Source organism: Pteropus medius, unplaced genomic scaffold (genome assembly GCF_902729225.1).
Source record: "Pteropus medius unplaced genomic scaffold, Ma_sr-lr_union100, whole genome shotgun sequence".
In the NCBI taxonomy this organism is placed as follows: domain Eukaryota; kingdom Metazoa; phylum Chordata; class Mammalia; order Chiroptera; family Pteropodidae; genus Pteropus; species Pteropus medius.
In genome coordinates, this window is record NW_024352785.1 from 19,968,838 (window position 1) to 20,113,016 (window position 144,179).

General features: G+C 36.4%; 3 protein-coding genes across 3 annotated transcripts; 2 read left to right on the top strand and 1 right to left on the bottom strand.

Annotated features, from left to right (window-relative positions):
- Positions 1-43,877: 43,877 nt before the first annotated feature.
- LOC120590771 (60S ribosomal protein L10a-like) lies at positions 43,878-44,552 on the bottom strand. The gene has a single exon (XM_039848356.1). It carries the CDS (start codon positions 44,550-44,552, stop codon positions 43,878-43,880), a length of 675 nt encoding a protein of 224 aa, XP_039704290.1.
- A 1,584-nt stretch (positions 44,553-46,136) lies between these two features.
- On the top strand, positions 46,137-92,009 carry SLC27A6 (solute carrier family 27 member 6). The gene is given in 14 exon segments (XM_039848353.1): positions 46,137-46,282; positions 52,257-52,455; positions 52,458-52,494; positions 52,497-52,613; positions 61,335-61,376; positions 61,379-61,534; positions 65,847-66,005; positions 66,641-66,765; positions 77,898-78,090; positions 83,822-83,909; positions 88,633-88,704; positions 88,706-88,831; positions 89,887-89,983; positions 91,811-92,009. Coding segments are annotated over 14 exon segments (1,734 nt in total). The 3' UTR covers positions 91,988-92,009.
- A 25,968-nt stretch (positions 92,010-117,977) lies between these two features.
- ISOC1 (isochorismatase domain containing 1) lies at positions 117,978-134,809 on the top strand. The gene is made up of 5 exons (XM_039848605.1): positions 117,978-118,312; positions 126,764-126,883; positions 126,990-127,193; positions 128,736-128,852; positions 133,629-134,809. Exons 1-5 carry the CDS (start codon positions 118,007-118,009, stop codon positions 133,773-133,775), a joined length of 894 nt encoding a protein of 297 aa, XP_039704539.1. The 5' UTR covers positions 117,978-118,006; the 3' UTR covers positions 133,776-134,809.
- The last annotated feature ends 9,370 nt before the right edge of the window (positions 134,810-144,179 follow it).

The window sequence follows — 144,179 nt, forward strand, 5'->3', positions numbered from 1 at the left end:
TCTGTTCAAAATAGTTCAAAACTGACTCATGTTAAAATGCCACTCTTTGGAAAGGGTTTTCCTCTCCCTGCAGTGGGACTAGCCTATGGCCGGGGAAGGAAGCCTGGGTTTACTGGCATTTGCAGTGACCGGATAGTGTCCAGAAAAAAAAAAAGAGAATAAAGTGGCAGGAAGAGGAAGTGGACAAGCTCCAAAGAAATCCCTGGCCTGTTTTCCCCTCTCTCTATGCAGACAATGTACTCCAGAGGCTACTGTGACAGTCTGCAAGCTATTTCCAGGAGAACTTTAGTTTAGTAGCCAAGGGTAATCTGAATAAAAGGAATAAGGCAGGTTATTCAGTTTCTAATTGCCATTTGCACAACTTTTTCCTAATTGAATTTTCCATAGACAATTTGTGCCAAAATGAACATTCCGCTAATGATGCTGGCAAGACAGTTTGTCAAACACTGACACCTAGTGAATGTTACTATACAGACCTTGTTCTGGACTCTTTTCGGGTCCAAGAAATTCCACAGACATTCAATTTAGGAGACGGTCAAATCTCGTTCACCTACTTTTAGCATTAAACTTGGCAGAGTTTGACTCCGAAGTGGCGCTCCTGCTCATTACTGGGCCCCTGTGTGTGAGTGAGTGTATGCCCTTGGAATGCTGGTGAAAATTGTAATCTAAGAAAAACAATCAGAACAGAAAACTCCTGGAAAATTACCCAGAGAGCCTCTCAAGTCAAATATAAATATTTCATTTTTGTCAACTGCCATGGTGTGTGATCAGTGCCGCACACATCTTCAGTGACAGGGTACGATGAGCTCAGTCTTCAGCTTGCAGCAGTCCTGGGTGGAGTTGCTGGGCTAGCTCTGAGATAAGATTGTTTTAAAATCTGAGAATTGGCACTTGAGAGGTACTGCGTGCCAACCTGGTGTGATATAATGGAGGGATTTCAGACCCAAGGAGAGACAGGGACTCTTGTGAGGTATGATGGCATCTGAATGGAACATGGCATCACACATACTAGGGAACAAAGGAGAACTCCACTAGGGAGTGACACTACATTTGTTTACTAAACTTCTCTACAATTTAGTTTATGATGCTCTTTCTTTTTTCTCCCTCATTCTCTCCATCTCCCTTTCTCTCCTCCCCTCTCCCGCCTGCCGTTACTCTAATGAAAAGCTGGATTTGTCCTTTCATAGCACTCTGTCTTCATTGACCCCACCTCCTATGTCCTAGCTTCCCTTATTTTGCCCTGAAATCTCACCACCTATAGGAAATAGCCTTTGAATTCATACGTTGCTTGTGTGTGTGTGTGTGTGTGTGTGTGTGTGTGTGTGTGTGTGTTCTGCCATTTCTTTGCGGACATCAAATTAGAAATGCTTGCCAAAACAGGGCCCTGCTTTCTTCACTCAGGATTTGTCTTAGGTGGCAAGAAAGTCCACGATGGCTACCTGGTCTCACCACAGTCACTGTAACAGCTAACCACGGGATTGGAAATTTGTATATTAACAACTTCATTGTTTATTTTTAATTTCAGCGACTTTATTTTTTCATTTTGTAGAAATTTAATTTTTGTCATGGTGTTTTTTGAAAGTACATTCCTTTGCTTTTTATTTTATTTTATTTTTATTCCTTTACACAGTACAACATTTTAATGTTTTTATTTACTGATCATTCCATAGTCTAAATATGCTGTTTGTTATGTTTATTGACTTGATTGTGATAGCATATATTCCCCCGTTTTATAATTTTGTACTATATGCTTATGGCAGGGGCTATTTAAGGAAACCTTATAGGGACTGGATTGGAGGTGTGGGTCTCCAGAATTAAGTTTATGCTTTATTCTTCTCTGAGCATTACTAGATGAAATGACTCGACCACATTCATTCTAATACACTAGATTCTGTATTTCTAGACTATACAGAGGCATACATTGGAATCAAAGTCTGCTTGAGGGCACACCTCTGGTTACAAATTCTCAAAGATCTTTCTACTCAGAGTTTTGCTCTTCCTACCTCAGGCTAAATAGACAAGCTTTCATTGTTCATCTCCATAAACTGGTACATCATTCCCCCCACCACCACCCAGACTTTTCCTCTACCAAGATATAGCTCTTTTATGGTCCTGGCTTTATCCAGGTACCTCCATCAGTTCCTCACCTTGCACAGCCTCAACATTTATCTCCTGCACCCTGCTGTCGGTTAAAAACCTAAGCTCCTTCCACCTTGGCTTTCACCTTCTTTGTATTTCTTCCTGAGTACTCAGATAAGAATTCAAAAGTTTATCTGTCATGTTTTCCCATTAGAATGATTATTATTTTTTTTAAAAAAGTAGCAAGTGTTGATGAGGATGTGGAGAAATTAGAGCCCCAGTCTGTTGCTGGTGGAAATATAAAATGGTGCAGCTATTATGGCAAGTATAGCAGTTTCTCAAAAAAAAAAAAAATCAAACGTAGAATTACCATATGACTCAGCAATTCCAATTCTGGGCATATATTCAAAATAATTGAAAACAGTGACTTCACCAGATATCTCCTCACCAATGTTCGTAGCAGCATTATTCATAATAGACAAAAGGTGGAAGCAACTCAAGTATCAATTTAAGAATAAGCAGATTAATAATGTGCTATATACATACAATGGAATATTATTCAGCCTTTAAAAAGGAAGAATATTCTAACATATGCTACAATGTGAATGAACCTTAAAGACATTAGGCTAGACGAAATAAGCCAGTCACAAAAGGACAAATATTGAATGATTCTACTGTGTGAGACATCTAGACTAGTCATATCCATAGGGACAGAAAGTAGAATGGTAGTTGCCAGGGGTAGGGGAAAGGCAGGAATAGGAAGTTGTTTAATGAGTAGTTTCAGTTTTGGAAGATGCAGAAATTCTGGAGATGGACGGTGGTGACAGTTTCACAACAATGTGAATATAATTAATGCCACTGAACCATGCACTCTAAAATTGTTAAAATAGAAAATTCTACATTATGTATATATTACCACAATAAAAAATAAATAAATAAATTAGTCACATTTTATCCAGGATTTCTAGGTTTTTTATATCAGAAAGGTTTTAAAGTTATTTGAACTACATTTTTTTCCAAAACAGTTGTTTTCCTAATTCTGCTCCAATTTATTGCTGAGACAAATAAGCAAGAGAGCAGAGAAAATGAAATCCCAGAATTAATTATTGGATAAATAATTCTTGTTTTCTTTCATTTTATTTGATTGCTAGGATGGTATTGTGTGAATATAACAGGATTATAGGGATTTCAAGGCTCCAAAGATGAAAAACAAAGTAGAACGTGACCTCTCAAGAAATGGAACTGGTATCAACGCAGCGACATGGTCTTCCATCCATAGCTTCTCTTCATCCCTCTGGCTTTTCTATTCTTTCTAACAATTTTCCCATAACCTTCACTGTCTCATGGTATCTGAGTCACAGCTTGTTGTAACCCATTTGAAGTGACCAGGTCCTCTTTACCTCCTGAAAATTCTTGTAATATTTTGGCATTTGCCCTTACAAATTATTGCTGCAGGCTTTTGGCTTCCCAATTCCACATTTCTAAAAGTAATTTGATTTGATGATGATTTTGAATCCAATAATCCGGGCTAGATATGTTCATTCCCTAATAATGAATGCAAAAGGAATTTCCACTCGGCATGGCAATGTGAAGAGCTTCATGGTCTCACTCCCCAGTGACACTGGTGAAATTATTTTTTAAAATTCCAACCATTTAAAGTGTCTGGAAATAGTCCTAAGGGCATACAGCAAGTAAAAAAAAAAAAAAAAAAAAAAAAAAAATTCAAGGAAACCTACTAAAAATTGGTAAGAACAGTGAAAATATGTGGCTTTTGAACCACAATCTATTCCCTCCATCCTCCTATCCCAGCTCAGCATGATGTAAACTGCACTCCAGATGGGTATAGCCAAGAACACTGGGCTTTCTCTTCTCCCAGTTCCCATTAGAGGTTACAGTATCCTCCCAGAAGGGGCAGGATGTCAGCATTTCTCATTCTGCTCCCAATTACATATTGCAGAGGCTAAGTTCTGGAAAGTGCAGTCAAGAGTTGAGAGCTCTCTTCTTCCATCTAGCCTCCACTCATGGGGCAGGAGCTCTACTTTGGCTGCAGTGACTACTGGAGCCCTATTGCTCTTGCCCTGCTCAGAAGGCAGAAGTTCCACATCACAGGTGTCAAGCTGAGACCTGAGCCTACTGTCTTCAATCCTACCTCCTTGCTTTATACTCCAGATCCTAAAGCAGAGGTGTCACTCACAGGGTGTCACCTTTCCCACTCTGAGCTTTAGAGGCAATCATATATTTTACCCAGGAATAAAGTCAGGTCGTAAAACAGAACAGTTAAAGCACTTCCTAAAGGAACTGGCTTTATTTGCAGCAGAGTATAGGCAAATTCAAGCCTAAGGGTACTCTCAAAAATAATGGAGGTTGTGGTAAAAACAATTAAGAGGAGACTAATAGATTCATTAGTGATAGAAGCTAAATCATCAGCCAGCTAGTTTATCAGAGAAAAACAATGAAATGGACAATTAGAACAAACCCTCCGAGGGTCAGAACAAACAGGAAACATTGACCTCAAAAACTATCCCTAACAAAGCATCCTGAATTTAATTGCATCAGAGTAAGTTATGGACACAGAGCATTATTTAAAACAATAGAGCAGTCAGCTGGCAGTTAGGTGGGCTTAACAGCTGGTTGTGGTCAAGGAACAAGAGTCTAAGAGACCCTACTAAAACCACTGTTATCCCAGAGTGACTGCATGCTCAAGGCTGCTCCTTCTAGGAGCAAAATTAGAGGTTTCACAGTATGGAGAGAAGACAGACTTCACTAAACTAATTCAACTTATCACTAAACAAATAAACTAGCAAAACACAATAGAAAGCCCTAGAGTAGAAAGCTGGAGAACTAGTACCTAGAGCTGCTCTAATATATTACCTAACATGTTCAGTTTCCAACATCAACAAAAAAAATCGTGAGACATAAAAAGAAAAGAGAACCTATACATGGGGCGGGGCGGGGGCGGGGTCGGGAAGGAGACACAGAAACTGCCTTGTGCGAGTAACTAGATGTCAGATTTAAAAGATAAAGATCTTAAAGTAGCCATTATAAATGTTCAAAGAATCAAAGGAAATCATGCTTAAAGAACTAAAGAAAGATACATTGAGGGTGTTTTATCAAATAGAGAATATAATAATGAGATTGAAATTCTAAAAAAAAAATCCTACCGAATAGAAATTCTAGTTTTTACTAAAAATTAAAATAATTGAAGTGAAAACACTTACTGAAGGGTACATAGTAGATTTGAACTGACAGAATAAAAAAATCCGTGAACTTGAATATAAATCATTAGACATTATGCAACCTGAAGAACAGAGAGAAAAAATAAATAAAAATGAATAGAACATCAGAGAAATGTGGGACACCATTAAATGCATCAATGTATGCAAAATGAGAGTACCAAAAGGAGAAGACAGAAAAGAGCAGAAGAAATATTGATCAGAACTCCCCAAATACGATGAAAAACATTAATTTACACATCCAAGAAGATCAATGAACTTTAATTATCTGGTGTAAAAGTGAGTGTCACATGAATATAAAACAAGGCCACTGTTCTCCAACAGGTGATAGAGTATAGAAAAGGCAAGCGATAATCAATAGATTTAGTAGGTCTACTAAGTAATCAGCTCTTAATTTGTGTGTTAGATAATAAAAATAAATTTAGTTTATATCAGCAAGAATTTTTCATTAACGAGAATCCTGAGGTCCAGCAAGGCCCTTAAGTACCTTCCTAATCAAAGAAAAATTAAAGATAATCAGTGATGATTTAATAATTAAATATATTGTATTTTGTTTTAATTCATCTTACTTTTATAAATATCAACTTTATTGACTTAAATACTTGATGAATGTAGAATATTAACTCATGTTATTTAATAGAGTACCTAGTATAAAGAATAGCTTCTGAACTAATCCTTCTAACCCCCTAAAAGAGAGTGTGCTTTATGCTTAGACAATTAAGGTTTGATGGGTCTGGAAGACTCTCCTTTCCCAAATTTGCTTCTCCTAAGATTTATTCCTTCTGGTTAAGCCCCTCATCAGATGCAAATTGAAGAAGGATACTTTTTAAAGCTGAGTTAATCTTTTATATTAAATATGAATGAGCTAATAAATGAGTTCATAAATATGAATGAGCTAATGTTTTACTCTTTTAAGGCAAGGCGAGAGACCACCGGAAGGACTCAAGGTGTGTGAGAGTTACTAAGATTAAACGAGGACAGAGCTTTGGCAGTGCCTGGGGGTATGAGACTCAACTTTATACCTTATTTATACACTGCTTATGTAAGAGATTTTGAAAAGCGAATTACTTTTCCTTTTTGGTGAAATAATTCAAATTCGTTAAACTCATTTCTCTCTGCTTTAGTCTACAAACCTTTTTTGAATGACTGCAATTTGAGATCATGACAGAAAAACCCATAAAGAAAAAGTGGTGTTCTGTAGTGAGTCATACACATTGAAGCTATGTCATAGTTACAGAATATATCCTACTTCTAAGGTTTTTTGGTTGCGAGGAAAACAATAGTAGAGATGAATATTTACAGAGAACTAAGTGCTTAAATTCTAACGAGTTAAATCACCTATCTTCTCTTGTGGAATATAAAATTGAGAAGGAAAGTATGCTAAATTATGGAGAACTGCACTTTTTATAAACAAGTCTATAAATCAAGTGGCTTCAAGAATGACCTGACATGAGGCAGGCTACGAGAGGCCACCCACTGCCTTAATAAAGTACTGTGGCATTTGCAACTTCACTTCTTTGAGTAATCTCAGTGACCCTGGCCTCTGGAAAGTGAGAGTGTGGTCAAAAAGAAATGCATATTATCTTTCAGTAATTCATGAAATCTGTGGAAAATATCTTTTTTTTTTTTTATCGTAATAAAGCTATACTGTGTTAGTTAAAAAAATCAGTTTGTTTGTTTTAAATTTTCTTTTGTCTGAAAGATCAGAGAGAAGGGACACCCATCAGACTCGTGGAGGTAGAAAGTATAAGGAAGGCTAATTACTAAGCTCATCCTTGAAGGGAAAATAAAAGACAAGTAGTTAGGGTAGGTTGGCAAAAAGAATCCAAACCAAAGAAGCAGAATGCACAAAGCCTAGGGGTAAAAGTGAGCATGAGGTGTACCGGGACCTGCCAATAGCTCGGCTATGTTGAAGATAGGGTGTGAGGAGGAAGAGGGAAATGTCTATTAAGAGATGTAGCCGGATAAGTCAGAGGTTCTCCCATAATCTAGCCCGAGTTCACAGTGGCTTCATGTAAAGTAGAGCCAACGAGAATGATGAGAAGTGGAGAAATTCTAGAAATACTAACATGCAGTAAAGACGGCAGAACATGGTATCTTTTGCAGACATAGAAGAAAACATTAGACTTGAGCATTTGTGTCCTGGTGTTTAATGCAAGCAACAGGAAGCTGGTATTACCATTTCCTGAGGTGGTGCTACAAACGGAGGAATCTTTTTGGCAGGGGTGGTCAAGGGTGGATGATAGGTGGAGGCAGAGGCCAATATTACTGACGGCTCTACAAATTTGTTTCATTTTTACAAAGCATAAACATTGTGAATTCTTTTCCCTTTCCTGGTCTTTTACGTACAGAATGGAAATCTTATCTCTAAATTTTAATTGAAAATGTTGATAAGAGAACATCAGAAACACTCACTTTTGCTACTGGAAAGACACCCATCCCAGCTGATCAGGAAGCATGCCCTAGCAATTCAGGCCAAAATAGAGCTCTTTACATGATCTATACAGATTTCAAAGATAAAACAGTGGGAGACATTTTTTTCTTATCTCAAGGTGGGGGAGTAATTTCCTCAAATCATCCCTTTGTTTGATGCATGTAGACACAGTGAAACTTAAATGATTTTACTGGGGGAAAAAATGGATGTTTAAAATCAATCTCCTTTGACTTTAAGTAAATAGAATTTGTTTTCCATAGTGACTATAGTTAGAACATATTTTAGATCTTCAGTCACGTCCAGGAATACCTAAGAACACTGACTAGGATCCAGAAAAATTTTTTTTTTACATATCCTTGATGGTAAGTTAATTTGATCTTCATAAGAACTACCTTGGCTGTTGTCAGAGTGTGAGTTAAAATGTCTGAAGTTTGAAAGGAAACAGATCATCTTGAGAAATCACTTCAGATACAATGGAACTGTGATGTTAGCATACAGACCCCATCAGTCATGACTCCTAAGCACCATATGAAAATAGGTAGTTTCCACAGGGAGAGAGAATATCTATGGTAAGCACTGCAATATTTAGTTTTAGGGGTGTGGTTCTTTCTTTTAAAACAGTTGAATAGCTTTAAAAAGATATATTTCCTTGTATGTTATACTGGCTGATTAAAACAAAAACAAAAACAAAAACAAAACAAAAAATCTACCAGCTAAGAACAGTACCACTGAGAAAAAACCTGGTTTGTCTTTGATTGCTAGAGGATACCTACACTGTTTGAATAAGAGACATGTAAAATATTTCTTGCCTCCAAAATTTTCATCTGGTATCTGTTTTATATAAATGAAACTACACTATTAGAGATTTTTCTCAGAAGGTATAACAATTTGTGATATTTACAAATCATATGATAATATCCTTCACATACTATGTCAGGGGGAAGAAGGTAAAGGAAGCTCGAGACAAGAGAGATAGAAGAGGTGAAACTGGGTATCTAGAGAACCACAGGACACTCTGATATGTCATGAGAAAAGAACAAGAATAGAGGCAATGGTGGTGGAAAAGGAGAGTGAAAGAATATAGTAAAAAAAAGTAAAACGTTGGCAGACTTCACAGTTTTCATGGAGCTGGGTCTGGAGTCAACAGGTAATAAAACTAGAAAAGGGAGTTGAGTGACAAGTGTATATATGATCTTTACTGACTTTCATATATATATATGTATATATATGTGTGTGTGTATATATATGTGTGTGTGTATATATATATACATATATATATACTTCTAATACATAAATACATATACATGTATTTTATTTACAAAAAATATGATAATCTCTACAAATATCAGTGATAATATAGTATGTGGAGATCAACAAGTACTGATGTAACCATCTTTTTTGTATGCAGTGGCCCATGTGTTTGCTTGATAAAGTTATATTATTATTGTTGGTCCTTGAGTACGTGATTAAGCAGTCTTGTCTGTTTGTTCTGCAAGCTTGACATAACCATGTCCGCTGTGTGGAGCTGTCACTAGGGGCCAGGGGCAGGGTAGCATAAGTGAAGGTAATGCAAAAAGGAAGTCTTAGTAGCACTTGATACTTGATACGATTTATATAACACATTCATTTAATAAATATTTATTGCACTGGGCTTTATATTTGGGTAAAACATGGAACAAAAACAGGCATGACTTGAAGCTTGCGGATCTTCAAACATTAATAATAATCAAAAAAAACCTTAGAAGGAAGCAGCATTTAATTACAAGCCATATATTCAAGAAAGTTCTTGATAAACAAATCCAAGTAATGTTCAATTATTTGTGTTACCAGAAATTCTATCTTTTTTGACTAAACATACTCTCATATCTTTCTTTGGCAAGTCATAATTAAAACATGGTGACTAAATGTCATTGTATTTGTGTATTCTGAATGCTGCTACCTATCTGGCTTCTTTATATTAATAATATATCCATGGCCTTATTCTCATCTATTTGTGTCAACTATTATATGTGGTTTTTTCCCCCTTGCTCTCCATTGTCTGAGGAAACCTTGTGTTCTTTTTTATGATGAGAATTATTAGGTTTTAAAAATTGAGATGAAATTATACATCAATATGAAAAATATGTTGAAAATTTTTCTCAATAGTAAGGAAAGAGTAGTAGGATCTTTCCCATTTGCTGTTGCTTGAACTATCCTTGCATTTCCATGAACATGTGAATTTGACTAGGAACAATTTGGGATTGCAGCAGCCTCTTATATTCCATTGAAGTGAGCGAGGAAGGGTAGCTTCTTTACATTTTTTCCTCACTACAGTTAAAAAACAATGAAGTTCTTCAAATCCAAAAAAATTGAGAAGAAATTATCATATTTTTTCAAAGAGGTATTAGAATTACAGTATGAAAATCCAGACTTTGCACCAAAAGTAGGAGATGGATAAGACAACGGGAAAGTGTTTCCATTTGCAAGAAAAAACTTAAAAGACTATCTTCAAAAACTAGTAGTGAGGAGTTTGGATAAGAAAGCTTAAGTAAGGCACATTGTAAAAAAGTATAAACATTTAATGCATTAAAACAATAAAATTAATTATAATTACGTGTGTAAAGAGAGATAGATAAGTGAAAAATATTTACAGAAAAATAGCAATTAGCTGAACAAACTTTATAAAGGACCATTTAATTTAATTCACTGTACCACAGTATGGAGGGGATGAAAGGGAAGAAAGCAGAGGTCAACAAGAAAGTTGTTTAAAAATAGTGTTTAAAGACGTGATGATTTAGAGGAAGAAACTGATCAGGCGGTTATCTACAATGCAAAGCAAATGCGATGTGCTCCAGTAGATGTATAAGTGAAGCTCTTCCGGAAGAGAAAAGGAGATAAGATTAATCGTGGCTTAGAGAATGTAGGAGGAGACAATATTTAAACAAGACGTTGAGTAATGGGGAAGATCACAGGTTGCTTTCTAAAGGAAGAGTTCAAGATGTGAGAAAAGAGAATTAGTGATATCTAAGACATTGGAGATGGGAAAACACATATTTGGGGAGTAGAAAGTAGTAGAAATATAAAATGAAGAGGAATGTCAGACTAGAAAACAGTATTTAAAAAATTGACTCTTTCTGCCTTGTGAAAAGAGAAAAACAATATAATGATGGCCTGAAGCTGCAATGTGGGCAAAGAAGTGACTAGAAACAATAATTCATATTAGAAATTAAGTAAAGCAACCACATAATTTATCCTCCAAACTGGGACACTTTTGATCGGGACACTAAATCATGGCCACTAGAATCATTAAAATATTATAGCTTTTAAATATTTGTAGGCCAGCAACTTCATTTTATTTTTTCGATGGACCAATAAAACTGTTCTATTTAGAATTCATTTTCAAAAATGGAATTTACCCATGTACATTAATGGAAAAATATTGATTAGCTGAAAATTTAAAATAGCAGAAGCAAAATAATTGCTTCTGTTATATATAATATATATATGTACATATATATATATTCAATGACGTATTTTAATCAGTTTCATAGCTATTTCTCTTTTTAATACCTTGGTCATTAATATTTTCTAGAGACTATATTTTCGATGTAACATTATTTTTTTTAATTTTTTATAAATTTGCCTGCAGTCTTTTGAAAGTTGTCTTTTATGGAACTGAATTTGAAAAGGACTTGTATATGGACTATAATAGTTTAACTTGTTAAAATACTCTCCCCACACATGCTGATATGCTTGATAATCTCAGGAAAAGTTCTGCTAAATAGAGGATTTTCTTAATTTTAAATAATTTATCAAACTATGAAACTTTTAGCTTAACATTTCACAGTTTGTTTCTGTTTTTGTTCTTGTTTTTAGCTTCCATTCAGTAAACTATCTTTAACAAATATTACTCCAAGACAAAATTTATCAAAAAATTCTATGTATGATTATTTTCATCTTTTGTCAAACATAAATGTTAGAAAATTGTAAGCCTTCTCAATTTTATTCCATTCCAGTATAGAATTTAATTTATTAAATAGGAGCTCTTAAAATTAAAGATTCTTCTTCCTGCGATTTGAGACATTTCAAATTTCAACTATAGAACATCGAACCTAAATGTTATACAGTACATCCTTTAACATCACATTATCTAATTTATTTCCTCTTTAGCTTTTGTAAAGATGATTTGATTGCCTTCCATTTTGCAAGCAATGTTCTCAGTTGGTACAATATACAAATGTTTCAGAGATTTTTAACTCTCAGTTAGTGGAACACTTCGATTAGAAATTTCCAACTAATTTTAAAGAAAATTCTTCTAGAGAGAGAAAAAAAAATGTCATAGATGATAGAGACTTTGTTCATCCCTCTGGCAACGAAATCAAAGTTGTGCCAGAAACAAGGAGCAGCAGCAAGGAAAAATTGCCTGGGATCTAGAGGAACAAGCCATACAACTAGAGAGAAGTCCAAGAAAGCACCCCACGCTGGCAGAAGATAGGATGGGGCGGGGACACGGGGCTGCCCAGTCAAGAGCAGCTGAGTGAGACGGAGGCTGCAGTGGCAGCAGACACCTCTTAAAGGGGCCATGCCTGAGAGCATATTCCGCAGTGACGGACCTGCTCCCTCTGAGCACCAGTGCCCATTCAGCTGCATGCAGGAGGCACCAGGGACTTACAGGGAGACATTGTCAGAGTGAGGGCCAAAGCGAGACTAGCTCTGTACAGAAGTGCCGGCAGTATCCATTGTTCCCTGTTGAGCCCTACCCCTACCAGTGTGCTGGACACAGCAGCACCATAGCCATGACATCATCAAACTGGATAACAGAGGTCCTCCGCCCAGAGGATTCCCTGAAACCCCACCTCCCTCAACTCGTGGCTCCACCCAAGCCACATCCTGGCATAGCCTCAGCGAGTCAGGTGCTCCTTGTTGAGCAGCACCTAGATTCACACTGGAGGCAGCTGGCCTTGGGTTTTGGTGTGGCCTTTTGAGGCAACTGTAAGCACAGCATCTGTAGATTGCTTGCTGAATCGTAACAGGTGGCCCTGGAGGGGTAGAGGCTTGGGCTAAGTTTGGCCTGCAGCTGAACCCCTCTCAGGACTGTGCCACTGGATACCTACTTCACAAATCCACACTAATAAGACCGGGAGACTTAGGAGCTTTGCTTAGTACATAGAAACAGACACAGAAAGGCAGCCAAAATAGGAAGACAAAGAAGCAGAAACCATATGAGAGAACAGAATAGAGATCCAGATATAATGGAGTCAAGCAATCTAACAGATGCAGAGTTCAAAACACTAGTTATAAAGATGCTTACTGAACTTTTGGGAAGTATAGATGAATTCAGTGAGAACTTCAACAAAGAGATAAAACACATCAAAATGGAAATGTAAATTATAAAACGGAACCAGTCCGAAATGAAGAACACATTATCTGAGAAGAGAAGTATATTAAATGTACTGAACAAAGGAATAAATAAAGTGAATAAAGAAGAAGATCAAATGCCCTATCTAAAAGACAGGAAAGCCAATCAGGACACTCAATCAGAATGGCAAGAAAAAAGATGCCAAATCTATAAAAATAATTTAAGGAGATTATTTGGACCCTATTAAGGATCTGACCAGCATAACTGAAGAAAATCAAGATATTGAACAGCCGTTTGAAGAAATAATGATGGAAAAGTTCCCTAACCCAGTGAAGGAAATAGACATAAAACCCCAGGAAGCTCAGAGAATTCCAAAAATCAGGGATCCAAAGGGGCCCACACCAAGACACGTCATAATTAAAATGCCAAAGGTTAAATACAAAGAAAGAATATTAAAAGCAGCAAGAGAAAAGCAGATAGTTATCTATAAGGGAAGACTGGCAGCCAATTTCTCAAAAGAAACTATGCAGGACAGAAGGGCTTGGCAAAAAATATTCAACAGGATGAAGACCTAGGATCTACAACCAAGGATACTTTATCCAGCAAAGCTATCATTTAGAGTTGAGGGACAGATAAAGAGCTTCCCAGACAAAAATAAGCTAAGGGAACTTATCACCACCACCAAACCAGTATTTCAGGAAGTGTTGGAGGGACTTCTTTAAGAAGAAAAAACATGTATCAAAAACAGGAATAAAGAATGATAACAACTACATTCCTATCTATAAGTACCTTAAATGGAAGAGAATTAAGTGCTCCAACTAAAAGACAGAGTGGCTGAAAGGATAAGAAAACAAGACCCCTACATATGAAAAGGAAGGGGATGGAAAAAGATATTGCTTTGATGGACCTAGATGGTATTTAAGTCAGACAGAGAAAGATAAACACTATGTGATTTCACTTATATGCGGAATCTAAGAAATAAAAAGAACAAACTAATCAAAATATAGGGGACAATTTGGAGTCAGACAGAGGGGAGAGGGTTTTGGGGTCTGGGAGAATGGGGTGAAGGGCTAAAGAAGTATAAATTAGTAGCCGACGGATGGTCACAGGGATGGGGAGCACAGTATAGGGAATGCAGTTAGCATTAATACGTTGGCTAGGTGGAGGGCTATGGGAGGGAGGGTGCAACTGGGGGGATCATTTTATGAACTATATAGATGTCTAACCAATGTACTGTATACTTGAAACTAAATTAAAAAAAAATTAAAAACCATAGCACCGGAGAATGACACAAAGAATAAATCTTAATATAAGCTATAAACTTTAGTTAATAATAATGTATCAATATTGATTCATCAATTGTAATGTATCGCACTATTGTAAGATATTAACAATAAGTGAAGCTATATGAGGGTAGGAAGGTGGCAGAGGGGCTATGTAAAGACTCTGTACTTTCTGCTTAATTTTTCTGTAAACCTTAAACTGCTCTAAAAAATAAAGTTAAGTTTTTAAAGGAAAAAAAATAAAAAATAAATAAATAAAAAGAAAATTCTTCTCAACTTTAAAGACCAATTGCAAGAAATGTTCAGTGCTGTTGTAGAGCATAGGTTGATTTATAGGGTAGCTCTTCAAATACTCAAATATTCGTCTTAATAATCTTCAATTAGTATTCAATTAGTAAAGGGCCTGCAGCTATGCTGAAGTGATTTTTAAAATATTAAAAATCAGCTTCATCATAAAAAAATTTGGACCAGTTACTTCAGCTATGTATATATAATAATATTTAAAAATCATAATTTAAACAATTAACATTCTATTTAAATAGGCAGAATCATGAAGCTTGTTTGAATTCAGTTATGAATTATCTGTTCACCACCACCAATTCCAAGTGGAATTTTTTAAAGACTATTGTTCTTAATCATAAAACTTTGTTTATTCTAAACTTGTCTCCATATTTTTACCACAAAATAAATTATTTTATCTTCAGTGTTGAACTTTCAAACAAATTTTATAATAGGATCCACACTGTCAGCTATTTTACTTTTGCAAAAGGAACTAAATGCTTCTTTTTGATTCCAATGACTGGATGAAAAATACTTGAATTATTATTGATATGAATTTAACTGATTTTCTGTTTGAACTACTTGATGACACTGATGAACAACCAGCATTATTTAACTGTTTATCAAGTTATTTTTTTGCTAATAGAGTTTGCATTAACAGCTATGGCTTCATTTTCATATGTGAACAAGAAATCTTGGAATTGAAAATGAACACATTTAATTTAGAAAATTAGTCCTTTGAGGTAAATAAAATTTATGCTTCATAGGTTGATATGCAGACATATTTTCTTCAATTACAGATACTAAATTGTTTTCTTCAGGCATAGTCTTCTTAAAATAATTAATTTTTGAGGTAGATGCCAATCTTCTTTAGCAGATTTACATCTAATTTTCATGAGTTAGTGATACAGTACAGATATCAGGGTGAATGAGAAATGCGGAACATTTTGCACAAATCACTTTTTTTCATTTACTTTCTTGAGAAATGAAAATTCAATATTTTATTTTCTTTAAACATACAGTTTTATTTTTAGCTCATTGCTTCTGAATATTTATTGCAAAATTTTAAAGTTTGTGAAACACTAAATAAATATTGTAAATTTACATGATACAATAATGATGATTCCGCTACATCAAGAGTAAGACTACTCTCTATTCACTCTAAAATAGGACAGCTCCAGTTCTATTGCCTACACTTAACCTATAATTTCCCATGTTTCCCCCAAGGCCCCTCACTCCCATCTATCATGAACAGTCTTCCATGGAGCTCTGGTGGCCTGGCAGATTTGTCTATCTGTGAGACCAAGGCAGAACCAAGGCACCACTGACTGGTTTGCTAAGTGGAATATTCCTCCCTCCAACACTACCTGAGATCAGAAGAAGATGGCTGTCTCTTGTAGCTTATGTCCCAAGAACATCACTTTGTCAGCAAGTACCCTACAAGCTGATCTGGAAAGGGAAACGTTAGTTTCCTTTAGTCTGAGGAAAAGAGAAAAAAGTTATGTTGATTGTCTTTCAGTTTAAATTAAGTTTCAGATTGAAATTATTTATTCCACATAGTTCTCACATTCTTCTGGATGAGACAAGGACAGACTACTAAACCCATCTTGCCTTATGTTAACACAACTATTAATAATACTTTGTGAAAAATAAAAAATCTGTAACAAATGTAAATCGTGACAGGACGCCTGTATGACTGGCAGAAACTGGGACTGTCCCGCACAAAGTAGCATATAGAGCATTCTGGTTATTAATTGTGATGTATGAAACTACCCCAAAAATTGCCTTGTAACAACTCTTACTATATCTCATGATTTTGTGAGTCAGAAATTCAGGCAGAGTTGAACTAGGTGATTTTTCTGTTTCCTATGGTACCAACTGGAGTTAGTTGGTGATATTCGGCCGACAGCTGGTCTGGTTTGGAAGGGTCTGAGATGAGTTCGTTCACATGCCTGTTGCCTCAGCAGAGACAGCTGGAAGGACGGATTGTCACTCTTTCCCTTTCCATTGTATTTTTCAGGGTTCCTCCACGTATTTGTTCTGTCCCTCAAGGTAGTCAGACTTCTTACATGTGGCCTAGGATTCTTAGAAACAAAGGTGAAAGTTGTCAATCCTTTTTAGGCTAGACTTGGAACTAATATAGTGTCATTCCTGACAATGCTCCATTGGTCACAGCAGTCAAGGCTAGCCTGGATTCAAACAGATGTTGTGCCCAGCTTCAATGGAAAAAGCGTCAAAAAACTTGAGGCCATCTTTAATAAGCCACATATGGTCACAGTGGGTTCAGGATAACATTGGAATATATGTTTACAGCTGTTCACTTGCTGCTAAAGCAAATAGTATCATTTGTTTCTCCTTATTCTAAGCTAGCAACACTAATTCCTATAGTCAGTTTCATCACAATATTAATCTTTTGCCTATTGATCAATTAGACAAATAAAATTGCACCATCTATGCACAAGACACTGACAGACACTCTGCTAGTTGCTATGGAGTAAAAATATAAACCCCAAACAGCAACCCTTTAATAGCCAAGAATCTACTGAGAAGATGCTCATGTTCAAACAAGGACTAAAAGAAAGGGAGGTGTTTTCATAAGGAAGTTGACCACCCCCACACACTGAGTGCCCATTAAAGAGTACCTACAGGCATACTTATGATCACAGGAAAACTGTTAAAGTAAGTTGATACATAAGTGTCAAGCCCTTTTAACATTTTGTTTCCTTCATTTTTAATATTCTAGAGCATTCGGCTATGGTAATATGATTTAATAATTGACCATACGATGTTAGGATTAGTTAATGTTTTATTTAAAAACGTTTTATTTATCTTGAAGATGTTAAGCCTTTTATAATGTTAGAGGAAAAAAGACATATTTGTAAAATGTGGCATTAATATAGATAGACTTACAGATCTGAAAGAACCAATGTATTGTCTTAAGAGTTGGAGCCATTTGTGTGCCAGACACATGAAGTCCTCGAGATTTATCAAACAAGTTAAACACACACACATACCAAATTGTATGCTTTTCCACTGTGGCTTTAATTTATGATTATCCCTATATGAAAAAAAAATGACAGCCCTCAAAAATAAGTGGTGGGAAAAGCCAGTGTTATCCACATTGAGAAACAATTGGTCTAACTCTATGTAGCTAATAGCTCCAGAGAAAGAGATGCACCCTCTCCAAATAAGCATTACCTTTAAATCTATAAAGAATTATGAGATTTTTAAAAAGAAATGCAGAAAGCAAACAAGGACGAGACTATAATAAAAAAGAAGAAAGACAACTAAATGAACTATAATTCAGGAGAATTAAGGTTAAAAGCCAGGATCTCAAACGTTAGAAAAAGTGAACCAGCAATTAATTCTGGAATTCCTAATAATAATACCACCAGAAATCCCCTCCTAATAAAGTCTCAAAAGTTACTCATGCTTATTAATCTGAACAATACCAAGCAAATGTGTTATAATGTGGTTGTCATTACACACTTTTATTATGTTTATCTTTTACTTGACTTGAAGCAGATTAAAGCAGAAGCATCAGCTGACAGAGATTACAAAAATAGCTCCTTGGTTTTTTTCCTTTCTGAGTGTTGAAAGTTTCCCAACCAGAGCTACAAAGTTTATCTCACTACTCTACATGGAATGCAGAGAAAGACATAGACTGGAAATAATTTATGTGCTTATCAGTCACTACAAATAGGCTTTGATTTATAAATTCATCTGATTTATTTGGTATATTTGGTAGTTATCATTATCATAATTATTAGATATGACAGGTTTTTTGGCTTTATTAAAAAAATTTGTTATAAAAATAATAAATTTACTTTAAAAAAGATCAGTAAAAAGAGAACAATAAAAGTGATCTACAATCTAGAGATAATTCTGTATACATTTTGTGGCTTTTGTTCAGTATTTTAAAAATCTGCTTTTGTATGTATAGGATCACGTTGTGCATTGTGTATAACTGTCTGTACTACATCTATGTAGATAACAGGGTGTTCAAATTCAGCATTAAATACACTTAATGTCGGATCCTGTGGGGTTCAGAATAATGTGTAAATCAGATAGATCGGACTGGAGATGGGGTGGACACTGAAAGGTGCCTTAGATTGGGTTCATCAAAAAAGCACTCAGAAATAGAACTATGTGTGCAGGAGTTTATTTAAAGGGCATTAGGGGGGTGCTCTTCTTCTTTCACCTATAAGGAAGTAGATAAAGCAGGATCGAGCAGACAGGGATAATGCAACGAAAATCTCAGTAAACCTTGTGCAGAGTTTATGGAGTTTGGATGGTCCTTCAGAGTTGTTCCGCATGGGGACCAGACTTCAAGTAGTAGCAATTTGTCTTTTATTTGGGAGGGAATGTCTGGGCACACCCCATACTATTGGGCTTCTAAAATCTTAACTGGTGTAATGTGCTCCTGAAATTTTGTGGGGTTTATTTCCTACTTTATAGTGTGTCTAGAGTCCTCTAACATACAAGCTACTTCTTAAAATTGATTTTTTAAAATTAATATGTAGTATACTAGCTGTCCTAAGTTTTCTGGAAGTAGTCGCTCAGCACTTCTGCTTCCTTCTCATAGGTTGGAACTCAGTCAGGAGGCTAGGAAATGTATTTTCAGTCTGGGCAACCAAGTATACAAGTGAAAATTGAGGTTCCTGTTACAACAATGAACAAGGTGGAAGATATATATAGGAGGACTACTAGCTGTCTCTGCCATAAGCATTGAATTTGTTTAAACCTGGAACCGAGGTTAAACAAGTGTGGGAGTTATGCTATACGACTAAATGGAAATGCCATACATCTTGACAATATAAAAATATTATCTAATAGGAGAGGTGAGATAAGTCTGTGAGACCACCATGCCACCATTGTAAGATAAAAGTAATGGATCTGGAATCAGATGGGAGCAGGGCCACAGTACATAGTATGGATGAGTAGCCCCAGATAGAGGTAAAGGTCAAACCTGTGGCCCAGTGTTACAATAGAGTGATCTCTCAAACACTTTTGCTCTCAAGGTGAATGAAGTCACAATAGCATACCATTGGTGATGTCCTATACTCTTTAACTTTCCAGGTGACTGGGAGTTACTTTTTATGACACTTTAATTCACCTCCTTGGACAGCTCTCCTGCCCCAGGAATCCTGTTCCTCTCAGTGCAGCACTGATAAATACCCAGGCAATCAGTCTGTTGAAGTCACTTATAGCTAAAAAGTACAAAATTTGTGGACATGAGGAAGAATTAAAATTATCCTTTCATATAAAATTATCCTTTTTCTAGCATATACAGAAAGCAATTCATCAAGGATTGAAAGACAGGATCTGCTCTATATGAAAAGAGGTTGATTTGAGGATTACAGAATAATGAAGTCAATCTTAAAATTGTGTATTGTGTATTGAGAAGAAATTTTATATATGCTAAAGTAATTTTACAATACAATTAATTGTTTTTTAATATTTTAAAAAAATTTTCAATTACAGTTGGCATATAATATTATGTTAGTTTCAGGTGTACAGCATAGTAATTAGACATTTATATAATTTACAAAGTGATCACTCCAATAAGTCTAGTACCCATCTAACACCATACATAGTTATAAGTGTTATTGACTATATTCTTTATATTATACTTTACATCCCTGTGACTATTTTGTAACTACTAATTTGTACCTCTTAATTCTTTTCTTTTCACCCATCCCCCTAACCTCCCTTCCATCTGACAACCCTCAAAATGTTTTCTGTATCTATGAATTTGTTTCTGTTTGGTTCGTTAATTTTATTCTTTAGATTCTAAATGTAAGTGAAATTGTGATAGCCTGCTGAAATGTGAAAGGGTTAAAGGATAATTAAAACCTGAAACTGGACAAATGAAGTCTATACCTTAGGCCTAGTTTCTGAAACCCCTAACTACATTCTGTTAATCATGAAACGTGTAACAATGAGCTCATACGCTAACTGCCAATTTTAGCCTGTGTAACCCTGCTTGCTTGCGTGGCATGAAAAATAATCAATTGTATATAAGCTGAAAATTACTGTTTGGCCATCGCCCATGAGAATATCGGCTATTGCCCATGGGAACATAGGCAATCACCCATAGGAACATAACATTCTAACAACAAGCTTTCTGCTTCTGTACTCCCCGCTTGCACACCTGACCAGTGGGTTGACAGGTAGTGAATAGGAGAGAAATAGACCTTTGTGTTTAAGATAGAATGAAGAATGGGATTTAGAGCTTAAAAACCTTGTATCTTGGCATTTCGGGGCTGCTCCTTTGTACAGGACAGCCACCGGCTAATAAACAGCCTTTGAGAGCATATTTGGTTTGGTCTATTCTATACAGGCCACAACAAAATCATATGGCGTTTGTCTTTCTCTGTCTGACTTACTCCACTCAGCACAATTCCCTTGAGGTCTATCTATGTTGTTGCAGATGGCAAAATTTAATTTTTTTTATGGATGAGTAATATTCCATTGTATATATGTATCACCTCTTCTTTATTCATTCATACATTGATGGATACCCAGGTTGCCTCCATATCTTGTCTATTGTAAATAATGCTGCAATGGACCTGTGAATGCACATGTCTCTTCAAAATAATATTTGGATTTCTTCAGATAAATATCCAAAAGTGGGATTACTGGGTCCCTCTTTGTCTCTTGTTATAACCTTTGTTTTAAAGTCTACTTTGTCTGGTATAAGTAATTCTACCTCAACTTTTTGTTCGTTTGTTTGTTTGGTTCCTTTTTCGTGAAATCTCTTTTTCTATCTTTTTATTTTCAGTCTATATGTGTCTTTTGGTCTGAAGTGAGTCTCCTTTAGGCAGCATACGTAAGGGTCTTGTTTTCTTATCCATTCAGTGACCCTATTGTTAAGGGTGTGGTTCTGTGCAAAGATATGCTAACGGCCAATTTCTGCTTCTGTAATCTGCTTGCTTGTTTGATGTTAACTAGGGTGTGGTTAATCTGTTTGCTTGTTTGAAGTTAAACCAGGGTGTGGTTCTAGGCTTTATAAACTGCCTCTTTTGGGAGCTCAGGGCTGATGTCCTCGAATCCCAAGTGGTAGAGAGTCAGTCGCCAGCTGGCTAATAAAGGCTCATAATTCATCTCAATTCGCTCCGTGGGTCTTAGAATTGATCGCGGCACAACATTTGGAGGCCCCAGCGAGATCTCCCCAGAGGGGAGATCTCCTAAGACCCACGACCCCGGCCACTTTGGGTGAGAACCTGCCCTGTCTAGAGGACAGCCGCTGAGAGACGTTCCTCAGCCCCGGATGCCAAGCGGACTCACCCAAGAGGGCAGGTGGACAAAAGGGTCAATTCTGTACCAATTGGGCATGAGCCATCTGGAGCAGCTTCACCGCCAAGTCAGACTGCACGTGGATCTGTCTGTCAGTGGGCCCTAAAGAAAACTAGTGGAAGGCTGGACGCAGCAATAATTCCCTAGTTTGGTCAAGGTCTGAGATGAGCCCAAGCCTAGGGAGCTAGTGTCACTCCCTTCGGCCTTCAGAGGTTCTGCCAGTTAGATTGACCCACATTTGGAACAGGGTGGCCATCAGAGGGGTCACTCGACCTGCAAACAGCCTTTCAGGTGCGGGGTATTATCTATGGAAATCCTGGCCACCCTGATCAGGCTTCATATATTGATGTGTGGATCGATATTGTTTCTGATGCCCCCAAGTACTTGAAGGACTGCTGCTGCAGCCAAGAGTCAAAGGCGATTCCCAAGTCTGTCCTTCTCTCCACACCAAAGGGGCCAAAAGAGAAACCATCCAGACAGACACCTAACTCTCTTTATCCTGTCTTACAGGCACCCCCTGAGGACCCCGAGATCACTAATCTTCCCCCTTACTCCCCTCGTGACCCGTTCCTGTCTCCATCTAACAGGAAGGCAGAACTCCTCCAGAATCCTCCCCACACCTGCACTGGGGTTGTGTACTGGCCCCCACAAGACCCTGATCCTGTCCCTGACTCACCAAACCAGGCAGCAGTCCTGGCCCCACTCCGGCAATTGGCTCCCCCGGTTGGGGGAGAAATCCAGAAGCCATTCATGGTCTATGTCCCTTTCTCCACCAGTGATCTGTACAATTGGAAACACCAGAACCCCTCGTTCTCAGAGAAACCCCAGGGATTACCCACCAGCCGACCTGGGACGATTGTCCTCCAAGTCCTGTTTACCTCAGAGGAGTGGGAGCAGATCCTGAGGGAGGCTGCAAAAGCCGTATTAGAGCCCAACGGGCAGCCTTCCACCGATCCGACCTGCATCCAACATGTTCTCTCGAACATCCGTCTGCCTTGGGACCCCAACACTGACCAAGGTAAGGAGGCTCTGTAATAATATCGCCAGCTTCTGCTCCAGGGCCTCTGGTCTGCCGCCTGATGACCCATTAACTTATCTAAGGTAAGCGAGGTCATCCAAGCTAAGAATGAATCACCGGCAGCGTTCCTGGAACGACTCTTAGAGTCGTACTGGTTGTATACCCCTATTGACCCGGAGGACCCTAATAGTAGGAGGGCTGTGAATTTAGCCTTTGTCAGTCAGTTGGCCCCAGATATTAGAAAGAAACTGCAGAGGATGGAAGGGTTTGAAGGAAAAAACCTGTCTGAGCTGGTCAAGATATTCAATGAGTATTCAACAATAGAGATGAGGTAGATAGAACACAGACTAAGAAGATGACCAAGGTCTTGCTTGCAACCATGCAAGGAGCCCAGCCAAAGGGACTGCCAGGAAAAGGCAGAGGCCAAGAACAGGCACCCAGGGAACAATGCAGGGAACAATGGACCCAGGAGAGTCGGGTTAGAGAAGGACCAATGTGCATATTGCAAGAAAAAGGGACATTGGAAGAATGAGTGCCCTGAAAAAGGACAAGCCGCCAGAAAGAAGGCCCCCCTCGTCCTCTTTGAGGACACAGAATGAGGAGGTCGGGGCTCTTACATTATGAGCCCCTGGGAGCCCAGGGTAACTTTACAAGTCGGGGACAAGCCTGTGAACTTCTTGGTGGACACAGGAGCTACCTACTCTGTCCTACAGAGCACTCAGGGCCCACTCTCAAAGGAAAAGACACTTACACAAGGGGCCACTGGACAAGGGAAATCTTATCCTTGGACCCAAGTCAGGATAACAGATCTGGGAAAAGGAACAATTACCCATTCATTTCTAGTTATGCCAGAATGCCCGTACCCGCTGCTGGGTAGAGACTTGCTACAGAAGTTAGAGGCCATAATCTCCTTCAAGGAAGGGCATACTGAACTGAACTGACTGTCGGGTCAGGCCCACCGGCCGTTTTACTCACCTGCTCATTGTCTGAGGAATACCTTTTGCTAGAGGAGCCCCTAGCAAACTCACCGGGGGTCTTGCCTAAAAATCCCTTGTTAACTGAATTCCAGCAAAGGATTCCTGGTGTCTGGGCAGAGGCAAATCCCCCAGTCTGGCAGCACATCATCCTCCTATTATAGTGACTCTGTCCAGCTCAGCTACTCCAGCCCGGGTACGTCAATACCCTATCAGTCAGAAGGCCCGAATGAGTATTGCTGTTCATATTCGAAGGTTGAGAAAGGCAGGAATCTTAGTTCCCTGCCACTCTCCCTGGAACACACCCTTGCTCCCAGTACAGAAGCCCGGCACCAATGACTACCGACCTGTCCAGGATCTCAGGGAGGTTAATAAACGAGTCGAGACCATCCACCCAATGGTCCCCAACCCTTACACTCTTCTCAGCCAACTACCCCCACGTCATCCAGTATATACTGTCCTAGATCTGAAGGATGCCTTCTTTACTCTGCCGCTGGCCAAGGCTAGCCAGCCCATCTTTGCTTTTGAATGGGAAGACCCAGACAGACTTTACTCAGGATAGTTGACTTGGACTTGACTGCCTCAGGGCTTCAAGAACTCCCCAACCCTGTTCGAAGTCAGGACTTAGTCGAATTCTGCCAGAGGCGCCCTGAGGTAGTACTTCTACAATATGTTGATGATCTTTTGGTAGTGACTGAAACAGAATTAGAGTGTAAACAGGCTACTGAGGACCTACTCCAGGAGTTAGACAAGAATGAGTATCGGTTATCTGCTAAGAAGGCTCAACTTTGCACTCTCCAAGCCATGTTCCTAGTGTACAATCTACAGAAAGGAAAAAGGACCCTGTTCTCTAGTCAGATCGAGGACCCTGTTCTCTAGTCAGATCATTCTGAGGCTACCTCAGCCGTGCACCAAGTGACAGGTTCGAGAGTTCCTGGGAGCAGTAGGTTACTGCAGGCTTTGGATTCCGGAGTTCGCAGAAATAACTAAGCCCCTGTACACCAGTACCGGAGGGAAAGGAGAGGACCTAGCCTAGGGAAAAGAAGAGAGGAAGGCATTTGAAGCCCTGAAGGCAGCCCTAACCACAGCCCCTGCATTAGCCCTGTCCAGCCTGGAAAAGCCATTCCAGCTCTTTGTTACCGAGGTGCAGGGAATTGCGAAAGGGGTCCTGACACAGACCCTAGGACCCTGGAGGCGACCAGTTGCATACCTCTCCAAAAGATTGGACTACGTGGCAGCAGGATGGCCCAACTGTTTGAGGGCGATCGCTGCCACTGCAATCCTCACTAAGGAAGCCCTAAAATTGACACTAGGGCAGACCCTCCAGATCATCGACCCACACGCAGTTGAGTGAAAGCTTCGTTGTCCACCGGACCAGTGGATTTCCAATGCTTGAATCACTCAGTATCAGGTCCTGCTTCTCAACCCACCTCACGTACAGTTCCTGAAAACTGCCACACTCAACCAAGCTACCCAACTTCCTGACGATGACCCTTGCCAACCCCTGCATGACTGCCTTGAGGTCCTAGAGAACATCACCTGCACCAGACCGGACCTGACAGACAGCCCTTGGCTGAATCCAGACGCTACTCTATTTACGGATGGAAGTAGCTTTGTCTCAGAAGGAGTCAGGTTTGCCAGGGCTACAGTGGTTACCACTGAAACTGTCATCTGGGCACAAGCCCTAAGCCATGGAACTTCATCTCAGCGGGCTGAACTAGTAGCAGTGACTCAAGCTCTGCGGTGGGGTGAAAACAAGACTGTTAACATCTATATGGACAGCAGGCATGCCTTTGCCACGGCACATGTACATGGAGCGTTATATAAGGAAATGGGGCTACTGACCTCGGGAGGAAAAGAAATTAAGAATAAGGAAGAAATACTAGCCCTTCTAGAGGCAATTTGGCTGCAAAAGAAAGTGGCAATCATCTATTGCCCAGGGCACCAGAACTCGGGCTCAGAGGTAACACAAGGCTACTCATTCACTGATCAAACAGCAAAGGAGGCTGCCCGAAAACCAGTGGGGCCAATTGACATTCTGCCGGCCCTACCGCCCAGGGTGCTAACGGACACCCCTACCTATGCTTTAGGGGAAGTTGAACTATGCAACAAGCTGGGAGGCAAAGAGAAATCTACTGGGTGGGTTAGGCTCCTGGACGGCCACATTGTAGTACCTGAGGCCTTGATCCGAGACCTTATAACCCAGGTTCACCAGAGCACTCACTTGGGAGGAACCAAGTTAATTGAACTGTTGAAAAGAGACTATTACATTCCAGGGCTGCAACGAATGGCCAAGCAGGTATCAGCCCGGTGCCACATCTGTGCACAAGTGAATCCAGGGCCCTCCAAGGAAATACAACAAGGGACGAGACTTCGTGATCAGGCACCGGGGGAACATTGGGAGTTGGATTTCACTGAGGTCAGCCCGGGAACCTTCGGATTCAAGTACTTGCTTGTGTTCATTGACACTTTCTCAGGATGGACTGAAGCCTTCCCCACTAAGCAGGAGACCGCTCAGGTAGTAGCAAAAAAATTAGTCTCAGAAATACTGCCTCGATTTGGCATGCCCATAACACTGGGGTTTGACAACGGCCCGGCGTTCATTGCCCAGACCAGTCCATCTCCAGCAAAGGTGTTAGGGATTGAGTGGAAACTGCATTGCATTTATAGGCCGCAGAGTTCAGGGCAAGTAGAAAGAATGAATAGAACCTTGAAAGAATCCTAACTAAGTTCAAGATGGAAACTGGCAAAAACTGGGTGAGTCTTCTCCCCTTTGCCCTGTTAAGGGCACACCCTATTGTAAGGGCATCACGCCTTATGAAATAATGTTTTGAAGACCTCCACCTCTCCTCCCCAAGTTAGGGGAAGAAAAGCTAACAGAAGTTCATAATTTTTCACTGCTTAAGTCCTTGCAGGCCCTCTATCTCACACAGCAGGAGACCCACCAACTGGTCTTTGCCACCAGCATCCAGTCCAGCCACACAACCATGCTCCAGGCGATTGGATCTGGGTGAAAATGGTACAGCCTGCTTCTCATGAGCGCCACTGGGACGGACCTTTCCCTGTCATCCTCACAACACCCACCGCAGTCAAGGTAGCTGGACGCCGTCATTGGATTCACCATACCAGGATCAAGGCTGCACATCCACCACAGACATCAGAACAATGGACCCTGCGTCAGACAGAGGACCCACTAAAGATAAGATTATCAAGGGTCCAGTCTGTACCATCTTAATTCTCTCCGTCCTAAAGTAAGGAGGTCTTTGTATGGCTTTTAAGTGAACGTCCTAAAGTAAGGAGGTCTTTGTATGGCTTTTAGGTGAAACCTGACAGAATAGGAGAGGATTAAACCTACTGTTAACCACGTATGTCAAAAAAGGGTGCAGGCAGTGAAACTCATGGTTCTCAGAACTCACTACCCACCGCTTCAGGTTGATGAATCAATGATTTGAATTCTCCTAAAAAAAACAATGGGGAATGTTAAGGATGTGGTTCCGGACAAAGATATGCTAACGGCCAACTTCTGCTTTTGTAATCTGCTTGCTTGTTTGATGCTAACTAGGGTGTGGTTAATCTGTTTGCTTGTTTGATGTTAAACCAGGGCGTGGTTCTAGGCTTTATAAACTGCCTCTTTTGGGAGCTCAGGGCTGATCTCCTCGAACCCTGCGTGGTAGAGAGTCAGTCCCCAGCCGGCTAATAAAAGCTCATAATTCATCTCAACTGGCTCCGTGGGTCTTAGAATTGATGGCACCACAACATCTATCTTTTGGTTGGAGCATTTAATCCTTTTATATGTGAAGCAATTATTGATAGATACATAGTTATTGCCACTTTATTATTCATATTTTTTATATTGTTTTTTTCCTCCTCCTTTTCATTCTCCTTCTAGAAGTCCCTCTAACATTTCTTGTGATACTGGTGTTGATGAATACCTTTAGCTTTTTCTTGTCTGGGAAGCTCTTTGTCCTTCAATTCTAAATGATAGTTTTGCTGAGTAATCTTGGTTATAGGTTCTTGCTTTTCATCACTCTGAATATTTCATGCCAATCCGTTTTGGCCGGGAAAGTTTCTTTTGAGAAGTTAGTTGACATACTTATGGGAGCTCCCTTATAGGTAACTAACAGCTTTTCTTTTGCTTCTTTTAAGATTCTCTTTGTCTTTAACCTTTGGCATTTTAATTCTGATGTGTTTTGGGTGTGAGCCTTCTTGGTTCATGTTGTTTGGGACTCTGGGCTTCTTGGGCTTGTGTGTCTATTTCTTTTACCATGTTAGGGAATTTTTTATCATTATTTCTTCAAATAGGTTTTTAATTCCTTGCTCACTCTGTTCTCCTTCTGGTGCCCCTATGATGCCATTGTTGGTATCGTTGATGTTGTCCCAGAGGCCCCTTAAAGTAGCTTTGTTTTTTTGAATTCTTTTTTCTTGTTGCTGTTCTAACTGTGTGTTTTCTGCTACATTATCTTCTAAATTGCTATTTTGATCCTCTGCTTCATCTAATCTGTTGATTCCCTCTAATCTATTCCTCATCTCTTTTGTTTCTTCATTCTGACTGGTTCTTTTTTGTTTTCTATCTCTATTTTTATGTTTTCTATCTCTTTGTTAAAGTTCTCACTGAGTTCATTTATTCTTCCTCTAAATTCATTGAGCATCCTTATAACCAGTGTTTTGAACTCTTCATCAATAGATTGCTTGTCTCAATTTTGTTTAGTTCTTTTTCTAAGGCTTTGTTCTGTTCTTTAATTTGGGAAATATTTCTTTGTCTCCCCATTTTGGCTGCCTCTTTGTATTTACTACCATGTATTCAGTAGGGCTCCTAAGTCTCCCAGTCTCAGAGTGGCCTTATGTAGTAGATGTCCTTTGGGGCCCAGTGGCAAAATTTTCCCTGGTCACCTGAGCTGGGTGCTCCAGGTGTGTCCCTTGTGTGGGTTGTCTGTGCTCTCTTGTAGTTGAGCCTTGGTTGCCGTTTGCATGTCAGTGGGAGAAATTGACCCTCAGGCTAATTGGTTGTGAGGACTGACCTGTAACTATAGTGAAGGAGCTGTTGTGCAGAGGCTGACACTACAGGGCAGGATTCACTTTAGCTGGACTCTGGTGCCTGCTTAGTTCACCTTTTGGGTGTGTTGTCCTCAGATGTAGCCCCCCAGGTGGTGCTCCAGCTCGATTCGAATTTGGCCATCAGGTGTGCCAGCCCCAGGGCCTCCTGGGAGGGGCCCTGCCACAGGCCAAATTCAGCAGCATCTTGTAACCTATCTGGGAACACCTAGCAAGAGTCACCAAGCAATCTGCACATAGGCAGCACCCACGCTGGGCTTGATGGTGCCTCAAGAGGCCAAGCTGCAAACCGAAGCCAGCTCCTGCTAGCACCGGGCTTGGGCTGCCCAGCAAGAAGTACAGGGCATGCTAAGGCCAGCTGATGCTTATTTGGGTTTTGTGAACCTTTGAGAGATTTTAGGAAATCTGTAGCATGAGCCAAGATAGGCCATTTGTATGGAAAAGCCACTAGAGGGGACTTGGGTGGCTCACGAATTGGGAGGGGTGGAGTCTCAGGGAATCACCAGGGCACGGTGACCTGTGTTAGCCAGGATAATGGAGATTCAGATAAGGCAGCTGCCTGGGTCTGCATGCCTGGAGTGGGAAGGGCTCAACAAAGGAACAATGAATTCTGTCAGCACTTCTGTCTAGGAGAAAGCTGCCACTCCAGCCCTCACTGAAGCCAAACAGTTTAATTCCTCCCCATATATTCCTGGAGATTTTCAAGCAGCTGCCCAAGATGAGAGTGAGTGAGTCCGTCACTGAGTAAGTTCCTACCCGGGCCCTTTAAGAGGAACATCGTGACTCCCAGAGCCCTTCATCTCATTTAGCCACAATCTCTGCTGGTTTTCACAGCCAGAAGTTGTGAGGACTTCTCTTCTCAGTACTGGAGCCCTAGGTTGGGAAGCCTGGTGTGGGGCTGGGACCCGTCGCTTCTCTGGGTGGATCCCTCCTGATTCTCAACCACCACACTTAGTAAGGGACTAGCCTGTTTGCATCTATGCCCCTCCTACCAGTCTCAAGATAGCCTCTTATGTATGTCCCCAGTTTTAAGATTTCTGTTTAGCTAGACTTTAGGTGATCCCCAATAATGATTATTCTGTAGTTATAATTTTGATGTGGTCATAAGAGGAGGTGAGCACAGTGTCTATCTACTACACCACCTTTACCAGAAGTCTCGCAGTTAAATATTTTTTAAGCAAACTAATAAAATCTCAGTTTTTTTATAAATTTCACTTTTTTAGTTTTTTTATTCGATGTTAATTTAATTTTAAGGTATTTCACCTCAAAGATCAGTTTTAAAGCATTCTCTTATCTCCCATGAGTCACATTTGGTCAACTAAGAGAACCAATAGTAGCATAAATGTAGTCATTAATATAGTAATTTCATAACATTTTTCTGTTGTGCCACAAGATGGCAGCGCATGCAAGTGTGCATATTTACAGTAATATTCGTATTAGTGTATAGTTAATGTATCCTTTGGTTTTTGGACATGTAAAGGATGATTCAAAGACTAACTTCCACTTTCTAGAATGTAAACAGTTTACACCATTATTTATTTTATTGATCATGTTCTTAAGTTCAAGAATAACATATATTTTTCACCCCATGATATCAGATCTAAATTTGTCCTTTTATAAATTAAGCTACCTGGTGAAAAATTTATTTACATTTAGGCCAGTGGGAGGAAATATATCCTTACTCAAAATTCTTATTTGGCCTTTCTTCTGATTTATATTAGGGAGGAAAGCATCTCAGATCGCTGTTCCCTCTGAAAACTTGTTCCCCAGATTCTATATGGCTCCCTCTCATTCCATTGGTCTTTGCTCAGTTCAGTTCAATGACACTTTTTGTAATTATCCTGTAAAAATAATGACATAATAATACCCCTGCTATCCCTTGCTATTCCTTTCACCCTTTATCCTGATTTATCATTAAAATCTACATTTATCGTCAACCATTCTACCATACATCTACTTGTTCATTCATTTGTGTTCTCCCCTAATTACATGTAAACCACAACAAACAGGATCTTGTCAGTTTTGTTTATTGTTATATCCCCAGCCCCTAGAACATACTGTGGGTATTCAATAAACATGTGCTGAACATACTGTCATGGAGGCTGGAACAAATAATTTTAGCAGGACGGTGGCTGTATTTAAACAAGATACGTGTTGCAAATGAAAGAGTTCTAATCTAATATTAGAGAGATAGAAGTTCTCATTCTTGTTCTGCCCGACAGGTGAGGGGCCTTGTGCTGTTATTCAAACTTTGTGGGTCTGAGGTTTCTATTTAGTCAATATGAAGTAAAAATGAAATCATTCCAACATAGATATGAAAAGTCAAACCACGGTGATGACTACAAATTTATATCTCCAGCCAGGACTTCCTCCCTCCACGCCAGACTTCAGTGCCCACTCAGTATCTCTATTTGAAGGTCTCACAGGCTTCTCAAACCTAACATGCCTGAAACTGAACTCCTGGCAATTCTGTCTTTTTTATGGTTCAGGTCTAAAACCTTGGGTTTGTCCTTGCCTCCTTCTTTCTCTCACATCCTAATCTTTGATTCAACAGAATACACTGTCAGCTCTGCTGTCTTAATGTATCTAAACTCTGACTGCTTTTCTCCATCTTCACTACTATCAGCCGGATCCAAGATGCACTCATTCCTAGAATGCTGTCAAAAATCTTGATTAAGGTACTGAAGATGTGTCTTAACCACATATCCAAGTCTTTTCCTGCTGGCATACATTGCCTGACATTGTCACAGATGAGAAATCATTATATTGCTATTATATTTTGTATATTTATTGGACTTATGTAACCAAGAGACCTAATGTAATGTCACTTTTGATTTTGCTAGATCACTGTACTTGAACTTTCTCTCTCAACACTCATTCATTCAGTAGACAAAAAGGATCTGATATGAGCAAAACACTTTGATAGCTGAAAAACAGTAATTATTATTTAAATATCAAATTATAGAAACATGATTAAACTTTGAAATAATAATTAACAAGATACAGAAGTACATAATTAGATGCTAAAATAAGCAGATGAGAAAATAAGTGATACAAGAATTTAGATATAAAAGTACTAAAGATATTGAGAGATTTTAAAGAGAAATTGGGCTCAAACTACACAGTTGACAATTTGAAAAGGACAAATGGCATGAAAAACCCAAGGTAAGGCTTGAAGTTAGAAATGGGCAATTTGGGGCAAAGAGTGGTATTAAAAAGTCATGGGAGATATGGTTGAATAGTTGTGGAGAGAGGCATATATTAGAGAGCATGGTAGTCAGGAAGGGAAATTTAAGAGCTATTTTACAAGATATGGAGGATGGCTGAGCATTTTTGAGGAAAAGAATGACCTAGAATTGATGTTTTCAAATCATTAATATGGCTGCAGAATGAGAATTAGATTGGAGCGGAGAGAAGTTATTATATATATATACTATATACTATATATATATATATATATATATACTATATACTATATACTATATTATATATATATACATATATATATATATATACATATATATATATATATACACATACATTGCTAAAATCATGTCCTGCATGACTCAACCAATCAAACCTCTACAACTAGGACAGTGCATATTTAGGCTTTGTCTTAATGTTAGTCAAGGCATACACAGGTGTTTCCTAGACCTACATGAGATGTCTCTAGCACAGGCACTTTTTTTAAGTGTAGATTCTGACCATCCTTTGACTCTTGGGTGTATACAATAACCGGTTCTGTCTACTATTTACCTTGACTATTAAAAAGGAAAATTTTTTAAAAGGACATATCTGTTCATTTATTAAAGGAGCTCATAATGATATATTTCCAATGAAATTAATATACTCATTTTTAATAAGAATATTTTCTACAATCCTTAGACTTACCATTGCCTTCTTGGTATAAAATATATTCATTAAACCTGATTATTTGCATAATTTGAGACTCATTATTCAATTAAAAATGGTACTTCTTGGTAAGAAATAAAAAAGAAAAGGATGTGAGGTACTGGGATGCTGATTATAAAACTGCCAGATAGCTATTATAATCATAGTGATTCTTCACATTCTCAGAATTATTCCCATGTGCTTTGAAAAAAACATCATTATAACAATTACAACGGGACCTGATCAGAAATTGTCTTCTCATAGGTTTCCTTTGTTAAGGGAAAGATGGATTTCTAAATAAAGGAAAAATGAATTTCCAAATAATAGAGATGATATCTGGATTAAATCCTTGTGTCCCTAGAGCTTCTTTCAAACACTTGAAAGTTGGTGTTGTCTTCACAATTTCCTAAAAATTCCAGTTAATAAAGTTTTTAAATTATGCAGTATCTCTTTCAATATTGCTTTTCTCACCTAGCAAAGATTTGTTTTATGTGTTTCTTTTATACTCTCCCAAACCAAAAACTAAAGTACGTTTTATCTAACGTACTTCAGGTCTGGAGCCTGCCAATATGAGGTGTAAGAATAATGGAGAATCTCTCAGAAGACTAATAGACTTAATTATTAGACATTCTTTAGAAAACAAAACGTTAATTATGGTGTTAAAGATCCCGGGTTCCATCCAAATGGGAAAATATATTTGCAAGCAACACCTCTGAAAGGGCTTAATATCCAAAATATACAAAGAACTCATACAACTCAATAACAACAACAACAAAATAATAATCCAATCAAAAAATGAGCAGAGGACCTGAACAGACAGTTTTCCCTAGAAGACATACAGATGGCCAACAAATATTTGAAAAGATGCTCAACATCACTAGCTATTAGGGAAATGTAAATCAAAACCACAATGAGATACCATCTCACACTTATTAGAATGGCTATAATCAACAGGACAAATAATAACAAATGTTGGAGAGGTTGCAGAGACAAAGGAACCCTCATATACTGCTGGTGGGACTGCAAATTGGTTCAGCCACTATAGAAAACAGTATGGAGGTTTCTCAAAAAACTAAGAATTGATCTATCATATAATCCAGCAATCCCTCTGCTGGGTATTTACCCCAAAGACTTGAAAACCCATATCCAAAAAGATTTTGCACACCGATGTTCATAGCAGCATTATTCACAGTGGCCAGGACACAGAAGCAACTGAAGTGTCCTACGATAGATGATTGACTAAAGAAGCTGTAGTGCATATATACAATGGAATATTACTCATCCATAAGAAGAGATGAAATACTGCCATTTGCGACAACATGGATGGACCTTGAGATAATCATGCTAAGCGAAATAAGCCATACATAAAAAGTTGAAAATCACATGATATCTCTTACATGTGGAATATAAACCTAAAAGCACCAAATGAACAGGACAAACAAACAGAGACTCATGGATATAAACTATAGACTAATGTAAACAGATATGGCAGCTGAAGGAACTGGACTGGGTGGTAAACACAAGAGAATACATAGACACAAATTATAATGCACACCTCGAAAATTATATAATTGTATTATCCAACGTTACCCCAACAAACTTAATTTCAGTGCCAAAAGATCCTGAGTTCCATGTCTGCCTTTTAAAACTCTTGACTTGTGAAGTTCAGTTACGGTCTCAAGCAGATTCAAGACAACTCTATCGAGTCGCACAAGTAAGATAACCTTATAAACACATTATTGTACATGAAGAAAGATTGACAACCATAGGCCATGATTTCAAAGGTGGATTGATGGATATGAGAAAATGGGGAACAGGAAAAGCACCAAAATTGTTGGTATTAATAATTTATACTAACAACTCTGATTTAACTCATTTCTTTGGATAATTTAACCTGTGCGATAAAGCTTTTTTTCTAAAAGAAATGTTTCCCATGGTCAGACTTAACATGACAGTTGAACTATACCACTTTTTATATTCTGCGACTTCAGGGTTTATGGATATGTCTACAGTTTTTTTTTCCAACCACTTTCTGTTCTTTTTTTTTTAACATGAGGCTTTATGTTTTGATAAAAAGCAAACACTAACTGCTGCCTAATTCCCCCACAGGGTGCTACTACACTCCCAATGACAATCAGTTTCCTATGCTTGCATGAGGCTGCAGTGAACATCTTGTATGTGTCTCTTCATAACTCTGAGAGAATTGAGGGGAGGGGTCTACAGTCCTTGTATATCCCATAATCCCCAACATCTGGCAGTTGCTGTGAATATCTTTAGTCATGAGGCAGGCAATGTGGTAAAAAGTAAGAACAAAATGTATAGCTTTCCTCCAGACCATCCTTTCACTTTAGCCTCCAGCCATTCCTGCCCCCATAACACTACCACCTCACTCATTCCTCACACCAGCTCATGACAGTCTTCAGTCTCCCCAGGTAGACTCTTGCTTCTGTAGTTTCTCTAGGCTCTATTTAGAGGAAAGGAATCAGGAGCCCTTTAACAGAAAGCAAGTATAATTCTTTAGAAGTGGTATCCTTTTCCTTATCATGACTCAACTTAGGAAGAAACTCATAGCATACTCATAAATTCTTGTCCCATCCAGCTCTTGAGATGGATAAGAACCACTATTACCTTTCTTACCTGCCCTTTGGAGCCTAAGATCCGTAGATAGTAACTATCATTATTGCTTGACATTTAACATGGTTTAAAATTTATTTAAAATTATCGACTGAATGAAATACTTCTTCAAACTTCATGTCATAAGAATTTCATAGTTTATCACTTTTACAACCAGACAAACCAAAAAAAAAAAAAATCATCTGAGCATTTGGCATGGAGATAAAAAGCATTCTGAAAATAAGGGAAAAGATACTAGAAAATCTTACCCCTTACCATATGATTCTATAATTCACGATAATATTCTATAGGAAAAACTGATAAACTTGGGGCACTGTCATAGTTGGGCTGCTAGGACAAAAATATCATAGACTGGGTAGTTTAAGCATAAACATTTTTCTCATAGCTCTGGAGGTTGGATGTTCAAGATCAGAGTGCCAGTAATGCTGAGTTCTCAGTAGAGGCCTGATTTACAGGTGGTCGTCTTCTTATTGTATAGTCTCAAGGCAGGGAAAGAGAGAGGAAGCAAGCTCTCTCATTTCTCTTTCTGTAAGGTCACTAATCTCATTAATGAGGGTTCCAACCTCATGACCTCATTACCTTCCAAAGGCCCCACTTCCTAACGCCATCATATTGGGGGTTAGGATTTCAACTTATGAATTTTGGGGAGATACGAACATTCATTCCATAACAGGCAGTCAGGGATATTTGCCAAACATTATAGAATATTTCAAATTGTTAAAATTTGTTTAGTGGAAGCTATGTCATGAATATATTGATTATGAATATATACATTGAGGATCTGTAAACCTCTGACGTTTTAATTGAACTAAACAATTCAAGAAATTCCTCCTAAGTTTCAGGCCTTATTCCAGTTCCCAATGTCAGGCCTACTTGGTGAGCTCTCTTTCCTCCTGAAAATGTTATATATAACATTCTTACATGGGATATAATCAAACGATGTTTTTAAAAAATAAACAATGGAAAGGAAATAAAGTATGAGGCCTAATACTAGATGCACAGTTTGTTTTGAGGACTTCATAAAAACTGTAAAATATGTTTTCATTTCAATCATTAGATTTTAGACAAAGCTCACAGTATCATGCTGACTTTCTTTACTGGCTTCCAGGGTCTTAAAATTAGAGGTACCATGATTCTGTTGCAGAAAATGTGAGTCTTTCTTTCTCAGGATGAATTTTTACTTAGCCTGTGTGTGGCTGTGATAAACAGACTACCTAGTTTCTTATTCATTACTTTCCTGTGGAGAACTCTGTCCCTGATAATGGAGGAGAATTTGAGGATTCTCTCAGAATACTGTGACTTTGTATGTCTCAGAGTGACCCTCAGATTTTGAAACGAGGATTGTAGAGATGAGGTCAAAAGGCTTCAAGATAGAATGTGCCATTCTTTAATACTTATTGGCCCCTGGTTGATAATTGGCCAAATTTACTCCTTCACAATCAGTAAGGCATCATGTATGAAGCTGGATGCATGGTAATACTGATATATATTCAATGCATCCATTTTGTAAAAGTTTTTATTTAGAACTGCTATATAAACATCTAGTTGACTGGCAAAAATGAGGAAATATAGCACAGTTCTAATTTTATGTCCTCCCATTTTAACAAAATGCCAGTTGTTTAGCTAGAAGAAGCCCATCATTATCAGTGCCTCAGAAAATTGTATTTCTTTCTCTAGGTTGGTTTTCTAACTTGAGTTTTCCTTTTAACAAACCTCTAGAAGTGTTCTCATATTTTGCTTGTCCTTCTGCTTTTACCTTTTCCCCGGCTTGTGATAGTTATTTATTTTCTCATGCTTAGATTTTGGTTCATAGTATAAATGAAAAATTTATGAGTTTTTTTTAAACAAAAATGTCAATTTTTAAATTTTCACATACAAAAAAATTATTGTTGGAAATGGCATTGAATGAATGGCACAAAATAAATGATTTTTATATTTACTATTACATATAATTAGAAATTATTTATGGTATGTAGAAATAGTCACTAGTCAGAAAGAAGAGAAATTAGGAAACTAGAAGATGATCCATGTCCAACCTAAATCAAAAAGCACTGTGTCATTCATAAGATGAATTCGAAATATTTTCACTGACAGAAAAAATCTTCATATGTTTTATTTAAAATCTATAAAAGCCTAGCCAGTTACAAATTATGAATAGAATGGTTCTCATAAAGCTTGTGGCTAAATTTTTATTTGCCTCATAACACAAGGTTATTTGATGGAGTAAATTGAAAGGTGTTCTCGACATATAGCAATGTTAATATTTAGATGAGTCCCATTAATATTTAGGTGATGTCATAAAAACAGGAACCAGGACTGCTTGATTTTACTTGAACAATGTTTCAAACATCATGCATATTTCTATTCTTAATGATTTTGAATTACATGTTAGCAGTGCATTCTGGCCATCATACAATCTTCATACTTACTAATACCCTATTTTTATACCAAACTACAACCAAAAATTAACTTGCTTATAATTTGTCTCAGCTCCAGATCTCCCCTATTATGAATTTTAGAATCTTATTCCCTATCTCTACCAACTTTTAAGAAAAGTGAAAGAAAATCATTTCTGGGGTAACCTAAATCATGCTTAAATGCAAATGAATATGTCACTCTCATTACTCACATCAACAAACACTCACTAGCAATTTTTACTGAAGATCCATAGAGCAGATGTATTTCCATTTTCATGGACATCTAAAATATGGTAAAGCCATATACAACCTCATATTCATGATGGAAAATTCTGTGTGACCCATGCTGTGTAGAGCATTATCACATCTGAATCTATAACTTGGTAGTTAGAAATAAAATGAAAATCTGTCCTCAGTGTTAGATCATCTTATACTACAAATAATTTCATTTAACAAAATGAAAATTCTAAAAGCATATGTCACATTGGACACAGTTTTATGACTCTGACAACAGAGAAATTCATGAATAATTCAAATCCATTTAGCAGAGAAAATTGGAGAAGAGTATTAGTCTTTCACATCTTAGATTTCTAACTTAAAATGGGAAACTTACAATGGCAGTGGTTTGGGGAGTAAGGACCATTTTCCATGTCCAATTTAGATTACAGTGTTTATTTCCAGTTTTCTAAATTGTGCTGTCCAGAAACATGTAAGTTAATTAGTTGTACAATGTGGCCATAGGCCAGCAGAGAAGCAGTGGACTGTAATAAAACTAGCAGGGAGTTTGGGAGTCAGTCTGGATATGAGTCCATATCCAGGCCTGGTTGCTTTCTAGTTCTATAAACTTGGGAAAATTATTTAATGACTTTGAAAAATACCTATCTTACATAGATAATGTAAGGGTGAGCTGAGGTAATATATATATTAGCTGCAGTCATTGAATCCAGCTTCCTTAGATGCTTGATTTGCCAGTGACCGATTCACCAGTCTTTCTGGCTGTTCTCTTTTTGTTTAAATCTGCATAGTGTAAATTCCTTTCTCTTGTTTGCAATATAGTTAAAGAGAAAGTGATTCAGTGTCAAAGCCCTAGCATGCTGCAGGAATTCAAGAGATAATGACTTTTACTAGTTAGAAGCACAAGCAGAACATTTGTATAGAGCAGTTTCTTTATTGTTGGCATCAGTTTCTTAACACAGACGATTGACTTCAACAACAACAACGACAACAAAACAATAAATTTTACATCATCAAAATTAAAACTTCACTATAGCAAAAGGCAAATTGACCATATCTGACAAAGGACTTATATCGAGAATATATTTTTAAAAACCTCTATAAATCACAATAAACAGATAATTTAAAATGGACAAAATACTTGAGCATATACTTGGCAGGAATGCAAAATATCATAACTACTTGGGAAAACAGACCAATTTTATTGAAGTTAGACCCATACTTATCCTATGACCCAGTAATTTCATTCTAGATATAAAACCAAGAGAAATGAATGTATATATCCACAAAAGGATTTATATAAGAATGTTCAAAGCAGTTTAATTCATAATGGTCAAAAACTGTGAACAACTCAAATGTCCATCAATAGACAAATTGGATAAATAAAAGTGGGTATAGCCATTCAATGGAATATTACACCCAATATAGGGATTGCTGGATCCTATGGTAGCTCAATTCTTAGTTTTTTGAGAAACCTCCATACTGTTTTCTATAGTGGCTGAACCAATTTGCAGTCCCACCAGCAATGTATGAGGGTTCCTTTTTCTCCACATTCTCTCCAACATTTGTTATTTGTCCTGTTGATTATCGCTATTCTAACAGGTGTGAGATGGTATCTCGTTGTTGTTTTGATTTGCATTTCTCTAATAGCTAGCAATGTTGAGCATCTTTTCATATATTTGTTGGCCATTTGTATGTCTTAGGGAGAAGTGTCTGTTCAAATCCTCTGCCCATTTTTTGATTGGATCATTTGTTTTTTTGTAGTTATTGAGTTGTATGAGTTCTTTGTATATTTTGGATATTAAGCCCTTATCAGAGGTGTTGCTTGTAAATATATTTCCCATTCAAATGGTTCTTTCTTTATTTTGTTGAAGATTTCTTTTGCTGAGCAGAAGCTTTTAGTTTGATGGAGTCCCATTCATTTATTCTTGCTTTTACTTCCCTTGCTTTTGAGGTCAAATTCATAAAATCCTCTTTAAGGCCAATGTCCTTGAGTTTAGTTCCTATGTTTTCTTCTATGCATTTTATTGATTCTGGTCTTATATTCAGGTCTTTAATCTATTTTGAGTTAATTTTGGTGTGTAGTGATAGACAACAGTCTAGCTTCATTCTTTTGCAGGTGACTTTCCAGTTTTCCTGGAACCATTTATTGAAAAGGCTTTCCTTTCTCCACTGTATGTTTTTGGCTTTTTTGTCGAAAAGTATTTGCCCATATAAATATGGGTTTACTTCTGGACTCTTGATTCTGTTCCACTGGTCTGTGTGTCTGTTTTTCTGCCATTACCATGCTGTTTTGATTACTGTCGCTTTGTAGTATAATTTGAAGTCGGGCAGAGTGATCAGCCTTGTTCATTTTCCTCAGGATGGCTTTGGCAATTCGGGGTCTTTTGTGCTTCCATACAAATCTGATGATTTTTTCTTCTATTTCTTTAAAAACAAACAAACAAACAAAAAAAAAAAAAAAACAATGGAATTTTGGTGGGGATTGCATTAAATCAGTATAACGCTTTAGGTAATATGGTCATTTTAACTATGTTGATTCTTCCAATCCAAGAACACAGAATATCTTTCCATTTCTTTGTATCTTCTTCAATTTCTTTTAATAGGGTCTTATGGTCCTTCACTTGTTTCATTAAATTTATTCCTAGGTATTTTATTCTTTTTATTGCAATTGCAAAAGGAATTAATTTTTCCATTTCTTTTTCTAACACTTCATTATTAGAGTATAGGAACACTATGGATTTTTGAACATTGATTTTGTATCCAGAGACTTTACTGTATTCGCTTATTGTTCCTAGTGGTTTCTTGTGGAATCTTTAGGGTTTTCTATATAGAGAATCATGTCATCCACAAATAGTGACAGTGTGACTTCTTCATTTCCTTTTATATCTTTCTCTTGTCTGATTGCACTAGCTAGGACCTCCAATGTTATATCGAATAACAGTGGCAATAGTGGACAGCCTTGCCTTGTTCCTGAAATCAGAGGGAAGGCTTTTAGTTTTTCACCATTAAGTATAATGTTGGCTGAGGTTTTGTCATATATGGCCTTAATTATGTTAAGTTGCTTTCCTTCTATACCAACTTTGTTAAGTGTTTTGATCATAAATGGGTGCTATTATCTTGTCGAAGGCTTTTTCTGCATCTATTGATATGATCATATGATTCTTATTTTTTAATTTGTTTATGTGGTGTATCACATTAATTGATTTGCGTATGTTGAACCATCCCTGTGCCCCTGGGATGAAGCCCACTTGACCGTGGTGTATAATCTTTTTAATATGTTGCCGTATTCAGTTCGCTAGTATCATATTTAGGATTTTTGCATCTGTGTTCGTGAGAAATATTGGTCTGTAGTTTTCTTTTTTTGTATTATCTTTACCAGGTTTTGGTATCAGAGTAACATTGGCCTCATAAAATGAGTTGGGAAGTATTGCCTCCTCTTCAGTTTTTTGGAGGAGTTTGAAGAGAATAGGTATTAAATCTTCTTTGAATGTTTGGTAGAATTTACTGGTGAAGCCATCTGGTCGTGGACTTTTACTTTTTGGTAGGTTTTTGATGATCATTTCAATTTCCGTACTGCTGGTCGGTCTATTTAGATTTTCCATTTCTTTTTGATTCAGTCTAAGAAGGTTGTATTTTTCTAAGTACTTGTCCATTTCTTCTAGGTTATTAAATTTGGTGTTATATACTTTTCCATAGTATTCTTGTATGATCCTTTGTATTTCTGCAATGTCAGTCATAATTTCCCCTTTTTCATCCCTGATTTTGTTTATTTGTGTCCTTTCTCATTTTTCTTTAGTGAGTCTAGCCAGGGCTTTATCAATTTTATTAACTTCAAAGAACCAGCTCATTGTTGCATTTATTTATTTTTTTCTTTTTTTCTTCTTTTTTGTTTTCAATTTCATTTATTTCTGCTCTAATTTTGATTATTTTTTTCCTTCTTCTGACTTTAGGCTTCATTTGTCCTTCCTTTTCTAGTTTTTTAAGATGAAGTATTAGGTTATTTATTTGGACTTGTTCTTATTTTTGGAGATAGGCCTGTAATGATATGAACTTTTCTCTTATGACCGCTTTTGACATGTCCAAAAAGTTTTGATATGTTGTACTATCATTATCATTTCTTTCTACATATCTCTTGATCTCTGTTTTTATTTCTTCTCTGACCCAGTTATTCTTCAGTAGCATGTTGTTTACTCTACACATATTTGTGGTTCTTCCTGCTTTCTTTTTGCAGTTGATCTCTAGTTTCAAAGCATTATGATCAGAGAATATAATTGGTATGATTTCAACCCTCTTATATTTGTTGAGGCTATCTCTGTGTCCCAGTATGTGGTCAATCTTTGAAAATGAGAATGTTCCATTCTTCTCACTAGTGAAGAATGTATAAGCAGTTGTTTTGGGATGAAAGGCTCTGTAAATGTCAATGATGTCCAGTTGGTCTAATGTGTCATTTAAGGATGTTATTTCCTTATTGATTTTCTGTTTGGATGATCTCTTCATATTTGACAGTAGAGTATTTAGGTCCCCTACTATGATAGCGTTTTGTTCTGTTTCTCCCTTTAGTTCTGTTAGTAATTGCTTTTCATATTTTGGGGCTCCCTGATTGGGAGCATATATATTAATAAGAGTTATGTCTTCTTGGTGCATGATTCCCTTTATCATTGTGAAGTGTCCCTCAATATCTTTCTTTATCTTTTCGAAGTCTATTTCATCTGATATTAGTACTGCTACTCCCACTTTTCTCTGAGTGCCATTTACTTGAAGTATCATTTTCCACCCTTTCACTTTGAGTCTGTATTTGTCTTTGGAATTGAGATGTGTCTCCTGGAGGGAGCGTATGGTTGGGTTTTGTTTTTTGATCCATTCTGCAATTCTGTGCCTTTTTATTGGTGAGTTTAGTCCATTTACATTTAGAGTGATTATTGAAATATGAGGTTTTCCTATAGCCATTTTATCTTTTGCTTTCTGGTAGCTCAGTGTTTCCATTGCTTCCTTGTCTTTTTGTTACTGTTTTCTTTATTTTGGTTGGCTTTTGTGGGTTTTGCCTCTGGTCTTTCTTATTTTATGTTATATACTTCAGTTCTGAATCTTTGGTGTATGGTTACCATTATGAGTATATAGAGGATTTATATAAATAGTAGTCCATTTTCTTCTGCATGTGACTTATCTCCATTCCCCTTTGTGAATTTGAATCTTTGAATCTTCCCCTTTTCTGTTATTGTTGTCTCAGTTTGTCCCTATGTATGCTGAATGTTCATTACTATCTTGCAATAGCAAATCTCTTCCTATTGTTTAAGTTTATAATGCCCTGTTCTTATTAAGGGTTGCACTCCTCTGCTTCTATCTGCCTGCTAGTTGCCTTACTCATATATTTTTTGTCATTTTATTTTAGGTAACCTGACCCCTTTCAGTATTTCCTGTAGTACAGGTCTTGTAGTGGAGAATTCTCTCAATTTTTGTATGTCTGTAAATGTCTTTATTTCTCCTTCATATCTAAAGGAGAGTTTTGCTGAATACATTATCCTTTCTGGTAGTTCCTTTCATTTAAAAGTTTGCTGAGAAGTCTGAGGATAATCCAATGGGTTTTCCTTTTAGGTTACCATCTTCTTTTCTCTGGCTGCCCTGAGAATTCTTTCTTTCTCATTTGTTTGTTTATTTGTTTTTTGGTTGGTTGGTTGGTTTTGGTAGCAGTATGGTTTATTAAGCTGTACCTTAGTACAGGTGCTGGAGCTTGTCCATGGTGCTCTTGATGTATAAAGCCCAGATGTTCTGCCAGTTTTTGTTTTTGTTTTTGTTTTTTTTTTTGAGCAATGACACCAAGAAATTAACAGCTAAGTGGTTGTTGTACACAAGCTCATCATCTGTCATCTTCACATGGCCAACAGCCACTGAGAGACACAGCACCTTCTTCATCTGGAACTTGATTGTGGATTTCACTTCATCGACTTTGGCCACCATATTCTCATTGTGGGTCAGCAAGGAAGGGAACTTGCCTGCCTTATTTAGGCCTTCGCCCAGGATTTGTGGGATATGCTCGATCAGAGACTCTGAAGCCAAACTGGCATCACACTGGTTGGCCAGCTTCTTGACCAGTTTCTTATTCCTGTTGAATTTTTTCAGTGCTTCAATATCCATGTGGGGAATATCCATAGCCTTAGCCTCATCACAGTGCTGCTGGTACCCCAGAACACATATGGAGAACTTTGGGCAGGGAGTGGATTTAAGCCTGACAGTTCCTAAGAAGCGTTTGTCCTTCTGAGGGTCATAGTTCTTCAAACTGATCTGCAGCTCCACTATCTCCAAAAACTTCCGGCACTTGCACTGGTTCCCATGCAGGACTTCCCACACCGACTCATGGAGGGTGTTGCGAGAGATTTTAAGGCTCATGATGCCTCCTGCCGCGAAATCCAGAAAAGAGCTCTTTGTCATTGGTTTTTGACAATTTTAATGCAATGTGTCTTGGAGAAGGGTTAGGATAATTGGGTGTTCTGTTGACTTATTGAATTCCAAGCTCCAACTCATTCCTTAGATTTGGGAAATTGTCATCCACTATTTGTCTGAAAATGCTTTCTAGTCCCTGCTCCTTTTCCTTACCTTCGATAATGCCCGTTATTCTTATGTTTCCTCTCCTGATGGTATCAGCTAGTTCTTGTATTTCTCTTTCATTATTTTTTACTCTTCCATTTCTCTCTTTTTCCTTCTGATTTATTTCTAGACTTCTGTCTTTGATATCACCGATCCTTTCCTCCGTTTGGTCGACTCTATTTATCAAGCTTACTATTTCATTTTTCATCTCCTTCAGTGTGTTCTTCATCTCCAGAAGTTCTATTTGGTTCTTTTTGAGGGTTTCAATTTCCTTGCTAAAGAACTCATTCTCCTGATGTGTTTATTTTTTCAATTCCTGGAATCGTTGATATGAACTATTTTGGATCTCACTGGATTTTTTTCAAAAGTATCATCCTGAATTCTCTGTCATTTAAGTCACTTATTTCTTTGTCTTTAAGCTTATTTTCTGGAGATTTTTCTCTTTCTTTCTGAACTGCCTTGACACCTTGGTTATTCATGGTGTTTAATGGACTATTTCTCCACCGGGGCATTAATGGAAATGTATTCTGCTTTTTTTCCAGAAAGAAGATTTATTATATAAAGGTCTCTCTTTAGCCTGTTGCTAAGATGGCATTTTTCTTTTGATTTCCAGTAAGTGGTGTCTAAGCCTCTTGGATCCCCGCTTTATATAAAGTCTTAATAATACCTTTTTTTTCTTATAAATATTCAATCGCACTCGCTACCCTCAGTCTCAGTCCCTGTCAGTGTTAGCAACAGTTTCAGTAGTGTTTGCTCAGATTCCGCTGGAGCTTCACAGTGCTCGGTGTTGGAGGATATTGGAGGAGGTGCCCTCTGGGTTGGCAGATGGTGGCTGTGGCTCATCCTCGCATTTTACAACCGCAGTTGGTAATAATCAACTGTTGCTTCTCTACCGTCACCACTTCTCTACCATTCTCATGTCTCTGCTTTCTGCTCTGATGCCTGGGCACTGCTGCTGTGTGGAGCTCGCAGCTCTCTCAGGCAGGGATGTTCAGAGAACCTGCTGCACCTTCTCCCCTCCCCTTCCTCCTTCAGGGAGCTCCAGCTGCTAGGGGCAGCTTCTTTGTTTCTCCCAGTCTACCACCCAACACCCGGGGTTCTGACCTGTGGTAGCTCTTATGCATATATCCCTTGCTCAGATGTACTTGTGTGTAGGTTGTGTGTTTTTTTTGGCAGGGGCGGGGGGAAGGGGGACAGTCGTTGGGTTTTAGCTTATTGTTGTTTCAAGGGGAGAGATCTGGGGACATCTCTCCCTCCTGCATGCTTCTGACATCACTTCTCACTAGAATTCTGTAGTCTTATATCATTTGATTTTGGAAGCCACACATAAAGACTGAGTGTGGATATCTGAGGACGAGTCATATCACGAGGTTAAATTAGGAAACCATGGCTAATATGAGTGTGAAAACCAATATGCAAGTCCACTGCAGACAGACCCCAAAAGTGCTTGGGCATCAAGAGCAAGTACAGAAAATTTCTTCAGTTCATCTGATAGACGAATATATTCTGCACATTGTGGATCATTATGTCAGGCGGGCATCACCAGGTGATCCTGAAGCCCAGATTCTATATGTTTAATATTGCTTGTAGTCCACCAGTATTATGTCAGGGCACAGGTACAGTGCCGGACATAAGCTTCTGTCATGAGAGATGACTTAATTAATATTCCTTCCAGAGCCTTGTCAAAGCTAGTGCTAAGTTGCATGAGGTACTCCTGTGCCTGAACTTTGACCAATTATGTGGCCAAATGACAACAGCCAGATCTGACTGTGCTTCTACCCTCCCCTGGGTAAGTCCTCTAGCCCAACGTCCTTCGAGCATGTTATTGCTGGAAGTTATGTCCCTTGTATTCTGATCTTTAAAGGATGTGAGTGACCGTGTTTGTTCTGGTTCTCAGATTGTTGGAATAGAGGCACAGAATCTGGCATTAATTCTGGAAACCCATAGTTGTGATAGAGTAGCAGGCTTTCTCCATCTGTTTTGGGGGGTCTTTCAGTGGCAAAAGAATGTATTTTCAAATTTGTTGTTCTAGTCATGAAAGCTCCTCTTTGAAAACGGTCCATATTTTGCCTTTTGAAATCTTTCTCTGGGTTCAAAAGCCAATTTTAGAGTTGACTAGTTATTATTTTTAGTGTGCATCAAAAATTTCTTTCCTTAACTTTTAGGTTTTCAGTTGATATTACATTGTGCAGTTCATGTTTATCATTAATTAAATGAGCCAAAATTTGTATGTGCTTCCTATAGCAAATCAGAATACACATTCTGATAATAATTTGGAGAATAATATCTCTTTGAAGAGTATAGTCTGGATTTTGAAGTCATGTTCCTGCCATATTTCTCATCTCTGAAAAGATCTGTTAATTTAATTTAGCTTTTGTTTTAAATATGTTTTTCTAATCTACTATATAATACAGGCTGGAATTTAGTATTGAAATATCATAAAGCAGGTATGGATTTTGAATTATATGGTTATACATAAAATAAAAGAAAAAATTACATTCAGTAGTAATGAAACACTTCAATAATAGTGTTAGAACACAGAACCAAAACGTTTACAATATATAACATAAATTAACATGTGTATATTTATGGGAACATTATTTATAGTCCCTGGTACTTCCAATTTAGTGAAAGAACTCTTATTAGAGATTTCTTTTGTGCTTTCTAAATACTCTCGAACATGGAAGGTGGGCATGCCAATGATACTACTGATATGGAGGGGAAATCTCACTATCCAAAAAAAAGCACATAAATGTTTACTCTTTGACTCAGCAATCTCATTGCTAGGAAGCTAACCTAAAGTTATACTGGCAAAGGTGTATACTATGTGCACAAACTCATTAATTGTAACACTATTTGTAATGGCAAAAGATTGAAAAGAAGCCTATCAGTAGACATGAATTAAGTTATGATATCATGTAATTAAGTATATATAACCTTAAAGAAAATGAAAAGAATCTCTGCAAAATGGTAGATTGTGATCACTAAGATATATTAGTTGAAAAAAAGCAATGTTCAGATTAGTGTATATAGCAAGCTAAGTTTCATAATCAGTAGTGATGATTAGTGACCAATAGTGAAATTAGTTGTCTAATACACAATAAACAGATATTATGTTTATCTTGATGTAATACAATATAAAGTACATAGCATTAGCTATGTAGTATTCTTATCAAACATGTTTAACATGATAATAAAATAAAATTAAAGGGCTCAAAGTATGTAAATCAAGTCTTTAGGTCTAATTACCAGTTTACATGAAATATAGGGGGAAAACGAATATGTTCATGGTTTAAAAAACAAAATTGAACTGAGTAAATTTGAAGATCTAATTGACTTTCTTAAGCAATTCATGAATTGGATAACATCCCAGCTAGCAACTAAAAGGGAGTTCAAATGAGTTGTACAAAATGGAAGATTTTTAAAAACTGAAAGAATATGGAACTATGAAGTTAAAAGAGTGGATTATTTTAGGCAAGGACACCTCCTCTAAAGAGAAGGCAGGAGATTTTATCAGGAAGATTGCTTTACTGGTGTTAATCAGAAAATTCCAGATTGATTGGTTTAAAACTCCCCTCCTGGGAGAGGCTGAAACTGCAATTAGGTTACTTATTAAATTTTAATTTGGCGACATAGCAAGAGTGACTCTATTTTGGCCTGTTGTTTAACAAAGGAGAACATGAAGAAGCAATTAGACCAATGTGGAACACTCTGCAAGACCACTTACCTGTTATCTTTAACAAGGAAATGTCTTGGGAAGAGATAAAGAGGTTGTAATAAGGACTAGACTATATTAAAAGATATCTTAGACTTTAGAGATTGAATTGATTCTCGTTTTAGACCAACCAACTCCATAAGACATTTTGAGAGGAACTAAATATGGGCTAAGAATTAGATGGTATTAAAAAATTGTTAATTTTACCAGATGTGATCATGGTATGGTAATTAGGTAGGGAACTGGTTGGGGTTTTTTTTTTTTTTCACAGAGATGTATTCAAAGGTATTTAAGGTAGAAATGCCATGTTGTCTGTACTTAAAATTCCTCAGACAAAAAATAGTTGAAACAAATTGGGCAGAATGTTAATCATGAAATCTAGGTAATGAATATATGATGGAGGAAGTCTTTTTTACCATTTATAACTTTATGAGTATTTAAATTTTTTCATTTAATGAAAAGCTAAAAAACAAAATTAAAACAAAGAAATACCAATTGATTTGACTTCCCTGGTGACTCTACTCCCTCTCTTGATATCTAGGGTCAGGCAAGAGCTGGAGTAGCTGCCTTGACTCCATAAGTGGAAGTTACAGGTTGATGTTGATGGAGTCGTGTCAGTCCTGGACTACTTACCTACCAGCCCTGAACTACCTGCCTACCAAGGGAGAAATAATTATTATAATAAAGCCATCAGGGAAAATTTAACTTTAAATGTTATAAATTTGCATGATATGTCAAGAAATGAGATATATACTCTGAATCTCAGAAACTCTACCCTCCCTTCTCGCACCTTTGAGACTAAATCTTAGACCTTATGGGACATGCACAAATTGAGACCCATGGAGCAACTCACTGTGATATTCAGAACATTGTTAATTTCTAATAAAAGTTGTCAAAGAGTTTCTTTGACTTATCTCACTGATAATCAAATGACTTGTTTCCATGTAGGTAGCTTATAAAATAGAAATGAAGTTAACTTGAGGACTCAGAGTCAGTGGTAAAACTTTACATAAATATCTTTTCCAAACAGTACATTTCACCAACACTCAGGTAGGTGAAGTTATCAGAAACAGTAATATCAGGATCTAGAAAGCTACTTTTTTTTAATGAATAAAATAGATGTGTAAAATGTCTTCTTGGCAGGATCCTGATTGGCATAAATTTCTGCACATAATTTGTAGTCTGTGGCAAAAATGATAGTTAAATATTTAATATGTTTGAGAATTGTTTCCAAGACTATTATTACAGGATCGCTTATTTGGTGCTATAAAGTTTTTATACCTCAAGAAGTGTTTGATGTGTCTAAGATATGTAATCATGTTAATACCTCCCAACCCTCTAACAGCAATCCTCATCTTTAATGTTGAGTTTGTTTCACAAGTCCTCATGAGGAATAATATTCTGGGCAATGATTTTTCATTAATACAGATTGTAGGAAGAGTAAGTTCAAAAACCAAGCTATGATCAGAGACTAAAATAGTGATTAAAACCTGAGCAGGCCCCTGTTCCTGGACAGAACTATAAAGGATCTTACATTCAGCACTTTCACCCTCATTTTTAGAGCCATTCATCTCCTTCACATGTCCATTCTACCCCTGTCCCCTTCCCCAAGTGCCAGCTGCAGTCTAGGTACTCAGAGCTTCTTGGCCCATTGCAAACACCCATTGTTGTATTTTGGTACCAACATAGCATCACTTGGGTCCTTTATGAACCTCTTCCTTCTCACCAAAACCTCCAATAATCCAAAACATGACTACCGTAGAATTTCATCATAATTCTTCTGGACACAAATAATTTGTCTGCACAAAGTCAGAATACTCAAGTTACAGTGATAAAATCCTATGGGCATAAGATAAGTCAGTGTCCATCGAATGATGCTATTCGTTCAGTCTTTTATTCACTAAGTAATTCATCTTCAACAGAACTGAGGGAGTAGATGGGGGATTGGGAGTGGGTTCAAGAAGAAAATCAAATCAAAAATGGGAAAAAGGTAGAGGAGAGCAAAGGAAAAATTTTCTTTTTGCATTGATTTGCATTGTCACAATATTTATTTTCAAATAATGTTTAAAAAAAAAAAAAACTTAAAACTTCCTTATTTCCAACAGGGGAATCTGAGAAATATTTCATTGTCCCTAATCGAAAATAATGTTAATAAATGTCTAGACTATTGTGTTTGTTTATTTCTCTTTACTTTAGTTAAATGATAAATTTACTCACTTGCAACTTATTGTCTTTCTCCTATTTTGCAATATTTAAAATTGTAATTAATAATTATATCTATTTTACTTCATTGTCTTTGGAACTATTTGAAAATGAATATGTCATTTCTGAAAAAAAAAAATAGGAACAGACACGTGGGCCAATGTAAGAATGCACACAACGCATCCTATCTCAAGTTTTCATCGATTCTTTCTTTCATTGTAAGAGTTCAGGCATGAAATTGGTGTTGGCCAATATAAATTTTGGCATCATATGCTTGAAGTTCTTCCAATAAGTCAAATTGTCTCACATTTGTAGTGCCAAATATAATTCTCGACATATCAGTATTTAGTAAAAATTTAGTTCTAATGCCTTAGAATGGTGTCAGCAGGTCCATGATAAAATAAATAAGTGTACCACAATGAGTTTTTTATGAAGTTAATTTTATTATTTTGAAATATGGTCTTTTATTATCATGGTATTCTCTTCCTGTTGAAATAAATCCACCCTTTATGAAACATTGATAACAGTAAATAGTAATCATTTTAATGTGTGCTTAATGTTTCTAATTTAACAAAATAAAAAGATAGAAATCTTGTTTCTTTACTCACTTTCTTCCACTAGAGGACAGATTTTACTTATATTGGAAATCCAAAAGTTGTTTTCTAGGAGGTGACTGAATCAGACTAAGGCTAGGAGTGAAAAGGAGACAATTTCAAAGATACTTTTCAAGTTGTAGACTAATTTTCCCAGTTGTAAACTACTTGATCCTAATACTTATTCTTTTAACTGAAAAGATGCTTCCAAATTGAACAGAGTAAATTTAGACAAAGTGTTTTATTCATCTACACAAAAGGGTTTTAAGAGCCTATCTTCTGGGCTTTTCACTTCGAGTGACTTCGAGTAACCCTTTTCAGATTACTAAACCAGTCTTTGGAGTTACTAGTTTTTTCTTTCTTAGGAAATCTGAGGTTAGCTAGAATCCAGCTGCAGAACATTAGGTGGAAGAAGCAGAAGCTTGATAATGTGAGGCCATGTTTAATGCTTTTAGTATGTGCAGTTAACCATTTATACACTCTTCTTTAAAAGCAGAGAGCTGGAGTGATAGTGTCTGCAAAGAAAAAGAATGTGTAATTAAATGCCTCTTGGTTTTTTATTTTCAGTAAAATTTCGTCATCGTATAAAATGTTATTGTTATTCTTTGCTACTACCTGTTTCCTCTCTACTTCTCTTGGCCTCCTTCGGAATCCTTAGTTTGAAGTTCGAATAAGTTTTTAAATGATCTAACTGAAAAAAAAAAAGTTTTGTTATTTTTAAGGACAGGGAATAGTCAATATTGCATACTTTTTTAAAAATATATGGATGTAGATATGGACTTAAGCTCCAATATCAATCAATATTTTTAGAAATTTTGTGAAAAGCACTATCTCGGCACTCTAAGCATAGAATGCTAATATAAATGTCAATACCAACCTATTAATATGTTTTCAAAAATACTTTATGTAGAACCAATTTTGTGGTGTTTTATATACAAACAAGTCCAATTCATAGCTCACTAGAGCGCTCTTTCTCTCTCTCTCTNCACGCTATAGAATCCAGATAGAGCTGTACCTTGGGAAAGGGGACGTGGTCACTGTCCTGGATAGATTTCTGAGCCATGCCAAGAAGCGATCCAAGAAAGTTTTCATCATCTACGAGGGAGACATCTACACCTATGAGGATGCGGACAAAAAGAGTAGCAGAGTGGCCCATGTCTTCCTGAACCATTCCACGCTGAAAAAAGGGGACACCCCGTGGCCCTGCTAATGACCAATGAGCCCCACTTCGTCCAGACTTCGGCTTGGCTAAACTGGGCTGCGTGGTGGCCTTCCTCAGCTCCAACTTTCACTCCAACTCCCTCCTGAATTGCATCCGCAGCCGTGAGCCCAGGGCCGTCGCAGTAGGCGCAGGTAGAGTGTGGAGTATAGTCAACTTCTGCAGGATGTCAAACCGCCTTTCCTTTTTTGTTAGAACAGTGCACAACTAATACTTTGTGTGGTGAAGTAAGTGTGCATGTTACAAAATAATTTTACAAGTCTATAATTTTACAATTCTATGACTGGCATTTTAATACCCCCTCTCTCACTACAATTACTTACTCTGTTGTAGGTTAGTAAATATCAAGACAGTTTCAGAAAACTTTTATGAAATCTCTGCTTCTAACTATTTTAGGAAGGTGCAGTTTTACTGCCATTGATAGTTCATTGAGTGTAAGAACACACACACACACACACACACACACAGAGAGAACTCAGTTCTAAACTTTACAGAGCTGACAAAATTGTTTGATGAGTAGGAAAGTTATCTTGACCTAATTGCTAAATACCTACTTGCCTCTAATAGTAACACTATCAAGGTTGATTACATTTGCAAAACAAATACGTTTAATTTGAAGTGCATGGATTCCTGTCTTCATGTTTGCTCTAATTCTGCACCGCCTGCATGCTAGAAATTGCCTAGTAAGGTTGGGCTCCCACTTCCCAGCCAGTGGGCGAGTTCTCGGCAGACCTGAGTCCTCTTTCTCTCTCTTCACCTGTCCCCATCTGTGCATCATTTCTTTCTTTCAGTAAATTCTAATCTTCTTTCCCCACATACACAATATGAGTATCCAAGTCAGGCTTTGGATACACATGTTGACACTGAACTAAGAAGGAAAGTCTGGTTGAGTGCCTAATTAACAAGGAACCTAGAAAGATGGGTTGCATTACAAATTGAAGTATGAAAAATGATACTTATTCTCTGAACTGTAGCAATAGTAGGATAAAGAGTCACACAGAATTTTGATAACATGGTGAAACAACGTGTACTACTTGTTTAGGGGCAAATGATAATGTGAATACAGTATGAAAATATGTCACAGTTCATCTCTGGATATACTCTGACATTTAATTCCATTTCCCATATTATTGCTCATACTGATTTGGTTTGCAGTTTCTGACGCAAATCTAAAACTCAAATTGTGCTAAAAATTGATAAAGCCATAAATTCCCTTTAGAAAGGAAAACTAACGGGGCCATGGTATCCCTGAAAAGATCTCTGTGGCCGTGAGGTTGAGGTCGACATGAGAACCATCCCATAACCAGTCCCCTGAGGGCCTCCTAACATGCACAGGGCCAGTTACCTCTCAAAATTGAGTATTCAAACTTAGCTGTTGACTGAGTTGTTTATTAATTAGGACCAATTAATTTTGCAGTTTTACTTGTGCCTGCTTTTCCATTGCTTGCCAATAACTAATATCATTGTTTCCTTGTTTTTGTTTTTAACAATAAGTCATTTTTATATGTAAAAGCTACTTTGAGATGCTGGAGTTGTAAGCCCAAACTATTTAGTCTATTTGCTGGGTAAGTATGTAGCTGGAGAAATCAACCTTAAATCTTACTAACAGTTCTTTTTAACATACCTCCACAATATATAAATTACATGTTTTTCAAATATAGGACAATTCTATTTTGATTAATTATTAGATTTTTTTATAAAACGTAGCTTACATCACAGTCACTTTTCTGTATTTGAAGCTTTTACCCCAAAACTATATTCTTGGCATCTCGATTCTAATCAATGAACAATATATACATATAGTTTTTAGAATTTTAAATTTCAGAGGTCTTAGATAATAACTGGATGTTTCTGATGGATGTGTACTGTTAAATTATTTTATCTCCAGGGGGTGTATATGGAGTTGGAAAGATCAGTCAAGTGGTTTAGGCAGAGATAAGCCTGACAGACCTGGATTTCATTTATGGTCTGCCATTTCTTAACTGTGATCAAACATTTGATCGGCTGCCCTAGGCTCACTTTACTTAGTTGTAAAATGGTGATAATACCATCTACTTCACAGTGTAATTCTGAAAATTAAATAACATAGCTTTTGTAAAGTGGCTAGCTGAGTGCCTGGTATGTACTAATTAGATCCTTGATGATTTGAATAGTTGCTATTATTATTATTGAGGCATCTGAGGCTTTTAATAAGGGATCTCATTTAAATTTTGCTGCTACAACCTAGTTTGGTGTTAGGCATAAGAAAGGCTGGTAAGGAGTTTGTTTGGAATAGGACCTTGAACACTTTACTTTGGCACGTTTCAACAAACCTTTTTTTTTTTTTCTAGAAGTTATATAAGAACCAGTTTCCAAAAGGTTTTATAGTCAGTCCAGATAGTGTCCACGGTGATAAGTTAAGTTTCAGTCATGGCAGGTGTCTGAAAATTCCATTTCCTGGAAGAAGCCAAAGGAAAATTATCAGCTAAGCCTACCCAGGCAAATGTTATTTTTGCTGTTACTGTCATTAACAAACAGATCAACAGTTGCCGTTTACTTAAGGCTAATGGTGTAAAAGGCACCCTCAGTGATCCTGAGAGGCAGATACAGAGCCATATTTTGGAGACTGAAAGAGAAAGAAAGTCACTAGGGTGTCGAGAGTGATATGACTTAGTAGATTCTAGCGCAAAGACTCAAAACCTGGTGTAAGCCTGTGCTGTACTATATAGTCCAGCACAGTTTTTGAGGCTGTCAATCCCCTTATGATATAACTGAAAAAATTTTCATTCCAGTTATATAAATATAGTAAAGTAAAAGTTGCCAATATTAAGACATCAGGCTTTTTATATGCAGATAACTAGAAAAATTAAAATATTTATAAAATTAATATTCCTTATTCTCATAGTCTGAACACTCAAAAATACTTACAAAGAAGTTTTATATCGGTGTAGTTTGGTTTAGAAGGTGTGTCACGTGGCATCCCAAATTTCCCTGGAAAATGTTAGCACTTACTGAAAATTAGTCTTAGATTAAACCTACTTCCCCCTCCCTCGCCATATTTCAACTCTGATATTGCTAATAGTGCCTGCTGCCAAGATTATCATCTACTTATATATTCTTTTCTCTTTACTTAGAACAAACAGAAAATGTAGCGATGCTTATATACCATTTTAGAAAGTACATGTAATTATATCCTTTGACATATTGAGCCATAATGATGATGATGATGATAATAATAATAATAATAATAATAATAATACCTTCCATTTTTAAAGTACTTTATAAAAATCAAAGTGTTTTTATACATATTACTTTATGTGATCCTCAACATAGCCTTGTTTAAAAGATGAGGATAGCGTGGTTAAAGTGGACAAGTAATCTCCTCCAGCTCAAACATCTAGGAGAGGTAGTGTGGGGATGTAGTGCACACTTTCTGATGCTAAATCATAAAAACTTGTTGGATGCACTTTTGTCTTTGTCCACCTTCCTGCTCTTTTTTATTCCCTCATCTCCATCTTTTCCCTTTCTCTCCCCTTTCCTTACTCTGCTCCTTTTCTTTCTCTCTCTATCACCTTCCATCTCTCCATCTACTTTCTTTCAGAGCTTTTTACACTAAGCTGTCCTCTCTCAGGAGTGCTATGGCTATGCACAGAAACCCAATGGAATGGTAAAGTTTTATTAGCCAATTCACAAACAGCTTTTTATGTGGCTTTGAGGAGTAGGCCAAGAACGTAGATGTAAGCTCTTTGAGCTGAGGAAGTTTGTTTCGTTCACTGATAAATTCTCAGAATTTAATGCAAAGAAGATGTTCAATAACTATCGATTACCGGGACGAATGAATGAATAAATGACCTAATAAAAAACATATGTATGGGCATTATTAAATAAAGTAATTGTATTTACTTACAAAGTGTTGCTAATAAATTTTCCCTCTGCTGTGCACTTGGTAACTGATTTTGAGAGTAGCTATATCAATGGAATTTCTTTATTGTGTTATTTATATCAATGACACCCTAGAATCATGACACCGCAGAGATAGAGTGTTTTAGACACACTAAACATCCACAAAATTTCAGATTTATTTGTATGTACATATTTTGCTCTCCTTTGTCAATATAACACATATCGAATCATTATAATTATAAATATATAACTTAAAAAAATATGTTCATATTACCCTGAACTCTTTTACTTTAGATTCAGTAGCATTTTGTGCCTTGACATGTTTAGAAAGGTTTTTGATGTCTGTTAACAAGAAGTAAAAGTTCTTCGTTAGGTCTTTACAATAATAAATGCAGCCTTGCCCAGTTTTCATGAACTTCCATTCAGTCTATGCAGGGCAAACGTTCCATCCAGTTAACAAACATACCGTTGTAATTCTCCTAATGACTTTCAACCATAAAAGCATCTGCTTTTTAAAGACTAAGAGAAAGAGTTAGAGGGAAAATAAAGACCCTTTAAGTTTTGTAGAAAGTAATGTGTATTCAGACAGATAAGATACATGGTTAATTTGAACTTTTATTTTATCCATGTACTATAATATCCTGGCATATATCTATTTTAATTTTCAGAGAATTTCTATATTTTTACTTACATTAGTAGAATGAATAGTTGTTTTGCCTTTTTTTTATTTTAGACTCAGTTAGATCAAAGATTACTTCCATTCTAAAAGAATAAACTGATTTTGATAAGAAGTTTAAGTGGCTTCATGGTTCATTAGCTGGAAAAGACAGTGTCCTAAGCACTGATGATGCCTGGCATATCCTTTACTCATCATGGAGACGCTGACCCTGGGGTCTTATTTACAATATCTGCTGAACATGTGTTTCCTATGAGAGAATGATGCTTAATACTGGCAGGAGCAAAAATGATTTAAAGGGAGGTTGCCTCCTCAGACAAGGGGCATAGCTGAATGAGAGAAATACACATCTTGGAGTCAAGTGAACATGGGCTTGAGTCCTAACTCTGCCATTAACTGACCGCTAACACAAAGCAGATGATGATCAATGAATATTATTGGGTCCTGTGTGACTTAAAAGTAAAGGACACAACAGAATGCTTGGACCATATCTTATGTTCAGTAAATGCTTACCATAATTATTTTTTATTGCATGGTAGCAGAGACATATATGCAAGTAAGAAGTCAGTCTTACCCGAGTCTCTTGGTTTAAGATTTGCAGAGGGCTATGTAGAGGGAGATCCAGGCATATGGCATATGACCAGAGGAAACTGGTTTTAAGCAGCTGTCCTGTCCTCCCCCAGTAACAGTATAGTCATTTATACCTTCTAACCCTCAGAGGCCAGGGCTGGAATGTTGTTAGACACAAGTTAGAAGCTGGATGGTCAGCTCTTCTCTAGCCAAAAAGAAGATTGTTCCATTTATAACCAAGAAGGCATGTGGCAAATAGCCCTGATGGGGTCTGACTCTTGCAAAAACACCACCTTGGAATTGCCTTTTTTTAAATATATAGTTTACTTACTGAAAAATAATAAACCAGATACATCATGCTATTGTGGTCTCATTTGAGTAATAATTATGCATTGGTAATAGGAGCTATGTTGGAAATAATGTCAAATGAAGAGTTCTACTTTTTACTTTCTTGCACAATTTTGCCTGTCCTTAAAAAGATATGGAAACAGCTGAGAGTGAAAACACATAAACTCACTTACAAACTTATGTGCATATATTCAGGGCAGTTAGAAAAATTGTTTCAAGGAAGAATACATAATCACAATTGAAAGACTAGTGCTCCTATGCACTTCTTAGGATTATAATGATTATTAATAAACTAATATTTATAAAACAGCTGATACATTTTTCATGATGAAATGAGTTTCTGGCCTCATATGAAGTATTGGTATCTACATTATGACATGAATTGCTTTAGGACATTGCTTACTTATGTGTCAGTTTTCTTAAAAATTATAACCTGCCCACGCAGTCTATGAAAAATCCATAGAGCTGTAGGATGGTAGTTATAAGCATGTGGTGAGATTTATAATTCCACTTTGGATTCTGTGTGAATATGGCTTTGTAGTACAGAAAACTCAAGTTGACCATTTATAGTTGAGTATCATATTTGTTTTATTAACATAAAAGTTTAAAGTTTAAATGTTTGCCAATGTATTAAGAGCTATAAGCAATACCGTTGAAAATATCAGCTTGTTTTATGTAGAATAAGATAATTTAAAGAGTTTTTAATGCACTATGAATTATATAATTCACAGTAATGGCATATTAGAGGGATATATTAAATTTTTAGTCACTAATTTTACAGTCTCAGAAATTTGAAGATATAATGATAGTGTAGAAACAAGAAAATTCATACAAAAAGTGCTAAAGGATTGTAAGGAGAGAGAATAATTTACCTGTTTTTGTGCTTGCAACCTCACCTTACTCAGTGCCTTGCATATGCAAGAAACAATATGTATTTTTTGGAAGAATTTATTGCTTTCAAGAGAGATCGAGCCTTCTCCTATAACGTAGACTCTATTAAAGGTTATAGAATATTCAACTGTCTCATTTTCTTGTGGTAGTTTACTGTCAAGACCTATGTCTACAGTGGATCCCATAGGCAGAGTTCGATTCTATAACCAGATATCTATACAGCCCCTATAGTGTGTGTGCCAGGTGCAGTCAGCCAAAGGATGGAATAGGACACACATCATTCTTTTGAGGCACTGACAATTTTATAGATTTCAATGGCGGTACATGTCGCTAAATCTTCACGAAACACTGCTAAGTTTCCTTGAAGTATTTAAGCAAGTACTAGTTTGTGTTGTGACTTAATATATCAAAATGACTCTAAAACTTTTCACCTTATTAAGAAAAATTGACAGTGATAAGTAAATAATGATTCTTTATGCTCTACATGACTTTTCACTTTTTAAATTTAAATTTTCACTATCCTCACCCACATTTTCTACCACTATTGAATAAATACTTTTGTTAGATGAAATTCTACTTGAAAATTCTAAATGTCTCGGCTAAATCAATTTAATTTTAATGTATGAAGGAAATTAAATTGTATCTCCTCTGACTCGTAGTAATGTGCTCATTTTTTTTTTCTTGTAAAAGTCAACACTCTTTGTAAACACTCACTGTTTCTTTAGACTCTACGATCCCAACAAAGATTTTGGGCCACAATTAATCACAGTTAACTTTCTTTGCACTTGTTTTGCCAATTTAGACATACATATCACTAAGAACATATAAAAGATTATGCCGTTGATTTATAATTCCAGGTGAGAGATTTGAAATTAAAGTAATGAAAACATCAGTTCAGAGACTTGTACTTAGACATGCCAAGTTCCAGATAGTCTTTAAAACAAAATCAAGTACTAAAAGATAAAAGGAAGTAGAAAGTCTAGATCATTTGCTTGTCTTGCATTTTCATTTATTTATGACCTGTCCTCCCCCCAGCATTCCTTGTGATTTTTCACTTCTCCTTTTTACCAAAGCAGCCTGTATACAGCAGCTTGCTGTATACAGCAGCTTGCTGCGTATGCTCAGTAGAACTAGATATTTTCTCTGGACTCTTACTGTTTGCTTTATTTGGATTTGTTATAGAAATAAAAATTAATTTAAAGAATGTCAAGTCCCTATCTGCCTACCACCCATGACATATCAATTCCTTATCATTTTCTGTTTCCTTCGTTTTCTTGCAAGTTTTAATCGTAAACTGCCTAGTCCCACTTGATGTATTTTCTTGCTGCCTCTTTGTGATCAATCTGGATTATACATTTTGAGGAAGTAAATCATGAGTTTTTCTCAAGTGCATTGTTTTATAGTAGAACTAAACAGTGACTGACATATAGCTTTTTGAAATAACCAGATACTGATTCACGTTTCTAGGAAAATGTTTAATGCAGCACCCTGGATTCAGCTTCAAAGCAGACTATATCTTGTGGTTATTTGTAAAGTTTTGTTAAAAACTTAGAAAAAAAAATCATTGTTTAGGTGGAAAGGTCCATATTTTTATGTACTTGAGCATTCTGACCAGGATATATTTTATATTTAATAAGGTTATTTTTTAATTATTGATTTCTTTTCTAAGGTAATGTATAAAGTTTAAAGTGAGACTTGGATTAGAACAAAAACATTTTACTGTCCACCAACTTGTGATCTTGCTGTATTAATTTCCTAGAGCTGCTATAATGAAGTATCACAAATTAGGTAACTTATAACAACAGAAGTTTATTCCCTCACAGTTCTGAGGGCTAGAAATCCAAAATAAAATGTCTGTCGGGCCATGCTCATCTCAAGGATCTAAGGAAGAATCTTTCCTTGACTCCTTATAGCTTCCGGTGGTTACTAGCAATCTTTGGCATTGCTTGTGTTAACTTTAAAAGGCCAGTGGCATCTCTAGATCTCCTCACTTTACTTTGGCTCTGAACTGGTCTCTAAGACATAATGATCTTATGATTCCAGAGTGGTTAGGGGATTCTCCCAAATGTATTGCATTATAGTAGAACTAAACAGTGACAGTGACAGACAGATGGCTTTTTGGAATAATGAGCTACTGAGCTGTATTTCAAGGACAATGTTTAGTGCAGTATCCTGAATTTAGATTTAAAGCAGAGTATAAAAATAGTTGTATTTAAAAATTGGGAAAAAACTTAGTCTGGATAATGGAATTTCCAAAATCAATATGAATTGGCCTATTTGCATTGGTTAAATCAAGTGATAACCAGATTTCCTTTTCAGCTGGTCCTGTTGAAACGGAATCATGAAATGGCTTTGATGTTACCTATCCAACATGAAAAACAGCGTTGTATTTACATTTTATTCCCATTCCAACACATAAAAGAAAACACACAGCAAATGGTTTGAGATTTATATTTTGTTTATCTATTCCTAATCTTTTGGTTTTTAGATTTGCTTAAAACTATAGAAGAAATTCTTCCCAGCCTCCCAGCCTCTTCAGTGTTTGGGGAGTGAAAGATTCTCTTCCACAAGGTGTAATTTCACGCAAAGAAAAACTGAGCACAGCATCTGACAAGCGAGTGCCACGCAGCCACCATGTCACCTCAAGCCTCAATTCTTATCTTTATATTTTTACCTCTGGAACACCAGGTGTGATCCATTTCTTCTTCAAACTTAAAAAGAAAGCAACAGCGTTAGGCAACATTCTACCATGAGTAGTGACATGAACTTTAACTTGGTAAGTCACCACGTTCACTTGCCTGTTGATTCAAGTTTAGTAGTACTAAGAGCATTGGAATATCTGAAGACTTTGACCTGGCCTAGTGACTCAGAGTATGAAATTTGGCCAGTTTTTTGGCAAGATCTTTGCTAGCTTCTCTGTTCCTTAGATTCCTGATACATAAAATGAAGAGATTAGTTTAAATAGTTTCTAATTATCCTGCTGAATTAAAAAATCCATTAGCCTACTTTAAAACAGTTTTCTATATTCTTGTGTAAAATATTAAATCCTAAATGCAATCCAATTATAGCTGCAATTTAAGCAACTATAGCTGTCTCTTCTGATTTTCCTTAGGGTGACTGGAACATGTGACAAGCAGGAAGTCTTGAAGGCACTGCAGGTTTAGGATAAAATACAGAATAGACTCAAGTTAGCTGAACTTTCTCTTTGTTAGGTAAACAATAACAACATGCACTCACACACACAAATAATGAAAAAGAATTCAAAAGAAATGCTAAACTTAAATGATTCTTAGGAAAAACAGACCAATATTTATGGTAGGATAAATAAGCTTTTTTGTAATTCGAGGATGACTAGAAGTTTAAATTAGACATATTTAAAGTATCTGTTATAAATTTCTTGTGCACAGGTAATAGTATAAGCAAAACTACTATTGCATTCGTAAAATTTTCTTCTTTTCTTTTCCCCTTCCTTCCCTCCTTTTTTTTTTCTATTTTGAGGCTAACAATGACCTCTTTCCTAAAAGTACTAACATGTATCAAGTTGTCAGCATAAATTCAGTCTGACTTCTGACTTCGAAAGAGACAATAAAATTTTAGAAATGATAAGCTTCGAAAACTTCCAGTAGAAGGTACTTAACCCATTTGTCTTTATAGCTGTTTTCTTGTGAAAAATAGAAAGTGACTCTGGTCTTCAAAACAATCTTCGCCACTCCCTCCTTCTCTCCAGTTCCCTCCCGATCCCAAAGAGAACATGTCGGGGCAGATTTTTATGAGTTTTTGTTCTTTGAGATTAAAACCAGAGTGTTCTATACGTACAACAGACACATATTTGTGTTAAAGTTATGCAGTAAGGGAGATAAAAATTCTAATAATTTTAGAACTCTTAGAGAAAAGCACCCTGCTTATCGCCCTATTTCTCCTTCCCCGAACCAACTACATTTAGTAATTTTAGATCTCTCTTTTTATAATCACCTCCATATATCTAAATAGAATTAGTATCTCACTGATACTTAACAGATACATACTATAAACAACCTACTGATCTTCCACAATGGAACATGAGGATTTTGTCTTCTTTCACCACCACTCCCTCCCTCCACTTCTTTCTTTCTCTCTCCCGCAGACGCTTTCTCTCCCCAGTATCACACTAATATTGTTCCATCATAAATTTGACTCTGTTGGTATCAGTATCATAACTTAGGAAACAGTATTTCTAACTGAGCTCTGTAATATAACAAAAGTATATTTATCTTTTCACATAAAAGTCTCTTCACCCTGGAATTAATCATTGTTTTAGTTTGCTTACTTGTTTAGTTTTCTACACATACAACTGGTTTATACTCATCCCTTTGTCCAAAAACTTATCTTGGATGTTGAAAAGATAATCTGTATTTTGTCAGGTCCATGTTTTTGGCCACCTCTTTCCAAGAGCCTTCCTCCCTCTATTTCAGTCTTGACCAGTTGTTGTCTCACGGCCTTGGGTTCCTTCTTCACCATCTTTCCGGGAATTCCCTTCACTCTTCTTTTTTCTGATCCCCTAATTCCTAGATCCTAAGTTTGTTTCCTTGGTTTACTTTTCATTTTGTCATCACCTTGCTTTCAGTAGCTGTTTGATAGTGTAGTTAGGGAGTAAGTTTAAGACCTCACATATCTGAAAATGTCCTTTTTCTACCCTTACACCTATTTGTATAGAATTCTAAGTTAAAAATGATTTTTGTGCAGGGGTTTGAAGACATTGCTCTGTTATCTTCTGATTTTCAGTATTCGTATTGAGAAATATTTTTCTTTCTGATTTCTTATCCTTTATATGCAAACTAGTATTGTTTTTCTTTCTTTGGGGGGGCATTTAGAATCTTTTATGAGTTTTCAGTAGTCTATAACATCATGATGACTTTCACTAGGATTGGCCTTATTCATCCATTTTGCTGGGAAATTTGTAGGGCTTTTTAGTCCAGAAACTCATGTCTTACAATTCTAGATATTTGGAAAAAAATTTTTTAGTTTACATTCTCTTCTCTTTTCTTTTTTATTTCTGTTCTTTCTCCTCATTCCCTCCTTCTATTACGTTAGCTTATTTGTTTATTCTTTTATCTTTGGAAATATAACTTTTTGAAGATTGGCTCTCCTCAACTGAGTTATTAATTTTCTAATCTTTTCTATCCCATTTTCCTTTTCTTATCTTTTGATTTACTTTCTGAGAGATGTATCTTGTAACTCTTGTGTTCTCCTCTCTACCTTGTCTTTATTTTCTTCAACATACTTTTGGGTTTGTTTGTTTGTTTGTTCATTTGTGGTTTTTTTGGTTTGTATTGACACCAGAACACACACACACAAAACAAACAAACCAAAACCTGACTAGAAACTCTGTGTGCCTGCGTAGGACTTGTGGATTGGTTGGTTTCATTGTCCAAAACACTTTGTTGGGGGATTCATGACTATCAGTGTCTTTCAGTTTTTACTTGTGGACCATTCAGATTCCTCAGACAAGAATCTTAAAGGGTAAAATTACTCAACTGTTAAAAGGGAGCTGGAGGAGTATGCAGACTTTCTCTTATTCCCCCTATTTGTACAATCTCTCTTCTTCCCAGTGTTTCCAGTCATCTTTTCCAAAGGATAAATCTCAGGCCTTCTACCAGTTTAGGGGAAGCAATCTGGGGCTGTAATTTTGTTTTACTTTATTTTTTTGCATTTAAAACACATATGAAAAAGCATTTCTTGACATTCTTCCAAAAAAAGTGGTTTGCAAATGATCTTACTATACAGGGAAAGTTTTATAAATGCATTCTTTCAGCTTAAAGTCCTAAACAACATGAGGTCTTGTCGGGAGCAGAGCAGAGCAACATACAGAATTAGGCATACAGACAATGTCATGCTTTATGTATATAAAGTTATCAAAGAGTGTAACAAAATCACATTCATCGTCAATAAGGATTTAATTGACTTTTTTAATAAAAAGCATTTCTCTCTTTCTCTCTCTCTCTCTCTCTAATATAAACTGATGTTTACAACTCAAAACCCAGAGCTGAATTAAATGATTATAATGGTGATATTATAGTTTATATTAGTTTACATTAGTATGAATTTATATTAGTATGCCACCTAATAGAAAAATCATTTGACTCTCACACACGGAAAAATCTTATGTAGATAATGAAGAAAGCATTGGTACGTGTTAGGAAGTAATGTAGAGAAGTGAGGCTTTGAGGTTAAATGATGGTGGTAGAGTGTGCTCATAGGCCCTTTTGGCAGGTTATAAGGGAGCACCTTGGGTGATATTGAACATTTCCTAGCCACTCTTACTACTGCCAAGTCTTTTTACCCAAGTATTATATTCCAGGACCCCAGAGGGTCTCTGAGTAAGAAAATGATTGAGGTCAGTTTTCTTACTATTCATGTCTCTTTGACCTAGGAGATTATGTGATACCCTGACGAACAAGGGGTGAGAATTATATAGATTCCCTTTTCTATGACCTTGATGTAATGCTTTTTAAACAAACCTTCTTAAAACTCCCTGTTTATAGTTCCATATTTATATTTTACTCTATGAAGTACCTGGTAATCAAATTTCTGTACCTTTCTGGGGTTCTGTGGAGGCAAATCAGTTTCTTTCAAAGCTTTACTTCAGGTTTCAGCTCCTCAGGTCTGCTGTGTCGGTCACATCATCCATCTGCTTTTCCCAATGCTGTTGCTGTCATCTCCATTTCCATTCTTTTTGCCTTGAGGGTCTGCATATGTGTTCAATCTGCCAAATTCTAGTTCTGCTACTGCTTATTGGCCTTGATTAAGTAGCCTCAAGAATGTCTGGGAAAGGTTATTTAAGCCTGTAAGTAGTGGGTAACTGTTTGCTGCACTGTGCCTGGGAGCCAGTTACTACCAACATAAACTTGATTTCTATTACATATGAACTTCTCTTCTTTCCTTTTCTTTTCTTTTCTTTTTTTTTCTTTTCTTTTCTTTTCTTTTCTTTTCTTTTCTTTTCTTTTCTTTTCTTTTCTTTCAGGTCTACCAAAAGCAGCTGTGATTAGTCAGATCAAGGCTTTAAAGGCTTCTGTTGTTCTGAGGGATTTGGGTTGTACTACTGATGACATCATTTATATAACCCTTCCTTTGTATCATAGTTCAGGATCTCTTCTGGGAATTGGTGGATGTATTGAGTTAGGTAAGTTTTCATTTCTGTATAAGTTTTCAAAATGCCTAATAATTAGAACTTTTTTTTTAAGTTTAAAACTCTACCAGTGGAATTTAGAGTGATTGTGTGCATGTTACATAATTATAATATGATGTTTATTAAAAGGATACAATTTCATGACATACTCAGTGTATTCCTGAAGTGGAAAATGCATTGCCCTGGGAATTTGACCATGTGGTTGGAGCTGGCTGTTGACTGGTCTGCTTTCTCCACATGTTCACTCATCCTTTCATTGTCTACCCCTGCCTCCTTACATGGTGGTAGGAGCCTTCCAAGAAGGTAAATGTGGAAGCTGCATAACTCTTAAGATTTATCCTTGAAAGTCACATAGATCATTTCATCTGCATTTTGTTGATCAAGACAAGCCACAAGCCAATCCAAATTCAAAATCTGAGAGGCTGGGAGATAGATCCCATCTCTTGATGGGAGGAATGGCAAATTTACAAAGCAAAGATAAGTGCATAATAAAAATTGCTGAGGCTATCCTTACAAACAATGTACCCCAGACACCCGATTAGTCGGTAGGTAGAACTTGGGACACAGTAGATTCCATTCGCAAACATGCTAAATGTTTCCCTAGTGCCTCATTTTGCCTTTTCTCAGAGGAGCTACTTGTGTGTTAAAGAAGAAATGCTCAGCAAGCCAATTTTGGAATGACCGCAAAAAGCATAACATGACTGTGTTTCAGTATATTGGAGAACTTAGTCGCTTACTCTGCAAACAACCTAAGGTAAGAGTAATCATTCTCACAGAGAAAAAGTAATTTCAGAAAGAAAAAGTATTGAGAGAAAAAGTAATTTTTGTTTGTTTATACTCCATCGTTTTCTAAAACATAGTTTGGCTGACTTAAAAGATGTATGCAATACCCTAAGATAAAATGAAAATAAAACAAGTCAGAGAATATAAAAGGATTGCTATCCAGGAATGTACTAATGTGCTTTATAGTGTGTCAAGAAAGGACAGACCTGCAGTCCAGTCCATTTCATGTTTAAACTGATTAAAATTTCTATATACATGGCATGCATCTGATTATGAAATTAGATGCATGCTATATTTACAGAGAGCAATTATTCCAAGGTTGAATTAAATAATCTTTTTTTCATGCTTCTATTTTATAATGCTTTTTTTTCTTCTTTTTTATTTTTATTTATTTTTATTTTTTATTATAATGACATTGGTTAACAAAATCCAGTAAGTTTCAGGTGTACAATTTAGCAGTAAGGCACATATATATTGCATTGTGTTAAATAATCTTTTAAAGTGCTGTTCTACAAACACTAACAACACTGATTATACTTGTTTCTCTGTTTTTTTTTTTCTTTTGAGTAAGTGATTACGTTAGAAAGTCTTTGTTTGGTTTTGCTTGAATTGTAAAAGGTATCTTACTTTGATTTGCACTTGTCTCCCCACCTAAAGCAGTCATTCCCACATACTTTTGATAAATTGCTCCCTTCTGAAAATAAACAGGCAGAGAGAGTTACAACAGCCTAAAGTTTGTCTTCATTAGTGTGTTTGCTATTTTTCCCTCAGAAGTTATTTTTCTTTTCCTGGTCTCATTTAAATTTCAAGATGCTTATTTTTTAGCTGTCTGATTTTCTAAACATCCTTGAGACTTCAAAGAAGTAATCAACACAAGCCCGTTGAAGAATGATGATAGAGAATGGTTCCTTATGTGGATCGGGCAGCAGAACCTGAAGTATTGCCCTGGGCCCTTGAGAAACACCATTTCTAGGCTAGAGCATCTCTCACTCATCACCATTGCCATCATCACTCCAGCTTAAGGCATGGATGATGAGCATGGATATCTTCCCTGGTTATTTAAAATAAGGACATGCAATCCTTCCTTTACGCACAGCACTGCTAAGACTAGGCTGGAGACATTTAAATAAAACTTGATTAAAGATATGGGATTATACAGGGGAAATAAACACAGAAGAGAATGTGAAACTGGATACTCTTATTTACAAAATGCTTTTATTCATTTTAAGCTTGGAGTTTGCCAGGGAGAGACCTCCTGTCTAGCTTTCAATTCACCTCTTTGTGGCAGAAGCTATCCTATTCTTTTTGTTTGGTCAAGAGAGCTTTAGATGGCTCTAGATTTCCTAGATCCATAGCTATTACAGGGAGTCCCAGAAAAATGTTTTAGTTTTTTTTTTTTTTTTTTTTTTTTTTTTTACCTTTATTCTCTTCAGTAAGACTTTACTATTATCAGGGTTGTGGTCTTATCTGAAGAGTTCCAATAGAATAATTATGCCGCAACCTAACATATTTTCTCTTCTATTTTTCATTGTATTTTTTGGTAATGTGATATCTGAACTAAGTTAATTTAAGGAATTAGTGTCCTCCAGTCAAATAAAAGCAACCTTCTATAAAGGACAGAGTAGGCACTACCTGATGAACATCTTCATGGCCTTTCTAAACTGGGCCCCCAGCCATTTCTCTCATTCTTTAATAGAAACATTAGCTTTGCAAGGTTATTTGCTCAGTAAATATTTATTGAATACATGCACATATTTTTTTAAAGTTTCATCATCTTAAATAATGCTGAAATTATTATCTTCATGCAATATAGCCAATATAGAGTCTCAGAAGTGAAGGTAGTCAAAAGACATGGACATTTGGCGATTTTTATGATATATTTCCAGATTGCTTTTCAAAGTGGTTGACATGATTTAAGCTCTCAACAGTATGGGAGTATGCCTATTGCACAGTCTCTTCTCAATACTGGGCGACATTAAAAATAGTGGTCTTCCAGTTGTGCTTCATGAAGAACTAGATGCTCCCTCAAGCTTCTTCAAAAGTCCCTGAAGGATGAGAAATGGGGAAAACAGGCCAGTCCTCATGGCCCACTCTTTTAAATATGGTAGATGAAACCCAATTCGCTTGGGCTTCTAAACAATATTTTGTTTTAATAAAGAATGTCGGGGTTTTTTTTAAGAATGAGGAAAAGATTGTTTAATTTTATTTATAATTTTAAATTAGAAATAATTTACAAACTAGACTATAATTTGTAAACTACAATTTATAAACTAGAAATAAGCATATTTTTAATGTCTGATGATTAATTTAACTTTAATCATTAAGATGACTGGCAAGGTGGGATAGTGTTTTTGCTGTTTTTCTCCTTTTAAATGTCTCCCTGAGTCTTACTCATTCATCTCCTGGCACATAATGTTTTATCTTATCCATTTGAGCTATTTTTTCTCATTAGAAAGGTATTAATAGTTTGTTATATTTGCTTCAAATCTCTTTTCAAGGTGTTTTCCTTTGAATTTTTTGTGAAATGAAATATCCTTTTCATCTCTTTGAAATTGTAATGCATCAAATTGGGGGAAATGAGAGAATCTGAGAGAACCGATAATTGAAAAAGAATCCCTGATTACTTTTAGTTAATTAAATATTTTAATTCTTAGCTTAAGTTCTTTGAAGGAAAGATAGCATTTTTAAAATAATCTCTAAGCACTTATCTGCAGGCAAATTGAGGAGGCAAGAGGGAAATAAATATAGCTTTGTCCAAAAGAAAAAAAATTAATCATTTTTCTGAGTAGAGATGCATCATATTACCTAATCTCCTTTGTTGATTTCACACTGAGAAAGTACAAGCAGGTCTTGGCATTAAAGATTGGAGAAAAAGAGAGTCATTCTGTTATGACATCTTATCCCTTCAAGGAGATCTTGCTTTTTGCTGTCCAATATTCCTTGCTTTCGGTAAACTTTTCCCACAGGGAAGGAATAGTGTCTGCTATGCAGCCAGCACAGCAGTGGCTTCGGGTAGAGCCAGAGAATGAACAAGTGAAATGATCTACACTCTCAAGAATTAAAATTCAGTGTCTCATAAGCCATGGTTTGAAGCCCCCATAGACATTTATTTAAATAAATCCTTAAGTAAAAGAAAGCAAAACCACATATTCTCTAAATATATCCAGATTTGTTGTCAATCTCAAGATAAGTAATATTTTCCTAAAGAGATTTACCTGCAAGCAGAAATCACAGTCTGAGATGAGTGTTTATAGGTAGTTGCATAAAAATGCCTTACAGTTGGCTTTTCCCTAGCAGAAAACATTTATACACCCAGCACCCAAATGTCCATAGTTTTATATGGCTAGATTCCTGCTTGACATCTCCACTTAGAATCTAGTTCACATCTTATCTAAAAAATAGCCAAAGCCTAGCTTTTTACACTCTCCTCCATCAAAATGCAACTCCTTGCCACCATCCTAACCTTCTTAGTTAATAACTCCCCTCTTCCAGTCACAAAAGTTCTGGAATCTCCCTTGAAATTTCTTTCTCTCATACTCCCTGTCTAATCCATGAGCAAATCCTGGAGATTCTACCTTCAAATATATCCTGAATCAAACCTCATTTTACCACCTACTGATGCTCTCATCTAAGTCAGCACTACTTCTTGCCTAAAATTTTAGCAAAAGCTTCTCCTTAACTCTACTTTTTCCCTCTTAAATTTTACTCTGGGGTAAGCAGTTGGAATGATTCTACTACCGTGTAAGCCCCATTATGTTACTTCACTACTCAGATTCCTCTGATGGCTTACTTGGAAGAAAATCCAAATTCCCCTAGCATGAACTACAGAGCTCTATATGATCTGCTCCCCTGCTGGGACCTCCTTTCACCACCCCCTCATTCCTAACCCTGCTCACACTCAGCTCCGTATTCACTCCACTCTAGCCTCACTGGCCTCCTTGCTTTTCCTCTAATGCACCAGGACTCTCAGTTTTCACCCACTGAATATTCCCCCAGAAATCTGCATGGCTCACTGCCTAACTCATTTAAATCCCCTCCTAGGAAAGGCCTTTGCTGGCCACAATCCCCATTGATGTGTGGTATGGTCCCCTTACAACTCAGACGGACCTCATACCCCATTTGTTTCAGATGTTGAGACTGACGATGCCACATGTGCACCAGGGGTACATGAACAGGTTTATTACTCACATAATGGGGCTTTCTGGGGGGAGCAGGGCAGGGTCCTAAGCATGTCCAAAAATGGCTTGAAAGAGTAAGGGAAGAGACCAATTCTGCTTTTATTATGATAAGGGGCAGCAGTGGGGTGAGGGGTCTTGTGCATGTGAGGCCACTTGTGTGCTTCGAACTTCTGTTGGTGCCAGAGGAAGGAGTCCTGGGCTTTCTCATTAGTTTGCCCAGATGTGGGACAGAAGAGGAAAGGGGACTGGTGGCGCTTGAAAGCTGTCTGCAGTCCAACATGAAGAATGGAGTCAGACTCTATCACAGTGTCTCCTAGTCTTCTTCACGGCTTTGCTTGAACATATTACCCCACTACTTATTACCCTTACGTTACTCCCAGTACACTATACGTTCCAGGAAAGCAGGGCATTAACCTTTTTATCTATAGTTATATCCTCAGTACCTAGAATGGTGTCTGACACATAGTAGATGCACAATAAAAAAATATTTTTTAATCAAGTAACAAATATAACAAGCCCAGTTGCTGGGAGACTTACATGCTCATGAGCAAGACAATCTTTTCCTAGGCCCAGACCCGCAAGGGAAACTCATTTATTATCAGAAAGTCAGAGTTCCTGGGGAGGACAGAGCCCAGTGAGGGAGTAGGATAAATCAAAGGTTTGCATCATTGCATAGAGGCAGTTAGGCAATGCTGCATCCAGCTTACAACAGAAATGATCTTGCTAATGGGCCCTTTTCTTTATGTTGACACAGACCTTTTTGAGGTGAGTTAACACAGTCATTTGGGTTAGAGGCAAGTCTTACAAACCTGTGGAGCTGGCTTTTCTTTACAAGGCAACTTCGAAATGTCTCTGGTCTGAAGCATTGCTTTCCTTCCACTTTCAGTTCTCCCACGTGCTGCCAGGATTCTGAATAGAAAGCATCTATTCAGAATAAGTGGTCTATAAATTACAATCCCTGTTACTATTATATCTAGAAAATGAATTTGAAGTAAGTCTACAATGTGGTTACTTTTTGCTGTAACACAGAAAGTCTTTTCAAACTATTATTTATGCCTTAAAATGGTGGTTGAACTGGTGGCTGTTACCTCTGAAACCATGTGTGCCCAAACCCAAGCTGGAAAGGCAACATTACAAAGATTTTTCAGGGACTGCTGGAGCCCACACTGTCTCAGCCTTGCAGGCTTCTCATTTTATGTACTGTCTGGTCCTCTTCTAAAGAGGCCCCCAGCCTCTCCTACTACCATTCCTTTCCTGCTTCAGTATAAGTCTGCTATCCTGTTTTTCTTCCTGGGATTCTCTGATATCCTATTTGGATTTAATGTTACTTTGACCTGTTCTGTAATATCTAGCTGGCTTCTTATCTATATTTTGTCAATATATATTAGAGTGTCTGTGAAGGAAGCAAACTGTTGGAATGTATAGTTATTGGTATGGGGTGTATTGGTGTGACACACATGCATGTGTAATTGCCAGTAGGTTTTAGGAAAAATAGATTTAATATTAAATGAAATCAAGATGGAAGGATTATAATCCCTAATGCATGTTGTTATATATTTTAGATGATCCTTTAGGAATTAGACCATAATTTTGTTTGGGGCATTAAGCAGCTAGTTCTCCAGGGCCGAAGGCGGGAATTATTTACCCCTTTCTTTTCACTATGAATTTATGTTTCTTTTCTGTCTCTCCATCTACTAACAAACAGTATAGTCTTTGTTTCATAAGAAATCAGGGTTGATACAAAATTACCTGTATTTAAAGGAACCTCCGGAGTTTCATTTTTCATAGGCATATAAAGAGGCTATTCACCCTGGGTGTGTTATAGATTCTCTGAATAGGAATAAGCACATGTTCTGGAATAAAGAGACTTTGTTTTTAGGAGAGCATTGTCAGAGGCCTGCTATTTGAGCAACAGAATAAATAAATCGGTAACCCAGTAGGAGGTAACTGTACTTCAGTCATTGCCTCACATATAAGCAGCTCAATAAACACTAATGGAAAAACAGGTCCCAAAGAACATTTTGAAGAAACAAGAGCCTTGGTTCGAACCCATGTAACTACTGGTATGGTCACATCAATTTGATGCATGGCACTGAAAGCTATAGGGAAGCTTATGGTCTGCCGAAATTTAAGATCTTGGGGTCTGTGTATTAAAAGCTCTGATCCATTCATCAAATTCTCTTTTAAATTACAAATGGAATTTTAAATGGCTGAAGATAAAATGAGTACTTTCTATATATTGTAAAATAGCTTACTCTACACATGCGCCCAAGTGTGTAAACGCTTAAGCACTAACTACTGAGTTAGAAACTCATGTTTTGATTGCTTCCTATTACTGAAATCATGGGGAAAGTCTTGGAAAAATAGCGCATGGGCTTTTGAGGAGGTTTTGAGCTGCTTTTCTTTTTCTCTCCCTTTTTTCCTTCTGTCCTTCCTTCCTTCCTTCCCTCTTTCCTTCCCTCCCTATCTCCCTTTCATCCTTCCTTTCCCAAATATGTTGTGGACATCTCTGTGCACCACGCATTGTTCTAGGCAATGGAGTATAGCAGAGAACTGCCCATATAGCACGTAAATTTTAACACGTTTAAATTGTATCTCTATTTAGCATGTGACTCTGGACCTGAATTTCATTATCCCAGTGTGCAAAATAAGAATAATGCTTCTTATTTTATAGGGTTATCAGAGTGATCGAAATGAGATAAACGGCAACCTGACCTGGGGCTTTAACATATTCAGTCCCTTTGCTTCTCCTGATTTGGCTACAAACATGATTTTTGTTCCTGTCCTGTACTCTGGATTTCTGTATTTGCCCTGTTCTTGGTCTCTCTACCTCAGTTTCTGTTTGCACATCTGTATTTGCGTGTATCTCAGTACCTGTGTTTCTGTGTGCAGCTGTGTCTCCGTATTTGGGTGTCTCTATGTGTGCTACTCTCTTTCTTCAAGTCTGTCTCTCTGTATCTCGTTCATCTTCTATTTTTCCCCTTTCTTTCTGTGTGTGTGCATGTATTATGTGTGAGAGAGAGAGAGACAGAGACAGAGACAGAGACAGAGACAGTCTTTCCGTGTACATGTGTCTTTGTCTCTGTATCTTGCTCTCAGTGTATGGGTCTCTCTCTGTCTCTGTGAATATGTCTCACTTCGCATTCCTACGTGAGTGTGTGTGAGTGTCTCTGCATCTCTCTGTATTTCTCTCACAGTGTGGGTCTCTCTCTGTCTCTGCATATGTCACTCTGTGTCCACATTTCTATGTATTATCTTTATTTCATTCTCTGTCCCTTTCTATGTGTTATTCTAATTCTCTCTCTCTTTCTCTCTCTCTTTTTCTCTCTCTCTCTCTCTCTCTCTTCTCACTGTCTTGCTCTTTATCTTGCTCTCTCTCTTCCTCTCTCCCTCTCTCCCTCTCTCTCTCTGTGTATCATCTCTTTGCTTTCTTTTTCTGTGAGTCTCTCTCACTTTCACTCTCTGTCTTTCCTGCTTTCTATCTGTCTCTGTGTTTCATGCACTCTCTCTGACTCTCTATATCTATTGGTCTCTCTATGTCTCCCGTTTCTGCCACTCTGTCTTTCTCTTGTGTATATGTATATGTAGATGTTATGTATTCTTTCATTCATTTAATTATACTCATATTTATGCATGCTCTCCTCATTCCATTCTCAGCACAGCTTAGATATCCAGTGACTTTTAGGTAACCTCATGGCTCAGGAAGAATTAAAAGGAATAGGAATTTATTCTAAAGAAGGCTTGAGGGAACTTATCGACAGAGGAGGCAATTTTTTAGATTACAGATGGATGTTATGAAGATTTGGTTGTATTTTAGATGATGCACTGCTAATTTTATAGCAATTTCAAAATTAACACATATAAAACCAAATATAATTAACAACCCTTAGACTCTCCTCTCAAATTCCATATGTTCCAGAATCACTTTTTAATGCTCCCTTTGTCAATTCTGATGATTTTTTCTTCTTCACATTTGTTATTCTGCTGATTCTCCTTTTCCATTTCCCTAACCATAACCTGGTTTCTCCCTTTTATCACCTTTCATCTAGAAAACTTAAGCTGCTGCCCTTGACCCCTGCCAATCTCCTAGTCCGTCATGCCAGTTGGAGCCAAGTTCATGCTGTTTTTATATCAGGCTCTGTTTGATGCCTTTCTTTGGCTTCCAGTCATCTTCCAAGGTCACAGGAAAGCTTCACAACATCACTAGCTGGGTAGCCTTTTTAAAAAAGGCTTATCAGTCCAATATTTGCCCACCTACCAATATGCTTAATGTGCATAAGAAGCTATTTGACCACTTTACAAATAAAACCAACTCACAGTTATTTGAGATAAAGCTCTTCTCAATAAAGAAACATAAAATGAACATACATGGGAATCTGGATGAGAAAGCTTTATGAACCAATATTTGTAGCACCAGTGTATTGTCCAGTTAACCAGATGGTGCTTGACTTATGTTAATATTAAGAGATTGTTGCTCTTTTGACATTATTTATAATTTAGGACAAGAGTCAATAGACTTTTTCTGTAAAGCACCAGATTAGTCAATATTTTAGGCTTTGTGGATTATACTGTCTCTGTCATAACTACTTAATTCTACCTCTGCATTGCAAAAGCGGCAATAGACAATCCGTATAAATAGGTATGGTGTAATTAAGAGACCCTTTTTATGTGACAATTTGGTAACAAAGTTATAAAAATATTTACAACTGTTGGCTTCTTCCAGGAATCTATCCTAATGAGATGCAATGATTTATAAACAAAATATTCACTCAGTATTATTTATAAGGGTGAATATTTACAGTTTGGCTATCCAAAAATAGGTGATAGTAAATAAATTATAACAGCAAATAAATTATTGTGATATAATTATATGAAAATTATATAATCATGTTTTTAGAGTATAAGAGCTAATAATGTAGAACAAGGCCCAGAATGTATTATATTAATAAAGTAGAATAGTATATAGTTCTACATGCAGTGTGATTATAACATTTTATGTACATATGTGGATATATAAAAATAATAATGTTGGTGTGGTAGGATTACAGATTATTCTTATTTCTTTTTTGATTTTTCTGTACTTTAAAATTTTTCTATCCTGTGCATGCATTTTAACATCAGAAGAAATACACATTCTCTTTTTCTCCATAACACTAAATAATGAGTCAGTTGATTTTTTCTCATACCCTTCAAAGCATGATTTTCTGGACTTTTTTAAAGGAGAGGAAAATAGAATAAAAACATCTTGAGAGTTGAATAAATGAACTTTATATTTCTTGACAAAAGCCCTATTCTAGTTTTGATAATTTGATATTCTATATCAAATAAATCATTTTGGACCATTTAGTAAGCATGTTTAGCTATAGCCCACACAGGTTAAAGTCTGTGGAATTTGATTTATAAACCACCTTCTTATTGGTTTATGGAGTGTGCCAACACATTTTATAAATAATGATACTTGTTAAAACATCTCTGACCTGAAAAGCATCCAAGAATTATACCATGTTAGCAAGTGTTCTCTGTTCAAGCGGAATGAATCCTAAGGTGTACAACACTAGTGTTTTATACAGGAAAATGGCAGTGGAAAATCCAAGAGCTTGTTCCTGCCACATAGGCAATATCTGACTTGCCCATAGGTTGGAACAGGGGCAGAACTGCTCAGGGTTATATTTAGTGGTGGGAAAGACTCCTCTGTCCTGGAAAGAGCTGCTCATCTGAGTGAGTTTTTTTCTTTCCATCCGCAGAATATTTACCATAAACCCCACTGATGTGGCCCCAAGGAAATCAGCAAGTCAGGCTGTTGTTTCCAGTGTACCCACGGTCTTAGGTGTCTCTCTTATTTTTTTTAATTAATTTTTATTTTATCAAATTGTTTTTACAGTTAAACAAAATTGAATAGTACTGTCAAGATAAAAAGTACCCACCTGCTATCAATATTTTGTCTCTGCAATGAACATAGAAGTGCCAGTTGGAGCCAAGTTCACTAGTGTTGCACAAATTAACATTTTCATTTCTTTGGATAAATACCCAGAAGTGTAATTGCTGGATCATTTGGTAGTTCCATATTTAGTTTTTTGAGGACCCTCCATACTGTTTTCCACAGCAGCTGCACCAAATTTACATTCCCATCAACAGAGCACAAGGGCTCCCATTTCTCCATATCTTCTCCAACACATGTTATTTCTTGTCTTTTTTAAGACAGCCATTCTAACGGGGGTGAGGTTATAATTATTGATCAGTGTACAATTCATGTTAATTAACATAGTGCTCATTGAATATAGCATAAAATATAGTTATTTTTTTAATTCCAAAAGTAAAAATATGAAATACCACGCATTCAAAAATGGTAGTCCCAAGTAGTTGTCATAATATTTGCAGCCTAATATTACAGTGATTAGATGACCTCAATTTATTGTTTACTATATGCTAAGCACTGGGCTTATAGTAAACTGTATAGTGAAGTATGTAAGTGAGATAAGTGTTATCAGTTTTTGCAGATGAACAAACTGAGAATCAGAATGGTATTCAACCTTTTGCTCAGTTACATAGCTAATAAATGATACAGCTGAGAGTATAAACCTAAATATATTTTATAACTTCTTTGAAGTAATGCTTTTTCTCCTAAAATATGCTTTCTTCCTTACCTGATATCTACCAAAATAAGGCTTTAGTAGTCTGGAGTTTAGAAAGAGATTTTCCCAGTTAGGGGAAAATAAAAGCTCTTACTCTGGGCCAGTGTTAGTTTCATCAGCTATTGGACATGGTTCTGCAACAGACTTACGTGATTTTTTTTTTTTACTTCCCTTCTATTATCACACATATGCAACTTACTTCTAGATATTTACCATTTAAGTAATAGTAATGAAGGAAAGAATTGGAAACTAGAACTAATAAATTCAAGTAAATCTTTTCTTCCAACAGAAAGAAGGAGAAAAAAGATCATCAGGTGCATTTGGCAGTTGGAAATGTTCCATGGAGTGATATATGGAGAGAATTTTTAGACAGATTTGGAAATATTAAGATGTGTGAGTTTTATGGAGCTACTGAAAGAAACATTTTTTCAATGAATCACACTGGAGAAATTGGAGCAATCAGGAGAATAAATTTCTTTTACAAAGTAAGTACCGTATTTTCTTTACAGAAGAAATATTTTGAGATCTACTAACCTCTCTTCTAGCTTTGTGCTTATAAATTATCATAAATATTATGATAATTTTTTTTTTTTTAGATTGAAAACGTCTATAAATAAAATAGTGGTCTCTAGGTGAACTATGTTTTCCCTCTATCTTATGCGGATAATGATACCTAATTATTTTGTTCATTTGCCAAATTTAATGATGTTACATATAAACAGCAAGCATATACCTTGATATATTTGACTCCATTTTTCTTGAGTATTTTTAATCCACTAATTCTACTTACCTTTTATTTTTAAATCACTGAGAAATTATTTATAAGCTTCTAATATATGATTTCTTTAAAAACTGTATCAATACCACTAAAATCTTAAAAGCAGCCCCAAATCACCTTCCTAGGAGTAAAAGACTTATAGCTGATCTCTCTCTCAATGGCAGCCATGGAGGACAAATGATAGTGGACAGATATCTTCAATTGACTTGGAGAAAATAATTGTCAAAATAGAATTTATACTCAACAATATTTTTTAAAGAATGAAACTGAAAATAAAGAAAACAGCCTTGAAACTTATATAGCAAAATTTTTATAACCTCAAGAGGAAATAAATAAATTTAGAATCAAAGAATATTTTATTATAGCTCTTTCAGTATTTCATAGTTCAAGTAAGGGAAAAAAACTTCAGTGATATAGAATATTTGAGGAACACAATAAACAAACTATTTGAACTCATGGACATATATAGGACATTGCATCTAAAAACTGGAGAACATGTATTCTTTTCAAGCAAATTTCAAAAGATTGAATAAATATGCCTTATATTCTCTGACAACAGTTTAATTAAAGTAAAAGTACATTTTTATATGATAGCTAGATCATCCCCTATATATTTGGAAGTAAAACATCTCTAAATTTCCATGAGTCAACAAAAAATCAGAAATTAGAAAATAATTTGAGCTGAATCATAATGAAAACATTACATTTCAAAATTTGTGGACTCAGATAAGAACAGCTGAAAATTAGTGAGCTAAATATTCATTTCTATAAGTTAATTTAAAAATAAATAAACTCAAAGAAAATCAAAGGAAGGAAATTATTAATAAAGAGCATAAATTTTAAAAACAGAAAAAAGTGTCGAAAGAGATAAAAATATAATTTTTTAAAAGCAAAGAAATAGATTTAAAGCTGGTGTAAAATTGCCTAACATTCGAAATCTAAAGAAGGTACAAACCGTTTTTATAATGCATTCTTTGAAATTTTAAGAGTCTTGTTGCTATGTCAGAAATACATTCATATTCTGAACCAAAGTATTTTTGGGAAAATAAGTGCTGATATTACTGAATTTTACATTCCTTACAGTTAATTTTCTTAATTCGTTTCACTGTTAAAAATTGGTATTTATATTAAAAGCTCCTTAGTGAAGCTGAGTCATTCCAAAGTAATCATCCAACAGAAATACAATAAATATTTATATTTTTATTACTGACTTGACTTCATTATAATTTTCTCATATCTTAAATTCCCTATCAGAATGTAATAATGTCAATAATGCACGAAGTCATGATTGTCTCCAATTTATTTAGAAGACTTCTGATTTTCAATTCATTTTAGGGTTTTTTTTCAGTTTGGAAATGAAAAAAAATGTACCTAATATCATATGAATTCTAGTCTGTCTTTTATCGTCTTATTCCCATACTGTTTTGTTACATAGCAGGCAACCAGAAAAATTTAGACCAATAACTGTTTCATAATTATGTGAGGAGATTTGATCAGAGTGTCTCTCAAAAATTTAAACCTAATGGAAGCATTTGTTGTCTCAGAGAGGAATCAGCCTCTAAACGGAGATAGGATGTTATAAGTGAAGGAAAATGACAAGGTAGCAACACAGAGTTCCTGTGACCCAAACATCCTTCTTGTGGGCTGTTATTTAACTATTTAAATGTGCGACATTAAAGGAATATGGGTCCCATTTATGCCTCCAAAGCAAACAATATAAAAGAAAAATAGGCGACAATTTGAAAGACTAATCCAAGTTATGGACTGCCTTCTTTTCTACACCTGAGGATAATAATTGGGAAGAAACAAACATGAAATCCCTAGAGGAAATAAAACTTAAAAGTTTCATTAGCTTTTGGACATGCTTCTGCAGCAGAATGGGAGAAAATGTATCTACATAAAAAGCAGCTGAAAAAAATATGAATGCACATCAAATAATAAGTTTTCCAAAATGGACAGGAAATATTTAGAAAAACAGTCTTCTGTAGGTTCAAAAATTGCAATAATATTCTCTTTCAAAATAGAGCTCAAAAAAGAGGAGAGTTGAAGGAAAATAAATCAACAAAAGGAGTTGGAAAGTGGCATGCTCAGCTCAAAAAAGAAAAATGAAAATATTTTGGAGATGAACACCACATTAAAGGACTTAAAAACAAACAAGACTAAATATTGTTAGGAAGCGAGACAGATGGGACTAAGGAATTACACAAACAATAAAAAGTATACACATAATAATATAAAATACACTAAAAAGATAAATTTTGAAGACATAGACAATGATCTGACATATGCTTAATTGGTGTTCCTGCAGAAAAAAAAAATCAAAGAGATAAAAAAATTATTTGAAACCTAATAGAAGAAGATTTGCTTTAAATAATGATTCGAATCTTTGGCAAAAGAGCACATTGTGTTCCAGGAAAAAAAAAATATGACATAGAATGATCATCAGAAAAATATACCCTGGTGAAATTACCGAACATAAATTAAAGAACCATAAGGAGATGCTGGGCAGAAAAGGCAAAGGATGTACCAAGTGCAGGGAGAAAGTGGAAAACATCTCGGGCATCTCTCAAAAGAAAAACAAAACACTCGGTGTCAGGGGAAAAAAGGAAAGTAATGTTGTCACCTGAGAACATGAGATCTAAGTTGTTCTTCAAGTATGAAGGCAGCAAAGAAGTGTTCTCAAAATTTTAAGAAATCAGAGAATATAATACCCATGTATTTAGAGAAATGCAATACTTCTTTATAAAATTCATCAAATGAGAATTTCTGGTCAACCTGAAGATAAAGCAGAATTTAGCGATGAAAGAATCACCTTCGGTTAAAAGGTTTCATTGAATCCGTTTAAATATAGAAGGTTGAATAGCTCGGAGTTATGTTTACAGATAGAATGAGAATTTAAATCCTCACGATACCAATATAATTATGACACTAACAAAAATGGGAATTGGGTGAGAGGAGAGAAGGAAACATAAATGCTAATCTCTCATCTTTCATAGGAGTAAATCCATAGATGCAAAGTAAAGATAAAATATGGGCTCTAATAAAAAGGCTCATTTTCCTCACATTTTACAAACTTTTTTATTGTCTTTAAAGTAGGCATCTTTTAGGGACTAGGAAATTTAGCCAACTGTGAAGTTAGGAAACAGTCCACACAAGAACACTCTAATTTCTAACTTCAATTGTAGTTTGAGAGTCCTTAAGACCATTTTTAGGTTCGATAATTCTAGAAGGATTCATAAAACTCACTGAAAGCAGTTGTACTTAGCGTCGCACAGTTTATTACATCTAAAGGATATAGATTAAAATCAGCCAGAGGAAAAAGCAATAGGGCAGAATCCAGGAGAGCACCAAATGCAAGGCTTCCCAGTGTTCTCTCTTATGGAGTCAGGATAGTATTTCTTTCTCGTAACCAATATGTAACAAGATAACATGGAGTATTGCCAGCTAGGGAACTTTACCCAGACATGATGTCCCAAGTCTTTTGGGGGACTCGATCATTTAAATCTAGTTGGCTGCATCCTTAGCTGACCTCCATCTATAACCCTTCAGGAGGTCAAGCCAGGTGACTGACCCAAAGCCCCTCACTACATCATATTATTGGTGTAACTCAGAGATCCCACTCTAAATCATATTGTTTCTATCTGGTTGCCCAAGGCTCTTAGGCAAATAAATACACTCCTATCTGTCATGATTTTGCCGGGGCTTAGAGATTATTTCCCAGAAGCTGAGAGCAAAAGCAAGACCCCTCATTAAATTCTTAGTTAAGGTTAAATTCTTTACCCCACAGGGACTGATATTTCTTATGCCAAAGAAACACTTCACTTTAACTTCAGTTCCATATTCTTTTGTTAAAATCAAGAAAATTTCAATTGATTGCATTTATTAAAATGGTATGGTTTCATTTTTCACAACTTATTTTATTAATCAATTTCCTACCTTTCTTTCTATCAATTTAAACATGTTTCTAATGTTTATCAAATGCATTTTATATATATTTATTAAAAGTTTTCCATTTGCCTGATGCTGTGAACACAGTCAGTAAAAAGAGTTCTGTTCTTATTTGGCCAAAATGATAAATGCAGTTCCGGAACTTCTGGAATTTTTCTTTTTACCAGTCGTTAGGCAAGTGGCCAATATCTTGTTCCCCCAATTACAGACAAAGAACAACAAGATGCAAGTTTGCATTTTAATAAAGAATATTTACATCTAGAATAACAATATATTTTGCTTTGCAACCTCTTCATAGGCCCTCATCTTAAAATAGGATAATACTAATTTCTGCCTCACAGAGTGTTTTGACAATTAAATCAAATACTGCTCTTAAACTTTTAGCAGTGTCTGGCATATAGTACATGCTCAACCAATATTAATTGTTCTCATTTATATTTTAATTCAAATAATGAATTGTAGTTTCAGTTACATGCTGATTTTACTGATTAATAACCAGAAGTGTTTGTGTTTAGTCTTTGATAATAAGTAATACCATCACATCTATCTCATTAATCTTATTCATCTTTTCCTACTTATTTGTTCTACATTAGTTCATTCCACGTCCTCTTCCTCTCTCTATTTGCCCTTCCTTATTATTTTTTCTCACTTCATTTTATTATGTCCATTTGAGTTCAGTTTAATATGATTGCTTATTTAATTCATCAGGAAAACCTCGATTTTCTTATATATAAAATGAAGGAGTTGAATTGAACTAATTTGTAATTCTCTCCCAGGGTCAGATTTTAGTGGATGTATGAATCTGCATGACGTGGTAATATGGACATTTCAGGAGCAAGGCAGCTGGAAATATTTGGGGGCGAGGAGAGATGTCCAATAAGTTTGATTTCCAGTGTGATGAGGATGTTCCAAAAAATTTTCCATTTCACACTACAATAGTGCACAGAAGTACTAGAGTGTTAGTTTAGGAACACTTCTTGTGAAAGGCCTGGGGAAGAGGTCAAAGTAAGTCAAATTGCAAGTACTTTTTAGGCATTTGGTCCCTGTTCAAGGGATTGTCAATTTAAAATAGACAACAAAATCCTTATGTTCATATAGTTTACCTTTTAGTTCTATTAAAATTTTCCATTTCAAGGGAGGTTTTGAATGATTGCAAAAAGGAGAAGGCAAAAAAGTGGTCTTCTTCCCTATAATTAGTAGAGGATGCAATTGCTATCAAGAATTGCTTGCGTTCACTCATTAGGATTAAAATTAGTAATGTTTTGCTAAGGTAATGCACAACATAAAAGAAATGAAAGTAAATGCCAGTACATGAGTGCTATTTACTAATACCTCCAATTTTGATGTTCATATATCTAATTTTGCATCAGTAAAGGTTTCTTGTTTTAATAAATCCACATTCTAATTCTTTATTTCAATTGAGCATAAAATCTACCACCAGTAGATGTCACTGCACAAATGAGTAACTAAACCTCGCTTTATTTTTGCCGTTTCTTCTCACTTTTGACTTGATAAAATATGAATTCCAGAAAGATGAACCCTATAGAAATGAACAGGGCTGGTGTAGTAATGAGAAAAAAAGGTAAGATTCTTGTATCTGAAGATGTCACCTCAGGCAAAGGTTCTGAATTTCTTTTTAATTTACTGCTGAATTTAGAAAAGAAAGAATGGTTATTTCTAATATGTAATGTGACTTATTTGGAATTTCAATGCAGGTAGAATGGTTTAATTATTAAATGTTAGGGGCCCCGGGTGAGTTGCTCAGTTGGTAAAATTATTAAAATTTAAAAGTGATTACTATTAGCCTTATATCTTTCTTAATGCACTACTTCTGGTATGTGACAATTGCATATGTCCAATGTCCAAAAATATAACAATGCACCAAAATATTAAAATAAAAATGGATGACTTAATTTAATATTCTAGGTATAATTGAAAGTCAGGCAGACTTAGATTTAAATCTGGGCTCTTACACTTAGAAACTGTACTGCTTTGGGAAGATCACTCAAAATATCTGAGCCTTGTTTTCTTCATATGAAGACTAGAGGGGATAGTATTTATTTTGTGAGGTCGACAACTAATTTTTTTCTAGGGTAAATGCTGAATTTTATTTTATTTTATGTTTCATTCATTTTTATTATAACAACATTGGTTAACAAAATCCAGTAAATTTCAGGTGTACAATTTAACAATAAGGTATATATATTGCATTGTGTGTTCCCTGCCCATAGTTAGATTTCGTTCTGTCACCACATATTTGACCCCTTTTACCCCATCTACCTACCCCCACCCCTGTCCCCCTACTCTCTGGTAACCACTAGGCTATTGTCCATGTCCATGAGTCTGTTAGTTTCTCCTGTTCATTTGTTGCTTTTACGTTTATATCCCACATATAAGTGATATCATGTGGTTTTCAACTTTTTCTATCTGGCTTATTTCGCTTAGCAAGATTATCTCGAGGTCCATCCAAGTCGCAAATGGCAGTATTTCATCTCTTCTTATGGCTGAATAATATTCCATTGTATATATATTCCACAGCTTCTTTACCCAATTGTCTGTTCTGGACACTTTGGTTGCTTCCATGTCCTGACCACTGTGAATAATGCTGCTATGAACATCAGTGTGCAAATATCTTTTTGGATATGGGTTTTCAAGTCTTTGGGGTAAATACCCAGCAGAGGGATTGCTGGATTATATGATAGATCAATTCTTAGTTTTTTGAGAAACCTCCATACTGTTTTCCATAGTGGCTGTACCCATTTGCAGTCCCACCAGCAGCGTGTGAGAGTTCCCTTACCCCACAACCTCTCCAACACTTGTTATTCCTTGTCTTGTTGATAATAGCCATTCCTACAGATGTGAGGTAGTATCTCATTGTGGTTTTGATTTGCATTTCCCCAATGGCTAGCGGTGTTAAGCATCCTTTCACGGTTTGTTGGCCATTTGTATGTCTTCTTGGGAGAAGTCTCTGTTCAGGTCCTCGGCCCATTTTTTAATTGGACTGTTTGTCTTTTGTTGTTATTGAGTTGTATGAGTTCTTTGTATATTTTGGATATTAGGCCCTTATTGGAGGTATTGCTGGCAAATATCTTTCTTCTCCCATTCGGATGGTTGTCTCTTTACCTTGTTGACGGTTTCTTTTGCTGTGCAGAAGCTTTTTAGTTTGATGTAGTCCCATTCATTTATTTTTGCTTTTACTTCCCTTGCCTTTGAGGTCAAATTCATAAAATCCTCTTTAAGTCCAAGGTCCATGAGTTTAGTTCCCATGTTTTCTTCTATGCAATTTATTGTTTCAGGTCTTATATACAGGTCCTTAATCTATTTTGAGTTAATTTCGGTGTGTGGTGATAGACAACAGTCTAGTTTCATTCTTTTGCAGGTGGCTTTCCAGTTTTCCCAGAATTGTTTATTGAAAAGGCTTTCCTTTTTCTACTGTATGTTTTTGGCTTTTTGTCAAAAATTATTTGTCCATATAAACATAGGTTTACTTCTAGACGCTTGATTTTGTTCCACTGGTCTGTGTGTCTGTTTTTCTGCCAATATCATGTCATTTTGATTATTGTCACTTTGTAGTATAATCTGAAGTAGGGCAGAGTGATGCCTCCAGCCTCGTTCTTTTTTCTCAGGATAGCTTGGGCGATTGGAGGTCTTTTGTGCTTCCATACAAATGTGATGACTTTTTGTTCTATTTCTTTAAAAAGCGCCAATGGGATTTTGAAAGAAATTGCATTAAACCTGTATAATACTTTAGATAATATGGTCATTTTAACTGTGTTGATTCTTCCAATCCAAGAACACAGAATGTCATTCCATTTCTTTGTATCTTCTTCAATTTCTTTTAATAGAGTCTTATAGTTTTCATCATATAGATCCTTCTCATGTTTCATTAAATTTATTCCTAGGTATTTTATTCTTTTCGTTGCAATTGCAAAAGGAATTATTTTTTCCACTTCTTTTTCTGACAATTCATTATTAGAGCATAGGAACATTATGGCTTTTTGAACTATTGTTTACAATTAAATGAGATGATATATGCAAAGCCCTATAGAGAGCTTAGCATGTGGTTTATTACCCACTTCCTCTTCTCCCTTTCATTCTCCCTCCTCCACCAAGATAGACTTTCTTATAATTTTTGGTTAGAAGTTTTAATGAAAGCAAGTACCCCAATTAACTTCCTGCTGCATGTAATTAATCTAGAAAATTAAATGTAGAAGTGTGCATTTAGAGTTGTTTAGAGACCCAGTCTGAATAAATCAAGCCAAAATTACTTTTTACTGCCTCAAAATATATTTAAACTACATTTCAGAAATGGTTTCCTTTAAATCCTCACTTCAAATGTAGAGATAAAGATTGTACACCTGTTTTTTGTTTTGTTTTGTTTTTTACTGGCAGCCGAAAGATTGGAAAAAATATAAACCTTATCTATTAAAAAACATTTCTCAGTCCTCTGAATTTCAAGCCTAAGGGCATTTATCAAACATCTTTCTCTAATTCAACTCTATAGATAATATCTAAGAAAAAAGCCATTTCTAAAGAGATTGCAAAAAACCTTATCTAACACACTTTGCTAGTCGTCTTTTATTACAACTATAATAATACCTGAAATTGGAACTTGATTCCTAGAACTGCTTATGCAACCTCAGAGTTTCCTATAAAGCAGATTGTCCCCAAATATTGTTATGGGTTACTAAATATTTTATTTTTCCATTAAAGCATGTGTCTTGCATAAATTATGCCTATAAAGGATAGATAAGAATGCACTACGATCTTTTTAAGCATTTGCAGTAATTGATTTTGCAGGGAAGAAATTGTCACCTGTGTCCTGAAGAAGAAAAATAAAATAAATTTTAAGGGAAAGATGAAGCTTGGAAAATTCTGAAATATAGGGAATGTAGACTGATGGAATATGTGATGGAGGAGAAGCTTTGGAGTCAGATAGACCTGGTTAAAAAACTTCAACCCAACATATGGTAGCTGTATGATTTGGGGTGAATTACTTTTTATTCCTCAGTTTCTTCACCTATAAATGAAGATAATATGAAGGCCTGTCTTACAGGTTTGTGATGAGAATCAGATGGGATACATATGTAAAGCACTCAGAATAGTGACTGGTACCCAAAAAGTGCTCAATAAGTGTAAAAATGGCAATGATTATTATGATGATGATGGTAATGATGGTGTTGGTGATGATGATGATGAGGGGTCTCTGCTGTAACAGAGCAGGCTCATTTAGGCCAGTAGCAAGTGTGCCCCTGGAAATCAGAATGTGCAGAAGGATGGGGAGCCATGGGAGTTAGAGTGTGTTAAATGACATAAATTGCTTTTCAGCTTGATGGAATTCAACCCCATCTAACTTATCACAAGGATGTTGCCTCCCTTCACAGGAGCCAAAGAAAGTCAACAAATGACCTTGAAATCCTCCAAAATCTTACAAGGCAGTGATTGCTGCTCCCTGTCTTCTACCTTTATCTTAGAAGTTTTTCATCTTGCAGATTGTTAGGCAAAATCTTGATTCATTTGAATAAATTAGATTGAAAAATTACTTCAGATAATGTGTCTAACTATAATTAAAACTGATAAATTTTATGTCTCATCTCTTGTCCGCCAAGGATTTCTAGACTAACACCCAGAGGACTAAAACATTTTCCTAAACTTCTAATAACAAATTAATTAGATCAGAGATAATATTGTACAAAAACTTTGTTGCAAAATCATTGAGACTTGAATTTGAGTTCTAGGTCTATTGCTTTCTATTTATTGGACTTTAATAACCTACTTTACTCTTTTGGGCCCTGGTTCCTTGCCGGTGAAATAGGGATTATAATTATCAACTTCAAATGGTTTCTGTGAAGAATAAACAAAATGGCAGTTGCAAAGGGCTCATGGGGCTTGCTACATGGGAAACACCTAATAAATATTCCTACTATCATAACTTTATTAAGATTATCATTATGGTTATTTATACAATTGTCATTATTATCAGTGATAAAATCTACATAATCTAAAAGAGAGGTAGCCATTAATCTACCTACTCAGGATGTGAAATAAATTTAATATACTTTTTTTTACATTTGATTTCTTTTTTGTTAGTTTATCCAAAGTAATTTGTGTTGTGGCAATCTGTGAAAGGATATGTTAATTTTTCTCTAAGCGCCTAGAGCAAATTATGTCAGATATGATAACAAGAAGTTCTGAGGAAAGTAAGATAGGCCACACTGGCTGTGTTAGATATAATTCAAGTACATGCATGGTGTGTATAATAATCGTTTTAATCAGACCATTGAAGAATGCCTTTCCCTCACAGGAGAACCTGGACTCTTCATTTCTCAAGTAAGAGCAAAGAATCCCTTCTTTGATTATGCTGGGAATAAGAAGAACACAAAAGAAACTGCTTTGTGATGTTTTTAAGAAGAGAGATGTTTATTTTAACACAGGAGATTTAATGGTCCAAGATCAGGAGGACTTCTTTTATCTTGGGAACGGTATTGGAGACACTTTCAGGTATGTAGTATCATCAGTTGCACCGACTGTTCCACGATTGTGAACCATGCTCCGAGCAAAGCTCTGCGGAAGCATCGTTGGTCCTGAACTCTTTACCTTCGGGGCAGACTGAGCCTTATTGTCCCCATCATGTCCCTCCTTTTAAAAATCCATTGCCCATTTGTTTCTAGAATGAAACATAAGTTAAGTTTTGATGTCAGTTTTTACAATTATTTTAATGAATCCATTTGGTCCAAATTAGTGAGCTCCGTTTGGGGTTTTTTGTTTGTTTGTTTTTGTTTTTTTTGTTTTTTTTTTGAATATCAGACAGATGGGAAGTCTAGATGGGAGGGTTAAAACAGAAAACCAATTTGGTCAAATATGGCCTAATTCTTGACCTAATTATAAAAACAATGAAGTGACAAATTTTCTTTCTATTATTTTCTTTTTTAATTACTTAAAATTATTTTAGGCCTATGAAATTATTTTACTTTACTAATCAATAACCATAGAATATTGAAGGACAGACAATAGACATTCAAAAAATGCTTGAATGAATAAATGAATTACACTTCCTACTTCCTCACCTTCTTGTGCTATGTTAGGGGCTCACTTTATGTAAAATTATATTGATTAAAATAAAATATGCATTAATACACACTAAAAGAGCCAAAAGGATTAAGCCCTAGAAATTAAAGCGGGTCAGTGCAGTAAAAAACAGCTATAGCTTTCATTTCAGTTTTTTCTATCTCTATCATTAGCGATAACTAATGTTTGTACTTAATTATTATATTTTAAAATGAAGTTATCATTTTATTTTTGTGACATAATGAAAAAACAGTGACAGTAAGCAATTTATACCAATGAGACATAAAGTAATTTTAACTAAAAAACAGATAATGATTTTGTTGACTTATCAGCAAAGTGCTTCTTTAGAAAATGACTTTCATTTTGAAAACTGTCATTGTTTTTGGTTACTATGTGCTTGCACAGAGACAATGCAAGGCGCAAAAACTAAAACTGGGTACCTAGTTCTCTAAATATAGGTGCACTGACTGGAAATTGTTTTTATTGAGATGGAATGTTACAACCACAGAGGTTGCTAATGTTATTGGAATGTTGGATTTCATATAAGAATCAAGCATCTGTGGCGTGGCTGTGCCAGGTATGACTGTATTTTGGGTTTTGGAAGGATTCTCAAAAAGAATGTGCCAACTTTTCTTTCACAATGCTCTTACTAATTCAACATTTCGGTTTTTATCTATTATATATATATAATTATATATATAATATTAGTTTTATATATTATATATATAATAATCATATATATTAATTATTTTAGTCTTATCTTGGCAAAAAATGCCCTAGACCAAGCTAACAAACTTCATGGTCGCATCAGGGGAAGGGTACCCACTGAATTTTAATGTATGTGTGTGTCTTTAAGCAAAGCTTGAAAACTCTGGTCAGTAACTTACTGCTCTACCACAGCTACAGCTTCTCAATAGTCTATTATTTTTGTCTTTGTGACAAGAGTTTATACATGCCACTAGACAGAAAAGTGTTCTAGTTTAAACATTTAATAACACTGTCTTGTATTAAGTTGAATCTTTATATTATTTTTAAATGTGTTTGGCCTCACTTATCATTATGAATATGCATATGAAGATTGTCTCATGATGGTGAAAAAGGCAAACAAAAGTGACCAACTTGAAATCACAGGATTTCCCTTCGCTCTTTTTTCACAAGTGATAATATTTGCCAACTAATGTTTGAAGGTGCAAGGGACATGGTGAGAGTGTGGATAGGGGAGCAGAGAAAAGAAGTGTTTACTCTAATAGCCAGCCACTGAGTGCTGGAAAAATGCTACAGGAAATTCTGATCCCCCGGAAAGAGTAATCGAGGTAGCATGGTATACAATAAGCCATCTTACAGAAATATCATCTCAACAATGCAAAAAGTGTAATTCATTTATTCATTCAAGCATTTTTTGAATGTCTATTGTCTGTCCTTTAAATCCCTTAAAGCAGAGATTCTGAAACTTTCTAGATTCATGGCATTTTTAGCGTCTCAGTAATTGTTTCATGACATTCTTGGACCAAAACAAACACCTGAACATTTGTTTATTCAGTAGTTAAGTCAAAACAAACTAATAAGTATTAAGGTCTAACAAATTAGTTGTCATTTGAAAAAATAATATATATAATAAATTGAAAAAAAAGACTTTGATTTCATTTTCAAATAACCACAAGTAGTAAAGAGATGTAAGATGGGCATTGCACAACTCATCAAACCTTTGAACTGGGTTGGACTGAACAGGGCCAGCCTAATTCCATGTTACACATTGATTTTTGGCTGTATTTGCTTTTTATGACAGCACCATTGAAAACTCTGTTTCCCAAAGATATGGCATCATTGAAAAGAATGTATCACAAACTAATATTGAAACTCAACTACCTTGAGCAAGTAGTTTACTAGTGGTGACCAATAGATATTACTGGAATTACCTTGAAATTTTAAATATCCCATAGAGATCCTGGAAATTCACTGAGATATACCATAAGGCACCTCAGTGCATAGTTTGGGAACTCAAGTTTTAGATCATTCTTTACTTTCTCTGGTTCTTATAGTATTTTGCCTTATGAAATAGATAGCTGTCTTTCATATCTTTTATCATCTTGGTGTCTAATAGTATTCTCTGTACATAATATTGTATTGACATTGAATTGAAGAGATAAGCCTATGTGTTTTAGACATATTTGTAAACAGTTGTAATCAGTTATTGCCTGTGTTCATAAAGTTCATAAGTAAATCAAGCTAAAGACTTAAATGTTCTAGAGGGCATTTTTTATTCCTAATGTTAAATTATTAGTAGTAAATAGAGATTGCCATTGGATATGAAAATGTTATAACTCAATCTTACAGTCTATATGTTTAAATATGTTACTTATATGTTTTTTATAATATTAAATGATTCCACTAAGCCTGGTAATTGCTTTAAAGGAAAAGATGGAAGTGACAGAGACATTCAAACAAAAGAATTTGCAGTTGGTGGAAGAAGGATTTAGTCCACTGAAAATAGCTGATCCACTTTACTTCATGGATAACTTGAAAAAATTTTATGTGCCATTGACCAAAGAACTTTATGATCAAATAATGTTAGGTGAGATCAAACTTTAAGATATTTTATATATGAGATCATCATAGGCTTTCTTAAAAGAGGTAAGAGAGTATATGGTTCTTTAATATGAAATGGGGGAAAGGAACTAATATTAATTAAGCATGTTTGTTAGTTAGTTTCTTCTATATACAACACATTTTTTTTAATTAAGAACTTTAATTTGTTTTAATTGATATCAAACTTTAGTTGAGCATTGTTTTTACCTTGTTAGAGATTCAATAGATAACTAAATATTTTCCTTAATCACAAAATTTTTATAAATAATAAATAAGTAATAGTTTACTTACTAAAACTGTACTTTTTAGCATTGAAAGTTTCTAGTTTTGAATAAATTGTTAAATATTACTCAAATATTTGATTTTTATATTATTGTCCTGTAATTCAATAAAATCATCTTTATTAATATATTTTGAGGTTTTCTTCTGATATATGTAATAGTAAATTTCCAATGAAAGGAAACTGTCTCAATGCACTCCTGTCTCCCTTATCTTAAACTCACATTAAAATGATAGAAGAAATATAAAAATATGAAACAACAAAGCCAGAAAATTGGTAAACCCAAAGTATTTAGAAATTTTTTGAAGATACATAAATGGGATCAAATCCATGACAAAATTCAATCGAGCAATAGAAACCACTAATAATACAGGGAAAGAATAGACAAGATTATAACTCTAGTTTTATTTGTGAATAGTTAACTGGGGAATGTATTACAAAGAGAGCATAATAAACACAATTTTACTTATGTCAGTCTGGAAGCACCAAGCTCATGTTTACTTCAAGCTGGAGCCACGTGAATGACTTTTTTAACAGCTATCTTCCATAGGAGGGGGTTATTTATTATTTATTCATTGACAAGTATGTATCACACATCTGAGAAGTATATGCAAAGACACTAGTATAGGAATGAATTTGGCATGTTGGGTGAACAGAAAGGAGGCTATTACTCCAAAGTAGCAGAAGCATAATAAATGCAGAGAAAACTCTGAATAGAAGAAGATGAACCTGTAGGCAAAATATTTGTATATTATTTCAAATGGAATAAGAATCAATGGAAATCATGACAGAAACACTATTAAAAAGATTATACCAACTATTATGTAGAAATTAGATTTGGAAATGAAGCAAAAGTGAAAATGAGAAGCCAATTAGAACTACTTGTTTTGGTGAGTTTTATGTGTCCATTTGGATAGGCTATGGTGTGCAGTTGTTTGGGTGAACATTATTCTAGATGTTGCTGTGAATGTATTTCATGGATGTGATTAAATTTACAATCAGTTGACATTGAGAGATTACTCACCATAATGTGGGTGGGCCTCATCCAATCAGGTGAAGGCCTTAAGAGCAAAACAGGTTCCCTAGAGAAAGAATGCCACCTCAAGACCATAATGCAGAAATCCTGCCTAAGTTTCCAGGCTGCCAGCTTGCCCTAGAGATTTTTTTTTTACACTTTAACACTAAGACATATATATATTTACACTGTGTGTTCACCTCCCATAGCTAGATTTCTTTCGGTTTTTTTCTTTTTTTACTTTTTTTTTAATTAAGTTTATTGGGGTAACATTGATTAATACAATTATATAATTGTCAGGTGTACGTTATAATTTGACATCTATATATTCTATTGTGTGATTACCACCCAAAGTCCAGTTTCCTTTAGCTACCATATATTTGATCCCCTTTATCCACTTCATTCTCCCTCTCTCCCCTATATTAGACCCCCTTTACCCCGCCTACCTCTCCCCTCCTCCCCTACCCTCTGGTAACCACTAGTCTATTGTCCATGTCCATGAGTCTCTGTTTGTTTGTCCTGCTCATTTGTTGCTTTTAGGTTTATATTCCACATATACATGATATCATGTGATTTTCAACTTTTTCTGTCTGGCTTATTTCTTTTAGCATGATTATCTTGAAGTCCGTCCATGTTGTCACAAATGGCAATATTTCATCTCTCCTATGGCTGAGTAATATTCCATTGTATATATGTACCACAGCTTCTTTAGCCATTTATCTATCATAGGGCACTTCGGTTGCTTCCATGTCCTGGCCACTGTGAATAATGCTGCTATGAACATCAGTGTGCAAATATCTTTTTAGATATGAGTTTTCAAGTCTTTGGGGTAAATATCAGTAGAGGAATTGCCAGATCATATAGTAGACCAATTCCTAGTTTTTTTGAGGAAACGTCTATAGTAGCTGTACCAATTTGCAGTCCCACCAGCAGTGTATGAGGGCTCCTTTTTCTCTGCATCCTCTCCAACATTTGTTATTACTTTTCCTGTTGATTATAGCTATTCTAACAGGTTGCCCTAAAGATTTTTGACTTGTCAGCCCTTACAGTCATCTGAGCCAAATTACTTTAACTCTGGATAGATAGATATAGATGATAGATAGATAGATAGATAGATAGATAGATAGATAGATAATAAATAATAAATATAGATAATGGATATACATAGATTTTATATATATATATATATATATATATATATATATATATATATATATATATATTCACACACACACATATAAACACACATGCATATAGTTATAGCCAGGTAGAGTTGGAAACAAGAGTGATTAGCGAAGTAGGAGGTAAGTGAATGCTATAGTGTCACAGACCTATCAAGGGAATAGTCAAGAGTATAGAATGATACTGGTTGCTCTAGAAAGATAAAGCTAGAAAGAAAAGTGTTACGTATGTTTATCAAAATTGCTGTCATTAAAGACATAAGCCAAAAGTAATTTTTGACTGTGGGGGAGGCAGCAAAACAGATTCAGAGAGGTTGAAGAGCGAATAGTAGATGAGGAAGTGGAGATAATTCTTTTATGAAATTTTGCATTAAGCAAGGACAGAGAAATAAAGACTTTTGAGGGATATGTAGTCAAGAGAGAATTTAAATATTTATATTTTGTTTTAACTAGACCATCCTAATTTAAATAAAACAATACGTCAATAAAATAAGACGAAAATACACATTGATAAGTCTTGGTTCCATAGTAACTTCATCTCCCACCCTTGATAAACACTTTTTATTTTATTCATTTCTTGTGAAAACTTTCAGTGTTTCTTTATAAAGATATAGTGAATATGAATACATAGTCTTATTTCTGTGTCCACTTAAAGCATATAAAATACTATTCTGTACCTGAAGTTTTCCATTTAATAATGTACATGGGAGACCTTCCCAAATTAGTATACAGAGAGCTTTTCCATTTTTGTAGTAGTTTTTCATGCATATATCACATTTTATTTAAGCAGACCCCGATTAATGCACTCTTGGATGGTTTTCCGTATTGTGCTACAACAGACAATGCACAAATTAGTGAACTTGTATATATTTCTTCTTGTGAACATCTAGGTGCATCTGTTGAATAAATTCCCATAAATGAGATTGCTGGATCATGTTTTTATACTATAGGTAGATATTGCTAAACGGGATTAAGTAGGGTTACATAATTTTACATTTTCATCAGCAACAAGAGGGCCTGTTTTTTTATTCTCTTACCAACTGTTGTGAAACTTTTAAATTTTGCCAATCTGATAAGTGAAAAATAGACGTTAAGTATACTTTCAGTGTGTATTTCTCTAGTTGGACATTTTTATATACTTGAAGAATTATGTTCTCTGAATTATTTGTGCTCATTACCTTTGTCCATTTTTTTTTTTTACCATCTTACTTATCTTTTCTGAGAACTTTATTTAAGAAATTATCCCTTGTCTGTGTTGTGAGTTGCAGCTATTCCCCTAAGTTTTCATTTGTCATTTGATTTTTGGTGTTTTTTTCCAAGCAGAATTTTTTCTTCTGTTCTCTCTTCTCTTTTCTTTGTCCCCACTCCCTCTCCCCCTGCTCCTTCTTTTTCTCCTTGTCTTCTCTTCTTTTCTCCTTTTCTTCTTCTCTCCTTCTCTCTCCCCGTCCCTCTCTCCATCTCCTTTCATTGTCTCTTCACTCTTTCTTCCTTCCTTTCTTGCTTTTCTTTCCTTTCCTTCCTTATTCTTCCTTCCCTCCCTTTCTTCTTCCCTCCCTCCCTTACATCCTTTTATGTAGTCAAATATTTTGTATGTAGTCAAATATTTTGTAGTCAAATATTTTGATATTTCCTTTTTGATCTTTCCTTTTGGGTTTAACTCCTTTCGAGTTAAGCTGGAAAGGCTTTAGCTTCCCCAATATTAGAAAGAAATTGGTTTATATTTTCTTTCAGTGTTTTTATGGGTTGTTTTTTTCTTTATATTTAAATATTTCATGTATCTAGAGGTTATCCTCATATATAGTGTGTGGTATTAATTTAACATTCATTTAAAATTTTTTCTTTGTCCTATTGATGTCACTTTTGTTGTAAATTCCTGTCTTTGTTTTAACCTTTTGATCATTTCCTATTGGTCTATCTGTCTGTTCATTAACCAGTAACACACTGCTTTAATTGCTGAGGGTTTACGGGATGTTTTAATATCTAGTATGATCTAGTATGACTCATTACCCCTTATGGCTCCTCCTTTTTCAAAGTTATCTTAGATATTTTTGCTTGTTTATTTTCCCACACAAACTTTAAAATCACCTTGTCTAGTACTAGGAAAGTATTTTTAAATGTGGAAAATAACAGCATATTTATATGCTGAGGAAAATAGTAGAGAGAGTTAAAAAGAGAAAGGGGAATAATCAAGAACAATTCTTAAGAGGGGAAGAGAACATGAGTTCCAGAACATATAAATGAGAATGACTTTAGATAGTCAGAGGGACATTCATTCTACGGCAAGAAAAATGAAGATAATTGGCATATACACTTATAGTGTTTGAATGCTATGAAAATGAAGGTGTCCTCATCTGATGACTTGTATATTCTCAAATAAACATGAGGAGAGCCATCAGCTAAATGTAGTCAGGTGGATGAGGACTGGAAGATTGGAAAAGCATGGAAAGTATGATATAGTAGAGAAAGACTCAAAAACCAATCGGAGAGTGATAGTGACTGATGACATGAATTGGAGAGAGAAGAAAGGTATAAGCCTCTTTGAAGTTTTCAGTGGTGGAGGTGGAGGTATCAAGATATAAGGATGTTAAAGCTGGACCAGGAAGCATAATAGTCCAGAAGAGACCATGAGATACAAGGAGCACAACCTCTTGACCACAGTATTTGGGGTATATGAGAATTTACAACCTTCACTTTAGTGGACCATAGAAAAAATGGTTCCCTTCAGGAGAGCCTGGTTTTTAATAGGCAAATATTAGAAGGGTGGGTTTGATAAAACTTTGAAGGTTTATAGGGGATTTCGTACGCATGTATCCGGGTTTCAAGAGGTCCCAGAGGAAAGTCTGGGCAGCAGGGACAGTTAATAAATGAGAATTTAAAAAACAGGATATAATACATAGCCACAGTTTAGAACCCTGGGAGAGTTGTTAAAAACAAGTTCCCAGGGCTTACATCCAGAGTTTCTGATTCACTAGAGCTGGGTAGCACCTGAGAATCTGCATATTAAAAGCTGCATAAATGATTGTTATGCACTCTGGTCTTAAAAACCTTTGTTTCTTGTTGGAGGCTGGGGACTAAGGTAATAAAGACTTCCTGCGGTCATGGGGAGGAGCGGCCAACTTCACAAGGTCGAGTGTGTTACTGAGAAACCCATTTACAGTTTCAACCCTTTCACCTCACTGTTGAAATGTAACAGAGTACACAGATGGTAATCATACAGCTATGCTCCTATTTCCAGAAGGATTTGAGTCAAAATGTGTACATAGATTAAATGTCAGATTAAATCATGAAACCAAAATTCTGAATAAGGAAAAAACAATTACAGAGCTTGCAGTCCTAGATTTAGGAAAGGGAATAGGTTATTCATTCACTACCTTTTTCACTGTGACTCTTCTTTGTGCTATTTCTTGAATGTACTATTATCTCTCAGTGGACATCCAAGTCAAAAAATGCCATTTTCTGTTTTATAAATTGTCAATGACATAATGGAAAATTAAAGCAAATTCTCCATATACTAAGAGCTGCAGTTTTGAGACCATATATTATATTTTCATGCAAACAAGCTAAAAATATCGAAGATAATACCTGAAAGCTTATGCCAAAAGGGCAATAATATAATGAACAAATTTCTGTCAGACTGAATACAAACAAAAAGGCGATTCATTTTGATGTTGCCAAGAAAACCAATATGAACTAATTGGCTTATATCAAAGATAACAATCAAACCTACTTTTGTAAATCCTGCATTAGTCAAATGTTTTAGTGATTGATAAAAAAGCCAAACTATTAAACTTGGGGGAAAAAAGTACATGAATAGTCCATTGTTTTTGATCTACATCAAAATACCTTCATACCCTATTTAAATCCCAAAAGAAGACATTATTTGAAGCTATTATGATCTAAATGTGAAAACACGAAAATACATTTAGGTCAAATAGAGTTTTGTAATAAAATGAATCATTGTCTAGCAAAAACACAAGTAGTACTTTAGTAACAATATAAGATTTTGATTTAAGAAAAAGAGAGAAAGAAAATTCTCAAACTATTTAGTGGCATCTGAGGTTTATGATTGAAAGTCTTCAATAAGAAGGAGAGAGGATGATGAAGATAAGTTCTCTGTATTTATTTATTTATTTTTTTTTTACTTTTCCTGAGGTAAAATTTTGCAAGTACCATAAGACCAGAGAGAACAGGCTGAAAAAATGTGAATTCTTTTCTTCTCCAGCACATTTCATTCCTCATGGTATTTTAAAAATCTAAAATTTAACATATCAAAAAAATTACAGTAAATAAAATTACACATACATTAAAAAACTGGCTAATTACCTAGCACTTTTTTTCCTTCTCATCTGAGTAGTTAAGTTTCTATTCCAGACTGAATTTGACTCTCTAATCCTATTCTTTCTCAAGTGGAGCCATTTTCACCCCACAACTCATCTAATTTAAAGAATTCCATATAACTTAAGGGCTTCCCCTCCTATATTCACTCTCATATCTGCCCTTTCTCTTGTCCTTGTGAGTTTGAGACCAAGACTCTGCATTCTACCCCAGGAACCACCCTTTCACTCCTCTCCCTTCCCTCCTCACTACCCTCTCAACTAGCTAGGACAAGAGACATCCATTACCTCAAAGTTGGCCTGTTACAGCAGAACACAGAACAAAGAAGTCAATACTTCATTCCTGAGCTTCACAAGTGTAAGCTGTGAAGTCAGTCATGGTTTCTTCTTCCAATTATGTTTTCCAAACTGGAGGGGTGGGGAGGGGAGGGCAGGTAGAAAAGGGTTAGATATTGGTGTGATTCCCAGGGAATGGGCTCTGTGCCCTGGCTGATGTCTGAGACCAAATACCAAGAAAGAGAAGAACAGTAGAAATCTTGATTGAAGTACTGGCGTGTGTTGGGGGGTGGAGGGGGGAGCTCTAAACCCCTGGAAAGCATCATGATCTCAAGAACCCCTCTCTCCAACGTAGTGTGGTGTGCATAGGAATTGCCTGTTGCATGTCTAGATAGAGTCTGAGATAGACTGAGAGAATTCTTCTTGTGCCAAGTGTTTCTCCAGGCCTTTTAGAGGGGCACTGTAGTACTGAAAGAACTGAAACAAAAAGCTTCGAGGATGGGGAGGAGGAAGACTCAGCTGCCACTGATGTGCCCCTGGTCCAATCTGCTGGCCAGATGGGCTGAGGGGATGATGAAGAAGTCAGCAGATGCCAGCATGAAGTGGTCAAAGTGGCCAAGGACTGCTATCATTTCCTGCGCACCTGAGTTTATTGCCTGATAACTTCCACCAGTCACCACTCATGTTTTCCCATCTTCTTCAATGTTTACTTTGCTGAAGGAGAGGAATGAATTCCTTCTTTCTCATAAAATTGTTAAAACAAATAGCATCTGCCTACTTATGTATCAATTTAGGATTTTACTAATATGCTTGTATCTGAAATTTAATAATGAAACAGGGATTCAAGTCTTAGAAAATGGCAAGACAATTTAGAGTATTATTTACATAAGTATTTGTGTAAAAAATTTTATAATACTCCTATTGCAGTTTAAAATTGCAATATATTAAAGATTTTGTTAAAAATATTAATAGAATGTAAATTCTGTAAAAGATTATAGTTCATTGTGAGAAATGTTCAGGAGGAACATAAACAAAATTAAAAGAAAAGGATAAACAATTTTCAAATGTTACAGATGGTGTGTTTGAACATTTTGAAAAGCAGCTGGTTTAGAATCTTAATATGCATGACCTAGACGATAAATAATTTTAAATGAATTTTTTGCTAATAAATCCATGTGATTAGATACGGTAATTCAGAAATAAACTGTGTACAAATATTTTATTGAGTTTAAAGGTTAGGCCTTTTCCTATAACTGTAATGTCTTTTTTTATCCCAGTTATATGAACCTAAAATTTTTTTAAATAAGGATATCGTAACAGTACAGACTGGGATATCTTCATTGTCTAGCTTAGTACTTGGAACACAGAGGCTTTAAAAACAATCTTTTTTGAATGAATTAATTAATATTATCTCCTTTTCTAAATATTATACTGCTATTAATTTAGCTTAAAATTGCATTATCTTAAAAACTCATATTGAACATGGAGTCAACTAAAAAACCATAACACTTTATTTTTGGCAATGTTTCTGTGAAATCACATCTTTCCCATTGCTTTTAAGGCAAACTAATTTGTTCTTTTTCTATCTTTTTTCCGTTGGTCTCAAAATATAGGATCATTTGACCATGTTTCCATAGCGTCTAAATTTTACATTAGAGGACTGGAAGCAATATTATCATTTTGTGGGTATAAATATCTAATTTTAGAAGTTTTTTTTTTTTTACAATTTATAGAGTGGCTATTAGAGTCCTACCAAATGTTAGAAGCAAATTTAAAATGCTTAACTGACATCCACAATTATTAATTTTATTTGACTGATGTTGAGAGTAATGATAATCGACCAAGAGCACACGTGTCATAAAGATGACAATTATTTTTTTAAATTTATTTTTATTATGGTGACATTGGTTAATGAAATCCAGTAAGTTTCAGGTGTACAATTCAACAGTAAGATATATATATATATATGTATATATGTATATACATATATACATACATACATATACACATACATATGTGTGTGTGTGTGTGTGTGTATTGCATTGTGTGTTCACTGCCCATAGTTAGATTTCTTTCTGTCACCAGATATTTGACCCCTTTCACTCCACCTACCTTCCCCCTGCCACTTCCCTCCCACCCTCTGGTAACCACTAGTCTATTGTCCATGTAGAGATGATAATTAAATGGATGTTGTAGTATACAGAATAATGCCTCTCACACAAGTAAAATGTTTGTGTCCTATATCTCAGAACCTGTGAATGTTACCTTCCATACAAGAGGAATTTTACTGATATAGTTAAGGATACAGAGATGAGAAGACTCTCCTAGATTATCCAGATGGGCCCAGTGTAATTGCAGGAGTCCTTACAATGGGAAAGAGGAAGCAAGAGACCCAGAAGGAAAGCTGGATTCATGAAAATGAAAGCAGAGAGATATGAAGAAGTTAGGTTGCTGGCTTTGAGGATGGAGGCAGGTGCCATAGGTCAAAGGAAGCAAGTGACCTCTAGAAGCTGGAAAAGGCAAGAAAACAGATCCTCTCCTGAGACTCCAGAAGGAATACAGCTCTGCCAACATTCTTGATTTTAGGATTTCTGACCTCCAGAGCTGTAAGAGTAAATGTTTGTTGTTTGAAGTCACAAAGTTTGTGGTAATGTGTCACATCAGCTAAAACTAATGTAAATGCCAAGCTCTAGGACTGAAGAAGATTGAAGTAAAGACAGAAAATATGTCAGGTCAATAGGAGCCTACCTCATCCAGATTCTGAAGTCCTCTTGGAAGTAGCCCGTCATACCATAGGATCGTGAAACTACTCTTTCATCAGGAAGGGATCAACCTGAAGCACTTGAGGTTCCTGTTTCAAGAAATTCTGCATTTGGAGAATATTTCTCAGAAGATCTCTAACTGCTCCCCTGACAGATTGTATGCATTTATCTGGGAAAAGGGTCCACAGTTTTCTCAATTTATCAAAGTAGTGCAAGACCTGAAAATTTTAAGAACCACTAAATCTGAATATTGGTTTATTCTTTGTGTAATTTTAGTAAGTAATCTGTAAAATTGCCAATTATCATTAAAATTGCAATCATATGAGGATGTGAAAGAAATGACACTTCAGTGACTACAGATGAGTTCTTTCTGGCCTGCTCAGGGGTCTAAGTGGAGCACGCTTCACAAATGGGGGATGCTCTCATTTACACTTATTTGTCTGGTGCCTATTGGCATTGTGCTGGTAACCAGTAAACTTTCGGATTTGTTATCAGGCCCCTTAGTAGCCATGTAATTTAATATGCTCTCACTTAATTTGCACCAATGAGAACCCCCTAGGGGTCAGAAAGTCTCTTGAAGCACATTATTAATCAAGAGTGATCTGGAATTTTAGTGCAGGCCTGGATCTTTAATGATTCTAGGAAGCAGTATGATGGGGGAAGAATGAATCAGAGCTTGGCAAGTACCACACAAGGAAGAGGGTATTTTGAATAGTTACCTATAGCTAGGCAGTGTTTCTCAGGTGTGGTTCTGGACCAGCAGAGTCAGCAGCACCTGGGAACATGTTAGGAATGGAATTCTCTGGCTCCATTCCAGACTTACAGAAACAAACTCTGGAGGCAGGGCCCAGCAATGTGTCTTAACAAGATTTAACACCTCCAGGCGTTTCTAATGCCAAAGTTTGAGGATCATTAAACTAAAGTATAAAATCCCTTATCTGATTATAAAGCATTTTGCATTGATATCGTATTCAAGAAACAATATTCAAATTATAAATTAGTTTTCCAGGGTGAGGAGAGAGAGAGGGAGAGAAAAGAATGAAGGCAAAGCAAATTAACAGGAAAACAAGAAATCGATTCGAATTTTTTTCTTCTTTCTCTTTTCTCTCCTTTAAAAAAAAAATGCTAACGATCCTTTTCTGATCACTTGCAGCTACAAATAACTACTTCTTTCTAGGGCACTGGCTCTTCTCCTAGGAACCACTAGGAGACTGTGAAAAAGTTTCCAGGGGTTTATGAGCCTCTTAGGCATTTTTCCTGTGATTAGATTTTTATCATGGAGTCAATAGTTCAACATTAGCTAATTTCCTGTAGTCTGAACAGCTAAATTTATAATTTCAAGCATATCGAGGTCAAATTAGATTAAAGCAAAATGCATAGGCTGTGAGTGGCTTAGGGCAAACACCAATGGACACAGCAATCTGATTTAAAAATTTCTTAGCTCTCCTAATTTGGCATATTCGATCAACTCTGGCATGACCTTCCTTAGTTTTAATGTTTAATCAGGTGTGCCTAAATCTAGGATCACCACATGACAAATGCTAAACAAGAAAGGATGCTATGACAGCAGGTATAAACCAGGAAAACAAGGATTTCTATTTAAATCTCAAAGGCTTATATAAATAGGAGCAGATTGCCAGGTACAATGAATCGTAGTGAATGGTTCAAAGACCATTTTCTCAGCTCCTGTTTTGTATCATATTTTTAGGCATGTCCTCTTCTTTGACTTCTGCCATCTCAGATATTCACCTTATCCTGACCACTGACATTTCCTTTGGTTGAAGGACTAGGTGTCTTTGAAATCTAAAGGTAGCCTTAGTGATGAGACTGTAGCCCTTGTGAAACTAATCAATAAATCTTGCATAGTTCAGAGTCTGATCATAAATCATCTACACTGCTACCCTTCTACAAACATATTCACATCTATATCTTCATTAAGCAAATTTGCCTACCCTCAGATGTTAAAAATGTCCTTGTTTTATGGCCAAACGTATACCACTACTTTCTATCCAGACTTCTCTTTCTCACTTGATATTCTCTCCATTAATTACGCACTTTTTCTCCTGTATTTATCCTACCAGTCCCCTGAGTCTTTCTCAGTCACTAATTTTACTCCTGCAGAGGAAAACAAAACAAAACAAACAAACAAACAAAAAACAACCTTTCCTAAACCTAGCGTCACTTCATAGCTACCATCCTAATTCACGATAGCCAAGATCTAAATGTCTATTGTGCCCTTGTTATTTCCACTTCCTTACTTCCTTTGCATTTTATTCAGTCTTATTTTTGATGCCATAATAATGTCAAAATTGCTCTCTAAAAGTCCTTAATGATTAACATATTGTTAAATCCAATGGCTTTTTAGTATTTTCTGTTTAGATTTACAGGCTTTATTTGACATCTTTGAGAACTTATTTTTTTTTTGAAACCCTCAAATCTCTTGATTTAGGATATTACTTCCTATGAGTTCTCTTCTATTTCATTTCAATGTCTTTTCTCACTCTTTTTTTTCAACTCATTTCTTAAATATTGATGCACCTCAGGGTTTCAACATACTGTATTTCTTCTGATCATAGTAAACTGCACCATTATCCATTCATTCAATTACTCAAGTCAGAAACTTTTATCTGATTAGAGGCAGAAATTACTCTTTAGCTTTTAACACGATAAGATCTTATTGAATATCTCCCTGCACTGATTGCCCTTCCCCAATGCCCTTCTCTACTTGGCTAATTTATACTCATTATTCAATAGTCATCAGAGACTTTGTCTTTACCAGGAAATTTTCTCTACTCCATAAACAGTTTCTGAACAAAACTGCATCAAGCAATGTTTGAAGTATTAAAATAAAGTTACTGAGTCTATCTCTTGCCAACTGACTGTACATTTCTCATTCACACTAAGAAAAGCAACTAAAGCCTTTAAGTTGTTTAAGACTAACTCCCATTTAAATTCTGGTAGCTGTCTCTTAGAACTTGTTAATTGGTTGTACCATCTGGTCTTGTTTTCATTATTAAGAATAACTAAACATAAAGTTATGAAACCGTGATGGGAGAAATATTCACAGGAGCCCCCAATTCAACATAATTTACATACTAGAACTGTCAACTATTATGGTTCCAGAGAACCATAATAGATCCTAGGAAAAACTGAGAAGCAGTGAAATTTGCTTTCTGTACAGATCTACCTTTATTTTTGTTCTTCCTTTTAGCTTCATGGTATTTCTATCTTGTTGTGTCTCCCAGGTTATGGATACTTGGAGTCTACTTGCTCCATATCCCTAATATTATATCTATTATTACTATGTTTTTCCTCAGAATTAGCTAAGCTAAAAGAAATTGATATTAAACATACTTGTATAAAACTTATGCCCACTTGAATATTGATGGAATTGGGTATTGGTGCAATGCATACAATAAATCCATTAAGCCTTTGACTTGTAAATAATAAATATAATATTAATGATTGAATTTAGAGATTCTCTGACTTTTAATGTGATTTTTATGCTATATTTAGTAAACCCTTATTTTTAATAAGTTTAAGAAATGAAAAAAACATGTTAACTAGATTAGGTGAAATGACAGCCCTTATGCATGTAAAAAATAATAAGAAGAAGGAATTATCTTTGCTGGTAGTGGCAAACTAGGTAATTAAGGTCACTCTTCCCACTCACTGAGAACAACTAGAAAATCTAAGTAAAGTATGTTATAAGAAGCTCATTGAAGTAATCAGGATCCTAACAAGGTAATAAAAAATTACTGGATGAGAAGACAGAAATTCAGAGAATTGAGTCTTGACAGAAATGCAAAAAAAAGTAGCTTCCCTTTGGGGCTGCTTTGGCTCAGGAGTCTTTAGTCAACCCAGAAGTATGGCAGGGAAGCCAATCAACACTATTAAAGAAGTTGGGGGAGGTGGGGACAAAAGTTGCGCCTTAGAAACCCATAATGCTTTAGGGTTCAGAAGATTGCTTTCTAATAGTTAGGATAAACTGAGAATGATCAGCTCTTGCAGAGATGGCAGAACAACTTTAAGGCATCTGAAAGGTTCTAAATAATTCTGATCCTAGCATTTCACACATTTACATTTACTGTAACCAGTATCGATACTATTTGAGTTAAAATCTATAATCTTGCTACTTGCTTTCTATATATTCTGCCTATTTCTTGTTCCTTTTTCTACTTGTGTGACTTCTTTAACCATCTTCCCACTTATCTGCCTCTAACTTAAATTTTATCTTGACTGGAGTTTGAGTTTCTTGAATCTCTGGATTGAAGTCTTTCATCAGTTTAGGGAAATTTTGTTATCTCTTCAAATATTCCTTCTGCGCCATTTTTTCCCATTCTGTGACTTTGGTTAAATGTATGTTAGACATTCTAGAAAATACAACTTACTTAAACTGATACAGAAGGAAAAAGTAAATCTAAATGTTCTTTTATTAAGTAAAATCAATTCATAATTAAAGATCTGTTATCTAGCTAAAAAATAATTAAGATATTATTAGAGCACCACAAAGACAGAAAATTAGAACAAGGAAGAGATTAGGGAAGCCAGAAATATACTTGTATAAGTACCTTTGATTTATGAAAAAGTAGCTATGGAGAGGGGTGAGGAAATGAGATTGATTTCAAAATATATTGTGAAAATTGGATATCCACGTGGGAAAATAATGAACTTGTTTCAACACCATGCCATAAACAAAAATCAATTACAAATTGATTGCAAATATAAAGTGAAAGTAAAAACAATAAATGTTTTAGAAAATGAGAGAGTGTGAATTTAGTATATGAAAAAATTTTGAAGAACCAAAACACTATGGAGAAAATGGACATCTCTAATTAAATTAAAATTAAGGCTTGTGTTTCTCTAAAAGATAGAATGAAAGATGAAAATTCAAACCACAGACTATTAGAATGAAAGATGAAAATTCAAACCACAGAAAATTCAAACCACAGAAAACATTTGTGCATATGTTTGTGTACACACACACACACAGCACTCACTTTTCATTGAAAAGAATATATAACATTAAGTAAATGTCTAGAATAGCAAAAATCTATAACCCTAATAAGTAAAATAAACTGCTTTTTTTTGCATTTCACTCTCTATGTGCTTTAATATTTTTATATCATAATATGGTATACATGCAACTTTGGATTATTTTATTTTAACATAAATATGTTTTGATTTTCTATATTCTCTATTTTTAAAGTCTTCATAAATATAAATAAGATATTATGCATAATAAAAGTTAGAGCTAATGTACATTACTATTTTAAAGAGAAGGAACTTCTAGTGCAAAAACATATGGCAAAATGAATGACAAATAGGATGTACTTAATAAATTAGTTTTTCCACTTTATGTGTTTTATGATTTCCATTAAAACAAATCAAGTTTAAGAAAAGCTTTCAGATTTAAAAGTTTGTGATAACCGTTAGCAAAATTAAAATTTCTGAGTTAAGCCTTAATGTTTATATTAAATTTACTCCATCTTATTTAGAAAGTAGAAGAGTAAGTCCATAATCATAAAATAATGTAAATATTAAAATTGTATGATTACAAATTATGAACAACTATTTTTAACTGCAAGATGAAAATTTTATTTAATTAAAATTCGAAAAGAGCATGAACATAAAACCCATACCATTTGAGCTGTAACTTGATTCTTGTTTGAAATTCATCATGGAATAATACTGTAATTAATAAAACTACTCAAGTCTCTAAGGTATTTGGTATTATGTGAGATTAAGGTCAGGAGAACTAGATTTCTATTACATATTCTGTCACTTATGAGTTTTGTGACCTTGGATACACTTAACTTCATTGTGTCTAAGTATCCTTTATTACGTAGAGATACTTATATGTCAAAGGTTACGCCTTTTATTTATATTGTATTTTATGTGATTGTTTATATGATTTATGTATGCGTACATGTACAGGAATGTATAAATATATGAAGGGTAAGACATTCTTCTACTCAAAGTTATTTTTTCACATTTTGTATTTATTGCTTTACCACCCATATAAACGTTATCTCAGCAGTAATAGTCTACACAGAAGTGTTTTCAGTACACAAGGGGTAATTTGATTTTAGTAATAAATAGTCACTGATAACCAGCTAGTTATCAGACACTGTTAGGTGCTACTTTCTGAATGCAAGAATGTATGAACAATTATATTTTTTCTAATTTTTAATAACTTTTCATAATTGCAATCTAGATGAGTGTCAACATTCACACACACACACACACAAATCACCAGATGACGTGGTTAAAATGCAGACTCAGATTCTATAAGGTTCAGAACCCAAGAATCTGCATTTCTGACAGGTTCCCAGATGATACCCGTGCTGCCAGTGCGTAGATCATGCTTTGACAGCAGGGTGAACCTTCTATACTGACTTCTATTCAAAAGTTCCCCAGGTTTTTTTCTTTTCAACTGCTCGTTCCCTTTGGTGTTTGGTATTCTGTACTTCTTCAGAATAGTGAAATAGGTTATTTCACTATTTCCTGGTGTCGTTCCTCTTCAAGTATAATCTACATATTAAAGGATCCCCCTAAACTGTTTCATTTTTATTTTTCAGCCAATTGTGCTATCAGTTACTGATAACAGTTGTGATGGGAAAGTCTTCTATCTTTATATATAAAAAAAAAATCCCCTTTCTTTTTATAGCTCTAACCTCTGTAAGGGAAAGACTCACTTGGGACCAAACAAACTGGTGCCAAAAGCACAGACTTCAGTCTAAATGAGCTCAGGGGCTGCAGACTGCACAGGCAGGAAGAAAATGAGGTGGAAATAGAAGAGAAATGCATTCTCTAAAGGAGTCCTAGAACTTAAATTTAGTCAGCTCACAAGGGAATTTTATTTTGCAGATCTAGAAACTGATATAAATGCCCGGGATAAAAGTAAACTGTGTCATATTCTGGTATCTATCTTTATATACACTACATATGGTTTTAACTTCATCATATTCATTTGGCAAAGTACTGAGTAGTGAAAGCTCCTTGTGTCTCTTTTCCAGGTATCATCCTAGGCCTAGTTTAAGATGAGTGAAATGCCAGACAGCCTCCTGTTCCAGCTCATTGGTAAGACTCACAGAAAAATCACTATACTAGTCGTCTTCAGCAGTTCCTATCTTTCCGAACGGCCTCCTATTGTTTCCAGCCTTATCATGGTTATCTGTTTTTGTGACACTAATGTACAGGTGTGTGTGTGAGTGTGTGTGTTCGATGTTATTAACTTTTCTTTTTAGTTTATATGTCTCCGTTTCAAACGTAGCCACATCCAGTCTTGAGGTACAGACTGATGGATATAATGCAGAGGTCCAAGATATTAAGCTTAGTGTCATGACTGAATAGAATTCTTGGCTTGTCATCTTTAGAATAGGGGTAGATGTATTCTGTTTTAGGGGTAGAGAATGAACCAATTGAACTGAGATTGGCTAACCAGAATGGTAGTCTTTGGTAGTCACTATGTTGTCTACCAAATATTTCCAGTTCATTTTTTCCAGGCATATGATAGAAGGTATGTCAATTCCTGTGAAGTTATAGGCGGCCGTGGGATTTGCTATGGACAACCAAGTGTGACCAGAAATGATACATATCAATTTGGCAAGGAAGCTTTGATGATCACAGAAGTATCTAACTCCTGAGTAACTACATCAGGCAGAGCCATCTCTGATCCATGCTAACCACGGGCTGCAAGAAAAAAAAAATTGTATAGGGTTAAGCCATTATTACCAGCATAACCTAGTATCTACTCTGACTAATGTAGACTTTAATTTGCTCAGTCTCTGTCCTCCTAGTCTTTTCTGACTCTTTCCTTCTTTTTCTCTCATCTCTCCCCTCCCTCCCTCAAGCTCTAGTGCTTGCTTAAGTCTGTACCTCATAATTTGTGATGGGTGAATGTTCTTTATTCAGAGTCCCTCGGTAGTCAATGCATAAGTAACTACCAAGGTCTACTCTTAAGGTCAACCCTGGCAGATGTCATACTACTCAAATAGAATTCGCACTGACAATATAAATTATCTCCATATCATCTGGAAATGACTCACATTAGCTAATGACTGGCCTTCCAAGTACTGGCCATATGGTTTTTTGTTGTAAATACTGTTAACCGATGGACTACAGCCATTATCTAAATTAGCAGATATTTAAGCCTGGATGAGCAGTACAAAAATCCTTGACAGTTGCAGCATATTTCAATTCTGTTATCTTTAGCCACAGGGAAGAAAAACTGTAAGAGTTTCAGTGGCTTGTCTTTTTTTGATCTGTGCAGAATACATTTATCCCCAGAAATCCCTTTAGTGAACCACATTTATTAAACACGATAAAAACAACTTGAAAATAATTATAATTTCCCACCAGAGTTACCAAATATTAGTTTGTTAAGTTTATTTGTTAAACGATATATCAGGCCATAAAATAGGCAATGACATTTAGGATGTTTGTATTCTAAAACAAGTTTAGTTTTAAAAATTCATGTATAGAACCCTGCAAAAGGTAAATACAAATGGCAAAGAATTAAAATAAACAGTTATGATAACAAGAAATCTAAATATCTAAGAAAATATAGAAAAAAAGTTTAACTTCATAATTAGTGAAAAAAATTAAAACTACAGAGATATCATTAAATACTATGAGACTGGCAAAAAAAAAAAAAGTCTATGAAAGAATAAGCAAAAGGAGATGGAAAACTGAACCTCAAATATTCCTAGTGGACTATAAACTCAGTAAGAAACCAGTTTGGCAATATTTAATAAACCTCAGTTTAATTTCATTTCTAATAATATACTCTAGAGATTGTCTGCTTAGGAATATAACAATTTGATGCCATAGGCCATTCAATCTAGAAACCCCTTTCCTGGGATCTAAGGGTCACAGAAAAAGAAACTTTAACTAGGCTGGGGTATTGGCAGTACAGGAGTCTAGCAAGCTGTTCCAGAAGGGTCCGCCTTAACAATTATAAATGATAAGGTGTATCTAGCTTGTTTACTGCTTATTGCCAACTCAGACGTGGTGTTTTTTTTTGATGGATTGGTTGAAAGTCCATTCATTCAGCAAATACCTCAGCTGCATACAGTTTATACGGCATACTATTCTCGTATCACTCTAAAAGCCCTGCACTTAAAGTGACTGCTGCATATGTATAAGATGATAAAGTGCACAATGGAACAAGGAGTCCTGCCAAAGATGGGAAAGTGGGGAAATTCCATAACCTAGGAGTACAGCTTTTAAAGGAGAAACCTCTTGTTATTTGACTTCTATCTTAGCACATTCGGACTGGAGAATTCTTCTGTAGGATTTTTTTTTTTTCACTCACTTATAGTGGCAGCTAGTTTTTAAGGTCGCAAATTTCCTGGGTGCAAATCCAGACACTGCCTCTTACTGACTATATGATCTTAGATAAGTTATATAACTTCTCTCTGCCTCAGTTTTTTCATCATGAAATGGAGATAATATTTATCTCCATGGCTGTGTGATTAAGTGAGTTAATGTATAAAATATTATAGTAGGCTAAATCATGGCCCCCAAAGATATCTGGTCCTAATTCCTAGAATCTGTATGTTACTTTACATGGTAAAAAGTGTCTTTGCAGATGTGAATAATTTAAGGATTTGGAAATGGGGAGATTATCCAGGTGGACCCTAAATGCAATCACATGTATCTATATAAGAGGAAGGCAGAGGGAGATATGACCACAAACAGACAGAGAAATAGGTGATATGAAGATGGAGGCAGAGACTGGAATGATGTGACCGCAAGCCAAGAAATGTCAACACCCACCAGAAGCTGGAAGAAGCTAAAAACAAATTCTCCTTTAGAGTCTCCAGAGGAAGTATGTCCCTGCTGACATCTTAATTTTGGCCCAGTGATACTGATTTCAGACTTCTGGCCTCTAGAACTGTGAGAGAATAAACTTCTATTGTTTTAAGTTACCTAGTTTGTGGTAATTTGTTACAGCAGGCCCAGGAAACTAATACAAATACTTATATCTATGCTTGTAACATGGTAAGCATTATAAAAGTGTTTGTTATTGTATTCCAAGAAAATGGTCAGACCTTCATGCTCTGAAATACTGAGAGTCAGACAGCTCAAGGACCATTAACTGTGTATTTTCAGGGAATTTGTTTGTGTCTGAGCACAGAAAGGGGTTCCTGATAAAAACTTAGTCTTATAAGGAAAGTGAATAGAATATGCCATGTGGCAGTCCATCTTCTACCAGCAGACCTTTTAATCAGATGGAATAAGAGAGAAGAGACACCTGTAGCTTTAGAAGGGACAGTGGCCACATTCCAAAGCCTTCCCCTTTCACTTAATTAAGAATATGTCCTATTTATATTTCAGGCAGCAAAGTCACCTGGAAGGGTATGTGAGATATTTGTCAAAGCTTTGAAAATGGTTGCTGTTTGGAAAGCTAAAATTTGCTTTCCAAAGAATGATAAGAAACTCATGCAAGAGAAGATGGTCTACTATAGTGATTAAGAAACTTTGGAGTCAGATAAACTGATCCCCAACTGAGTTCCTACTCTGCAGTTATAAGTTACATGAACCCAAGCAGCCATTTCACCTCTCTAGGCCTCAGTTTTCTTGTTAAATGTAAGGAGTGGGAGGGGTGAGGGGAGGAAGGAAACATTGTCTCACTGGATTATTGTATGAGTCAAATTAAATAATACATGTAAAGTGCTTGGGCTTGGACCTCATAAGCAGTAAATATTTAATAAATAGTATCCAAAAAAAGGTGAGGCCAAAGCAGTAATTAATTCAGAGACATAGAATATTAAGTAGACAATTGACTTAAGTAAGGCTAAGGGAAAGTAAAAAAAAAAATTGTGCACAAAAAGTCCCATTATATTTTATATTAGTTTTGGCCTTAAATATTGTTTTAATTACTCTATAAAACTTAAGAATCCAGTAGCACAATGTTTGGAGGTATGATATTAACATTGAAGAGGTTGTTTCTAAAAATAAAAGTAACAGGAAATAGTACAATTTTTTAATAAACTTAAATTGGAGCAAATCCTGCCTATGAAAGTAGAGGCTGGCATCAAAGCAACATTAATTATAGAAATCCTCTTTTTGCTAAATTTCAGCTCCAGAAAGGAGGTTATGAGAAATCACTTTAAACTCTTCATCACTAGATTTTAAAATTTAATGGTGATGAAACCACTGACAATATAAAGTGGCCACAGAGGCTGCATAGAAAAGCCAGACATGTATCACATAAGTGAAGAAAGCACAAGGCCTCCCTATCTGATTCGGTCACAATGCTCACGTATTGAAAAACACCCCAAGACTGTAAATAATGGAGTGGAAACTTGAGGCAGTTGCCACCTGCTGCCTTCACTAAGCAAAGTCAAAGATGGAAAGCTGGGTTTGGCTACTCTGTGATAGTTTGGAGCCCTTATTCTTTGTTGTGCACCAGGAGCCATTCTCTCCCTCTTCCTTAGTACTAACATACTTACTTTTATGTCTAAAGGTGGGCACATGACCCATTTCTGGCCAATGACATGCCAGGAGAAGTTTGCTCAAGGGTTTCTGGAAAAGATTTTTTTTCTTCAATAATGGCAAAGGAAACAGAAAAAAATGTCCCTCTCTTGTACTGCCCTTGCTTCCAGCCTCTGAATACAGTTGTGTGATGCTTGGAATTACAGGGCCGATCATAGGACCATGAGAGAAAGGAAGAAAGAACCAGAGAGACACCAATCTTAAGCTATGACGTAGTTGTTGAGCTGCTGCCCCCAATGCAGCCCCTCCCTCCTCTGGACTTGTAGTTACATGCAAATGTAAACTATTTATCAGGCATTCTGTTTCTTGCAAGTCAAAGTATTTGTAATTGATATAATATACATGAATAAATTCAGATTGTCAATAATTTAGGAACAGGGACCTTGGAACACACTAAAATGTAACTTTAGTCAGCCTTCCGCATCCTTGGATTCCACATCCACAAATTCCAAGAACTGTGGATCAAAATATTTGGAAAAAAAAAAGTCAGTTGTTGCTGATGTGTACCATACCATTATACCTACACTGATGGTTGAGTTCGAACTGAACATGCACAGACTTCTTTTCCTTGTCATTTGTTCCTAAGCAATACAGTACAACAACTATTTATACAGCATTTACATTGTATTAAGTATTATAAGTAATCTACAGATGATTTAAAGTATATGGGAAAATGTGAGTAACTTAAATGCAAATCCTATGTATTTTATATAAGGGACTTGAGTTTCCATGGGTTTTGGTATCTGAGAAGGTCCAAGAACCAAGCCCATGGATACTGATGGGAAACAGAATATTACAACATCTTTGGAGAGGGTGAAAAATGACTTCAAATACTCAACCAAAGGATAAAAAGAATGCTAAGATAAATCAAATTTAGTTATTCATTTATTTGTTCAAGTATTTACTGAGTTTATATGATTTGACAAGACATTGGAATTGGGAATACTAGTGAAAGAGGAAGACAAAGCCTTCATGTAAAATTATGAAAAAGATGAAAACCGAATGGCAAGATAAATTTTGGAGACAATGGGAGTTCTGGTTTTGGGAAAGAGTTTACAATTTTGCTTCTTCCTTTAAAGAAAATAATTAAAAATTGTTAGGAATACCAGCCCGGGCCAAAATTATGACTACATTTAGTATAATATACGTGTGTGTGTGTGTGTGTGTGTGTGTGTATTAAGGAGATATATATTAAAAATTAAGGATAATACACAGTTGAGAATAGTAAAGTTCTATATGACAAACAAGAAAATATAATTAGACAACTCCCTCATTTTCTTATTTCAAAGTTGTTAACCTGCCTGTATGTTTACCCAAATTCTCTGCCTTTCATCCTCAATAGAACATGTGTCCATGATCCTACAAGAAGCCCAAACCTCCGATTCCATCCTTTGCAAGGTCTGTATTTCTTCTGTATTTCGTTTAATTCCAACATCTGGATTTTCCTGAGGTCTGTTTCTATGTACTGGATATCTCTCTCACTGCACCATATATCTGTCCCTTTCTTCTGGCTCTCAGCAGTGTAGAACAAAAATCTACTATCGCTAATATTTTCTGTCTTTAAAGAAATTCTTTTAAACCCCTTTCCCTCTCAATCTAAAAAATTGATTGACTCATTTATCACTATCAATTTTTTCTTTGATCTCAATAAAACCAGACCTTTATCCCCTATACTCCAATGGAACTGCCTTTGTCCCCAAGATCCTTTATGTCACCATATTCCATATGCTCACTCTCATTATACTTGATCTCTCAACAGTATTTGACATAGTTGGCCATTCTTTCTTTGTACGAGGTTGAACTGTATGAAATTTCTGGTCTTGTCGGTCTAAAGTTATTTAAGCAATTCCATTTGGCTCAATATAATAGTAATACTTTTTGTATTAACTTTCATGATTCCAGTGTCCAGGATTTTTTCCGTCTTAGTATCTATTCCTTATCGATCTCATTCCTACCTTCATCAACTTTGCTTAACTGTAACTCTGTCATAGGCCCTATTTTCTACTCTACCTATCATCTTCCTCCAGGTGATCTCATCTATTCCCCTGATTTAAATACCTTCTTTGTACTAATGTCTCTTATATTTATATCTTGAGTTTCCTGTCCGATGAGGTTCAGATACATTTTTGCAACTACCTGCTCACTTCTACTTTTAATTCCTAACAAGCATCTCAAACTTAACGTGGCCAAAACAGAATTCTTGATTTTAACCCCTGATGTGATCTTCTAGTCTTCTTTATCTCAGTAATGGCACCATGGCGCTGCCAGATACGCAAGCACAAAGACTTACAATCATTCTAGATTTTTTGCCTTTTCCTGATCTCCCACATCTAATATACAGAAAATTATCTTACTTTTACCTCCAAAATAAAAACACATTCATCCACTCATTTCCATTTTCAATACCAATAGCCTAGAGCAGGGTTTCTCAACTTTGGCCCTATTGACATTTTAGGCTGAATCTTTTTTCATTGGGGGTGGGGGGGGCTGTCCTGTGCATTTGTTGGGTACTTAGCACCAACCTTGGTGCCAGTAATACTCCACTTTTCAATTGTGGCAACCAAAAATGTCTCCAGGCATTGCCAACTATGCCCCAGGGGTGTAAAAGCTATTTTGTTAATTGATTTATTTGCTTTCCTTATCACAAAGTTTCCAGAGAACACAAATGGAGTCAGAAAGTCTTGTGTGGAGCCCCTCCTTCTTGGACTCCAATTACACATATGTTAGACCACTTGATATTGCAAGTCACTAAAGCTATTTTTATACTTTGTAAATCTCTTTGCTTTTCACATTTACTTTGTTTACAATTTCACTAATCATTTTTTATGCAACCTATAATATGATGTTTAGATTATCTAGTGAATTTTTTCATTCCAGATATTGTACTTTTCAGTTTTAAAACTTACATGTATTGTCATTTTCATTTCTTTGCTGATATTCTACATCTATTCATTCTTATCTGTGCTTTATGTTCTTAAATGTACTTATAATAAGTGCTATAATGTTCTTTTCGTTTAATTCCAACATCTGGATTTTCCTGAGGTCTGTTTCTATGTATTGGAGAATTTTTTAAAGAAAAGTGATGTACTCTGAAATTGTTTTTTAAAAGAATTACTCTGATTGCCATGTGGTAAATGGATCTTAAGGGTGCAAAAATCAAAGAATGAGCACCATTTATGAGGACAGTGTTACAGTCAGATGAGGGATGGTGGTGGGTAGGTCTTGCATGGTAGCACTGGCATGAATGAGAGGGTTCTGGCCATCAAGTCTTGTTGATAGATTGGAAAGAACACTTTTATAATTAGTCCACCCAGAATAGGTACCTTTTGTAGTCAGTCGGCCTAGAGGAAGTACCTTTCTCTCAGCACAAATTTTCTCACCTGTAAAACCTTGCAATAGAATGATGTCTGCAAAAATATGATTTTGAGTCTGATCGGTTCCGACAATAGTTTTAAGTGTATCGCTCCAAGTTTGATGAGAAGCCAGAAGACAGACTTTTCAGTAGCTTGGGTACAAATGAGCAATAAAGGCCAAATAATGGCCTCAGCATTGCTGTAATGCAGTGGTTCTGGATGGGGGCAAATTTGCCCTCTGGGGGATTTTTGGCAATGTCTGGAAGCATTTTTGATTATCAAGTCTAGGAAAGAGTGGGGTGCTACTGGCATCTAGTGGATAGAAGCCAGGCATGCTGCAAAACATTCTACAAATACACAACATAGCCGCCCCCACCACCACCACCAAGGAAAAGTAGTATCCATTCCAAACGTGTCAACAATGCCAGCTGAGAAAACCTACCATAAAAGTTACTTTATAAGGAGAAACCCCTAGTATCTGAAATTTAATTTTATGTTTAGATTCATGAGTCTCTCTTCCTAGAACTTGATAAGGAAATTTTGTTCATAGTGTATGCTTTTCTAATTCCAGTTAATTACAGTGCCTTACAGCGTTCATAAAGCACAGGATTATTTCATTTGAAGGTGATCGCTTTTACTCGCTTAAAAACAAGTCCTGTTTAAATATAAAGCCCTGACTTCTACTCTGTAAACCTCTTTATACTTTGTAATTCCCAGCCCAAGTTCTCCCGGAAATTGGGTAGAGATAAAGGGAGGTCAAGATCTCAAATCCATTGCTAGAGATATTGTGTTCCATGGGACTGAAGAAAACAACATGAAATTCTGAGCCTTGGGTGGTCCTAAGGAAGCATTTTAAACTCTGCTTCTCTTAGACGATCTATCAGCCTGTCCTATTGGTTTTAAGATGACTGCTATCTTCGAGAAGGACAGCATGCCTCTGCACAAGGCCAACAGGTAACGCTTCCCAGCAGCCCTGGGTCCCTCTATGCAACTCTACACTCGGAAAACCCCGTTCATTCCAACGTGGGCGGAGCGGGATGGAGGAGGTGCCCCAAAACTCCTCCCGGAGGTGCAGCAGCGCAGCGGCGGCGGTTGGAGGGGGCGGTCCGGCCGGCCGGCGCAGGCGCTCGCTCGCTCGCTCGCGCGCGCACGGCTGCCCCGGCGCCCAGCCCCACGCGGCGGTCCGGCCTGCACCCGGCGGGGAGGAGGGCGCGCCGGCCGCGGCCGCCGGGAACCGCCCCTTCGCCTAGCCGAGCGCGCGGCGCGGGGAGGCGGGGCCGCGGCGGCAGGCGGTGCGGGCAGACGCTCGGGGGAACATGGCGGCGGAGGCGGCGGTCCCGGCGGTCCCCCACGGCGGCGGCGTGGGCGCGGGGGCGCCGTCGGGCACGGTCCCCGTGCTGTTCTGCTTCTCGGTCTTCGCGCGGCCCTCGTCCGTGCCGCACGGCGCGGGCTACGAGCTGCTCATCCAGAAGTTCCTCAGCCTGTACGGCGACCAGCTCGACATGCACCGCAAATTCGTGGTGCAGCTCTTCGCGGAAGAGTGGGGCCAGTACGTGGACCTGCCCAAGGGCTTCGCGGTGAGCGAGCGCTGCAAGGTGCGCCTCGTGCCGCTGCAGATCCAGGTGGGTGCTGTGGGAGGGCCGCGCGCCCTGCCGCTCCCTGCTCCGGGTCACCGCGCGTCCCTGTCCCCGCCGCGCTCCTCAGGTGCCCCGCGCTTCTCCGGCTCGGAAGGGCCGCGCCGCTATCGCAAGCCTTGGAGGTGGCCCAGAGAATGGGCCAGTCCAAAGGCGACGGTCACCAGCTGTCCGCGGTCGAGGCGGGGGCGTGGGCTTCCCAGCTGGTGGCGGCGCGCGCAAACGCCCCCACGTGTGTGGTCCTCAGCTGCTCGCATCTGCTTTGTGTACTAGGAGCGAGTCCCAGCCCCCTCCGTAACCAAAGGGCTGTGCGGTAGTGGCTGTTTTTTTATTTGGGGATGATGCAGAATGAGGGGAAAGAGATTGTGGGGAGTAGTGGTCTTAGGGTTTGTTTCCCGGAGTTGCGGCCACCACTTGCGGAGGCACAAACTTCAGAAATCAGACCCTTTCCTTCTCTTCTTCCCGGGCTTTCAGTTCCTTGACCTTAAGCCTTCTCTAACCTTAAGTGAAATAACCGTTTGCTTAGCCTCTGCCTAGTACCCGTCAACTGAATCTGTTGATTCCACATGCGCCTCCTTCGTTGAAGTCTCTTGACTCCAGGACTGCAGTACCCTTCTTAAATATCAACTGTAGCTAGACAATGATTTCCTGCTCATGCTGACTGAGAAAGTTCCTATACCTGAGGATTATTTTATAGCTTTTTAATGTTTTTTTTTTTTTCTTTTTAAGCCAGGCTCTAATACTACGGCAGATAGGTCTCCTGTCCACTTTGTATTCTCAGAAGATTCACTGGAGGATTTTTTATTTATTTATTTATTTATTTATTTATTTTGAAAAGAAGGAACATAAAGATATATTTTAGTTAGGTACGACACCATCAACAATTTTTCTTCAGTTGAGGAACTGATAAGCCATTTCTTCGGAAGGCCAAACTGAAATGTGGGATTCAGAGTTAGAGGCATTTTAATATTCAAGTACTGTTTTCTGAAGACTATTCTCTAGAGTTTTTTTTGTTTTGGTTTGGTTTGGTTTGTTTTTTTCGCAGCTATAGTTGGCCTTGGAATTGGCTTTGTTTCCTATCACCACAGCACCCATGCCAGAAGCTTCCAAAGCTGATACTTTAACCTGGATAAAGTTCCTGTGTTCAGGGAACAAAGGCTTTGAAAATCCACTGCCACCCAGGGGAGAGCCTAGAGGGAGGCAGATGGTCTCTGATAGCCTAGAATTTTTTCTGTTGTCCATATAGAGAATTTGTTCAGTTGTAGTTCAGAGGTGTTTACGACTCCCCATTTTTATGTCTTCAAGAATTTTCATGGCAGTTAGAAAAATAGTCACGGGGATATAAAGTACAGCATACGGGACATAGTAATATTGTAATAACTATATATGGTGCCAGATGGGTGCTAGACTTATTGGGGTGATCACTTTTTAAGGTGTGCATAAATGTCTAATCACTGTGTTGTACACTTGAAACTAATATTATATGTCAACTAATTGAAATTTTTTTAAAATAAATAAATTTCTAAAAGTTTTCATGGCTGACACCTCTTTGCAGCCTTTGTCACTCTGTTTAGATTATTGCTGCCAAAATACCTAAGAATTTGGATGCACCTTTGGCAAATCCATTAATAAAGGCAAGAATCCAAATATTAACTGAGGCAGTCTAGGGCCGTCCTGAGGATGCCGACTCCTTTGTGATGATTTCCTGTAGTGGTTGGGAGCGAGGGTGGGCTGTTACCTAATAAGATGTTATGCCAAATTTGCACCACCCCCCCCACACACACGTATCTGTAAAGTTTAATTATTTAACCCCCCAAGATAGGATTTTTTTATTTTAAAAAATTCAAGGCCTGGGTCTGACAACTCTTTTAAATTAAACATTCTTCAATTTAATAATGTATACGTGTATACTTGAAATGTCCTATCTGTTCTCTTAAAAGGCATTCTATAATTCAGGTCACTTGTGGCTTTTGAAATACTTTGTTTGGTATAAGAGATAACAGTTAATTTTTTATGCTGATGTTTAAACTAATTATAGTAATATCACTACTCTGTTCCATCCTTTTTAAAATGTCATTTTTTTCAGTCCAAGAATATATTTTTAAATATTTTTAAATGTTTCTTTTGTATATCATTTTAATAATGATAATATTTTGATTTCTTCAGCCAGATGCCTCCCTAGCTTAAAAATAGATAATGTGGAGGGACACACACACACACACACACACACACACACACACACATTCACACTCCCACATATATCCATATACCTATTCTGATACCTATTTATAGCTATATGAAAAGATATACATATGTGTGTGTATGTGTATACTCTCAGAAAGGAAAGATAATTCTTCTCATGATCATTTTACTATATATTTTTGGAACCCAGCTGTGTAATTCTAGAGATGTGGACATTTTATGGTTGGACAAGACTATAGAATTCGTTTTACAAACATTTGTGTTGCAACTGTAAGTGCTTGGCACAGTGAATGCAAACATGAATAAAACCCAATTCTTGTTCCTTACCTAATAATCCAACTCTTTCATTTTGCAGAAAAGCAGAACATACAGGGAATTGCCCAAGGTTCCATGGTAATAGCGGAGATAGGAAAATATGTAAAGGTCCTCTCTTTTAGCTGACCATACTATTCATATTCTCTATGCTTAATGAAAATATCAAGCAGAATGGAAACAGGCCACAAACTTGAGCTTGTAATATCATTTGCTTTGTTTTGCTGTTCATCGTTCTTTGGTGTAGATGCCTATCACATAGGAAGACTCGGGTGGCTCGTTAGTGAGGCTGTGCTATTGGGATGGCAGGCCCCTTCTCCCAGAGGCAGGGACAAAAAGCACAAGTTTGGCTACATATAGTCCACTGCTTAAATAACATGATTTGTTTTTCCAAATGTAGGCTTTAGAGCCTTTGTGGTCCTGTATCATATACTATATTGTAGAATGTATTTTTCATTTACATAGGGATCTGAGTTTGCTTTCATGCTTGTTCTTATTGCCATTGCTAGTGATGTTATGAAACACAATGGTTGCTTGTGCCACACTGTCTGCACCCGTGTTTGGTTAGTGGCTAGATGGGGACTGATCTTTAAGACCTCCTTAGCCAGCACTAGGCTATAGTAACTTTTTAGTGTCTTTTATGAAACATTCTGTCAAGTGACCAAGTGTCTGCGGCAGCTCAGGTTGCTTAAGGCAGGTCCTGTTTCAAGTGTGGTTTATGTGTCTTTACTTTGTCAGAATGAAATCTGAGGAATTTTGAGACATAGGAAGAGACGTAAATGAGAGGATTATGCAGTGGAAATTTAGGGCATTTTTATGACTTACAAGTGTTAATTTTTCAAAAGATATTTCCCAAGTTTTAACTATTAAAAGTATTCATCTCTGGAATCTCTTGTAAATTTGATATCATACCAGCACCAGTGTGTTTTCTAGCCTGTCACCAGGGAAGGCAGAGCCCAAATAGAAGAGAGGAAGAAATGGACATTGTGAAAAGGTTGCTAGTGAGAGGATTTTGCTTTTGTATGTAGGAGGGAAGGCTCTGACAGCTTTATGTGGGGGAAGGTAAGGAAAGGTTATTTTGACCTTTTCCAGTGATGATTAATTGGGAAGGGATTCAGCCCCAGCTTTCACTTTCTTGGAAGTTTATTACTACTGTTATTATTTTAAATGGGCATGGATATTTTATATTAGAAGAGACCCCAGAGTTTATGATTGGAATGGAGAGAAGGCAGGGTTTGGAAAGAAGAGGGAAAGGAATATGTTCCCCCTTGGGCTTGCTAGTTTGAAAGGGGTAATTTTTGATTATGGAGCCTTCACCATGAGAGCGTGTAGGAAGAACAGGTAGAAATAAATGTTCTTTTTCAGCCTAAATTAAAAACCCAAAACCTCTTTTGCCAGGAACAGATCATGTAATGGTAAGTCTTTTGGTGACATTTGGAAATCTACTTTATGACTCACTTTAATTCTGCAGACTTAAGTTAGGCAGTAGAATGAGTGAGTGAGTGAGTGAGTGAGTGAGTGTGTGTGTGTGTGTGTGTGTGTGTTTAATTAAAGGATCTTAGTAATAAATGATATTTTTAACCTCATTACAGAAAAAGTTTTTTTTAACACGTGTGGAACTTCAAGGTGTAGTGTATGTTTCCCGTATGAGGAATATCACAATACATTTATTCATTGATTACATGAAGCTCACTGAATCTTGGAATAGCCCTGTGAGGTAGATACTATTTTTCTTGCTTTCTTACAGATTAAAAAACTGCTATTTGGAGATGGTAATGGATTTGCCTGATTTCATATAATTGGAATTAGGGAAATTGAAATTCGAACTCAGATTCTAACATTACAGGCCACGCTGTGTAGGGAGCCTTGTAACCCAGGGGAGTCATTTCACACAGATCTCTATTTTAAGTGAGTCAGTATTGGAGCAAGGTCTTAACTATAGCTTTGGTAATCAAATTTCCTTGTAAACCCTTCTGAGTGAAATAATTACCCTGTGTCCTCTTCTGGACTCTCTCCCAAGCAGATCACACCTATTTTGTGACTATAATAGACTACCAGAATTTTGAAAAAATCACATTTACAGTTCCAAACTTTAGTTCTAAAGATAAACACTGTACTCACTAAGTAGTTCACTAGGAGCCTGCTGTCACAAAGGACCACAAATTTAGTGGCTTATACAACAGAAATTTATTTTCTTGGAGTTCTGTAGGCTAGAGATCAGGGTTGGTTCCTTTGGAAGGCTGTTAGGGAGAACCTGGCCATGTCTCCCTCCTGGCTTTTGGTGATTTGCTGGCAATCTCTGGCATTGCTTGGCTCATAGATACATCATACTGATCTCTGTCTTCATGTTCACAAGTCCTCTCTGTCCAAATTCCCTCCTTCTGTAAGGATGCCAGTCATGTTGGACTAGGCACCCACCCTACCCCAGTATAACCTCATCTTAACTAATTATACTTTCAGCGATTCTGTTTCCAAGTAAAGTCACTTTCTGAGGTACTGGGGGTTAAGGATTCAACATAGGAAATTTGGGAGACACAATTCAACATATAACATTCATCACATATTAATCTTATGGCGAGAACAGAACAGGTGCCAGTGTATCACTAAGCAAGGCCAGCCACCTTGTATGTTCTGTCCTTGTATGTTCTGAGTAACCAGTGGGACTGAGCAAGAGAGGGGCTGATTCCTTGCAGGTGTACCAGCCATTGTTAGAAAGTGGCCAGAGCCTCTGTGGTAGCGAAGGAGGGTAAATACTGTCATGATATTGGTAATAATGGGACTTGGGGATGAAAGTCTTTTGAATATGGAATCTAAGGTCGAATCCTAGCTCTGACAATTCTTAAAATGAACAAAAATTTTGTACTAGAAATTGATCCCTTAAACTTTTGCTTGAGGAAGCCAATAACTGCGATCAACTTTTCATATTTAAAGATATATGTTGAAATGTATTATGTATGTATATTTGTAGGGATATGTATAGATACATAGCTATATGAAGGCGTGTATGTATACACACATAGTTTTCAATGTGACTTATTTGTGCTTCTTGAATACGCATTGATCTGTAATTACTACACTTGTAATGGCACTTGGTCAAGTCCACTTTTAATTTGCCATCTTGCAGTTGCAACATGTAAATGTTTGACTGTGAGTAGCATTTTTAGTTATCCATAAGGTTTTGTTTTAAGAAAAATTCATGAATGAAAGTAAGAATTATAGAGTCAGTTGTGTTATTTAACAGCAGCTTTTGGAATTCATTTAGATTCGGAGGGGGGGTGGCAGTGTTGGTTAGACATGAAGTTAGAGTTTTTCAGAGTGGTTTTTTTTTGGGGTGGAGGGGAGGTGGTTTTTTTTGTTTTGTTTTGTTTTTTTGTAGCCTCAAAGCCTCTTTTGGCTTGTAAGTATGGAAGTTATTCATACACTAGCATCTTTTTCCCCAAACTACCACAGCATAGGGAGACCATTTTTTTAATAAACTTTTTTATTTTAGAATAGTGTTTACAGCAAAAATAGCGCAAAAAGTTTCTCTCTACCTGTATCTAGCTTCTCCTCTAATTAACATCTTACATTACTGTGACATATTTGTTAGAACTACAGAACGAAGATTAGTACATTACTGTTAACTGAGCTCCACACTTCATTCAAATTTTAACAAGCTTTTCCCTAATTATCTTTTTCTGTTCCAGGATCTAATCCAGAGTACTAATTACATTCAGTTCTCATGTCTCCTTAGGCTCCTCTGGGCTATGACAGTTTCTCGGACTTTAATTGTTTTTGATGATCATGACAGTTTTGAGAAGTACTGGTCAGATACTTTGGTAGGATGTACCTCAATTTTGGTTTATCTGATTTTTTTCTCATGTGTAGACTGGAGTTCTGGGATTTTGAGAGGAAGATCATGAAGGTCATTCTCATTACATTATACTAAGGCTGCATATTATCAGCATGACATCGCTGATTACCTTAATCTGGCTGAGGCAGTGTTTGCCATGTTTTTCCACCGTAAAGTTACTCTCCTCCCTCTGTACTCTGAGGAAGCAAATTACAAAGTGCAGGCCACTTCAAGGGAATGTTGGGAGTTAAACTCCAACTCCTTGAGAGGAGAATATCTAGGCATTTTCGATCCACTAAATTATAACCAGTCATCTCTGTATAAAAACGTGTCTTTCTACCCTATCTCTGGTTTCTTTCTTTGTTTACTAAAGGTTTATAGATGATGAGTTCCTAGACTAGAAAGGTTTTGCAGGGTGGTAGCTAATACGACATGTATCTGATGTGGTCCCCTGCCGAGAAAAGGACACCTCACTGCTGAGATGAGGTACAGAGCAACACCAGGTAACAGGAGGTCCAGCAGTCCACAACTCTGAATGTTTAGGATTTCTGGATAGGTAAGGTTTTATTCCTTCAAATATCCAAAATATTTTGGATATTTTAACCATTTTATATTGTAGTTCTGAAATGTTATATAATTTAACATTTTCTTCATGAGTGTGCTTAAAATGGTGTTGTCTTAATTTATAAGTTACGTACAACTTGTTACTCCCTCACTAGAAGTCTAGATTGTAGAACGAGGCGAGTTTTGATCTGCTTTTATTGTACTTTGAATCTTGTCAGCTGTCATTTCTCGCTGCTATCAGTTTGTCTGTCTCCAGCAGTTTTTTTTCTCATTTGCTGTTTATAACTTTTTGTGAATTTAGAATCCAGATAACCAAACTCGTCAGGAAGTATACAGAGTTAGTCAGTATGTCTAAGATAAGATCGGAGAGCTGGAGATCTAAGCAAATATAAGCTGTAAGTATGTGTTAATGCATGGCCTTCCAGCACACTGATGCAACTGCCCAGGAGTTTTATTTTGCATGCTTGCTGGTTTTCAGGTGTTGAGAGGGTAGAAGGAAAAGCACCATGGACTTTTTAAGATTCCAGTGAGATTAAATTCTTATATTCAGCAGTGATTTTCACTCTTTGGTAGATCCATACGGGGCCCAAGTTGTTAAGAGTAGACCAACAACAGCAAATAACGTAATGCTTGGTAATCAGATACCCAGTTTTCATCTTAATTCATTGACTTTCTTGGTTGTGATAAGCATGTTTAAAAATGCAAATGTCAAATTTATGTCTGTTTGTTTAACAGTGGTGATGTGCTTGGCATCATTTCGTTGCATTTTTGTGAACTCTACGAAGTTAGTCTTAAGAATAGCATCTTAATGTTTCTGTCTTAGCGATAGCAGTAATTCTAGATTTGTTTCCATCTGCCTTTTTAGTTTTATGTTCCGTGGTCTCACTATAGGTTATTTTAATTTTTACTCTATACATGTAAGCAATGCCACCATCATATTTAAGTTTTTTACTGTTGTAACATTTTTTCTGATTATAAAAGTAATACATATTTTTTTAAATAGCATTTGGAAAATGTTTTTAAATAGCATGTGAAAAAATATAGGAAAAGTATAAAGAAAAAAATGTTACCAACACCCTTAACTATATAACCATTTGTTATTATTTTCATATATTAGCTTCTACTTTTTATTCATATTTTTACATTATTGAAGTACTGTTAAACTGTGCTCCATTTTTAAAATTAACATTAGATTATGAGCATTTCTTTTTAGATGGCATGGATTCTTTGAAAACATATACATATAGTGGCTAAAAATGTTTTGTCATGTTAATGTATTAAAATTTGTAAAATATCTATATTGTTGGTCCTGTGTTTATTGCTAATTTTCACTATTAAAAGCAATTTAATGACCATCTTCTTGGATAACTTTTTTCTGTAATTCAGATCATTTCTTTTGGAGAATAGTTGTAGAAATTGACTTACAAAGTAAAACGGTAGGAACATTTTTCTTCTTTTAGTGACCTCCACTGAAAATAAATGTCATTGTATGATGAATGCTAAATCATTCTTTTTTCTTTTTTCCTCAGCTCACTACCTTGGGAAATCTTACACCTTTAAGCACTGTGTTTTTCTGCTGTGATATGCAGGAAAGGTTCAGACCAGCCATCAAGTATTTTGGGGATATTATTAGCGTGGGACAGAGATTGGTATGCTTGTTAATTTTTTCTAATTTACTGAAGCATGATAGACATTTATGTGTACACACATATGTGTATTGTTAATGGTCTTTGTGGTTTTTATTTTGTTTTTCAGTTACAAGGGGCCCGGATTTTAGGAATTCCGGTTATTGTAACAGAACAGTACCCTAAAGGTATCGGAAGCACTGTTCAAGAAATCGATTTAACAGGTGTAAAACTGGTACTTCCGAAGACCAAATTTTCAATGGTGTTACCAGAAGTAGAAGCAGCATTAGCAGAGATTCCTGGAGTCAGGAGCGTTGTGTTATTTGGAGTAGAAGTAAGTACCTTTTGTTACGTTTTAGGCATAATATCATTTGTAGAAAACTTGATTCCAGAGTGCATTTTTGTATATAGGGTACTGTGTAGGTGGTAATCGTGATGAAAAATAGCCACCATTTATTAAGCGTTGACTGTTTACATTGCACTAATTGAAACACTTTGTATATACTAATTCACGAAACTCATAGCAACCCTCTGAGCTGTTTTCTTGGTCTTCCCGTATTATAAATGAGGAACCTAAAACAGAAGCTGTATAATTTACCCAAGGTCATACAGATAGTTGAGGGATGGAGCTAGTTTTAAATCTAGGTTGGTGAATTCTTGGCCCTGTACTTTTAACCACTACTTCTGGAACACATTTTCACCAAAGGCATTATTTTTATTTATGTGTTGTAGGATTTCACCTTGGTCATATTTTTGCTCTAGAAAAACCTTAGAAGTCATGTAGTTGTCCTTCACATTTGAATCATATACATATCTTTTTAAAGGAAAAAAATGCTCATGGATTCCTAATACTGATTTAAATGATTTTTTGTTTGAATTGTTTTTTTTGGACATGTACAAACAGAATATAAGTATTTGTTTATGGCTTGTAAACAACTATTGAACTGAAATTTAAAAATTATGAAATAAAAACAATGAAATCCAAATAATAATATTAATTTATATACTTACAATGTTTTAATAGTAGGTTTTATAGTAGTAGGCTTTAATAGTAGAAAGATACAGTCTCAGGTTTAGATGTATGTTAAATATTTGTATTTTGACTTCAGTGACAGTTTAGAGGAAGCCTGTATGTATAAACATGTCATGCCAAATGCTGACTTCTGTACTTCTTTTTTGCTTGTTTACTATTATTGGACCTCATGCCTAAAGAAAATCATCTTTGAGCAGTCCTCCAGTGCTAATTTTAATGAGGTGTCAGTTGATAATTCTCCAAAGCCCTCTTGTCATGTAAAGATAATGTTGGCATCATGGCATAGAAATCTTTGCCATGGTCGTATAATCCAGTTGTTGTTGAAGCATGTTTTTACTTTTTTTTTCAGCTAATGATTTGTTACCAGTTAACACTTATAAAGATGGAACCTGCATAATACATTTGCTGGTGATGTATACTGGGTATTATAACAACTCAGTTTTCTCACTACGTTCTCAACCTGCAGTACTGCAGACTCATTCAGAAATAACCCCCACTGCAAGTGACGTCAAAACTGAGTGGTAGTAGTCAGCTGTATAAAGGTCATCCAGGTGACAAAGAGGAAAATCTTTTAGAAAGTTCTCACAGAGCTCTAGGAATATGGTCAACGTTCCTAGTGTACGGAATGTTGATGTAACCCAATTCCTCACTTTACAAAGAGGAAACCAAAGCCAGAGATGCTTTTTATGCCCAAGATCACATAGTGAATTAGAGGCAAAACTGCATGTAGGACAAGGTCATTAGACCTATAGTGCTCTTTCTGCTTTATCATGTGGTTCCACATTTGTAAAATTCTTTTAGTTTACTGCGTTATTACATGTGATTTTTTTACTTTCCTACTAGACTCATGTTTGCATCCAACAAACAGCTCTGGAACTAGTTGGCCGAGGTATTGAGGTTCATATTGTTGCTGATGCCACCTCATCAAGAAGCATGATGGACAGGATGTTTGCTCTTGAGGTAATTGTCCTGCTTTAAAATAAATCATTTATCAGATTTTCCAAATAAATTTGAAGAGCATCAAATATTTTACAGCAATGAAAGATTTACTTCTTAAATTTGAGCTTGGGCAAACAGTGTCAGATTCACTGATTTCCAGAGTCTGGGCTTGTTTTGGCTGACCTTTGAGGCCTCACCACCATATCCTGTTTTATATCTTCTGTCTCCTTCGATCTAGATTACTAGTAACGCCAAAAGCTCCTTATATATTACGTCATAAGTTTTCTGTAGTTTTATGCATGAACTAAGAGATATTCCAGTAAGCTTAATCTGAACCATTTAGAGATTTGCATATTAAAACAGTTCACTTAGGTTTAACTCAGCCAAGATCTCACCAGACCTAGAGTGTGGTAGGCCTGGTTCAACCTCATTAGGTTTCCCCAGACCTGAATTTCTGAGAATAGGAGGTGTGTCACAGCCTGTAGATACCATTCTCATACAGTGTTTCATGGCTCTCTGCACTGGAGTGCCCAGATGTACCATAGAGTCAGGGAGTCAATGATTTTTTGTCAATGTTGCATAGCAGTGGCCTTACTTAAGCAAGTCCTATTTCAAGACTCAAAAAGCACACTACCACATAATCCTTTGAAACGTTCACTCCATATCGGGGTTTGTTCTCTCTGTGTCTCTCCCCTCCCCCCTTAATGTTTAATTCTAATTCTGTAATAATTTTAGAGTGATATACATGTGGATTGAGTTGGCGAGTTCTTTAACTGGTTATTTTTATTGAGAATCGGAAATACCGAATTTTTCTTTTTAGACCCTCCAGTGTGTTCCATGCACCAACTGGCCTATGAACCACTTTCTCTGTAGGATTTCTAAGACATCTTTTTAGCCTAAAGTGTTCCCTAGGATGGTGAAGTGGGGCAAATGAGAAAGAGAAGGGAAAGAAGAGTAAAGCCAGCGGGGAGGGCTGACGCAGAAGCAGGTGGGTAGATGGCAGCAGCAGTTGGTTTAAGGCCCCAACTGGCCATCCCTTCTTTATTTTATTCCTGAAGCAGTGAGTCCTTGTTTGGGATTACAGGTAGAAATAGCTTTATTCATTCCGTTTAACTATTTTTAAGCCCATTTGGCCTCTTGGGTTCTCTGGTAGTTAGGTACCAAGTATTGCTTTTTCCCATCTCAGCAAAGATCTTTAAGCTGTTTTTACAGCCATGAGTTAATCAACTTCTACTTTTCAAATTGCCTTAGTAATCTGAGCTTAAACACTTCCACTACCAGAGCCTTATCAACTCAGCAAGCAGTTCTTTTCCTCTGTGGATAATTTATCTTTCTGGTAATGCTGAAATCCCAAACTTGGAGTGTTTTTAAGGAAGTGAAAACTAAAAACATACAAAAAAAAAACAAAAATCCTCTTTGCTTGTAAAGACATTTCAAGGACTTTTGTTCTACAGTCATACATTTTTTAGACATGTCTTTATTATGGCATTTATCACAGAAGATTTTGATTGTTGGTAATTCTGTCTTCTCATAAGAATCAGAATAAAAACATAGCTGTTTACTATCGGAACCTTGTTCTTTGAGAGGTAGTCTGTAATTTCAGTGAATCAGAGTCCAAACAGTGGAGGAATAATATGGATTTGAATGCCGGTTCTGGCATTTTGTAAATCTGTGCCCTTGGACAAGTTATCTAATATCTGTGCCTCAGATTACTTATTGGTGAAATAGAAATAATAATAGCCACTACGTGGGAGGATTTTTGTGAGGACTGAATGAGGTAATGTATTGATAGCACTTAGTACAGTGCCCAAGATGGTAAGCATTCAAGTGTTAGCTCTTGCTTTTATTTTTACTGTTGTTATTTGTTGTTGTCTTCATGAGGTTAGTTTTATGAGAAATATGTAAACATACATTAGCTTCCAAGACCCAGAAGGGACTAGTCCTGCGAAGGGCTAAGGAAGAAAGAATGTGGTCTGAGGTAGGTGGCTCTTTGGAAGGGCCTGGAGCAAACAGCACTGCCTTGGGTTAAAGTGTTGAGGGTGAAATCAGGTCAGGTGGTGATGGAGAAGATGGGCCACATTTCTGATTTTTTTCCTTGGTCTGGATTTGATGCAGAGGTTATTTTAGTTTGCCCCCGTTTATTGAAAGAAATATTGTTTTTTTTTTTTAATTTTATGACTATGAAAGTTAAATGACAACCTCGCCAGTTCCCCTTCTGTGTTCCTTTAGAACACAACTACTGAAGATAATTACTGAGACCATCCATATTGCCTTTTAGGATTATTGTAATAATAAGGTTTATAGTTACCATTACTGAGACTTTTCTGCCAGGATCTGTGGTGTGTGTTTTATTCAACAAAAATTTTTGAGCATCTGCCGTCTGTCAGGCATTGTTGCTTTCAACGAACAATTGTAGAGTAAATGCAGGGTAAAATAGAACAAACTTGATATCCTTGTACTTCTAGGGAGTTGTTAGTGTTTAGGAATTTAATGGGTTTGTCTTTTTTTTCCTCCTGCGCTCTCTGAGGTTGTCATGGCTTTGTGCTCTTGCATTTTTCTGTTTGTGGGTCAAAGTAATCTTTCCTTTGGCCTCCTTGGGCTGGTGTTGCAAGTGCAAGGGAAGAATTTTGGAAACCTGTTAGTCATGTACTGTGTTAAACAGCCGGAGTTTTAATTGCCCCTTTTAAAGTCAGGAAGGAAAGTGAGCATGGGACCAGGATTGTCGGCATCCTCCTAGCTCAGGGTGATGGGGAGGAACCAGCCAGTGTCTGGAAAAGCTGCTGTTCTCACCGTGCTCAGGCACCCGTTTGAGTTGGGGCTGAGCAGGCACCGTGGGAAGATTTGTGAGCCTGATCTAAAAACTTTGCTTTTGGTGAGCCACGCCTTCCCATAACACAGGTTCTTGGCTTGATTATTTTTTATTTCTAGTCAGTATTGGCCATTTCTCATCTTGAAGCTAAGTAATACTGTGTCGGTCTCAGCTTACTAAAATGTATTTCTGTGCCTGAAGTGTCCCAGCCTACCCCACCACCGTGACCTGACTCTCAGTGTCACTGAGGACTTGGCCTAGAGTGGACCATGCTTGGGTCAGCAGAGCTCTTGGGAAAGCTGGCTTCTTTCTGGGTCATCAGATTTCTTCTTCAGACCTGGGAACAGCTTTCTGTCTTTCCTTCCTCACTAAGGAACTAGAAAGATTAGTGGCAACTGACTTAGGTTGGCATTTGGAGTATATAAAGCACTTTCACTGACATTGAAAGTATGATTCAGATTCAGGCCAAATATTAAAAGTCTGTTGATTCAACAGTGAGCAGTAAGGAAGGCAGGGCAGGATAGCCAGCCAGTGAGGGTGAGAGCTGGGTTTGAATGACTGGACGTTCACACATCGGAGCTGCAACTGGTCTTAAAATTATTCCCTGCTCTCTGTCTGAAGCAAGTACACAGTCCTTTGAGATTTCTGAGGGTGTTGATATGATAATGGGGAGCTTACTGAAAGGCAAGGAAGAGGAAATTCATTTCCAGAAGTCTTTAAAAAACTGAGAGATGACTCACTCACCTTCTGGTATTTGTCCCAACATGAGGGGCACAAGCAGCCTTGCATTTTTCTTCTTTCCTACGTTTTCCCCTGCTGTTTGTTCATATCTTGAGAGTTCTGGTCAGCTGCTTTGCATACTCTTCTGTACCGGTTGAAGTCAAGGCTTGCATTCTGATAAATAGGCTGTGGCTTATACTCCCTTCTGTGTCCTTGGGGATAGAAGGTCTCCTAGTGAGAAGGTCGGGCCTGTGGGTCTACAACCGTCTGAAGGAGGATTTACTTTTATTCCACAGGGATCTCCTGGCTGTTCAGGAGACTCCTTTATGATGAGAGACTGATCTTGGTCTTTTCCTCTGACTTGTCCGGGAATTTTTCTAACCACCTCATCTTCCATGGTTCTTATAGTGGATGTTTCTTGGGCTAACAGTCGGCCTGTTTGTTGTTGTTGTTGTTGTTGTTGTTTTGCCTAGGGTTTCAGATAACAGATCTAGAGAGTGATTCTCTATTCTAGAATTCCCTTCTCACCTCCTTCCCTTTTCTCTCCCCTTCCTGCCCCCTCCCCCTTTTCCTCCACTTTCTCTTCTTTGTCTTCCTCCCTCCTCCACTCTCCCTCCGCCCTCTCCTTGAGATTTCTGTCCTTAGTTCTTTATATGATTTCTCCTGGAGCAATTTGGCAAGGACATACTTTGACCTGTCAGTGAAACTTTATACAACTTTAAATTTTATACTCTGGTTTAGTGATTCTAAAAAGTTTGTGATTATGGCAGTGGTGGTTCTGTTTAAGAATGTTCTAGGGGCACATTCCTAAACCCAACATGAGGCTCTTCTACCACCAATCATTTCTTTGTCAGTGAAAGGACACACAATGTCATGTGTCATATGTTTAGACAGAGAAAAAGAAATTAGAATCATTGTTTTATAATCATTAGCCTTGATTTCCCTTCTGTCCCTGGCACATATAAGTCATAATATTGGCTACCTATTTTCTTTTACTTGTTCCTAGTCCATATTACTAATATTGAGAGTAATCATAATGGGTTTATGGTGTGGCTAGTTTGAAAATATACCTCCATCACTGAATTTGTTAGTATAGCTAAGGACCATGGTTTTAATAGGGTAGACTACTGTGTCCCTTTTTGCTGTTTTAATATGGTGTTTTAATATGGTGCTCATTCTCATGCTTTTTGCTGTTTTAATATGGTGCTCATTCTCATGCTTACTTTTTAATTTGTGTTTATCTTTTTTGTTTTTGTTTTGTTTTATAGCGTCTTGCTCGAACTGGGATCATAGTGACTACGAGTGAGGCTGTTCTCTTACAGCTGGTTGCTGACAAAGACCACCCAAAATTCAAGGAAATTCAAAATCTAATTAAAGCGAGTGCTCCAGAGTCAGGTCTGCTTTCTAAAGTATAGGACGTTTGAACGACTGGTATGCTACTCACCATCAGGTGACAGGACTGTAAGCCCGGACACACTCTTATCTGTACCAGAATTAAAATGTCAAGTCAAAAATTGGCTCTTTTTTTGCGCCTCTTAGTAAAACTTAACCAGTTAGACCATTTGGGTACCAGCATTTAGTTACAAATGTCAAAAGCTTCAGGTGCTGCTTACCTTCTTTGTTTCTTAATGTGCTTTTATTTATTTAAAAAAATTATAATGGAGGTGCCTGTTTCGTGTGTACTGTACACATTGATCATAACTTTCAAAAGTGCACATTCTTGTGAAGTTTTCTTCATTGTGCACTGTAAAGAAAAAGATGTGTTAATAATAGTTTGACTTTTGTATATGTATGTTGTGTTAATGTGGATTCAGTGTTTTTACTTTACATACAGGTTGATTGAAATAGGATTATTATGAGACTTTAAAAACAGGACTCTGATTCGTATTACCCGTTTTCCTCATAATGCAGTCAGCTTATAGAATGAGTTGCATTGATCTAACCAGATAAAATTATGTGGAATAATTACATATCTTTCTTGATTATGCTAATTTTCTTAATCACTAATTCTCTGTTAGTGTTCTCTTTTTCAACTGAATCTTTTCCTAGAGACTCATTGGGTCATTGCTTGTTTTAATTTTGTAAACAGATAGGATGATTTGCGATGCCATATTGGAGGACTGTTTTAAAATCTTTGAAGTATCATCACTTTAGCTGAATATCTTTACAACCATCTTTACAACCATGTTGAAAACGTCTTCTAATATGAACAAGATTATACAAAACGATAAAGCCTGGATAAAATGCAGTTTTAAAACATTCATATTTTTGTTTAATATTTTCTCCACCTCCCTTCCAATTATAATGATTTGGTAGTATTAATTTTGTAGTCATTGCTACCTTTCAATAAATTTATTTTCATTAAATACTTATTAGAGAGTTTAAAACTTTTTTAAATATACGAAATATAGAACATTGCTGTCTTTTATATTAAAGTAACTAAAGAAAATGTTTTATGTGAATGAAATTATTTTGTCCCCCACACTTGGCTCTATGAGTACTGTTCCAGATATTCTAATATTTATTTAAAGGTATAAAATTTTTGACATTTATAATCTTTCAGCTCATGAGAATTTTCAAAGAAGGAAAATCCTTTGCTGGCAGGAATAAATGGATTTCACTGAAGGACCATCTTCATGATTTAAGAGCCATAGAAATGTTGCTTTTGTCAGTGGTAACAGACAGCAACCTAGCATTCTTGTTAGTATGTTTAATATTTTTTTCCAGGAAACTTATGTGTTAGAAAGAAGAATCAAAGATTTCTCCACACTTTAAAGTAGTTTTTAATATATTTAATTTAGTGCTTCTCAAACCTTAATATGAATGCAAATCACCTAGGGATCTGGTTAAAATGCTGACTGTGGTTAAGTAGGTCTGGCCTTTTGTTTCCCACAAACAAAAGGCCAGTTTTCACCAGTGCTGCACAAAGGACTTTGAGTAGCAAGGGTTTAACGAACAACACCTGTTTTCCTTCACTGCCCCAGGCCCTTCATTTCTCTTGAAATGCCACCACAGTGAAGCCTTTTCAGAGCTGAAACCAAGCCTGTGACCCTGAATTAGTTTCCTATGGCTACCATAACAAGTCAACACAAACTTAGTGGCTTAAAACAACACACATTTATTATCTTACAGCTCTGTAGGTTGGAAGTCAAATGGGTCAGTGGGTGAACATCTATCTTCCCCACTAGATTATAAACTCCTTGAAAGCAGGACCAGTGCATTTTTTTATACTTATTCTGGAAATGTATTTTGAGGACCTGCTAACATTGTGCTATGCGTTGATAAAAAAGTTGCCCCTAGGAAACTTAGGCTCTTGGTACAAAATTTGGTATATCATAACTTCTCCGTAAATGTGAGTTGAATTAAATTATGTCAAAGGTTCAGGAATGTCAGTTCAACATTAAAGTTCAGACTCACATAATTGTGATTTCTGCCTTCTCACTTCTTTTTTGCACATTATGCAAAGGAGGGTGACAAGACCTTATTATAGGAAAATTGAATTGATTTCAATATATTAGACTTTGAATTTGGGTATGTATAATTCTATAGGATACAATTTAACTGATGTAGAGAACATGAGAACATAAGATTGAATCTCAAGGGGATTCGGAGCAGGATCAAGATGCTTCATTTAATGAAATGCTAAAACATCTGCAGAAACAATCTAGAATTAAAAGTCATAAAAGCAATAATTTATTCCAACCGGGAACCCAAATACCCTGTTGTATCCATTCAAATATCACATTTCTCACTAGGTGGGATATTTGTTCTTTTAAAAAGTTGATATTTGGGTAAATATGACTTTAGAGCTAGGGGGAACTTTGAAAATCATGATCTTGAAGGTCCATTTCAGGTGTAAAATTCTAAGATGGTTTTATTTTATAAAGGCGGCTAGTGAGGCCCAGAGGTAAATGCATTTCTAAAAATGCACAGGCAATTAAAGGCACTATGGGATGAGAACCAGGTTACTTAACACATCAGCCTGTACTTCCTTATGTTAGTTGATAATGCTAAAGATCAGCAGAAGAAAAAAGGGAAGAATAGGAAGGATACATTTCACAATCTGTAAGACAGTACACGGTTTTACATTAGCGAAGCCAATGGGATACTCCCAGTGCTGATAGCTTTCCCTGTGCCACAATCTTCAATCTTTCTTTCCAAATGGTTTTCTAGTCAGGGGAAATGACTGATTATATGAAAATTATCATAGTCACATAACAGCATATCAATATCTCCACATCACTAATGCCTCACTAACCCTTCATGGAGCATTATTGTCACTGTTTAACCCTTGATTAAAAAGAATTTAAAAATCACTAGGCTACCATAATGAGATATATCAATTACTTAGATATGATTGAAACAGATTTTTTAAATAATTGCAATTGGCTTTTAGAATTCTTCCATGTTGCTTTTAAGCCTGAACGGCGGATATCAAAAAAGTTTATTTTTAAAAGATTAAGATCTGAAACGGTCAAGTAAAATAATCTGTTAATTCCTGTTGGAGAGATTATAATCCCGATGTGCCTGCTGTAGGAAACAACTGAAATGGCCCCCAAGGTTCCCACTCAGGTGTGCTCACAGCTTTTCCCAGTGAGGCAGGCAAAACTAATCTCAGTACCGCTGTAGCGAGTTTTGCTCAGGTGATTGAAGTCTCAAATCAGTTCGCCTTAAAATGAGATTGCCTGTGTGGTCCCGAGCTAATCAAGTCAGCTCTAAAAGGGACTGGGCTCTTCTGGTGAAAGAAATTCAGTGTCAGGGATTCCACGCGAGGAAAGCTCTTCCCTGCTCATTTTGAAGATGGAGGGGAGTCTGAGGCTACAACTTGCAGCCAACAAGGAAACAAGGAGCTAAATTGTACAATCACAAGGAACCGAGTTCAACAACCAACCTGAGTGAGTTTAGAAGCAGGTTCTCCCCACAGCCCTGAGGGAAGAATGGTGGGGCTGACACTTTGATTTTTGCCTCCTGAGACCCTAAGCAGCGAAAGCAGTTAGGCTGTGCCTGGCTTCTGACCTACAGAACTGTGAGGTAATAAATTTCTCTTATTTTAAGCCACTAAGTTTGTGATACCTTGTGATAATGCAGCAAGTATAATAAGTACATACTTAGTATATATACTAGTTAGCATATATACTAATATACTTGCTTTCTTGATTGTGTTTTTTAAATTTGCAATGATGTTTATATGAAGAAAAAGAGGAAGGAGATAAGTGGGATGCCATCAAGAGAATAAGCCTATTTTAAATTCCAGTTAGCTCCTATTTCCAGAAAAGGGGTGGGCAGGGAAAATATATGTCCTATAGTCCATTGTATTAATACAGCATTTTTTTTTTATGGTAAGGTTAAATTTTTGTATTTTCGTTGCAGAAAATAGTCAACCTAGAGCACATCTGTTATATATGAGGCTTAATTTCTTGATAAAATTGCTAGTTGCATAGTGTGTTTTACTACTCTAAAAGTCACTTGGCCTCAGATTTGTTCATTGTTCTTGCAGCTGCTTCCTTGTTAAATTGTCCCACTTCAGACAGTAAATGCATGAAATGAAAAATGGTGTGTCTTAGAACCTATGGTTAATACACAAGCACTCATTGGTAATGTATATTGGATGCATGCAGCTTTGAATTGGGCTTCTGGAAAATGCATATTGTACTTTCAAAGTAGCCTGTTTGGCAACCCCAACTAAGAATGTGGAATGCTTTAAAAATTGTGAGAAGCTTAGATTTTTCCAAGAAATTAAGACCCTAGAAATAATATATGAAACATGAATGAAGAACGTAGGTATAAATTGTTAGTCACTAAAAAAATAATGTTAGCCGCTACTCAGATGTTAGTGTCTTCTTGGTTGTATTGTTTTTATGCCAAGAAGTGCTTTATTTACTTACTTATTTTGGAGAACTTGGTAAAATTTAACTACTCAGTATCCCACGACATCAATATTGGTTTTCAGGAATTTATTCCCACAGCTGAACAACATGGTTTAGCTACAACATTTGTGAGTGTGTGTGTGTCTATCACACACACACACACACACACACACACACACACACTTTTTCAAATTAAAAAAAAATTGTTGGAATTGTTGGCAGAGGGAATTATGAGAAAAGAGAAGAATGAGTTTTTTTTCCTTTTCATACTGGAGAAAGCCACTGGTTGTGATGCATTGTAGAACTGAAAGCATTGAAATGACAGACCTGGCTCCATTCTTGATAGCTTTATTATTTGAGGCAAATTTCATCCCTCAAGGTTACCAGCTGCATAAAAATAACACTGAGCAATGGCCCGGGAAGAAGTGTCCAGGGCCTTGAAGATGTGGCCTACCCAGTAAGACATGTAGTAGTGCAAGAAGCCCAAGGGGAACTATGTACTGTAGTTGGGAGGGCAGAGTCTGGCAGGGCACTGGTTCTTGTCCCAGCTCTCTCTGCAGCAGCCTTAAAGCCTTTCTGAGAGATTTCTAGGTTCTCTCATACAGGGAATGGAGTTGGATAATATCACAAAAAAATACCTACTTCTTTATCTAGATACTTGGTGTTACATGTTTCTGAAAACCTTCATTTAAAATAAGATCTACAGGTTGCCTATGGCTAAAAATTGAGCCTCAGAATTTTCACATAACCAAGCAACACAAACACAATATACTCGATTGCCCTCAAGTGTTAAATGGATTCTAAAGAAAATGAGTCATTGTAATTGTTCAATCAAGGATGCCCTATATTCATAACACAGTTATGAATGCATAACTAAGAAATATTAGTCTTTGATAACCATTAAAAAATCCAATAAGGTATTAGACTAATAAGGTATCATGAGCATTTAAAAAGTTATCTTTACGGAATGCCTGGATTGGCTTAGAGACATTTTAGGTTGATTATTTAAAAAATCAAATGAAAGCTCATCGTTTAGTCTTTTGAAAGACAAATTTTTATTTTAGATATTGGAATACTATGGATAAACAAATTTGCTAAATAGTATTATGTTTAGATCAGCTTGGTTGGTCAAAACTTCTCAAAGTAGGATAGCATCTCCTTGTTACTACTTGAAAAAATTCTGTATCGAAAGACCTAATGAAGATATAAGTGACAGATAGTTGGGAAGGGAAAGTGTTAAATGATTTCAGTCCATACTAACTTGCAAAATAGCAAAGCACAGTTCCTGGAAAAATCAATAATCGTGCTTTCATTATTAAAATTTGGATTGTACACAAATTCTGTTTTGTCTAATTGGAATGCAGAAGGATCTAAGTGCAGATGCGTAGGGCTTTATTTATATTAACATTCAACAAAAGTGTTTCTGTAACTGATAGATTGACAAGCATAGGTTTTGAAGTATTTTAACACGTAAAAATGCAAGTAAACCTTAGCTACCACAAATTCTCTGGATTGAGTATATTTGGGTTTATTCTTTCAGTATGGCTTTGTTGATTACCTGTGTTGTGAAAGCCTCCCTACTGGGGACAGTCTAGAGAAGAAAGAGCAATAGTTTTCTGAAGGAATTCAGTGGGGTGAGACAAAACAAAGGCCACACGGGGTGGTTAGTACAAAGATGTGCTGAACACAATTAGAATGCCAGGTGACAAATTCTCCCCAAATGGGTTAGGGCTTTTTAGGTCCAGAGCCTTTTCATTTTAGTTCTTCCTGCAAAGGTTGGTTTGTTTGGTCATTGGTTGGTTTGGGTTAATATACAAAATATCCCCTGGCCTCTTTAACAGGACAGGAAATTTTACTCCAAGCTTAGAATCTCTTGAAAGAGTCTAAAAATTGCTGCCCGACATGCACTGGGCATACCCAGCTCCTATGCACAGTTGAAGGTCATAGGTACAAAATAGGTCATAGCAGCTTGACGTGGATTGAGCACTAACTATAAACCTGGCATTTTGATAGGTGCTCTATGTCTATCATCTAATTCTCATAACCTCGTCAGGTTGTTTCTACTATCCTCACACACACAGGTTAAATGCCTGGAGCTGGGAGTTGGAGTGCGTGCACTCGGTTGTGTGGGCTCCTCCACTAACTGTGTGGCCTTGAATATTCCTAAATGTCAGCAGTGGGAAAGGACTGCTCTTTAATACATATACCCGGGCAATGTCTACAAATTCTGCTGAGTAGGCTAATTATTCTTCTTATACCCAGTCATTCTTGATTAAAGACAGCTCTGCTGGGATACTGCTAGCCGTTCCAAATGACCTGGAGTCAATGTGCAGTAGGCATTGTGTAACCCAGAGCTCTCAAGTTTGATTGCTTACAGAGTGAGGCAGGTAATGCAAACAAATGGGACATGTAGGCCTGGCACATGGGGAAGTACACATACCTCCTACAGAGGCAAGCCCTACTTAGTGCCACCTGATTGCTGCCACAGGGAAATGCAGCCCCAGCATTGGCAGAGCTTCTAAATCTTAGAAAATGCAAAGCCAGGCTTCAGATGCTGGTCTGCAGGCCATGAGACCCATTCATCGGTGCAGCTCGTTCCCTTCTGCACGTGGTGTTTTTCTAATTCCTCATTCAGGTTCACTAGTTGGTATTTATTCGCTCTACAAATATAAGCTCTCTAAGGCGGTGGTCCCAAAATTTGCTCTCAATCTGTGGTAAGTCCTGGGCATCGGTCTTTTTAAAAACTGTCCCAAGGTGAGTCTTATATGCCACCAGGGTTGAAAACTAATTGCCTTAGTTCAGTTTTTTTGTTTTTTGTTTGTTTGTTTCATTCTGTAGTTCTATGAACTTGCCTTCACCCAATAAATATTTCTGCTATAAAGTCATCTGATAATTGATGTTAAAAAAGTCTCTGGGAGAGTTTTGCCTGCTACTAAAACTGTGTTAGGTTATATCTAGGTCTGAATGTTTTCTAATTATTTCTACTAATTAACTCTTCAGCTGCCACCTTTGAAGATGGATTCAAGAGTTAAATCTGCCCTGGTTTGAAAACAAGCCGTCCTTCACTCTCTGTGGTTTCCAATCTATCTGCAGAGCTTTTCAAAAAACTAAGATGCCCAGATGCAACCACTGTGCTTTTACAGAACTCAGATAATTCTGATGGGACGAAGGGCAGAACCAATGCTCCAGTTCCCCAAACACAGGTTCATAAGACACAGGAATGTCTCAAGCAATGAGGTATCTTACCTGAGGAAACTTAGAGATTACCTGGAATAAATCAAATTATATTATCATTTACTCCTGTGATCTCCCAATTTCTTCAATTGTAAAAAAAAGTATATCTTTGTTACTTATGAGAGAATTCTATATAATGATATAATATTTATAAAACATTTAGCATAGTGTTACCTCTCAATTCTTAAAACCTAACCTGACAGAGCAGGTCTTCTCCTGACATGACATTAGTCTTAAGTAGTGTATATCAGAACATTGGCGCCCCTTTCTTTAACTTCTACCCAAATTAAAGCAGTTTTGGGGGGTTTTTTTGATTAGTTGCATGCCTTCTGGTCATAAGGATAGAAAATAACTACCTTTCCCTATGCAGATGGCATGGCTTACCATAAAGAACCAGAAGTATCACCAATAAGTCAAATGATCCCTATTAATGTGAAAGATAAGGTCTCCCCTCACCCCCAGACAAACTAAGCTATTCAGCTGAGCAAGTCACTTATTGAGCAATGTGGGAAATGCTGGGAAGCTAATTCATGTGGATGAGCTAGCAATCAAATGTACTTTAAGATTCATACTAAGGTTCTTTGATCACAGTGGCCACAGGTCACATGTTATTCAAGTTTAAGGGGCTTGTTTATCTGTGTCATACTACGGTGGCTTCTAATCTTATCATACCAGAAGTTAAAAAGGAAAGCTAACATCTCTAGGGTACTTTGGGGTAGAAATGAAGATAAAGCTTGTCTAGGAGAGACAACACGTTCAAATGCTCTGGCTTCTCAGTGGGCTGGGAAGATTCGCACAAGCACACTTGGATGCTTGTCACAACCCTTGGACTAGAAGCTCTATGGCGTCCCCTCAGGGCACAGAGTAGGAATAAAGCTCAATATGGCTTCAACCCAAGCAGCTCTGCTTTTATGTTTTCTTATTTATCTTCCGCGTAAGTCTTCATTTACAGGAAAATAAAAGTCCCTGCCTTTGTAGAGCTTATGTTCTGGTGGTATCTCAGCTTTAATTTTATAGAAATGGATCTGATAACCTAGAAACCATTTGAAGAAAATGAAAATACTGAATCTCTCCCTGAGGTATTTCCAACTGTCCTTTTGACGTCTGTTTTAATGAGAGGTTCTTGGGTATTTCCCCCCCGGTTTTCTGTTCTTATTCGTAGGAAGGCATATATCTTTTGTGTTAATTGTAATAAATCTAGATGGTGAGATACATTGAGAGATTATAAATAATTAGAAATCTTAGAATTTTTCAGTAAATGCAGCCTTAGGGGTTATGTCATCCAATTTCCTTTACAGAAGAGATAATGAGATACAAACTTACCTTTTTAGCCAGCCACCTGTTCAGTGGGCTTCAGTGTCTTTCTGAACAGGCCCCATTAAGGCCTTCAAGTTCCCATTTGAGGGGATATTATTTATTTGGTCACCAAAGCTTTAAGGCCAGGTATCCTCAAATATAGAAAAGCTGAAACAAGTTGTGAAAAATGAGGGCTCATTACTTACTGTTTATAAAAAATCTACAAATCAGAAAATTATTTTCAAGTTAGCATGCCTACTATTTTTAGCTAACAAGAAGCATACACTATTGGATAAAAATCCCTAAGAGGATCTTAAACTTTTCATCTGTGTTCTTTATGATTGCATAAATTTGACCATTTATATTTAGTGCCTCGTCTGCACTGTGAATGCAGTGAAGCCTGAATAAGGAAGTTACAGTGCAGAGGAGGAAAACTGAGCAACTGCAGTAAAACTCCACTGCTCTGCTAACAGTTTTGCTAATCAAACCTAATTGTTGATATTTTGTGGTGCTTTCCAATCCGATTGTGTACTTGCCTTTACTATAGTCAAAAATCTCGCTAAAACTGAACTAGCTAGGGCCAATTTTTCTTTTGCCTTGTGTTTTGTCTCCAGCCATTCTTCTCTCTGCAGACTCAGTCGTTCAATGATACAGTTTTTTTGGTGTGTTTTATACATGTCAGATGAATTCTGAGAATATGAAAATGAAGTAAGGAATGGGCCCATCTTAAGGCACTTAGATATTCTTGAGGGAAATTCCGATATATCTAAGAATTCAGGAATGGAATATTCATAATTTATTAGTAATAAATAATGCCATATATAATAAAAACCTAATTTTCATTCAAAAAATAGACTAAATTCTTAGTTTTAAGTATGCAGAAATACGTTACAAATTTTTAATGGAGTCAGAGTATCAGTATAGGAAATGCTAGGAAACGTCATAAATTTAATCATAAAGACTTCTTTCAAAGCCATAATACAATGCTTTTTTTTTCCCCAGTGAATTCTAATGTACTTCTATGATCTCAGATGATTAAGAGCAAAATAACATCCTCTTTATACAAAGTTTAGGAGTAATATTCTGAGAATTCTTTAAATTTTATAACAAATTTGTATGCATTATTTTATCTATTAAAATATTAAAATGGAAGTAAATTTCCAGCATACCGAATTGGGCCTACTTTCTAGCTCATTTTAAAAGCAAAATGGGGCTCATTTACTTTTGTCCTTTAAAAATGAATTATAACTGAATTCAATTGCATTCTCATGATAGTTGATTTTACTGTCAATCCTAAAATAAGGACAGATGGGTGAGCTAGTAAATTCAGGAGAATATAAACTTATCTCTAGAGCCTCTAAATATAGTGTTTATATTCTCTTAGGGAATCACATTCAGAAGTTAATTGGCAAAGTACACTGG

What these genes read in the sequence shown, in the direction of transcription:
- ISOC1 (XM_039848605.1), top strand. Translation starts at nt 118,007, where the DNA reads ATGGCGGCGGAGGCGGCGGTCCCGGCGGTCCCCCACGGCGGCGGCGTG. An exon ending in TTGTGTTATTTGGAGTAGAA is followed by an intron (nt 127,194 to 128,735) that starts GTAAGTACCTTT and finishes CTTTCCTACTAG; the next exon opens with ACTCATGTTTGCATCCAACA. An exon ending in ACAGGATGTTTGCTCTTGAG is followed by an intron (nt 128,853 to 133,628) that starts GTAATTGTCCTG and finishes TTTGTTTTATAG; the next exon opens with CGTCTTGCTCGAACTGGGAT.
- LOC120590771 (XM_039848356.1), bottom strand. Translation starts at nt 44,552, where the DNA reads ATGAGCCTTAAAATCTCTCGCAACACCCTCCATGAGTCGGTGTGGGAA.